The sequence below is a fragment of the Pezoporus wallicus genome, unplaced genomic scaffold (assembly GCF_028554395.1).
Source record: "Pezoporus wallicus isolate ANWC-B61680 ecotype Strahan unplaced genomic scaffold, APGP_CSIRO_Pwel_v1 contig_4131, whole genome shotgun sequence".
Taxonomy (NCBI): Eukaryota; Metazoa; Chordata; class Aves; order Psittaciformes; family Psittacidae; genus Pezoporus; species Pezoporus wallicus.
Window position 1 is genome coordinate 5,400,804 of NW_026641950.1, and position 114,667 is coordinate 5,515,470.

A 114,667-nucleotide genomic window follows, 5' to 3' on the forward strand; every position below is an offset into this window, starting at 1 on the left:
TATAAAACTGATCTTCATCCAAGACACTCCCTGGAAATTTGACTTCCAGAGAAGCACGTTCATGATAAAACACCTGCTTGCTGTTAATTTAGTAAGGAACTTTGGATCACAGCCTGGTACAATTCTTTCTGGTTCTCCTTACAGACTCCAGTAAATAATACAGTTTAAAGTATGTTTTCAAATGCCTTTCATCTCACCACTTTGACCATAGTTCTGGTGCAAAAACTATGTCTTCCTTTCTGAGATTTCTGTCAGGTAGGACATAAGCCAGACACAAGGCCTTCAAGCCTTTAACTGACTAACCCATGGTAGAATGTAGAGCTCTTGGGACAATTTTTCTACAACATAGTAGCAAAACTTAAGTGATCCTTTCTTCATTTTCTTTTGACAAATAATATATTCCTGACATCTTTTCAATGACTGATATTGTTAGCATGCACAGGTATTACTTAGACAAGAAGTCTAAGTACTAGTTTGAATTCAGTGTCAACTCATAATTGTCTTCTGCTCAGGAATGAACCTTCCTCATATCCATGACAGAAACACAGTCTCACTATTTGTGAGACTAACTGCTCCATGGTAGCATCATATGCAATCTGGTTACCTGCTCTTCCTCTCCTGTCATTCGTTCGGGTCACATTTCATAGAACATTGCTTATTTGCAATTTGTATCATGCAATTATGCCAAAATTGACCTATCATCAGACATGTTTCATATTCTCATTTGTAAGCATTCGTATCACTCCAATTTTCAGAATCAGGTTCAATATCATTTAAAGCTGTTCTTGCTTCAAAGTGCTTACTTACTCTTTTCCCTGCTACAATAAAACATGTTTAATAGATGTATTTAGAGACAACTCAAATGTTGGTGAGGAAATATTTTCTGATTTCTTCTTAGCATTTAGAATGAATTAATTCTTTCCAGGAAATAGTGCAAAGTGAAGCTGTACATCCAGGATTCTTGAAGTTTCTACCCAGGGCTGAACCTATTCAAAGATGTAAGTCAACAGAAACTTCATAGAGTCTAGAGCTAAAGAGATTATTTTGAGTGGAATAATTTATTCCAAAAATTTAATCTCTCTTTCCTAAATGTGAAGTCTGCATAACCAGCTGGCTTATTTTCTTATTCTTTTAATTACAAATTATATCTGTAATTTGCTATAGAAATTATGACATTTGAATTGTGTCCTTTAGATGCCAGTAATCAAATAAACGCCCAAGTACTGCTCAGACTTCTCAACTTGCGAGTTTTAAGACTAATGCAATGTCCATGGAAAGTGGGTTTAATTCTTGGGAGAATATATATAATTGAAATGCTGCTGGTACAGGAACAGGCCAGGCAGTCCTGTCAAAGCTTCTGATCGCCCTGTGGTCCTTCCAAAGGAGGCAGGCAAATTTATATCTGAACAAACCAGACAAGGAAAGATGGAAAACAAAAGTCATTCTTATCTGGGTGAACTTTCCTAAAAGATGGAGTTGGTTACTGCATGAACATTGGTCCTCCAAATTACTGGGGGGTGGAAGAGTGGGAATCCTGGTTAAATGTAATGCAGCATTTCTTCTTTTTAAAGCAACTATTAAGGAAAACTGTGCCCAAAAGAAAATAGTTTGTGTTCACTTTTACTACATGACACTGAATATTCAAACTGTTGGAATAAAATGCACATTATAGGAGGTGTTCATACTAGCCAGGCATGGGACCTTACCAGTGTGCCAAAAAGAAGAGGCAAATCTTTGAGTTCCAGCAGAGCCTGGAAGAGGTACAGACCCTCTGGGGATCCATCCTGTGCAATGATCTGGCTTAACCAGCCTGAATCTCTGCAGGTTCTGCTTTTCTCCATTGGGTAAGGTAACAGTGTAATGAAATTAGCTGCTAAAGGTTGGTAGGTATATGCTCCCTAGGCTCCTTTGCTCATTCCAGAGTGATGGTCTTTCTTCTGAACTGGACCTTAGTCTATAAAAGCCTGTATTATAATAACGCAAGATTTCCGTAGGTAGCCTAATCCTCCCTGCAGTTTGTGTCTGTTCCACTCCAGAAATATCCGTTTTGGTGGGGTAGACAAACGTGATGGTAGGCAGGTTTGCCAGGCTGCACCTCTAGTTTCTGCATCCTGTGAAGCAGAAACATATGATTACTACTAATGCTGCCGCCGTTGCATTAGCTATAATTATGCCAGAATCCACTACAACAGGCCAAATCTTAGAAAAATGGTATAAAATAATGACCATAATCTGTACAGGGATATGTCTTCCTTACATACATACAGGGTTGTGCACTGTAGCAGGACCTTAAAAATTCCAGAAAGTGTGAGTTAAAATGATGTTCAACAAGTTTATACAGTTTAATTTGATCACAGGCTGTGAGTGGATTCCAGTTACATCCCTCTCCTGTGATAATAAGCATTCATAATACTGTACTTCAGAGTCCCTGTGCACAAGGAAAACATTCCTAAACCAAGGGTGCATAATGAACTGCAGTCCCAGTTTGTCACACAGGTAAAAAGTCCAAATGTAAAACACATGAGGAAAATAATAAGGTATTTAAGACTTGTTCTGAAGAGACAGGCAATATCAGTGATATTTTAATGGTGTTCTGTTTTACTGGGAAGGCTTTTAAGGTGCATACCATTGGATTACCTTCTTCTGTGACAGAACAGCACATGCTCAGCTTTACTGTATCATCTTTGGCTCAGCTATGGGTCCAAATAGCACCTAAAAAACAAATGTCTAGATGAGAGGTTAGACTCACACCTAAAGATTGAAAATTCACTCCAAACTTTTGAGCCTGGGCCAAGCACAAACTAGAAAAAATAAATTTGTCAGATTTTTTCCAGATCCAGCCCAAGGAAATGGAAACTGCACAAGACCTGAACAGCCAGCAGGGTTTACACCATTTGGATGCAGAAAGTTAATCCATCAAGTAATCCTTGATTCAGCATGGATTTGAACTTTGAAAGATAACCAAACACAACTGGATTGTGCATTAGTTTCCCTGCTTTCCACATTGCAACATCCAACGAACTCCATTTTAATCGGCAAAAATCTAAACCAGCTGCTCTTCTGAAAACAAAAGTTTAGCCACCAATCTGCCTGGGCTGATGTGAAAGTCCACAGAACCACACTGGTTTCTCTCAGTCGGAGCTCACTTCCTTCTCTACGAAAATTACGATGAAGGCTCACAAAGCGGTGGCTGAGCCCCGGCCCATGCTGGAAGGGGCTGGCTGCCGTTTCCGTCTGATGGTGATTTATTTCTTTGCACCATCTGGTGGTTTTTCAGACGAAGTGCAACAGCAGTTCCCAAAATCGCCTCCCTGAGCGTTGCAGCGGTGGTCAGAGCTGCTCACAGCCTACCTTTGCAAACGATCTTGGGATAATTCACGAGATAGCACCTGTCACCAGAGTAGTTAATAATCTAGAATGACACAAATCCCCCTGGTATGGCAGAAATCCTGCTTTTTGCTTCAGGTTGCTACTCCATTATCCTGATCACAGGCCTCTTCACAAAAGCATGTGGAGAGTAAAAAATGAAATCTGACAAAACTGTATTTATACGAGGAAAAAGAGTTCAGTCAAGGCTTAACAAGTGCTTTAATCAGGATATTCTAGAAAGCCTGCCAGAGGTATGTGCCAACTAATAGCAACTTTTGACCCTGATTTTTGGCTTCATTGATTCTTGGCACTCAAACAACGTGCTGGCTCAGCACTCCAACAAAACTGACCAATTGGATCAGATTGTATTTAAGTGTTTTTGGAGGAGGATAGCCATCACCATTAGATGATTAAAATATCTTAGACTCAGAAGTGGTGCAACAAATGCATGTCAAACTATTCAACTATAGAACGTAGGTCATAGGATAGCTTAAGGAATTGAGGAAATAAAACCAGAAAAACATATATTTCCCTATGGGACTGTGTGACATTATAGAATTAGTGATGTCTTCACTCCCTACTTATGAATTCTGGAGCTGGTGACTGCAGTGAAACTGTTTAAGGTCTCAGCTGTTGAAAACAGCAAATCCAAGTGGACCTGATTAGACAAGTCCTGCAAACCCTGCCAGAGGCTGAACACTGCTCAGTTAAAACCCAGACTAATTCCATCAAAACCAGTGAAGAAATTAGGAGCTAACGGAGTTCCTTCAACCCTGAGTCATGTCCTTCTTGTACTTTATGTTACATTGAAAAGGCAAGATAGCATGTCTCAATGATGCTTTGGAAAACTTTTTTTATGACATGGGTCCTTTCTGCACAGCTTGGTCCCTGGAGGTGTTAAAATGGGCCATAATGATAGTGGAACCTGTCCTTAGAGAATATTCCCTGTGCAAAGGGCACAGCTCTCAGAATAGTGGCCTTTGGCTAGTGTCCCTAATACAAGAGCTGCCTCAAAGAGGCGGACCAGTGAGCCTAACAAAGCTGTTAGACTGCTCTGGCTGTGATAGGAATAAACAATACCCCCCAGACAGCCCAAAGCTTCAAGAAAGTTTGGTACAGGCTGAAACTCCTCCGATTCTCTTTGTCCTCTGCTTTCTGCAACACACCCACACCTTGCTCTGTTCCCTCCCAACCAACTACATATTTGACTAGAGGCAAAACAATATTTAAACTTTCCAGCATGAAAGGAAAATACCCGTCTCCCAGTTTAGCTGGGTCATATCCTTCCTGTATTAACTGCCAAGCCTATTCCCCACCTGGACATCTGTGAGAAGGACCTCACACCGTCAGGTTGCTCTCTCATATGAGAGATTTTCCGGCCAGACGCACCCTTTTTGAACTATGTGGGATAAAGTAAAGGTTCTTTGGAAAATATTTCCTTTTTCCCTGCTTCTGACTTGGATAGTTGTAATTTCGTTGACTTGCCAGCCACTGAGCCCTGTTCTATGGAAAATGCCTGCAGATATAGCCTGCTGGAAAGAACAACTGAGCTGTTAAAGAAGACATGGACCGGAAAACAGGTTTATTTTTAAGTAAAGACTTCAGTGATAAGAGATGTTTCTATCTGATCTATCAGGTATGTCTCTGGTCAGTACTGATATTCTTGCCACAGAAAAACACTCATAAACTCACTTTCATGAAGAATGCAGAATACCCCATTATTCCTAAAATAGTAGGGAGTTTTTCTGGTTTTCTGAACCTTATATAAACCTGTACCTTTTTAGCCTTATTTTTTAAGTTGATCCAGCACACAGATGCAGGGCATTATATATCATGAATCCATCTTTAAAACACCTTTGCTCACATTTATATTTGTGAGCAGTCAGCTTTAAAAACAGATTCATTTATCAAGCTTGCATCTACATCTGAATTCAGGATAACAGTTTGGCTCTGATAAGACCACAATTCCTGCTATAACAGTCCTGCTTGCACTGAGAAGGGCTTTCTTTGATCTGTTATAAACTGATCAAGGCTTAATAGTCATCTGAGAAAGTCTTGGTTCATAACTCATTTTTACAACTATCTGATTTCTTTTCATTTGTTCGGGGTTTATCTTAGGTATGAGGCCCCTGAAACAATTTTAAACTTCTCCACAAAACTATGAATGTAAAATCTTCCATGAAGCAATCCAGTTTCTTTGTAATCTTGATTAATCAGATTGTGATTACCCAGCAAGGCCATCCCAAGGCCAGAGCAATTAAGAAACTGCATTATTTTGTGGTTCCTGTTTTGTATTTATTTTTATATACTCTGGGTAACTACCTAGTTATTTCAATTTAATCTCTGCAATTCTGTAGTACCCTTCCCTCCACCTCCAAGAAGGAATTCTTCACAAACTTTTTGTCCCTATGCACTAATCCGTTTTCGTGACCTGAACAGCATTTATCCCCTGCTCATAAATGAAATCTGTATTTCATCACATTCATCACTCTGTTCCGTGCTACAGCCAAATAGCTGCACTCCTGCAGCTTCAAATGATGGCACAGAAGAGAATTGTTAGATATGCACATTCCAGCTATTCCACATCTGCCAGGTCTGTTGTGGGCAAAAATGAAGAAACCAGAGCCAAAAAAACAACCCTGCTTTGTGTGTATGTTTTATTTTAAACCACTCTGAAGCCAAGAATGTGAAGATCAACCAAATGTTGACATGCTAGTAATATTTTGTTTTACACAGATCTATAAATATACTTATCACTGTTTAAACTAAGACTGAATATACTGCAGTCATAAGAAACACACATGTTCTAGAGGACAGATAGAAATAATTATAAGAAACAAAGACTGGAAACACTTTCTTTTCTGGGTGGGGTTAGACTTCCTATAAAACTTGATCTGCGATAATCTTCCATTCCTTGTGCAGGTGATCTTAATGGGAATTTTCTCTCAGATTAGGCCCACACACAAATACATTTTTTGTGCCTTTGGTTTGCAGCTCTCCTGCAAACTTGTTTCATACTGGAGCTGCTCCTAAGCCATCTATAGCTATGAATGGCAAAACTATCGACAATAAATCCAAATTCACAGCACAGGAGCAGCTCCACTGAAAAAAATGTAGGCTTCCATGAATTGAAAAAAAAAAGAAGTGTTCAAAAGAAACACAGAATTGCCACAGCTAGGGATCAGCCGTGATTAACCTAGTCTGCCCTGCTGTCTCTGACAAAGACCAGCATCAGACACAGGGCTAGGAAATTAGTATAGAAGGGTATAGCAGGATCGGGAGGAAAAGGATCAGAAAAGGTGGTAAGCTTCCTATTGTATAGACAGAATGTACATACTGACTTTCTGAACTTTCATTATGCTGAAGCTCAAGGAGAATGAAGAGCAGAGTTTGCTGTCTTTGGTGAAGACAAAGGGAGAAAAAAGAAAAATGGTCATGATAATGGGTTATAAGTAAGGAGGGGAGAGACCTCTGGTTCCTCTGTCTTAGGATGGACAGGGTATGCAGGAGTGCAGGTCAGTTCCTGTAATGGGAACTGTAGGATCTCTGGCTAAGTTGCACTGGATCTACCCCTACCCAGGAAAGGAAATGCGTTTACCTGTGTGCTTCTGAGGAAGGCAATAGAGCAGGTCACTGGCAGAGTGACAAGTGAGAACAGCCACATTGGTAAAGTGAAAAGGTGATAGATGGAGATGAGATTTAGAGTAAGAGGAAGAATTAAAGGTGGAAGGTAAACTGCTGAAAATGGCCATAAACACTTAAATCCACTATGGAGCTCGGACTTCAAAAGTCCTCATTTAATCAGGAAACTAGCAGGAAGGACCTCTTGGAAGGAAATTATGAAGAGAGAAAGAATGTTGCTAAAATAAACTACAGAACAAATTGTCCCAAAGTGGAGAAGAAGCTTACCTGCCTTTACTACTAAAATCACATTCATGATAACATATGTGTTTGTTTTAGAGAATACAAGCAAATAAACCCACAAAGAATCTATCAAAATTGGCAAATTAAGAACATACCAACTTACAGATCTGTGAAACAGGCCAAGCGGAAATTAAATTTCGAAACAAAACAGAACAAAACAAAACAATTTTAACAACTAGGACTGGATAAAAGGTTTCTTTCGACAAACTAAGGGTTAAAATATCTGACTCCTTAGGGATTAGGTAGAATTTGCGACATGAACAGTAAAAGATTAAGCCATCTGTATTGTAATATCAGTACAATACATAGCTGTTAATAGTTAATAGAAAATAACTGGTTGATTGATTAAAATGGAGATTCAAGTTTGTTAAATCCTTCTTTGGCAGAGAGCTGCCGTTATGCCAGCAAGTATCACCCGATATCTGTCAAATTTTAGAGGGCTGCCTGTCTCTGTATCACTGAGTGGGGAGCATTTCAGAAAAAGCAAGCACACTTTCCTGAGTCAGTGCCTGAGTTAGCAGAGCATTTCTAGATTGAAAAGATCTGTATTCGGAATGGTTCCTCTCACCAAGTATTGCATGTCCTCCTGGGTGCAAGAACACCTTTGTGAGTCATTCTGGTGTAGCATTAGTAGCTCCTGGGTCTGAAATCAGACCCGTGTTCACATGCAGCAGGAAGTGCATTTCAAAGCCCAGCCCTTCTTCATTCATGCAGCACAACTGGCTTGGCGTATTCACACTGCTCACAAGCACAACAAAGAAGCAGCTTGAGACAGAGAACCAAAAAGCTCCTCTTCCTTGCTCTTCAGAAGAGGCAGTGGACCAGGAAGTGTCTCATTCTGTCTCACTCATGACTTGTGTGCTGGCAGTTGGACCACACTGATTTTGTATATGGTATATAAATTGAGCAAACATAAAAGTAGGTATTGCTGAAGTGCGATTTCACCCTTAAAATGCAGCTGAATTCACTGCATGAGTCCAGCCAAGTACGAAAAATGTGAGGGAGCTGCAACTGTATCACATAGTTTGTGCAATGAATAAACTTAGAGTTAAATGGACCTCACAACACAAATGTAGGAGGCTATGCCCAGCTAACATGAGAAAGTCTCACAGTACAAGTAAGATTCAGGGATAACCCCTGCAGGAACTGCAACAAAAGGGATACCTAAAGAAATCTCAATCTTGTGCAAAAACTATCGTCACCACCACTTAATGGCAATAACAGAGGGGTACTGAGTTCAGCAGATTGCAGATAGCCATGGGTGCACCAGTCACCAACCTGTGTGCTTATTTTCTGCACATTTAAACTGCTGAGTCCTTGGAAATTTGGCATCTTTGTATGGTTCTATTTACTCACTTTGGCCCTAAGAAGGAGTTGATTAGGAGGGAATGAGTAACTTATATTTTTTTTGCCTTGCTTTCTTTCCCAATAAAGGAACAGAATAACCTTTTTTTATTATTGTTGTTATTTTCTGCCAGCATGTTGAAAGATGGGCACATTATCAGACTGCCAAATTTTCCAAAGAATTCTAGAAGGTTGATCTGAACCAAATGTAAATACTAGAAATGAAACTCTCATCTTTTTCAGTTCAGTGTGGTTGCAGAAATCATTTAAGTCAAGTAGGGCTTGGACTGAGATCTGTAGTTTTTTTCTTTTTTTTCTGTTTGTCAGAGATCACTGAGTAACTTCCGAAATGTTCTTTTGTACCTTAGTAAACAAAAACAAAAACTAGGACCAAGTTTTTCTCTATGTCATTCCAAAGGGAAACATTTTACCTTCCTCAGAGGTTTGCCCTTCCCATGAAAGATAAAGATACATTAGAGTTTAAAAACTGCCGTCAGATTGACAGACTGGCATGTTGAAACTGGTGAAGTTATTACTGATACTTTATGCTCTCTGAAGCATGACTGCTACACTTATTTGGTTCTCAGCTAGATGTTCATGTGCATAATTCCACTGTAATCTTCCAAGGAGAAGTCCAAATACATCAGGATTTATACTCCTTCTGAATCCTGAACTGTGATATGCACACACTGTGGAACACCTGAAGTTTATTAAGTGGCAGTCATGGGCATCTTATCTTTTTCACATAACAGCATCTACCTGCCGTTTATAAAAATCTATGTAGATCTAAACAAACTAAGCCTGGGAATATATCATCATGACAGAGAGCCAGAGAGGAGTTGAGTTAACAAAAAAGTGCAAACTAAGTCTCAATTTGTAATTAATAATTAATGTACATAAGACTGCAAGCCCTTTACTCCCACTGGCAGGCTGCTACATATCAAGTGCAGTCACTGAAAGGTGTGTAACTGCTGACAAACTTGAAAATGAGTCTGCAAGTCTTCAATACTTTGTGTACATAGCCAAGTCTTAAGTCAAATCTTGCTGTCATTTATTCAAGACAAACTAGATCCATTATATAGCTGCTACTTTGAACACTTTTTTGTTGTTGTTGTTCTTTTGTTCTTTGTTGGGGGAGGGAAGTTTGTCTCTTGGGTTTGGGTTGGTTTGTTGCATTGTTTGGTTTTTTTTTATATCCAGGTAGATTTTTAGGAAGAAGTTACAATTTATTTTTTTTTCCTCAGGTTTGGAGTCGCTCAGGCATGACAACGTCATATGTGCTTAACAATTGGGTAGCACATGTCAATAAGTCAGGCCAGAGTGGTACTGGCTGGGCACACTGCCGAATTTGCTGTGGAAATAAATGCACTTCAACTCCCTTTGATGTCTCAAACCACCTGTGCACAAAAATTGTGCCAGAAATCTGACCTAATGTGTTACAAGGTACATGTCCTGATGCTGAATAATGCTGGCTACATCCTTGGTTATCATAAGGGTTTGAATTTCTTTTACAGTCAGCTTGCTTTACTTCATCTGTCTGGCCCTTCACTTGATAATTCACATTAACTGAACTACTGAAAGCTATATTCTTAGTGTGACGTTAGTGTTAGAACCCTGGTGACACAGAAGGCTTCAATGTTCGTTAGAAATTTCAGACTTCTCAAGCATCTAGAAATGTGTCTTAATTCTGCCAAGTACTGAACAGTCATCTTTTGTAGAGAGCTGCTCAACACATTTCTAGAAGTTGAAAAAAGGCATGTTACCTCCTCTCTTTAGTCATCGAGAGAGACAGCAACTTGCCAGTGTCTTATTCTTTATACGCACGAAGGTTTAACTCTGGTTTCTTGCAGTTTTGGTAACGAAGACATCTTTACTTACGAAGATGTTCTTCTCCTCCCACATGTTATTGCTGCTGTTTCTTATAGATACAAATTATCAGACTTGATTTTAAAATCTATTAAGCAACTAAGGCTCATGCTGACTTCATGGGAAACTCTGTGTTCTCGGTACATCAGGTCCCCACTCATTAGCCTTCATTCTTTCGGTAACACAGACCTGTGTTTTCTTTCCATGAGATGTCTATGCCCTTTAATGTCTGATACTGAAAACTGTTCTTTCCTGCAGCTGAATACTAATAACATACATCTTTTGAAGGCTTTATTTCAGCCATTAGCTACTAATTATTACATATTCACCTGAAAGGTAGATGATGGATATCATTATCCTCAGTTTTAATAAAAGAAAACTTGTGACCTGTGGGAAAATGGGAAAAGGTTCCGCTTTCCCTTTGTAAATCTTTCCTTGAAATCTCATTCTTCATACTGATGACTATACAAGGTTCCTCTTAAAACTGGAACTAGCTCTTTCTAACTGAAATTAGTTGCTAGTTTAAGAAGCAGTAGGGAGAAGATTACAGTGATGCTGGTGGCAAGACTCCTGGAACTGGCTACAGAAACTAGTAATTAGTGAAAATTAATCTCAACAATTACAGTGGAAGAACTAAATCTAAGAAACTTTCAGGTTTAAGATGCACTGCAAACTGTAAACTGACATTAAAATATACTAAACCTGTTATTTCCTGGCCTTTAAAACACATTTTCTAAGCCATTTTTAGAGTACCTTTGTAAAGAAATTATTTTCTTGCCATTTTTGTGCCTAGTGCTTTTTCCAACCTTCTTGAAAAGCCTGACTGACAAAACCATAGGGGTCCACCCACATTTGCTTAAGCATAAAATGTAACTGATACTCCTTATATAGCACTGTTTGTACAGTGGGACAGCAATTGGTGAGAAGAATGACATAAAGGCAGCTGAATGCATTTCATCTTTATGGATAAAAACCCTCTTAGAATAATTTTTAAAATGAGAATAAAAATGCCTGTATTTCAGACTTTTATACAACACCTATTTTTGTCATGTGTTCAGCATTTATCTTACACACTGGTATTCTAGATAGTTGTCCTGTTTGACTGCATAGGCCTCACAGGGATAGCCTTGGATGGCTGAATCTGAATATCTGGGCAGTATCTCCAACAATTTTGCTTCTCTGTTTCATGAGAGAGAATCCAGTTTTATTAGATTTTTTTCCCTATTTAATGTGCTGGGTATGTGCATGGTTTGATGTACAGCATAATATTTGCTTGGTTTTATTTCCCCTCTGTGACATATAACATCTAATAAGGAAATCTTTTTCTTTTGTTGCTATAGCAGAAAGATTCTTGAAACATTTAATGAGAGAAAATAATTAAGAAAAAAACAAAACAACTGAGTGGCATCTCACTTCTATTTCTGGCAAGTTTGTTCACATATGTCTTTACAAAACCAAACGCCTGAAATGCTCTAAGCTAAGAGTTCCACAGTGAAACCAAGCCAACCTCATAAAGTTCAGTAACTCCAGAGTCTAAATTTTTATGTTAAATATATTATTGTTCAAAAGGAACTTGTAAGGATCATTTACTGGGAAGGCATGCCTTCCTAATAATTTCCAAATAAAGCATTACCTGCTTGCCACAATGAGGCAACACATAGGGATTGAGTTTTACAGGCTGTAATATCGACTCTGCAGTTGTTCAGTGCTCCAGAACCCCATTTATAAACTTTGCAAGAGATTTGCTTGCCCAGCTCCATCTGAAGTTTGGATGTTTTTTCCAAGTGCCATTGTTACAGAAATTTCTAGCAACATTTATAGCATTTATTGGTTTTATCTTTCAGGAGGTGCAGTATCAGCCTGTGGTATCAAATGAATAAAACAGAGAATTACAAGATGATGTTTCTGTAAAAATGTCATAAGGAATGGTACTGCTTCAGTAGGATTTCCTGGTTATGTGGCATTTTAACTCAGATGATTAATTTTGGTTCACAACCACATCTGATAACTAAGTAGGGGAGGAGAGGAAAGCCTAAAACTTACCATGGATTTAATGCTTTTATCTCTTTCCCTATATATACAATCTTTGCTTTCCATTTTCCTGCATCTTGATCTCATCTCCCATCTTACCCAGTACCTGAAGAAACTCTCCTGTATTATCTGTTCCACCACGACCATGTTTTATTGAGCCTAACCTCACAACACTCTACATCCATCCTTTTGCACTGTCCCCAGAATGCACTCAAAACCCAGTGGAACCCCTTTGGGACTGAAAAGAGCAAATGTGCAAAGGAATGTAGTAGGGGTGCAGAGAAAAGCTGCAGCAAGGGGAAGTCCTTCTATCACAGCAGGGTCTTTCTGCTCTATCTTTGCTTTCTGGTACTTTTGTTTCCTGCAGGACGCTCCCTGAGCAGCAATAAAGCATGTGGGATCTTATCACAGCCACATTATGCTGATGTTACCTTTACATGGCGAAAAAGCGTTTGCCCTGTTTATCTGGAGGTACCAGATTTTTGCTCCCTCCTGCGAGCTCAGTGGCTTCCATGAGTCAACTTAATTAGATACTTAAAGTTCGACGTTGTAAGCAGCACCAAGGCAGTCATATAACTTCCACTTGTTCCCACACTCATACTTCTGCAATGACTTTTCCTCTTTAAGGAGATTGCTGAAGCAGTTGCTAAGTTCTTGAATAACTCATCCTTGATGAATGTGCTATCAACAGAATTAACAGCTTCTCATGCAAAAGCAAAATTTTGTGGCAGAAACCTTCTCAGCAAGAGTCCACCTTGATTCAGTAAAGTCTATCTGCTTGAGGTAGCTCAAGAGCATATTAGAGAGCCAAGGGGGTTTTTAATGTCTCAATTTTAAAGAAACAAGATGAGCCAACAATACTGTTAAAAGCAGTTTTTAACCAATTTCATGGTGTTGATAGAAGCAACAGATTTGTTAATACACTATATAGGTACACGTTTGCTGTTTTCTTTCAATCCTAACTACTAATGGAGTCAGGTAGGAGGATTTTTTATGCGGACAAGATCTTGCAGCAGACAGCTTCTGAAGCCAGGACTCAAGAAGGAGACAAGCAGAACTTGGTACCTCTTCCAAAAGACCTTGGAAATCATTAATGCCAGGGAAAACTAATACCCTTCTTAGTGTAAAAAATAATTCTTATGGGTCAGAGGCAGAACACTAATATCATATAAAGATGCTTTTAATATGAAAACAAGGAATTTACAGTATTTTGTTGAAATATAATGTGAGGAACTGATGTAATTATGTTATAATCAGAACCTGCTTTCTATTATTTCTCTCATACTTTTCTTCATGTCCCAAGTGCAAGAATGCTACTGCTATAACATGCATAAGCTAAAAACTTAGACAAGAACAAGTAACCTTGCACAAACCTCATGTGTTTCAATAGGCTGTGAATTAAGAAATGGCAATTGGAATTTCAGATTTCGGTCTGAAATACTTTGTGACAATGGACACGTTATTTCATCTATAAGATGCTACCAATCTCTTTGATAGATAAAAATGGAGAAAATGATGAAAAAAGTCTGTTGAAATTGTATAAACTGTCCTTTAATAATATTTACCAGATCAAAACTGCTTATCAGCCCTCACAACATTCAACCTTCACTTAGACACCATTACTCCAGACTTAGTTTCATCCTAGAATCCCACAACAGTTCTCGATATTGGCTTGCAGCTTCTGTAAGGAGGTAAAAAAGCCTCATCAGGATCAACTGCTTCAGGGACTGTCCTTAAGACAAGCTCAAAACCCAGGTTTCAGAGTGGGATGGGAGAAGATGCTAGATGTAGAAAGGACTGATGGACAAAATTTGAAGGCTAGGCAGATAGTGCAAAACCCCCAGACAAACAAAACAAGGCTTAGGAAATTCACTCCTGGTCTTGCTTAATGTGGGAGGAACTGGAGTTGCACAGCAGCTTCTTGCAGCCTAGAATGAGGAGGTCTGAAAAGTGAGACTTGTGGAAACAAGGGACTGCAGAGGTAAGAGACTGCTCCAAGCAGCCCAAAACCAAACGTGTCCTAACGTGCCCACCCTGCACAGGGGTCTCTCAGGACATAGCTTGTTAATGACTAACATCCTGCTGACACCCAACAACGCCGACCTCTCACTGCCGCAGCCAGCGCCTCAGCCCTTGCCGTGGCCATCCCCACAGCTGCTGTGCCTCATCCAGGCCACTCTGCACCCCTGGCACTGTCAGCAGCCAGAGGGCACAGTGGCCATAGTGGTGGGCGAGGGGGATAAGCATGGACAGCACATGGAGGCAGTGGCCTCAGTGGGAGGAGGTGCAGGTGGCTGAGGCCGTCTGCCACTCAGCCCTGACTTGGTGTGCAGTATCTGAGCAGTCACTCAAGGCTTGGTTGCAGCAAATGGAAAGTGACTGGCATAGAAAGCCTCATCTAAACACCGCTGTACATAGAAACCCACAACACCTTAACGTGACTGAGAAGTAAGAGTGACTGGAAATCCAGCCCATTATAGGAGTGTGAGACACGGCAGTTGATAGCACACTGCACAACAACCTGGGAGGCCAAGTCAGGCTGGGAATGTCATCTGTGCAACCAGGAACACAGGGAACTTGGGAAAGGAATCGGTAAGCATCCACGAGGAAGTGTGCCCTAAAGTCTGTTGACTGAGTGTAGGAAACGCTGTTGATGAGTTCACTTTTAAAATTAGCTAACATGTAGATGGTTTTAAATATTATTAATACTAGTGTTTTGGTTTCATACTTAGAGGTGGTTTTCTAATTTTTGTCTTTATTGCCTTTTGCATTTCACAATAATATGCAAAAACAAGTAAGCATCCAAGGTGCGTGCTTTCTTTCTGAAAGGTTAGTCTTTCTCTATAGTGTATAGCGTAAACAGTATGATACAGTATGAACGACAGGATGGACAACGGATGAAGATACACAACAATTAAAAATTAAAGACTCACCTCCACCAAAAGCAGTATGGACACTGCAGAGGGATAGCACTGATCTAGCTGGTACCTGCAGTTTAGGCAGGCACATGTTGATGACAAAGACACCTGAGTTCTTCAAAAGTCCTCCTCACAAATACAAGATGTCATGAAAGCCCTGGTAATGGAGACCAGATCTCTTTATAGCTGACAGAAACTTTTGTTTGCATTCCACTGGATGATTCTGTTTCCTTTATAGCTGACAGAAACTTTTGTTTGCATTCCACTGGATGATTCTGTTTCCCATCACTAAGAGCTTAAAGAATTTCTTGACATTATGAGTTTTTTAATAGCTTTTATTTTTATTAACTTAAACAATTTTCCATTAACATGCCAGTGTTCTAACTATTTGTTTAATGTTTGAAGGTGATGTAATATCACTTTAATGGCTGCTATATCACCATTTTCTGTGCTGGTCTATTCCTTCCCAAATATGTAACTGGAATTATCCTGTCTTCAAGCAGTATGAGTTCTTGCTGGAACAGTATGTTGGCATTACTGGAAAAACAATATAAAACACAGACAGTGTCAAACAAGTCCTTACTCATAGTGAATACAAAACTGATATCCAGAAGATTTCAGGATGTGTGACAATATAAGAAGCTGGTTTTGAAGAAAAACTGGTTTTATGTATTATTTTAGCTAGTTTTGAAAGTTTTCATCATTCTCTGCTGAAATCACAAAAAAACATTCTCTGCAAGCTCACTTTATTCTTGAAGATTGCCAATACCAGTTGGCAAACCAGAGTATTACCAGTGCCCAACCATTTTGAATCTTTTCTTCAGTGGTTTTTATGACAATCTGTACTGACAGGACAGAACAGAACACTTCATCATTACAGAAAGTTTTCATAGGAAGGGCTGTGGTCCTGAATCAATGCAGAACGTTCATACTCATGGGGTATTCATAGCAATCATACACTCAATCATGCTTCATTTGGATTTGTGGTGTATAAATGACTTACCAAGAGAGTACAGAGGTGTACAGAAAAGCAGTGAGTTGTAGGAGGAAAACTTTATTGATAACTTCAATATTTTTTCATTTAAAATGCGTCAAAAATCTTTCTTGCTTGAGCAGTCAATGCGCATTATCAAATCAATATTTATGTTTAAAAATATAAAATCAAGTCACCCATCAACATCAGTCTTGTGTAATTGTGATCCACATGTAATTTAATTTCTTGGGAAAATGTATAAATTAGCCATTGGGAAAAAAATAAGTTGGATGGCTAGCAAAGCAAACAAATGTGTGGGGTATGGAAAACCTATTTGGGTGCCTGTTATGGTTGACATGCTTACTATGGCGTGTTGCAAAACAGCCTTTGTCTACTGTGTTTATTGATACTATCACATATCATATTTGGACTAATACACATATCCACTCTTTTACTGAAAGAGGTTAGGAAGCAAGTAAACTAGGATTTTCTGGGGGTGGACTTGGGGAATAACAACTGATTTTTTGCATACTTCCCCCACCTTTTCCTTCCCTTTAGATTTTCCTGGCATACATTGGTTTTTGAGGAAAAAAAAAATCAAACCAGATTGCTTTCCCTTCCAAAGCAGAATAAAATCTGTAGTATGTTCTACGCATCAATTTACAGTGTTATTTAGCATCATGTAATGCAGTCTTTTAATGAGATTGTTTCTTCATGTCACTGAACAGAACTGTTACATCAATAGAAGCCGCTGCTAGAGCTGTGGATATAATGTCAGAAACGCACTGCTTGCTGCCTGTGTAGTTTTGCTATAATAGGGTTTTTTATTATTATATTATAGGCAGTTTACAAAAGAAAGTGCTTTGCTAGAATAGCATTGCCTACATAGCATATCCTAGCAGAGCCATCTTGAAAAAAAAAAAAAAAAAAGAAAGATAGACCTGGCCTTGGAATAAGTGGTGGAGCATGCTCAGCAGTTCTTTCCTTCTTTCTTCAGAACCGTATGAAACTAGGGTCTTCTTTTAATAAGCTGTACATAACTATGAACAGTAGCAACGGGTTTGCATCGTGCTGAATGAGTGATTTGCGTCAAAAGCAAAAGTTTCTGCTTCAATGAGAACATAACATCTGTGTGCGTAGATCTGTAGATGGATCCATTCTTAGGACACTTATCTTTGCTATGCATTTCTGCTTTTTAGTTTTGAACTGTTTCCTCATTTTTCTTCCAGTTCAGTTCCCTGGTCCAATTTGCTGCACTCACTTCTGTCAGATCATCAATAATTTCTCTTATTTTCACCATTTCTTGGAACATTCCTTTGACTAGTTTGGATCCTACTATGAAGAGGGGGGTTGGTTTTTAATTTGCTGTCCTTCCTGCCACTCCGCAAAAATATTCCTAGCTTATTAAAAAGAAGATCAGATATATTAGTGAAACCCTGTGTGTTTCAAGTAGCAGTGACATAACTTCTCCAGTAGCATCTATACCAACTTCACTCTCCCAAGAGATTCAGTTCCTTCCTTTACATGCTCACAATAACAGGAAGCCAGTGTCATGCTCATAACATTTACCCAGTAAAATCCAAATACATGAGCTCAGTTGTCTATTCATTAGACTTCTTTCAAGGTTGAGTTCACTATTACCCGTTCCTTTGAAACAGGGTGGGCTGTCTTGCTATTCCTTTATACATTCCTTCTCCCATGTGTGTTTCAGATCCAGTGTTTTCTTATGGTCTTCATAAAGCCTCTTCTTTTTACATGCTTGTTTTACATATTAAGTAATTGAATGTTGACTTCATCTTCAGTATCATCTCCGGTTTCCACCCACTGAAACAACAGAGCAGTTTACACTTCAAAGCTGTTCTCTGGAATAAATATAAACTGTGGAATAGCAGACAAGTGTGTGCTTGTACAAGTCATCCATTCTGGTTTTGGTGGAAAGGGAATAATGGTGAAGAAAAGAATGACCACATGTTTTATTCACAATAGCAATTAAATTAAAAATCTGCTGCTCTCACACCACTTTTTCAGAAAGACTGCTTCTCTGTGGGGAAATTGTGTCTGTGATAGATGTGCAGGTGGGGGCAAAAGAATCCTTGAAGCTGAGCAGCGGGAGGACTGCAGGTATGCATGGTGTAGGGGAGAGATGCAAAACTGGCAGCTAATGTCCTGGGTTCAGCAGTAGCATTCATTTTTCTCCTTCTTGGTAGCTGGTGCAGTGCTCTGTTTTGACTTTCAGCTCGGGAACAGAGCTGATAACAAGGATGTTTTGGTTTGGCCAAGGGCTTTGTGAGCCTCATGCTCTGCCAGGGAGGAGGGGAAGCCGGGAGGAAGCAGAGACAGGACACCTGACCCAAACTGACCAAAGAGGTATTCCATACCACAGCACGTCATGCCCAGGAGGTAACTGGGAGTTACCCGGAAGGGCTGGGAGGCTGCAGGGCTGGAGGAGGTATGGGTCAGCGCTTGGTTGGGTTGGGGGGGGGGCAGTTATCGGTTGGCTGGTGGTGAGGTGTTGTATTCTCTTCCCTTGTTATTTCCTTTATCATTATTATTACTGGTGGTAGCAGTAGTGATCTGTGTTATACCTTAGTTACTAAACTGTTCTTATCTCAACCTGTGGGAGTTGCATTCTTTTCGATTCTCCTCTCCGTCCCTCGGGGAGTAGGGGGAGGGAAAGAAAGGGGGGAGTGAGTGAACGAGTTTCCTGACTGGGTTTAAACCACGACAGTTAAGTAATTTGTACTACTGTATATGAGGGAATAAACATTTTATTATATAAGAAGGGAATATTAGATATCAGGCCACTGCAGGAAAGTGGGGGCCAGTTGCCAGAGAGAAATAGCAAACAGTTTAATTCTCTGGACAGGCTTACTGGAGTCAGAGCAGGGCCAGTCAATCTCCCACTGCTGTGCTGTTTATCTTCATCCTAAGAGTAGGAAAAATTTGGAAAGAGTAAGGTGAGAAAAGAATCTGTAAACAATAGAATTGTTGTCAGGAAAGATGAGTTTCTACAAGACTAGTTTTTGTTATTGCTGTAGTAGTGCATTGTTTGCTAATGTGAAACATACTGTAGAAAATTCTGTCATCTTTGGTTTGCTTTTAACACTCTGTTTGGCAATACAGAAATCACTGCAGTTTGCTGCAGTGTAATTTCCCAGCCTGGAATTTGACTAGGAAATTGGGTGCAACTTTATATGGGTAAGAAAGAAGCCTCACTGACCATCATTGAAAATCCTTCAGCTTCTAAGTCATCTGCCAGAAAAAATAAAGGAAATAAAGCTTATCACAACTGAGAAAGTTGAAGTAACTATTTTCCATTTATGGCATGGATATACATTAATGAAGCAATTGACAAAAATTGCTAGGGAGATTTTTTTATATGATGATAATTTAGCTGGCACCAAGCTTAAGACTGGCTTAGAGCTTCAGCACATCCTGGAAGGCATAGGAGTACAGGAGTGAAATCCCTTAACTAAACAGGAAGGAAAACAGTAACTGCTTACTTTGTTGTGGGCACTGGAGGGAACAGTACAGCTCCATCCAAAGAAGAAGGTGTCTCTGTTTGTATTTAATAATAAGTAGGCTGCTTTGTTCATTGAAATACAATTATCTTTGTCAGCTTTTCTGTAACTTCATTCTTACTATTAAAGTTTAATTGGAAACCATAATACCAAACTTCAGCTTTAGATTAGCCATCCATTAAATGAACAAAAAAAAGTTCCAGGTCATGCTAATAAGAAATAACTAGTTTGCAAAGTATTTGCTTTTGTATGATATAATACATAGTTCCTTGTTTATGGCCTTCCCTTTTGGAAATCTACCTTTTACACAGATCTTTTAAATGAAGCCTCACCTGAATAACTGCGAAGGCTTTCTGACATGTCTTCATTAGAATATAGAACTGTGTATGAGGAAAGAAACAAAGTAATTGCAAAAGAAAATAAAGAGCAAATGTGGGCAAGCTGACAGGAAATAAAGTTCTTCAGAATGTTATATCAAGAGCTAAGTTTCTTGCCCTTGAAATCCAGAAGTTAACTTTCTATGCAGTATGGCACTCAATAATTTTTTCTTAAAACTACCAATGTATGTAGTACATAGAGATCATGATTTGGTATTAAATATGTTTATATTTATGTATACTGTGTGCTTCATATCAATATTTATATTGATATAAAATATATCTTTTATAGCAGTATTTTATATTTTATATCAGTATTTTATATTTATAGAGACTGTTCCTTTTAGAAAATCATATTGGACATGTCTGTTCGCCCTGGATGTGCCTGTGTCCAGCTGGGACTCGCCCTAAACCTTCGTTCTGTGTTATGTAATGAAACATGCACACATGCTCCTCTCTCTCACTCCTCCCCCAGTAATTTCCTTGGAAAGGAAAGCCTAGGTTAATAGTTATCCCATATTCCAGCAGGTCAGCTCATGGCAGACTGAACTTCAATCAAAGTTCTGGTTAGAAATCTTTAGGAAGTCTTATTTAACATGAAGATTTATTTTTTTTTGTCTGATGTTAATGAAAAGTAGCTTTGATTACCAAAGTAGTTTCCTCTCTCTCTCTCTCTCTCTCATTATATATATATAAAAATATATATTTTTTATCTTTGGCTGGTCAATTTTTTAGATAAATATTTTTTCATGAGTTTCATTTCTGAATTTGAAATATCAGGCAAATCTTTTTTCCTCCTTGTCTCCCTCACCACTTTTTTTCCTCTTTAATTTTAAACTTCCACTGGGTGGCATAGTTTCTCCCATATAAAATCCAGTACATGGGATTCTGCAGTAAACTTGGAGCTTTGAGCTTCCCTAGCTCTTGCACTGATGGCATAGATGGTAAGAGAATGATGCCTCTGTAGTATGTCCCTTCTGTCTATTTATGGCAGTCTGCAGATGGTCTGTGCCTTGAGTTTTTCAAAACTCTGCTAAGAAGAATAACTATGTAGTTTTCTTTTGTTTTCTCCTTTTATGTCCCAGATATCTGGGGAAACCAGCACAACTCAATCTGTGTAAGACAGGCTTTATTTATGAAGCTTTCTCTGGAGATGACAGCATTAGTGAAAAAAGAAACAAAGAAATCTTGAGGGAGGAAAATGTAAGAATTGTGCTGTACAAGGACCAGACAATAGACATTTGACTCTCTAATAGAATCCCAGGTCACAGCTGGTTGAAGAATGCAATAAAAAAATCTTCCGCACATGCTAGAAGAATTCTTAGAATCTTGAATGGGAAGTAAAGGCTTAAGTCATCACAAGAAAAGAATATTCACAAACAAATAATTTAAATTGAACTAAGGGGGTAGCAACTGCCTTCTGCCTTCAATTGTCTGTAGAACCTGAAATTGAATTTTGCAAATGCATCTGTGTCTTCATCAGAGTAAGGAACCTTCTGTGCCTAAAGGTAGCTTTTATGAATATTCTTAACCTGAGTATTAAGAAATGATCCTAGCTGTATGCCTAACTTTTGACAAAGTAACTAGGCAGTATTTTGAAGTTCCTACTCAGGCACAAAAATGTTGGTGAGAGGAAATTGAAATTTTTAAGTAAGTCCCCTGTTAGCACCTTTCAGCGCAGCATGCTGTCTGTCAGGAGACACCTAATGTCTCCCCCTTCAAAAGACACCAATTGTCTAAAAGTTGTTTGAATGTCAAATGTTCCTCTGAATTCACTGGTGAAAATTAGTGAAGTGATACATGACACTGTGCACAACTAAGAATCTGATAATTGCAAACTTGCCAAACTCTTTTTACACACGAAAAGGCAATTCCTGGCATGTAGTTTTTGGTTGGCATCCATCATTTCCTTTCTAATTATTAATGACACTTTCTTTCTCCATAATTTTGGTTAGTAGCAGCATGCTCTTTCCCCGTTCCTCCTCTTTCAATCCCATGTTCCAAGTGTTTTATCTCAATCTATTGTAAGGGCAGCAGTCTAGTTTTCCAACCAAGGGATGTAAATATTCAGACAATATGAAATAATAAAACAGAACAACAACAAAGAGAAGAAAACAAAAAGAAAAACAACAAATCAACCAACCATCCAAAAAAAAACCCAACAGACTAAAACCACCCATATGAATTATCTTTATAATGTACAGCACCATTCAGCCTGAAAATCAGCAGGAAGTGATTTTTAATATGATATATATTCTTCCAGATTGATACACCCTGTAGATTGTAGCTATTTATGGCTCAAGATGGTGTTTCAGGTGAGATGGGTAGAAAAACAATGAACTAATACCTCTGTTAAATATTCATTGTCTGTGGATAGCTGCTTGAATTTAAATTAGTCTTTAAGCGTTGCACAGTGATGATGTCAAATAATCATTTTATTGCCAAACAGGCTGTATCTTTGATCTGAAAACTTCTTAGGAAACATTCAATTTAGTGACTAACTTCTCTGTTTCCTGCAATTAAGCAAGAAGATGCTGCAGGTTTTGCAGAAAAATGCCACAATACGTAAACCAACTCTGAAGCCTGACAACATGTAACAGCTGCCTTGTAAGCCATTCAGACCTTTTAAGAACAGTCAAATATTACACCCTGAATTTAGCTGCTTTTGGAAAATAATGCTTTCGTCTTGTTTTCATCACAGTGCCAAATTGTGAGGAAACAAACTGTGTGGATGCCAGTCTCTGGAGAATTACAAAATGAAGCTTCCTTCTGATTTCTGAAGAAGTCCATAGGAGCTACAGGTGCTCAGCATTTTTAAAATCAGGACAAGTCTACGTAACAAATCAGTGGATTTGCTAAGAATTTTATTGAACGCATGATTTAGAAATGCGGTGGCATTTCTGAGGACAGTAAAGAATGATTATATTATAGAACCCAGGAAGGAACATCAATGTGATACATAAAAAAATATGAAAAGCATAGTAAATTAGTCTACTTTTCATTCACAAAATACCTAGACTATTTTTAATGTAGTAGTAAAAAATGAAATGCTTATTTTGTGAAATAGAGATCTGAAGGACATTCCAAATTCACACACAGGCTGGATTTTTAAAGTGACCGGTAAGTGTGCTGGCTGAAAAGGCCTGTAGCTGGGTAATTTCATGCTGGGAGAAAAATTTTTGCTTCTCCCTGAACTACTAGATATCAGCTACTATCAAAAGAAGGAACTGTGGTGAATAAATCATTAAGTCTTGCCCAGCATGGAAGTTACATTTTGCTTCCTAAATAGTTGTTCTACTGTAAAGTCAGAAAGTATATGTTTATTCCATTTCAGGATAACCTCAGAGAGTATATTCATGACTCAGCTGTTTAAGCTGTGGGTTTGGCTGTTGGGTTTGTTGGTTTGGGTTTTTTTTTCCTTTGTATGTATTTTTGTTTCCTCTTGCAATGTAGCTAAATGAAATACTTATGGATGATTTTCAAAATCAGCCTTAGGAAAGCTTTGCCAATAAAGGGAATTGACTGGCTAACAAGGCCTGGGGTTTATAATTCAAAAAACCTGTGTTGTATTGTTTTCATTTTTCATCAACTGCCTCATGTACCTCAAAGTTTTCATGTACTTTCAGCTGGCTTTGTCTCAAAGAGGGTGAATCTTTGAAGTGGATATGGTCCTTCTCTAACATGTTGAATTTTACTTCTATCACTCTTTGACAAGATTTTTTTTTTCTACTAGCCTAGATTGCTATAAGTTTTTATGACATTTTAGTTTTGATGTCTTGCCAATATGTTGTATACATAATGAAATTTATTCTGTTTTCTCAAAGTATTTCCTCAGTAACTAATTGTTCTGTCTAGTTAAGTTAAAATAAGAAAACGACTTGATTTGTGACAGTTCATCACAACTTTATGTGTTTTCAGAGCAGCTTGTACAATTGTAGCTGAAGAACATGTCTGAACATTGTCTGAATGCAAGAACTTGAGTAGAGCTGCTAAAACAGTGCTCAAAGGTCTTAAAATTGAAAGATATATTTTTCTCTCTTTCTTGTTTTCATAGGGAATCTTTTCTTGCATTCAACCAAGTTTAACTAATTGTCTGTCAGCTAAAATCCAAAACACCTGTTGAAATTTTGATAGTTGCTTTAAGCTATGCCCTAGTCCAAGTCAAATATACTCTGTTTAATGTTTTCCACTACTGTTTCTTTGGAATTTGAATGCATGACTTCGCAGACCTTCATGGAATGAAACCTTTGCGGGTTCAGAAAACTCCTGAATATCTAATGAATCTTTGAACATATAGCCGATTATATCGGTTTGTTCCAGAAATAAAAGGATTCTCTTTCTTGTTTATTTCATCCAGAGAGGTGAAACTGTTCTTTCCTGTAGTTGAATTATTTATCATTTTACTCTGTTTTTTTCTGAATTTCAGGTATTTATCTAGCCATCCTCACCCTCATCATGCTGTTCAACTGCAATATCCTGCATTCTTCTTCAGAATTTGAACTATGATCAGGTCATCTTATGGATACTGAGGATAGGGACTGAAATGATAGGACAAGGGGTAATGGGTTTAAATTTAAACAGGGGAAGTTCAGGTTAGATATAAGGAAGAAGTTCTTTACTGTGAGGGTGGTGAGGCACTGGCACAGGTTATCCAAAGAAGTTGTGAATACTCCATCCGTGGCAGTGCTCAAGGCTTTAGTGTTTGGTGTCCCTGCCCATGGCAGGGGGGTTGGAGCTAGGTCATCTTAAGGTCCTTTCCAACCCTAACTATTCTATGATTCTATGACAGTCTCCTTCCTGAAAAACTTTCTTGCCATTTGACATGGTCATCTTTATCAAACTGACTTTCAGAAATCATTTATCCTTAAGGCTACTGCTGATCCTCAGTAATAAATCTAAATCTGAATTAGACCATCAGCCAGGATGTCATTGCTCCAGAGCTTCTGCACTCTCTTCAGGCCTTTAGACTGTTTTTTGTACTTTGGTGTCTTCACCCTGACAGTATCAGTCTAGCAGCTCTGACACCAGTGCCAGAGCTCCTTGAACAAGAGAATGCATCTGGTTGCACTTAATGTTCTGCCCTGGGATGGACCATTCAGATGTTTCCCTATGATGAAGAAGAACATTATTCTGGGAATCCCTTCTAGGATACAAACATCCAGGTACTGTTCTGTAACTATCCCTAAACTATCCTCAAAATCCCAAATATGCAGGAACGTATTTATCTCTTTAGCACATTAGCTGAGATAAGCTGGGAAGCTCTTCTTCTTGGTAGCATAGCTGAAAGCTCCAAAAGTTTTAGCAAGGCCTGAACACCTAGAACTTTTCCTTGGTCATTTCAGCAAAAGCAATTCAGCTTTATTATTGTAAAAGCCTTTTCTGAATTGTTTGGATTAGTCTTTGTAGAGTTTGTTTCTGAATTTAACTAATAAAATGGTGGTTTTAATGCTGTTGATTGGGTGGCTTGGCATAATTAAGATTTTAATTTTAACTGTAGTTATTCTGTATTGCAGACAATATAGGGAGAAAAAGGGAGAAAAAAAGGTAACTTTATTCCTACTTTTCTTGCTGGAATCCGGAAAATTGTGGAGTATAATTCTGAACAGCTGGTTCTGAATATGTCAAGTTTTGGTTAAATGAATTACAGCTAAATAATATTGAAATACATATCTTAAAGAAACTAAGCAATCTGATTCCTTATTTGGTAAACAGCCTGGAGTCTCAAAAAAACAGAATTAGATTCAGCCTCAAAATAAATATTCAAGACTCCAAGAGCATTTTTAATGATTTTAGTTTTAGAATATGCTCAGAACTCTCATGCTGATCCTTTTGTTTAAAGTGCACTAGCTCTAATTTCATGCCTAAGTGCTGTGACATGTCTCTTCTGGTTTTTTGCTAAACAAGGACAATCTAGAATTGATAGACAATATAAAATAATATCCAAAAATAGCTTTTCCTTGTCATTACATGGCCTTTTTCATTGACCTATATTAGGTAATTATTTTTTCCTTTTTTTAATGTTTTAAAGAGCTTGCTACATTTGAACTGATAAAAATCTGATCAAATTCAGCCTATCAGTTTTCCTGAATCTGTGCCAGCTGCATGAGCAAAATCATTCTGTTTTGAGTTATTCCCAAATAAATAACTGGCAACAGCATTTAGATTTAGTTAGATAAGACAGCAAAAGTGCTTTAGAGAGACACCAATACATTGCTCTTCAAAGCTCTGTTTAAGACTTGTGGTTTATGTCAGTAAAGAGAGAACAGTGTAGAGAACAGTGTGTGTGAAAGGAGGAAAGGTAGGAAAGATGCCAAAAAAATGAAACATGGGATTTTTCACTTTCAGGTTTAGAATGTGAGGGAGGCTGTACCTGAGATGGAAGATCTTTGGGGAAAGTGTATTTACATGATGATCTCATGACAAACCATCCTGAACTGCTTTGGTTTGGTCTTCGTGGGTGTGGGAAGGGACATCAGCTTCACATCCCTAATAAGGGTTTTCTGTTAAAGATTAGAGAAGTTCATTTTGCTTTAAATGAAAGCTATTTCATTGGCAAAAAAAACTCTTTAATTGTTGGGATGTTTTTTAGAGAACTGGTGGCTTTCCATATGAATCAAAGATTACTTTAAATATTTATGAATCCTACAGGAAAAATAAACTTAAAAATGTGAAGTTTATCATTGCTTCACGCTTCTTCCCTCCTACTCATTATAAAAATAATCAAAATAACACACCTCTAGCTGGTTATCCCTTGTTCCTGTCTTTCACTTTCTTTCATCATAACTGCTTTCTGTCAGGGTCATTTTTTCCCCTCTTCATCTACTAATAATTATTTTTCATATACAATAGCTAGGGAAAGCCTGTTTTTACAAGGTCTTGTTAAAGTCACTTCCTGCAAAGAATAGTATGGGGCAATAGCGGGATACTGTTTATGAGTCGCTGGAGCTCCAGGGATTAACCTGTTGAAAACCTGTCCTGTCAGCAGTGTTGCCATGCCAGTACAGTTCTGTCCTTAGTTAATTAATTCTGGTAGCTTCAATCAGTCTGGGAATGGCCTATGTTATAGAATCATAGAATCATAGAATCGTTAGGGTTGGAAAGCACCTTAAGATCATCTAGTTCCAACCCCCCTGCCACGGGCAGGGACACCTTACGCTAAATCATATCGCCCAAGGCTTCGTCCAACCTGGCCTTGAACACTGCCAGGGATGGAGCATTCACAACCTCCCTGGGCAACCCATTCCAGTGCCTCACCACCCTAACAGGAAAGAATTTCCTTCTTATATCCAATCTAAACTTCCCCTGTTTAAGTTTTAACCCATTACCCCTTGTCCTATCACTACAGTCCCTAATGAAGAGTCCATCCCCAGCATCCCTATAGGCCCCCTTCAGATACTGGAACGCTGCTATGAGGTCTCCACGCAGCCTTCTCTTCTCCAGGCTGAGCAGCCCCAACTTCCTCAGCCTGTCTTCATACAGGAGGTGCTCCAGTCCCCTGATCATCCTCGTGGCCCTCCTCTGGACTTGTTCCAAGAGTTCCGTGTCCTTTTCATGTTGAGGACACCAAAACTGCACACAATACTCCTGGTGAGGTCTCACAAGAGCAGACTAGAGGGGCAGGATCACCTCCTTCGACCTGCTGGTCACGCTCCTTTTGATGCAGCCCGGGATACGGCTGGCTTTCTGGGCTGCAAGCGCACACTGCAGCTGGCTCATGTTCATTTTCTCATCAACCAACACCCCCAAGTCCTTCTCCGCAGGGCTGCTCTGAATCTCTTCTCTGCCCAACCTGTAGCTGTGCCTGGGATTGTTCCAACCCAGGTGTAGGACCTTGCACTTGGCATGGTTAAACTTCATGAGGTTGGTATCAGCCCACCTCACAAGCGTGTCAAGGTCCCTCTGGATGGCATTCCTTCCCTCCAGCGTAACAACCAAACCACACAGCTTGGTGTCATCAGCAAACTTGCTGAGGGCGCACTCAATCCCACTGTCCATGTCACCGATGAAGATGTTAAACAAGACCGTTCCCAACACCGATCCCTGAGGAACACCACTCGTTATAGTTAATCTACAACCCAGAGAGACTAGTCAAAGATAATTAAGAGGTGACTTGACATATATATTCATTCTTTCTTGACATATGTGTATAAAGCTGATGTCACTGTGTCTTGCTTTTTGCAGATGACACTTGCTGGTCTCTCCTAGAACATGCAAGGGTTGAGTTTTTTTGGCTTGGTAGCTTTTACGTGCATGAACTTCAATGAAGTATTAGTAATATTTTAAAGCCCACCGTAACAACATGCAATACTCATCACTGAACTCAGCCTTCAGTTATTGAGGTTTTTTGTGGTACTGATTTTAACCATGTCCCAGATGCAGAACTGAAAAAAGCCAGCCTGTTTCTGGCTATGCTTGCTGGTGCAGCACTCCTATGAACTAACACAGTTGTTTGGCTTTCAGCACCATTGTGATTACAGATTTAGGCTAGCTGCCCCTTCAGCTTGTTCCATACACAGCTGGAGAAGAATACTGCAGAGGTAGGCTTTAACAGTGCAGAAGAGTTCTGCATGAGTCCAGTTTGATTGCACTGGGCTCTATCAGGTCAGTCTCAGTCCTGCTGGACTTCCAGGTGAGAGTCATTTCTGTAAGAGACCTCTGTGCTTATCTCCCCTGGTCTTTAGGTTCCATAAGGAACCATAAGTCATGGCCTCCACTGTGTGAAGTTCTAAACCAGACCTAATCTGGGATTCTGCATAAACTAAAAATCTTCGCTGGAGTACTGGGGAGCACAAGTGAGAGCCGGCAGGGCTTCTGTACAACATCTGCTTCTAAGTAGTAATGTTAAGCCAGACCTAACACTAAAAAGATCAGCTCAGCTTGAACCACCTCTATGCAGAGCTACTCAGAGGCATGCATATCATGCTACCCATAACCTCTCTCTTGGATACTTTGTTTTCCAAGTTTTTCTCTTCATAATTTGAAGTAATTAAGCCCTTAATACTCCAGATACTCAGAGGTCACTGTATGTCTCAGCACAAAAATATCAAATTTCCCTTTTTTTTTTAGGAGTATTTTGTAAATTGAACGTTTCCTGTGTAAAGTAATGCAGTTTTTAAAAGAAAACACTGAACAAGCAAAAGGAGTTAATGTGATTCCACTGAGAGAGAATCTGCCTGTGAGAAATCTCTACAGCAGACTGCAATCTAGCTGCTGTTAGTTTATTTGCTGGAAGGAAACCAGACTGTCATTTTGACCACTTCCCAGAAGAGAGTGTCTGTGGGTGTTCTCTTTTCTTTCTCACCAGTAACAGATGAAATCTTGCAATAAGACCTGACTGCTAGAAAGACTACCTCAAACAAACTATTGTCATGGAAAACACTGCCATGAGCCCAAGATTTCTGTTGCTATTGCACTCTTCCTATGGTGCAACATCAGTAAAGAATCAGTTGTTTATTTCTTGAAACAAGAAATACATCAAGAATTACTGAAACTAGCTCTAATGCTTTGCTAAAATGTTTTGTTTGCTTAGAGCCTCCTTTATCCTAACCTCTAATTAAATTTCTCCTTGTGTAAATGTGGTAGAATAAAAAAATGTTTACAAATACTGAGTTCTCCAAGAATATGTGGTGTGAAGATGATGGGAAGTGGCTTCTCCTACTTGTACTTGTGTGTCCCAAAATAAAATATTCCTCTGTTTTGGAAAGAGACATTTACAATGTATATTAATTATTCCCTTATCCCATAGGACAGGGAGCCAGCAGAGACCCCACAGCACTGTGATCTTGAGTGCTAAAGGAAACATGGATTCATAAGTCATTGTAACACTCACTGTAGTAGCTGGAGAGCTGACATGAGCAGGTTGGTTCTTGTCTTTGGACTGTTACGAATCCATTCAGAAAAAACACAAAAGGTAAACTGGGTTTCTATTCCCTCTACAATTTATTCTGCTTTCTACCAGTAGAAAGACTTCAAAGGGGCTTTGCTATAAACCCTTAGCAAGTCGTCCACTTTCAGCTCTGTTTGTAGTGCCCTTAGTTGGTTATCACTGCCCACCAACTGGAGGTTACTGTCTCTAGAGGCTCCTGCAAAAGTATGTATAGAAGTGCTCCCTACTGCCCTGGCAAAGTCAAGTACATTAGCTGAAACCACCTTCACTGATGGATTAAACTGAACTGGTCCACTTTGCCTGAAGTGATAAAGGATTACTTACTTCCTTGTATCAGCAGGCTTAGGAGGTTAGGAACAAATTCTAGTGTAACACTATTTTCATCTATCCCAACACTGCAAAGCAGTTATCCTCCTGGGTACTTTGATACAACCTTACCCCTCCTTCCATGAAGGTTGTGTTCCTAAAAAGTGCAGTGATTAGCAAGTCTGCAGACAGCAAAGCACTTGTTCTCATAAGAATGAATTTAACAGATGGGAGATGCATACAAGTGCAATTTAAATACACAAGGACAGTGTATATTGTGTGGAAGCTGAAGAGTCAAAAGCAGGATCATCAGCTGGAGGAGACACTGGATTTTTGACAGCTGAGATGTTTCAGTATGATTGATCACTGATTGCTTTTTCCATCCTTCATCCTTGATAGGTTACTCAAATTCACTCCAGTTAGAGAAAGATGATGACAATGATGAATATGTAACCATTCAGAAACAGGCCACAAGAAGGCAGAAAAAATTAAGGTCAGGCTTTTGGCCTCATTAAAATGACCAGATTTGACAGACACAAAGCCACAAATGCTAGCCCTCAGGAAGCCAGCATCTCCTCTAGCTGACAAGCCTGATGATCTTACTGGCTCCTTTTGAATAGTTACAATTTCATCACTATCATCATCTTCCTCAGATGAATTAAGGATATTAAAGTGTGAAGGATGGAAAAATGAATGGAGAAATGGTGGTGAGCAGGGAAGGCTGTTAAACAATTAGTGATGTAACTCTGAAATGACAGCTAGAAGAGCAACAGTGCAAAGTGTTGCTGTGCTGTAGACTGAAGAAGTAGCATGAGGCATTCTGAGGTTGGTCTGCTTTTAGCAAAAAGGCAAAGACTTTCCTGTTGATAACTGTGGTGGGAAGTTTATGTCTAGCTTAAATTCTCCATATGTACTAATAATAGAGGTTGTATCATGTTCTTCTGTCAATGACACTTAAATAAGCTGTAGCGTCGTTATACAGTCACAGGATTTTTATTCATCAGCACTCCTGCCTCCTTTGGTTCATCAGATGAGCAATGCTCAGTTAATGAACAACAACTCAGTACTGTTTTGCCTTCGTTACTCAGTGTGTGGCCCTCAAAATGATTTATTACATATTGTTCTGAAGACAGAGCTACAAATTCTCTTAGGAGTTTTCCTCACCACAGTGCACACATATGTCTCACAATAGAAGTTACTTTACTGTTGTAGACGAGGGACTGCTCCACAGACAGTATGTTGCAAAATACCTGCTGATTTTGATTTTTGTTGCCTAATCTGAGGCATTCTGGATCAAGTTTGTTCAAGGTACTGGCAATGAATAGCTCTTCACATGCAAAAACACAGATCCCATTGCTCTTACTGTGAGTTCTCAGGGTATTTGCAAGTAATAGCCTGAGATTTCTCACCAGATGCATAGAAAATTAGGAAACATATAGTTGCAACCATTCTAATGGAGTGGAATTCTATTCTTCTTGGTGGTATGAACTGAAACCTCTTTTCTCTCCCAGCATCCATGCATCTTCCTGACTGTCATTAAACTTCAGCAGTAAAACTCATAGTGATTCTGAAAACAAAAGTGTCCTTGCCTTTGCAAACATGATTCATTCCTAGAGGCAAAGGCTATGAACAGACTAGAAGGATGAGAGGAAAAGACACAGGGAAAAGAGACAGGATATCACAAAGCAAAAATCTGAAGTCCATTTGACACACGATAGCAAGCCACTGCATGTAGTCATGTAATGAAGACCAACACAATTAAAAAGGGATTGCAATCAAGTTATATTTTGTGAGGTGACTGTCCACAGTCGTGCATAACACATGTGACAATTACAGCCTAGCACGGGAACTTGAACTACAAGATGCATTTGTGTGAGGCCCACCTCCAGACAGAACTTGAAAGGAGGATGCAACCATGAAGGTCCCAGGCTGCAAAGAGTGCTGGGTGCTCCTCCCTGAGAACACTGGTCTGCAGTAGCGTCACCTGCTGGAAGTGGGCCCTGGTCAAGTCACCAGGTGAGCAACCAGTTGAAGGAACAACAGAGGAGATGACCATGCAGTAGCATCAGAGAGGAGGAACAGAAGATATGACCTTTGCAAAGAGAGACAACAGCCCAAGCCCCATACTGTGCAGAGGAAGAAATAATGCCACTTATTCCCAGTATACTCAGCCAGCATACTCAGCTTCCTGAGCTGGAAGACAGGGACAGGGAACACAATGGAGCCCACACCATCCAAGGGAAAATGGTCAGTGACCTGCTATACCACTTAGACACACACAAGTAGAATCCACCCAAGGGTTCTGATGGAGCTGTGAGAAGTGCGCACCAAGCCACTTCCCATCATTTATCAGCGGTCCTGGCTAATGGGGAGGTCCCTCTTGACTGGAGTTAGCAAATGTGACATCCATCTAGAAGAGCTGGAAGGAGGTTCTGGGGCACTACAGGCCTGTCAGTCTGACCTCGGTGCCAGGGAAGGTTATGGAGATGATCATCTTCAGTGCCATCATGTGTGTCATGGTTTAACCCCAGCCTACAACTACAGCAACAACCCCAACTCCACAACTTCTTATGCACCTGCAGCCTACCCACTGGTGGTATGAGAAGCAGAAAAGTTCTTGACTGTGTATGCACTGCTCAGCAATAGTGTAAACATCTCTGTATTATCAGCACAGTTCCCAAACCAAATTCAAAGCATAGCCCTATACTAGATACTATGAAGAAAATTAATTCTATCCCAGCCAAAACTGGTACATTCTACATGCCTTATTCCATACCATTTATGTCATGCTTAGGTACCACTTTATCCAATAAACCTCATTAACCACTACCGCCTTTCCCATCCTTTGATTTAATACACAGATATCATTCCCATGGTGTATGGACCACCCCTGTAAAATGTCCATAAAATGCCCCAGAATTGTCCACAGATATTCACAAGATGTCAGCTGAATTAATTTAGTCCATGACTTTGGGCTCCATCTGTTACAGTGGTCTCTCAGGACAGGAGAGATGGTATGTTGCATGGAGACATTGGGCACCAAAGCCAGGTCAAGTCAAGTCATTGCTTTACTTGCGCTGCTTGTAAGGCTTGTCCTCCACTGGTTCAGGTGGTTTCTACTACAGTAATTCCTGTAACATACAACTCAAATCACAGGTTACAACAACATGAAGTTTGAAGTTCCATTACAGTCTCCACCTCTTGCTCCTTTGGACCAGATCATAGGGTTTAATATTGCAATTAATTCCTCCCCTTGCCCTTGCACCAGCCGGGACTTCCTCACAAACTGCAGTCCCTTAGGGTTGTACCTGCTCCAAGTAGAGCCTAATCTATGAGCCACAGTCTTTCCAGGGGTATAGACTTATCTACAGCCACAGTCATTTTGAGGAGCACCTGCTTCAGCACAGCCTTACCCGTTGGCCACAACACCTTCAGAGATATGCCTGCTCCAGCGTGGCCTTATCTATGGCCACAGTCCCTTCAGAAGTAAATCTGCTCCAGCATGGCCTTACCCATGGCTGCAGCCCCTCCAGGGTGTACCTGCTCTCTTGTGGGCTTGTCCACAGCCACATGCTTTGAGATGCTTGACCTCATGCACAGCCACTGATACTTCAAGGTGTACCTGCTGCGGCATGGACTATACCTTAGTCGATGAGGAATGGGTTAGAGATCAGTTGAGCAATCTGGACATCCATAAATCCATGGGTCCAGATGGGATGCACCCGCGGGTGCTGAGGGAACTGGCGGAAGTCATTGCTAGACCACTCTCCATCATCTTTACCAAGTCTTGGGAAACGGGAGAGGTGCCTGAGGACTGGAGGAAAGCAAATGTCACTCCAGTCTTCAAAAAGGGCAAGAAGGAGGACCCGGGTAACTATAGACCGGTCAGCCTCACCTCCGTCCCTGGGAAAATGATGGAACACCTTATCCTTGGTGCCATCTTAAGGCATATCAAGGATAAGAGGGTTATGAGGGGCAGTCAACATGGCTTCACCAGGGGGAAATCATGTTTGACCAATCTCTTAGCCTTTTATGAGGAAATAACACGGTGGATGGATGATGGCAGAGCGGTGGATGTGGTCTACCTTGACTTCAGCAAAGCATTTGACACAGTCTCCCACAGCATCCTCACGGCTAAATTGAGGAAGTGTGGACTGGATGATCAGGTAGTGAGGTGGACTGCAAACTGGCTGAAGGAGAGAAGCCAGAGAGTTGTAGTCTATGGGGCTGAGTCTAGTTGGAGGCCTGTAACTAGTGGAGTGCCTCAAGGGTCAGTACTGGGACCAGTATTATTTAATATATTCATCAATGATTTAGATGAGGGAATTGAGTGTACTATCAGCAAGTTTGCTGATGACACTAAGCTGGGAGGAGTGGCTGACACGCCAGAAGGCTGTGCTGTCATCCAGCGAGACCTGGACAGGCTGGAGAGTTGGGCAGGGAATAACTTGATGAAATATAACAAGGGAAAGTGTAGAGTCCTGCATCTGGGCAGGAACAACCCCAGGTTCCAGTATAGGTTGGGGAACGACCTGTTAGAGAGCAGTGTAGGGGAGAGGGACCTGGGGGTCCTAGTGGACGACAGGATGACCATGAGCCAACACTGTGCCCTTGTGGCTAAGAAGGCCAATGGCATCCTGGGGTGTATTAGAAGGGGGTGGTTAGTAGGTCGAGAGAGGTCCTCCTTCCCCTCTACTCTGCCCTGGTGAGACCCCATCTGGAATATTGTGTCCAGTTCTGGGCCCCTCAGTTCAAGAAGGACAGGGAGCTGCTGGAGAGAGTCCAGCGCAGGGCAACGAAGATGATTAAGGGAGTGGAGCATCTCCCTTATGAGGAAAGACTGAGGGAGCTGGGTCTCTATAGTTTGGAGAAGAGGAGACTGAGGGGTGACCTTATAAGTGTCTATAAATATATAAAGGGGGAGTGTCACGAGGATGGAGCCAGGCTCTACTCAGTGGCAAACAATGATAGGACAAGGGGTAATGGGTACAAACTGGAACACAAGAGGTTCCACTTAAACTTGAGAAGAAACTTCTTCTCAGTGTGGGTGACAGAGCACTGGAACAGGCTGCCCAGGGAGGTTGTGGAGTCTCCTTCCCTGGAGACATTCAAAACCCGCCTGGACGCATTCCTGTGTAACATTATCTAGGTGTTCCTGCTCCGGCAGGGGGATTGGACTAGATGATCTTTCGAGGTCCCTTCCAATCTCTAGCATATTGTGATACTGCGATACTGTGATACCGGGGCCACAGTCCCTTCAGAGGTACACCTGCTGCAGCAGGTGTAGTTGCTCAGCAAGGACATAACTATGGCCACAGACACCTCGAGATGTACCCGCTCTGGCATGGGCTTATCCACAGGCACAGATGCTTTGGGCTGTCCTGCTCCTGCATGGACTCACGCACAGGTCACAGTACCTTCACGTGAGCTTTCAGCTCACGCTGGAGCTCCAGCCTGTCAGTCCAGCAGCTCAGGAACAGCAGTGATGCCCTGCCCTGGCCATGTGCCATGGCTGTTATCAGAATGTTCTCAGGCACGGCACAGTAAGACAACAAGCAGTACAGCGCACAGTGAGCAGTGAAAGCAAAAGGCAGCCACTGACCAGCACTAGGCTCTAATACACAGTAAGGCAAGTCTCATGGCAAGTGCAGAAGCCTGTAAATTAATAGCCAAAAAGGACTGGCATGGTTTAACCACAGCTGCCAAATAAGCACCACAGAGCTGTTAATTCACTTTTCCTCCAGCGGGATGTGGAAGAGAATTGGAAGGGTAAAAGTGAGAAAACTCATGGGTTGGATAAAATACAGTTTAATAGGTAAAGCAAAAGCTTCATGCACAAGCAAAACAAAATGAGGAATTCATACACCACTTCTCATTGCAGGCAGGTAATTGACTTCAAGAGCTTCCTTCCAACTGATTTTTATTTTCATGATTCATCTCTGTTAGTTGTCCAAGTACTTGTTTACTTTAAAGTTAGCTCCTTGTCACTACAGAGCATGCTTTTCTGTTCACATTAATCACCTTTCATTTTTTCTCTGACGCTAGAGAGAAAGTTCTTCCCTTTGACATTTCACTGTGAGTGTTTTTCTGGCTCTTGGTGTTTTGATAGGGATCATAGAGGAATATCGGGGTAGAATTAGAGCTGCCGTATCACCTACTGCTGTTATCCACATTCAATAGCAGATAACGGCAAAGTCACTCTCTGCATACATTAACCAGATCTACCTCATTCTCTGTTTGCAGGTCACTAGGGTAGGAATAAGCCACTGAAACAGACTGCGGATTTACTACCTTGACAAAATACCCCTAACTGCTTTCACATTTTTGAGTCTAATGTCCACCTTTCATCAGCGACAGGCCGAGCAGAGGCAGTTACTGCCCTGTAACTGAGTCCGCTGAGAGGTCGACAACACATTTGATGTTCTTCCATCAGTCACATGAGTAAGGGTCATCTAGAAACTGGGGCTAAAAGTTTCTGGGTCACTCAGCAGACATTTTCAGCATTGCTGTCTGAAAACAGGGGGGATCTCATGCAATGAAGTCAGAAATAAAATGAGGTGGTGTGTGACTTTTGACTGAGCAACTACCTGCAGTCTCTTCAAAAGCATTTGCTGAGGATCAGTCACAACATCACAGGGGCAGTTACCATGAGTTAGTGCCGCCTGGGTTGCCTGCAAGGCAATGCTCATGGTCCTCAATGTGCTTCACTAGGTATTGTGTGGTATTTGTGAGCACAGTCACTGCTGGGATCTTTTTGCCAAGGTAGAAAGCAATTGTGAGGCTGGATATATCTACCCAGATCATGCTGTCTAAGCAGTGGTTCAGGGTCAGTGCAGTAAGCTGTATTTGTGAGAGCTGTAGTTTTCTTAGTCGTAACACAATATGGCACAAACTCGCCACATTTTGTTACAGGATGGGCTGGAAAGTTGCAGCCCTGAGTGCAGCTACCTTCAGCTCCAGTGAGACAGCAGGAGAAAGGAGGTTCTGTGCCATAAAAACACCTTGAAAGTTCATTAAGTTGGTTTTAATTTGGTCAGTTTTAACACGGAGGCTTTCCTACTCTTCCAGATACAGCAGTCACCATTCTGCAAATGGTGCAAATTTTGCAAATCGTGCATTTCTATAAAGTATGAGGGGAAAATGAAAGCAAAAACAACTTCAGTCTCTTTATTATATGGTCTACATTATGGAAATAATTAAGAATAACATATAAAACTAATCAAGGATTATTTTTACTCAGTGTCATATTTGCACTCTGCAATTTCTTTTCTCAAGGAAAAGAAGGATTTTCAAGTGTTGGTCTACCCTAAACTGTCAATAAGCCCTTCAGGCAACAACAGTGTTGGGAGTCTCAAGCCTATACGAAGCACACAGGTGGTAAATGCTTTGCTAAAACAGTGGGCAAGCAAATAACTGGCAATCCAGACATGGCACCATAAATACAGCACCAAAAGGGAACATGTGTGACTGGCACTTATCCATGCTGATAGTTCAGTAAATCATTAATGTGCAGGCAGATATTGGAGGACTCACCATGAGATCATCATACCGATTTTATATATGTAATGGATGCCTAAACTTACTGTGAGAGAAAGGATTCTAGCGTTTCAGTAGTCATTGATGTGTAGTAAAATGTCCTGATATCCAATTGTTTTAGAGTATGAGCACTGCAGATCTTCAGGCTTTAAACCCTAAAATCAGTAAGGAACCTCAGCATTTTTCAGATAAAGATCTAGTATGGAATTAGATGTTTTCTCATAACTGTAGGCCTTTAGTAGAAAATCTTAAGGTCATTTCTTTGTCTGCAAAACTCACACATCGGATCCGGTTTGGCTCCATCTAGAGACTGATTTACAAATTGACTGTGATACAGTCACCTGCCACATCTCCACAGACCGTGTGTAAGAGACCAAAAGGTATGTGGAGTTGAGTACCTATATTTAATGCTTAAATTACTACGGGTTCTTAACCATGTGGCCTGTCTTTTCCCAGCCACTCATAGAATGTGGACCCCACAAAACATGCATGCTTAAAAGGGCTTCTTTTTGTCAAAGTGAACTTTCAGAAAATGACCAAAACTTTCTGCAGAGGTGACAGCTTGACATGTGCTCTGATACATCCCACTTCATAGGTATTCAGCAACATCCAAACACATACATACAGGAACTGCATTTCACTTGCTGAGGGTTCCAGCCCGATGTTGGCAGCTTTTGGACAAGGGGCTGTTTTCTCTTCCCAACCAAAGCCTGCTCTGGATGCAGTTTTAATGAAATTTCATGTAACTAATAGTAGTATTGCTGCATCTCAGTCTAAGCACAATTGTTTGAAATAAAACAATTTCAACACACTAGAGCAATTGCCTCTCCATAGCCTTCAGCTACTCTTAGCTTTGTACAGGGTGATTACCAGGAGGAACATTTCTACACTGTGTTACTGCAGGAGCCTTTCTGTCTGATGGAGCTGTCAACACCATTAACTCTGGCATCTCGATAGGATCCTGAAGGTCTTAAAGACCCAGTAGCTGCTCATACTGCTCTGTACTATGAATACACAGGTTGAAGTTCAGCACTTCAAGAGGAGGCATCGCAGATGGTTAAGTGAGAGGAGTCCTTGGGAAAAATAATCTGCGGAGGGAGAACTTCATCATCCTGATTCCCTGCTGGAGAAAAGTCCTGCTTTTCTTCAGGGATACACAGACTTCTTCTACAGATTTCATTCCATTTCCCATGCAGAACAACTGCTACCCACACACATTTATCTATACTGTTCAAACATGTCATCTAAAAAATAGAAAAGATTGAATACTTTACTGTTGTTTTTTTCAGAAGTGACAGCTTATCATTGAGAAAAATATATATATTCACTTCAAAAGCTCAGCTTCTGAGCACAAGTTAAGTTTATTCCCATTGCAAAATCTTGTTTCAGGAATGCTCAGATTGAAAACATGATAAGAAACTAAATACTATAATCAAGATTTCCATTCTGAAAAGCACAATTCAGGCAGAAATAGCCCATTTTGCTCAGCATGCATGTCTTGTGAAAGAGGAAAAGAAAGCAGCAAGGGAATGGAACAGAAACAATCATCTCTGCATTTAACAAAATGCGCATTTAAATCCAACTACATACAAATGCTTTCAGTGTAACATTATATACTAAGATTATATTTTAAAGTTCACTTGTTTGTGCCATCTCTTGATTTACAAGATCCATTCATTTTAGTTTATATTTTCCTCAGTACAACAACAATCTTCCAGAAAGTGCTAGTACAGCATCCAGAACAAAAACTCTGCAAATTTATCTCAGGTTTTGGCTTGCTACTCTGACACGACTGATTATTCAGATAGATTACTTGAATAGTGAAGAATCAGTGGGCTTGGTGAAAAGAAGCATGTTAAGGGAAGGGATAGAAATTAAAGTGCTGCTGCATTCCCATTCCCTGCATTTTTCACAGCTTAAGTTTTCACAGAACCCAGGACTAAAAACTGTAAGAAAAGAAGCCAATTTAAATAAAAGCAAGTAGTAAGTAACCTTCAAAAGAGGGCCATGGTCATTTAAATATATGAAAAACAGTAGACCTAAGAGGGAGTAGTCCAAGGATACAGCCCCTCTTATGTTCCAGCCCAACCCTCACTCCAACTGAAAACTCTGCTGCCTCAGACCTGGCTCTGGACCCAGTTCCTTTTGCAGATAGGTACTCAAATGGTTATCTAAAGCCTATCTGCTTGCTTAATCCTACAGGACTACCAGAGCCAAAACTGTCTCCTAAAATTCTCCTACTGTGCTTGTCCAGAGTAATGAACATTTTGGCAGGACAGAGAAAATCTCTGTATTTATATCAAGTCTAAATTTATTTAACATCTACAATAGATGTCTATAAACCAAAAGACACTCTAGCCAGTAGGATAACTCAGACCATATGTAATAAATACCGAGTTCAAAAGAAAGCATAACCATTACTCAGAAAATCTCGGCTTCTAAGAAGTGTAGGCCAGTTTTGATGCAGTCTGATATATGTGAATGTGAACCCATCTCAATCACCAAAAATTACTGAGTACACAGAGATGATCTCTTCCCAGGTAAGCATGCTAGACTCACTAACATTTTAAAAAGAGCACAGGCTATTACCACCTTTCCAAGTACCTCTGAAATCCTGAGTCAGGGATTAATGTTCAAGATGACTAAATCCAGGACAGGATTTTGGAGGATGAGTGCCAACCCTGTCTGCGAGGATAGCTCAGCTGGGGAGTTGGAAGAGGGAGAGAGCAATCACAATGGTAGTTTCACAGGTGCATCTTGCCATTTTTATCCATAGAGACCTGGTTTCACAGCCTCACTGGCACAAACCCCATTCCCAACCACAGCCACTGGCTCCCTGACACCACTCAGAGACTTCCTTCCAGGCTGCAGATTCCCCTCTCATTCCTGCAGGCTGAGTCTTGGCTCCATTACCAACCTGCCAGGTAACCCCTGGCAAGTCATGTTGTCTGTGTAGGTCTGTTCTCCAGCAGAGAGAAAAACATAGTACTGATATCAGCGATGAAGTACTTTAAAGTCTGCTAAGAAGGACGTTGCCACACAAAGGCTTTAGAAAAGGAAGCTGTAGGACAGTAGCTATAAACATTTTACCTTCATTTGGGAAAGTCAGGGACTGGAATCCAACAGAGTAGAAATGAACGCTGTAACAGCAGAAAGCCAGATGTTAGGACAGAGAGACTAGAAGGCAGTTAACTCAGTCCTCCCTCATAAGGTATTACAAACAAGCTAGCCTGGAAGTATTGTTCAAAACACGTATTCTCTGGAGTTATTAATTTCATTCTACATTGACCGGTTAATTTTTAGTTTTATACAGTAAGTAAAAGAAAATAAAAGGATTAAAGGAGTAGTAGAACTTTTGTCTACCAAGTTTCATGTCCTCAGGATACTTAAGAGCAGTAGTTTCAGACATAGCCACAAGAAGAAAAACAGCAGAGATCATGCAGAAGCTTCAAAGAACCAGCAGACTCTAAACTGGCAAAGCAATCATGAAAACTAAACCATAATAATAATAAAAGTAACCTCACCTACCAGTTAACACTTAGAGCTAAACCCCCCTCACTTTCAACACTTTGGGTTGTAAGTAAATGCAACACATCCTAGCTCCTTTAGTCTCCTAAAGAATGTTAAAGAACTAGACACTACTATATAATCAGTTTAATTTCTCCTTAATGCATAAAAAACACTTCCTATGACCAACTGTCACCCACTATTTGTGCTGCTTTCATTCCTGATGGCTTCTTCCACAAAAGGTGTGTGTGTGCATTAATAAATCATCTGTATAAAGAAAAGCCTCACCCAACTTTTCTTTCTCCTTTCACAAAATACATTGCAGTAGTAGTAGGAGGGGATAGGGAGAAAAAAGAAATCAGGTTAGAAAAGTAGTTAAAGTTATATTAGGGCTGGTACAAAAAACTGCCAGCATCACAATCTGCTACGAGAACAAGTTAAACTTGTTCTTTTGCAGTTCAGTTGTGTTAAATAACACTTGGCAAAAGAAGTTGAAGGAAATAAAAAAGAAAGGTCTGTTTATCAAACTAAAACTACAGATGCTTAAAGCCTTCCCTGAATCCCATTTTTGTAGTTGTCTTTGTTCACTATATCCTATTTCTTCCTATCTTGAAGGCTCTTATAATGATGTGTGATATACAGTATTAGTAGCAAAAATTTAAACATGCATTGTGCTGAAATTATTAGGTACTACTGCAGTATTCTATCCATGAGATTCAGAGTGATCAGGACTTGAAAACTTCAATTGGATTTTACTCTGCAATAAAAAACAAACAAAAAGAGTATAATATTGTGGATAATAGATACCATCAGATATGGTAGAGTGTGGGAATCCCTGCACAGCCTAACAAAGTGCAGTAGGAGTGTAAACGTGCCACGGGCTTCTTCCCCATATACACTCCATGGCCCTACACTGCACACTCCCCTGTTTCTTACTGTTTCCTCCACCCCAAGTACCTACTTATTTCATAATGAAACATATTTGGTGCAATGAATAGTTTATATGAAGAAATACTTAGCAGATAAAAAAAAAACTGATAAAAACCCTGCTTTTGTGGAATTTTTTTATCTTTAGAAAAGTAATTCAGGGGAAATTGCTTACAGCTCTCAACTTTGGAAATTTGCTCTTATTTGCAATATGACCAAGGTCACTAGTGCTCCTCGTTTTCATGGATCAGGCTAGAAATGGCTGGTGTCATCATCTACAGAGAGACTGAAAAATGACAGGAGCTTTGTGTAGAAAATTGCTTCTGAACATCCTTGTTCCTTCTTAGCAAATTCATGAGCTCAGTACTTGATTTTTCAGCTTTCAGTCATGAAAAAAGAATAGGAATAGTCATGCCAAGATTAGGAACTTCACAAAAGAAAACTGGCACAAGCACATTGAAGATCCCTGGTGACACAGAAATTCCCACTACAACATACACCTAATGAAATTTGTTGAGCAGAACATTTCACTTGGGATTTGGGAGGCTAAAATTTTGTTCCCTCCTAATTTGACTGCAGATTTGTATTTGTCTGTTCTGCAGTTTCCTGATCTAAAATCAGGATCTCCTCTGTGCTTTAGACTTTGGCACAGCTTCAATAAGGAGTAACATGCAAAGATTTTCTTACAGTTCTGTGGAAAAGACAAGTGTTCTTGAAACAGGGAGATGGAAAGAACGGTTTGAGCAAAACCCATGTATCTTACTTCCTAAGTGCAAGCAAACCAGTTGCTATATGAAGCAGAGATACCACTTTGCTTGCTGGGGTCTCAGAACTGACAGTAAACCCTGCTTCTCTGAAAAACACACAGGTCCCAGTCCTGAGGAGAGAGCTGTGCGATATGGATTCCAAATGGCTGAAGGCAGTAAAGCTCATAAAAGCTCAAAGCCCTACCATTCCTCTCCTGAGCGCTATTTATACTGAGGTTCAGGTGAATTTAGTGCTGCATTAGCCCAAGTTCCCTTGTGAATCACATTAAACTCACTGCTGCCATTCTGAATTTCACTCTGACCCTTAAAACAAGTCTCTAACTTGTACCCCTCAAGTACCTGAAGAGCCTGCATTTAGTAACTTCTGCTGAGTAAGAAAGGCTCCCAAACTTCCCACAACAATCTCCTAGAAGTACAGCATGCGTTTCAAAGCAAGAAAAAAACCCCAAACCTCGATTTAGAAATGACCGCTGACAAAGACTCTGGCACACCACTGGTTAAGTGTCTCATTGTTCTATTAAAATTGTTTGCTTAAAGCCAAGATTTATCTGGCTTCAATTTCAAGACATTTCATCCTATTATAGCTTCGTTACATCAAAGAATTCTCTTTTATCAAACTACTTTTCTCCATGGAGGTAATTATAGGTAGATACTCATTTCATAACCATGTCTGCCTTTCAAGTAAGCTCTCTGAGCATTACAAGGCATGTGCTTGATTTTTGGCACAAGAACTGGATACTGCATTTGGCACTAGTGTAAGCACTACTGGAACAAAAGTAATATTACCTCCCCCATAGCATCTGATATTCCCTTTTTAATGCATCCAAGAATTGCATTTGGCCAAGTGGGAGCTTACGTTCAGCTGACTATCCATCATGTCTCCCAACTTTCTCTCAAAACACTGATTCTTGGGACAGGCTTCCATTCCGTTTCCAGCTGTATGACTTTACACTTGGTGATAGTGAAGCAGGCTGGACAAGCTGGACACCAGCAAAGAAATGAACAGCAATTAACTGCAAAGCCTATAAACCTTCACATCCCTGAAAAATTTGTGAGTTGTTAGTGTTTCAAAGTCTCCTGCTGCTTCTCCAAAGGCTATTAGGTAAAGCTTCTGGCTTCAGTTCTGAGGGGAAAAGGAAGATGTTGGTCATTCTGAATGAGGATAAGAGTTCATAGAAATTTTATTCCAGAATGTGTCAGCAGCTGGCAGTTATGGACAGTGAGAAATCAACAGCATGTTCACAAGAACCTGAACTTTGTCACAGAATGTTGACAAACGATCTGTATTATTTGCTGTTTGGGGACCAAGTGCTTGTCTTTATTAGTTACATTTTTCACTCAAATTACCTCATAAATGCTCTAAACTGTACTATTCATGCACAGAGTAAGCAGATCGTGCCTCATTTCCAGTGCAAATTCTGCCCTTAACTATTGGATCATGAACTGTTTCTGTAATTGCCTACTATGGGACACGTATGGGACACATTAAAACACCTGAAAGCAATGCTGGTATAAAAGGTGATCAACTACACAGGGTTACCAGCTTAAAGAAAGCTATGCTTTCATGCGAGTTCCCACACTACATATCAACATTTTGCAGCTGTTATTTGAAAGTGCATTTCAGAGACAGGTAAGGAAAACAAGTTGCTCAAGTACCCTAAAAACCAAACTACCTTTCTCCTAACTAACACTTCAGTGCATGTGCTCGTTAAAACAACCTACGAGGCATTCTTACCAGGTCTTGTTTGTCTGATATGATTAACTTCACCAGCTAATCTTTTATTCTCTATAGCCATCATACAAAGTTTGCTACCCATTCACATGGCTTCATTATATCCATGAAATCCTTTTCTGCTAAGAATATACTAAAACACATATATGAGTCAAAGGGAAATAACCAAGAACCTTGTAGCAAAGTGACAGAAGAACTCTACAAATTGAAACAAGGATACTGAAGTCAAAACAGAATCATAGAATGGTTAGGGTTGGAAAGGACCTTAAGATCATCTAGTTGCAACCCCTCTGCCATGGGCAGGGACACCTCACACTAAACCATATCACACAAGGCGTCATCCAACCTGGTCTTGAACACTGCCAGCGATGGAGCATTCACAACCTCCCTGGGCAACCCATTCCAGTGCCTCACCACCCTAACAGGAAAGAATTTTCTCCATATATCCAATCTAAACTTGCCCTGTTTACGTTTTAATCAGTCGCCCCTTGTCCTATCACTACAGTCCCTAATGAAGAGTCCCTCCCCAGCATCCCTATAGGCCCCCTTCAGATACTGGAAGGCTGCTATGAGGTCTCCATGCAGCCTTCTCTTCTCCAGGCTGAACAGCTCCAACTTCCTCAGCCTGTCTTCATATGGGAGGTGCTCCAGTCCCCTGATCATCTTCGTGGCCATCCTCTGGACTTGTTCCAACAGTTCCATGTCCTTTTTACGCTGAGGACACCAGAACTGCACACGATACTCCAGGTGAGGTCTCACAAGAGCAGAGTAGAGGGGCAGGATCACCTCCTTCAACCTGCTGGTCACACTCCTTTTGATGCAGCCCAGGATATGGTCGGCTTTCTGGGCTGCAAGTGCACACTGCCAGCTCATGTTCATTTTCTCATCGACCAACACCCCCAAGTCCTTCTCCGCAGGGCTGCTCTGAATCTCTTCTTTGCCCAACCTGTAGCTGTGCCTGGGATTGTTCCAACCCAGGTGTAGGACCTTGCACTTGGCATGGTTAAACTTCGTAAGGTTGGCATCAGCCCACCTCACAACCATGTCAAGGTCCCTCTGGATGGCATCCCTTCCCTCCAGCGTATCAACCAAACCACACAGCTTGGTGTCATCAGCAAACTTGCTGAGGGCGCAGTCAATCCCACTGTCCATGTCAGCGACAAAGATGTTAAACAAGACTGGTCCCAACACCGATCACTGAGGGACGCCACTCATTACTGGTCTCTAACTGGACATTGAGCCATTGATCACAACTCTGTGTGCAGCCACCCAGCCAGTTCTTTATCCACCGAGTGGTCCATCCATCAAATTGATGTCTCTCCAATTTAGAGACAAGGATATCGTGTGGGATAGCGTCAAACACTTTACACAAGTCCAGGTAGATGACATCAACTGCTCTGCCCCGTCCGTCAGTTCCGTAATCCCATCACAGAAGGCCACCAAATTGGTCAGGCAGGATTTCCCCTCAGTGAAGCCATGCTGGCTGTCACCAAGCACCTTGTTGTTTTTCATGTGCCTTAGCATGCCATCCAGGAGAATCTGCTCCAAGATTTTGCCAGGCACAGAGGTGAGACTGACTGGTCTGTAATTCCCCGGGTCATCCATTTTCCCCTTCTTGAAAATGGGGGTTATATTTCCCTTTTTCCAGTCATCGGGAACTTCACCCGACTGCCATGATTTTTCAAATATGATGGACAGTGGCTTAGCAACCTCATTTGCCAGCTCCTTCAGGACCCACGGATGGATCTCATCAGGTCCCATGAACTTGTGCACGTTCAGGTTCTTAAGATGCTCTTGAACCAGATCCTCTCCTACAGTGGGCCCTAGGTCTTCACAGTCCCTGCATCTGCCTTCCAAGACTTGGGTGGTGCAGTCAGGGCCTTTGCCAATGAAGACTGAGGCAAAGAAGGCCTTCAGAACCTCAGCCTTCTCCAAATCCTGTGGAGCCAGTTCTCCTGAGAGCTTCCTGAGGGGGCCTACATTGTCCCTAGTCTGTTTTTTATTTGCTACGTACCTGTAGAATCCCTGTTATCCTTAGCATCCCTAGCCAAGTTCAGTTCTAACTGGGCCTTAGCTTTCCTAACCTGGTCCCTAGCTTCCCGGACAACATCCCTGTACTCTTTCCAGGCCACCTGTCCCTGCTTCCACCTTTTATAAGCCTCTTTTTTCCTTTGAATTTTCCTCAGTAGCTCCTTATCCATCCAAGGAGGTCTCCTGGCCCTCCTGCTGCACTTCCTTCTAGGTGGGATGCAACACTCCTGAGATTGTAGCAGGTGATCCTTGAATATCAACCAAGACTCTTGTGCCTCCCTGCCTTCTAGGGCTATATCCCATGGAACCTTACTAAGCAGATTCCTGAAGAGGCCAAATTCTGCTCTCTTGAAGTCCAGTGCAGCAAGCTTGCTGCACGCTCTCCTTGTCAGCTCCTCTATTACTTCTCAGATACATCAATTTCATTGCCCGCTGGTGCAGTTTTAAGCTGAAAGGAGTCGGACTACTCTTATAAGATCACAACATAGAAACTGGGGTATTCTATTAAATAGTACAAAGTTATTATAATTTTCACCATTTCTTTTCCCCTCATCCAGCAACTTTATGGAAATTTACCTGTTGATCAGTCTGCTTATCACTCTAGAAGAGATGCCTAACAAATTAAGTAGTTTCATGGTTCTCATTCACTCATTAAGCCCTTTCCAAGCATGTATCAGTAGTCCAGTTACTTGCACTGAGTAACTGTAAGGAACTGCCAAGTTCTTCTCACTTGGCAGTTACCTTAAAGGGACAAAGGTGTTGGCGCTTTCATACTTAAGACAGAATCTGTATTACCAGATTTTGGAGCTCAAATCAGAGTTGTCACTTCAGGTTTCAGAATTCAGTTGTTCCAAGGATCTGGAAACCCTCCAGTGTCCAAACACATTAACCAAAAAAACCACACCCACTATTTTCAGTTAAGCCCTTATCATAACTGGCAATTATTTAAAATCAAAATTAGCTTTTGGCAAGCTTTATTAGCTTTTGTGCAAATTGGAACAAAATTATCGATGCCAGTGATTTTTAAGTGTACATCCTTCACTAATAAACTATGTAAATACAGCCTGCCTGTCACTGAGAAAACCTTGTCAGAGCAGAGGCAGCTTGTTGAGCTCTTGAACCAAACCCCTCATCATCAGGCTAAGGCTCCATCACTTAGGCGTTCACAACACGAGCAGTCAACCTAAACACAAGTTGAATTACATGTTTTACCAGTCCCTGGGTTTCTAATGTGTACTCTGCCAGACCTGCATGCACAGTATCAACAACTGTCCCTACCCTCATCAATCCCATAGTCTCCACTTCTGTAATATCTGAAATAAAACACTGCAAACAAATATAAAGTGGAGTAATTATTTACAATGTGGAAAAATGCTGCTATTTCGTAAAGTGTTTTGGGTTTCCTCTGGTAAAAAAAATACTAATTCCTTCAGATCTGAACATCTTCAGGTCAAGATCATGATTTTAAATGAAGAACTGATTTACCTCTTCTTCGCACAGCTTCCTGGTATACTACAACCACACAGGAATCCTGCCCACTCAATAGCACACAGCTCAGTCATCTGCTGTACTTTTAATCACAACAAAGTAATTGCTGCCCCCCTAAGCCTAATGTGTTACCTGCACAAATCCTTCCACATTTTTTTTTCCTTCAAATGAAGGTGAAAGAATATTATCCATACACTCTTACTTCAAACCACACACAGTTCTTTGAAACAGGTTATTCCGAAGTTAACTTAGCAACTACCTCCACAAGAGGATCACAAAACGAAACCAATCGAGACAACACTGTTTTGTGCAAGATGGTTTTATTAACAGACCAAAGTTTGCATCTGGGCATCTGAATCTGAAAGGGAAAAAAAAAAAGTATTATTAGACACATGTAAATCTGAAGCTATTTTGGCCACACAAGGAATTAACACATTTCTACAGTTCATCATTTGGGCTGAAACCACTAATTTTGTTTAACTGAATTTAAGATTTCAATAACCTTGCAGACAATAACTAACATCTCTTCACTCAAAATTCAAGTGCCAGAACTACAGAATAAATATTTCTGCTTTGAACTATTGGTAACTATTTTCCTATTTGTCTACAAGCTTAACAGAGGGAACTCAATATTTAATGACATACTAAAGCACTGTGAGTATTCTAACTTTTGTGGCAGGGTAACTATTTTCATCACATTTTATGGACTGTCTACATACAAAAATGAAAGTCAAAAAGACTTAAGACCAGCTCCCATAAAATTTGCTTGAGAACAAATGAAATTCAGCATTTTGCCAATACTGGATTGTCAAAATTTGGTATCAAGTAATACGCTGTTTTTCACAATCTATATGAACAAATTGGTACTGGATGTCTTTTTATTTTTTAAATTTAAGACTGTCACTTAAATATGAAATTAAGACAAACAGCAGGAAACCATCTACATATAGGGAAGAGGAATAGAACTGACAGTACAGAGTATTGCCACTACTTTAGCTGCCCATTGCCTCAGTAGAAACTACAACATTCTCCTATTTTCTATGTGTAGGTTATTTGTATTCCGGACACGTACTCTATTTGGAACAGTAGGAAAACAGTGGGAATATAAAGTGCAGGAGACAAGATCAGTTTTCTTAGCTTTATACCAGAGGTCTGTTTGTTTGCAGTCCAAGCAGCCAACTGCTTGTAAGCATGAAGTAAGAAACTGCAAGGTCACTTCCTAAATGGAAAGACAGATTAAAGCCCCGATATCTACTACCTACATGGGAAGTTGAGCTAGAAGTCCAATGAAAAACACAAACAATCAGCTGAATATCTGTAGTTTCTCTGCCAAAACATTACTACTCTCACACTGCAGTAGTGAATTAGACATTGCAGTAGTGAATTAGAAGCTTCCTTCCTGTAGGAAGGGAAGAAACCCCTCAAGACCACGAGCATACTTCTGATGTTTGGCAGTGAAGAGTGAGGAGAAAGGATCCACAGACAGAAAAGCTGCAGGTTTTCAATTAAAAACAGCAGTTTCCATCTTATGCTCAGAAACCAGACAAGAGAATGAAGTGAAAGTAGCTTAGCTCAATCTTGGTTACAACATCTCATGCTAACTTAAGGGAAACATCTGCTGCTACTGAACTTTTTTTAAGAGTCTATGCCACCAGCAGCAAAATTTCTACAAGAAAGCTAGTGTAAGTAACATATTTCCTCAAGCATCACAGCAATTCTGCTTCTCAATGTTGCCCACTTCTTCCCAGAGTTGAGCTAAAAAGCTTTACAAGAACACTGTCCCTGGTAAACAGCTATTTTCCCAAGCACAAGTTTCCATGTGCCATGTAACCAAGTGCTTTAAAACTGCTGCTTCACAGATAGAGCCAACAAAGCAGCATGCAAGAAGCCTGACGGAGCAGAAACTGAGAAAGAACAACCTACAGAAAAGCTTCAAGGAAAAAAAAAAAAAGCTGAAAGGCAAATGAAAGATATTTCATACGTTTCCTTTAGCTCCTTGGACAGACAGCAGACCTTCATAAGCTTAACTTGCTCTGTCTGCCCTGTTGGCTATAAAGACTTAGAACAACCTTTCAAAAAATCGTATTTCTGAGAACTCCCACAAACAGCAACTGCACCTGTTTTAGGCTGTAAAGTCACATCACTACCCACTGGTTTTTTATTAACCAACACTCTGGAAGTTAGGAATTCCTAAGTAAACTGCACATCTTATTTTTAAAAAAACACACACCCTCTAAAACAAGCAAGCAAACAAACAACACAACACCCCCAAACCCAAACCAAACCAACCAAAATCCTTTCCTTGGGGAAGACTGGGTCTTGATTATTCTTTCTACGCATTCCAACACAATGAAGTTTTCCTAAATTCCAGCACAGCTGTCATACCACAGAGGCATTTATCCTTGATTGAAAATAAGATATGGGCAACACCAAAGCTACTCTGGTGTGTAAAGAGAGTGGAAAAGTCAATGGGAAGTATGAGAACTAAAGAAAAAAAATAGTTTTAGCTTTGAATGGCAGACTTATCATCAAAGCAGGAACAGCAGAATGACAACAGCAGATGGGAACACAGATTGTCTGAACTAGATACTAACTTCAGGACTCAGCCATCACCGTCAAACTGCTTTAAGTATTAAAGAACCCTCCTATTTCTAAAGGGTAGACTATTCAAATGGGCAAATTAGACTTTCAAAATTACCATCTTGGTTATGTTAACATGAAAGCTTAAACTGAATCATTCTGAAGCTTGAAGAAGCTGAAAATTTCTATCATTAATATGGTCTAAATTGGTAATTTAATTTATCCCAGTTCTGAACAGGTTTTTAGAGCAGAAATCAGACAATCTGAAAAAAAAAAAAAACGAAACCCCAAACCCAAACCAAAAGCCTCACTACTTGCAATCATAAGGCTTTGATTATATTGAAAATTCATTAGTGAGAGCTGAAAATTTTTGCAGAGATCAAGGCTTCTCATCATAAAACCCAAATAAGTTTTAAAACAAGTTATGGTTGAAATTAAAAGTTATTGGTAATATTTAAACTTCCTAAACATACCACCTATAAAGAAGATTTAATCTCTTCACAAATGTTTTAAGCTTTAGTAAGATTTTAAAAATAAAATAGAACACTATTGTCTAAGTAGCTTTATACTGTAGGTATCATCCAAGCATGAGTGAGTATGTATTAAACCTGAACGTTCAGTCAGTAACGGCAGCAGCCTACACAGCAGAGATGGAACAATGGATAGTAATAACCTTTGGTAACAGCTCACCATTAGTTCATCCTCCTTATGAGTCTGTTGATCTGGTCTTCTCTGTTACCAGCATCCCCACCTTCCACGAAGTGGATAGTTTTCTTCTTCATTCCACCCCGAGGAGAGGATAACTTGAAGGGCCAAAGGAAGTTGTTCACAACTTTGAAGTTCTTGCCAACAGTGTAAATTTCATGGATCACATCTTCCATGCAGATGATACCAAGTTTTCCTAAAATTCAGAATGTTGCTTTCAGAAAGGCTACAGAGCCACTGGTCAATAACAAGCTACAAATTATCACACCATTACAGTCATACCTACTTATTTGATAAGCTTCAGGAAGTCAGAAAGCACCCACCCTATCATGACACCCATTCAATTCAAATGGCTTAGCTGCAGCCAACTCAGGATTACTTAGTTGTTAGATTTGGCAAGAGGCACCAATTTCAACTGCTGAGTATTTGTTGCCAGCAATGAAGAACAACAAAACCAAGCCCCACTTAGTGAATCTTAGGAAAAGACTGTGTTCTCTGAAGAAAAGCTAGATTAAATACACTTAAACCATAGTTATGTGTAGCTTAGGGAAATTCACTGAACTACTTATTCTGTTGAACAATGCAACACATATTTCATCAATGCCTTTCCAGAGTCTTCAGTGACAAGTCATCTTCAGTGACAAGCTCATAAGAAAAGCTATTATAGCATAATGCTTGTACCCTAAGAGCCTGATTATCTGTTGCATTGGAAAAGGAACAAATGTGACAGTCTAATATGAACTGATACACAATCAACTACCAAAAACTGGAGACATGCCCGCCTGCTTTCACTCCTAGCATGACTGGAAAAGAAGACGCCTCCTAGAGCAGTCTATTTCTTGACAACTGACCATCACACTTCATTTTAACCTAATACACTAATCACTTTTACGAGCTACTTCATCTGACAGGAAGTTTTAGAAGTCTGTCTACCAGACCACAGAATAGTTCAGTTGGAAAGGACCTCAAGATGACCTAGTTCCAACCCCCCTGCCATTGGCAGGGACACCTCACTAAACCACGTCACCCAAGGCTCTGTCCAACCCGGCCCTGAACACAATGGAGCATTCTCCACGTCTTTGGGTAGCCTGTTCCAGTGCCTCACCACTCTCACAGTAAAGACCTTTTTCCTTATACCTAACCTGAACCTCCCCCCTGTGTAAGTTTCAACCCACTACAGTTCCTGATGAAGAGCTCCTCTCCGGCATCCAAACAATATCTAATACTGAGACCTCAAAGCTATCTATGATGGGTTTCTTTCCTCCTGCAGCACCTTTTCGTTACTGAAAGATCTGCTGACCTATTAAAGGTGAAGGTGCTTACATTTAAAATTACAAATTTAAAATGCTAAAATTTGATTCTTTACACTGGTTTCAAATACTTTGTAATGAAAGCTACTTCCAGCTTGCTCTGTATTAAGCTGTTAAGAAAGAAGGAGAGATTAACCAACCACTACTATTCACCAGAGACAATAAGGACAGCTGTCCATCTTCACATTAATGATCCAAATAATGCAACAAGTTGTTGGTTTCTTTTTTGTTAAGTGAAGCACTATTTACCAAGGCGTTTCTGGATCAGGGAATTATCAGTAAGAGCAATGCGCTGCTTGTTGATCTTGCCATAACCACGCTTGTAGATCAGCTCATGCACAGACTTCAGATTGGGATAACTGGAACAGTCAATTAAAAAATAATCAGAAACAAATTGTAAGTCTTTGCAAGCCACACTCCAAGTTAACATCCCTGAATGAAACTTCCGTAACAAACAATTTAAGATCAATTCAGCATGTTCCACATGTAAACAGAAAAGCAAGCAAAGCAAATCTGCCTCACACCAAGTTCCCAAGGACGCCAGTATGAGAGTGGATCTCATCTAGCAAGGATCACCTTTTAAAGCACTGCCTTAATCATGCTTTCAATTCAAAGCACACAGAAGATAGAAAAAGATTTAACATAAAGAAAACCTGCAAGTATAGTGCAGCAAAATGCAAAAGACACCAATTTGACAAAACTGGCCATTTCACTCACCCCCATGCAATATAGGGTTCAACAATCCGCAGCATGTTGATAGAAGCTTTGTTGAGTTTTACAAACGTGCCATTGAAAATCTGACGCAGGCGAAGCAGCTGTAGCACCTTGCGGACTTTGGGGCTGACACCATTGGTGCTGGAGAACATAGGAAAAAAAGCCTCAGTTATCTACATCCCAGAAAACACTAAGTATCAGTTTAGAAACAATTACATTATTTCCATATGAAATACATCACTATTTTACCAATTACACAAAGCAAACTTAGTAAATTATTTCTATGCATTTCAGTATTAAAACCTTGGAAATAAGCATTACACTGAAATCATTTACAACTATCCTTGTGCTCTCCCTGAACATAAATTCTTCCATTCGCACCTTTTGTTAGTTTCCTACAATACTTTGCCAGAGGAGTTAAACACTTCAAACAAAGCCTGCAGAATGATACGGAATAATGGCATGTAATTTTATCAAAATTAACGCAAAACAGAGCAATTGTCTGCATGTATCTGTAGCCTTGCTCCCTTCTTAAAAATCAGGGATTCCTAAAGACAGAAGACAGACAACGTAATAATTCTGCACTTAGCTAAATAAGCCTCTCGTGCATGTACAACATCCTGACAACAACTTTCCAAGCCACCAGTGGCATATTTGATTTGATTTACATATTTAAGCCCTCAAAATAGACAGATAGCAGGAAAGCCAATTTCAGTGACTTTAAACATGAAATTGTTTACATCTGCATTCAATCTTACCCTCTTATCCTGATCACAAATGCCAGCTTTGGTTCTGCTGGAACATAGTAGTTGCCAGCTTTTCGGGCCATCCTGGCCATGCGGATCTCCTGCCGATACATGTGTCTGTACTCCTTGTGGTAGGCCTGGGCTCTGGCATAGATCAGTTTTCGTTGTGCCTTACGGAACTGCAATGCATTCGAAAATTACTTAAGATTTTAAAGTATCTTTTAACACATGGAAATCACTTTCAAATACTGTGGCATATTCTAGAGATTACCACAAATAGCACAGATTAAAGGAACATCTGCCTACATCAGGGAGTTTAGAATCACCCTCAGTCATATTCTAGAGAGCCTGGAAGACTGTTACACAGCACTGCTGCTTTACCTTCAGCAGTGTTATATGCCAAGCTTACCCTCACAAAAGTAATATATCTCTTGCCTTGCAAAAAACTAACTTTAATCTTACAAACAGTATGTTTTGTCTTTACTCTCTCCAGAACTGGCTTTTTTATGGATGAAGAAAAAGACACTGTAGTCCCAAACGTTAAGAAAATACCAACATGCTAGACTTAAATGCTGCAAACTTCTGTACTGCTCTGTATCAGCAGTAGTAGCTGGTATTTCAGAAAATGAACAGTTCCAGTTAAGAAGCCATGAAATAGTCACCTTTTTTATAGCCAAAATCTTCTTCTGACGTTTGGCTTTCAAAGCTGCATAAGCCTGCCGTTTCTTCAGCAGGCTTTCTGGTACAGATGGCACCTTCTTTGCTCTAAATGAAAACAGACAAAAAAACAACAAAGGAAACAAATTCCTTTTAGCCAATTTGAAGAAACTGGGCTTTAAAGCTATACATAACATACAATCAGTCAATGCAAACTCTTAACATAATGTGCATATAGCCCTCACTGCCTTAAGCCAGCTCACTAACATATCTTCCTTGCTCCCACTGTTACCAGGCCTTCATGCAGCCTGAACAGCTCACCTACACAAGACAAAGCACTCTGACACACCAGCTGTTGAGCTGCCCAGAACAGTAATGACTGAGACCACTTGAGTGATAAGAAGTGTTACCCCTACTTTGATACAATTTGCAGTAAAAGTCTGTTGCAAGCACATCTCTTTCAGATTAACCTTTCAATTGGTGCTTTAAGCAAAAAACTAGGTTAATACAAATTTACTTCACAGGACTTCAAACTTACTCAAGTTTTTAAACTCTCAGATGTAACAAAACTTGCAAGACCAGTGTTTCTAGAGCCATAATTACCCGTGAGGGCTCGCACCCTCAGCGCACCCGGCTATGACTTCCTACTTGAGCCACACACCCCTCCCCGGAGCCGGCGCAGCACTGACCGCCCGCCCGCAAAGCCGGGAGAAGCTATACGGGCCCAGGTCCCTCATCACGGAAGCGGTGCTTGGGGGCCAGCTCTCCCACCCACTTCACCGAGGGCCGGCGGGGCTACAACCGCTGCAGGCGGAAGAGACAGGACCAGCAGCGGCTCCATCCCGCCGAGCTGGACCCTATCCTCTTGCCGCTCCCAGACCCAAGTCATTTATGCCCGTCCCGCGCGTCCAGCGGAGGCCTAGCAACCGGGGAGCGGTAGACAGCGCCTCGGTGGCGCGGACAGGAAACAAAGCAAAGCCAGAGCCGCCGATGGCGGCGGATTGTCCTAGGCCTAAACAGCCACTTACTCCTTCTCCGCCATGATCAGCGCCGGAAGAGAGAGGCCGGGAGCATGCGCAGGCCGAACTTAACCAGCCCGCCTGCGCAAGGCAGGGCCCTCGGCGCCGCAGGACCCCGAGTTCGGGCGCCCGCGGCGATGCCTGGCCGCGGTGCGAGCGCCGGTCTGGTCGTCGACCACTTGAGGTAAGAGCGCCTGGGTGGCGCCCGGCGGGGCGGGACTGGCGGTATTTCGGGCCGGCGGGAGCTGCTCCGCCGGCCAGTATAGCCTTCCCCGCAGGAGGCTGTGAAAACTTGCAGTGCTGCGGCTGCTAGGCGTCTCCTGTCTCCTATTCCAGCCTGAGAACCTGAGCTGAAAGCCTGTAGGATGGGCATTACCATCCTGGCTGAAATAGAGTCACAGACTGGTTTGGGTTGGAAGGGACCTTCATGATCATCTAATTCCAGCCCCAAGGCAGGGACACCTTCCACTAGATCAGGTTGCGCAAAGCCCCATCCAACCTGGCCTTGAACACTGCCAGGGGTGGGGCAGTCACAGCTTCTCTGGGCAACCTGTGCCAAGTGCCTCACCATCCTCACAGGGAAGAATTTCTTTCTAATACCGGATGTAAATTCCCCCATTCCCCCTTGCCCGATCACTACATGCGCTTGTAAAAAGTCCCTCCCTAGATTTTCTGTAGCCCCCCTCTAAGCACTGGAAGCTGCTCTAAAGGTCTCCTGAAGTCTTTTCTGCTCCCCAGGCGGAAGAAGCTCAGCTCTCTCAGCCTGTGCTCATAGCAGAGGTGCTCCAGCCCTCTGAGCATTTTTATGGCCTCCCCTGGACTTGTTATAACACGTCCGTGTCCTTGTGTTGGGGGCCCCAGAGCTGGAGGCAGTGCTCCAGGTAATACACCGTGCAAAAATGCTAATTGTGTAGATAGGGAAGGGGGGATGGTTCAGGAGGAGGTTCAGCCTCGCACCACAGTGATGTTTCATTTTGAAGGCTGTGGACAGGATGTTTTAGGCCTGACTGTGTAAACCCCTACCTCTGCTCTTAAAATCACTCACCGAGATTCTAGCCCTGGCACACCATTACCTAGGCACAGAAAGAGGGGAAATTAGTGGAGCTTGGAGCAGAAAATAATTACCAGTGTAATAAAAAAAAAAAAAAAGTGTATGGCACTGCACTGGAGATAACAGACACTGAGCTGTGTGTTTGCTGGTTTTATCTGTTCCCTGTTCATGGCACACAAACGTAGCACTGAAGAATGTTACTGAGATTTGAGTTGCAGCTGTGTCAATACTGATTTTTGTCAAATAGCATTGCTTTATGCTAAGAAGCTTGCATTGCTTGATCTCATTAGAAACGCCATAAAAGGCCGCAAATGTGCAATAAACATCTACAACATTAACCAAAGGAAAAGGCTTTCTCCCAGAACTTTAGAACCCGGATTCCTGCTAAGCCTAAAAGGCAACGTTCACAAATACAAAGTACCAACAGCTTTTCTGAGAATGGGTGGTTGCGCAGGAGACCGTGCAGGGAGGAAGAACGTGTCAGTGCTCTTCGGCAGGCGGCGGCAGGCCGCGGGATGAGTCCTGTCCAGCCACATAGAGGAAGCTCTGCCCGGGCACGCCGCTGCTCCAGCCAGCGAACTCCGCGGGCATCCTGGGGAGCCACGAGGCGCCCTCCTCCGCCTCAAGACGGCGCTGCGCCCGGAGGAGCGCTGGGCGCCGCGCACTCTGGGACACGTAGTCCCCGCCGCCGGACCGCCCTCCCCGAGCAGCTAGGAGCTCCAGCCCGCCCTGTTCCACGAGGCGCGGAACCCGTCCCCGGCGGCGAGGCGGAGCGGGGCGGTCCCGACGAGCGGGGAGAGGAGGGTCCACGGCAGGGCGGGGGGTCCCTGGAATGCGGGGCGGACTGGAGAGCCCGGGGGAGGGACCCGGCCGCCAGGCCCGCCTTATATAGGGGGGCGAGGGAGCAAGATGTTCACTGCCAGTAGCGGGGCCGCGGGTGTGCGGGGCAGGGGAGGCAGCGGGTGGGGAGCGCTGTGTACAGGCTTGCTTTGGTGTGTGTGACTGAGGCGGGGAGGTCTGCCCGGCTCTGAGTGCGAGCGGGAAGGGGGAGCCTGGCCCCAGGCGGCGCAGCGAGATTCTCAGCGGCGGGAGTGGAGTCTGCCTCCGTCCCAGCCCGTAGCAGGAGGTCCCGGGCAGAGGCGGCCCCAGGTGGGGGACCCGGGCGGTGAGGAGGAGCCGCCTCCACCGCGGAGAGGCTCCGCGCCGACGGCGACTGTCCGTCCCCTCCGGCTCCGCGGGCGGCCGTGCTGGGACGCGCGGGTCCGTTCCACCCCTCCGCGGTCGGGGTCCGGCAGCATGAACATCCTGCTGGAGCTCTTCGTGGTGACTTTTAGAGTGCTGTGGGCTTTCGTGTTGGCCGCGGCTAAGTGGTTGGTGCGGCCCAAGGAGAAGAGTGTGGCGGGGCAGGTGTGCCTGATCACCGGGGCGGGCAGCGGCCTGGGCCGCCTATTCGCCCTGGAGTTCGCCCGGCGCCGGGCGCTGCTGGTGCTATGGGACATCAACACGCAGAGCAACGAAGAGACGGCGGGCATGGTGCGCCTCATCTACCGGGAGATGGCTGAGGCTGCCGCTGCCGCCGCCCCTAGAGGTAAGCGGCGGCCTCACGGGGCGGGCTCCCCGGGCTGCCCCCCGCCGCCAGGCCTGGGCACGGCCCCTTGCCCTTCACCTGCAGGGCCGCGGAAGGATTAGCCGCAGCTGCGCGCCCGACGGGCTGCGTCCCGGAGCCATTCTCGCATACAGCGGGCAGGTGAAACCGGCTCCGGGCTGGACTCCACCGGGCACGGGGCCGTCGGACGTCCGGTCAGTGCCTCTGCCAGCCGGGCCGACCCTGTGCCCTGGGGAGACCTGCTTCGTGTAGCCTGGGACTTCGACAGCGGCTCTAAACCATGCAGCTTTTCTTAAAACGCTTTGGCAGCAATAGTAAATAGACAAGTCCTTGTGTACTGTGGCAACACCAAAGCAAATAGAAGTTTTACTGTAGTGGAAATGTATTTGCTGTTTCCACTCAACTACTTGTTCGAATGTCAAATACATAATACAAGAACTTAATCCACATTCCCCCCCACCCCCTTTTGTTCTCTTGTCTATATTCCTTAGTAGCTGCAGATGGAGAGAAAGATGCGCTGCCCCATTGCAACTTGCAGGTTTACACGTACACCTGTGATGTGAGCAAAAGAGAAAATGTCTACTCAACAGCGGAGAGGGTCCGCAAAGAGGTTGGCGAAGTGTCTGTCCTGGTTAACAATGCTGGCGTGGTCTCTGGGCACCATCTTCTAGAGTGTCCTGATGAGCTTATTGAGAGGACCATGATGGTCAACTGCCATGCACACTTCTGGGTAAATATAAACTCTATTCTGCTGCCCTTGTCAGTTAATTTTGGGAAACTAGCTGCTGTTGCTTAGTTCCTGTCTCCTTGAGATTTGCAATTGCTCCCTCTCACTTGTGGGCTCATTGCTTTGGGGGTTTCTTGTCTTTAACTTTTTTGTTTAGCAGGAATGGTGGGTATTATTAACAAATACCTTTAACTCAACTATATATTCCTCTAACTCAGAGTTCCAAGTTTTGTGTCCTATTTTCTAGCCCTGGATATGCTTTGCAAGCATAACCTCTGAATCTGTGTAAAGTTTGTTACTGTTAATGAATGGTTTCTAAGCTTTCCTCCTATAGTCTTCTGCCAGCATGCTAACAGCTTTAACATGCTCTTTTAATGATAGCTGCAATACCAAACTTGCACATTTCTGGAAAAAAATACTTAAAACCCCTGCTGGAAATGTTGCTTGAATTGCCTTGGAGGCAAATTGTTCCTTTTGACGGCTGGGAGGATGGCGAAAAAGATTTCTCAAGAAATCAAGCCAAGAACACTTTTTCAGGAATCCTGCGTATTTGTCCTCATAGCTTTCTCTGGGGGCTGCCAGGAGAAGTAAGAAAGTCTTTACCATGGTTTCTGGGGCAATATTGTCTCCATAACGAGCAGATGATAATCAAGGAGAAGAAGTTACATGATCTTACTCTATCTCAACCTTGTTTTCCTGTATGGTTTATTTTTAAATCCGTGGTGGTGTGGAGTTACATAAACTGGAGTGTTGAAGGAGGGCATGAGGCACAATTGGGTTAGCATTAGCTGTCAGACTGAGCCCATTGTTAGTACTAAAACTGTTCTTTGGTCCTTCAAATAATGTTATGAAATACACTTGCATAATAATCAAAGGATTAAGCAATCTGAAATATACTTCAATTTAAGCCTTCTTTGGCTTTTCTTACCTTTTCATAACAAAATTCTGTAAAATGCCTTATCTTCAAAATTTATTAGGCCCTCCCAAACCTGATTTTTTTTTTTTTTTTTTTAATGTGGAAGAGAAATGCTGTTTCATAACCCTAAAGGAGCCCCTTCAAATCTGTGCTGTGAAACACCTAATGGCAGAGCAGTCTTTTCCCACTGTATTGTAAAGCTTGCAGAGAGAGTTGCTTAAACTTCCATGCACACAAGATAGTGTGTTTGGAAACTCTTTCAAACTCTGAAAATATGTTTTAAGACAACTTGAAATGTTCTGAGAAAGCTCATATGACTACTTACAACTAAGAGCTCTGCGTGTTTGCCTTCATAAAAGTTAAATTGATGCTTAAACAAACAGTGATGTGCACTAGATTTAATGACTGCTATTGATGTGGTTTAAATGCTGAATTGACAAAGTTTCCAAGAAGTCTAAATTATGACATCACCATGAATTAAAATATGGGAGGATCCTAAATTCTCCAGCTGTTCTTCCTTCAGGCCCAAGCCATACACTTATTTATAACTCTTTTTCAGAGACCTTTTTAAAGCACCTTCTGTGTGTTATAGAAAACTAAACTTAGTCTAGTATTGGCCGTGATTGTGTTTCCATAAGTTTTATTCATCTTCAAATGTTAGTGTGAAGTGACTTTAAAATTAAAAAAAAAAAAACCAAAAAGCAACCCAAAACCAAAAATATTCCAAGAAGGTATAGTTAGATGTGAACTGTGGAACTTGAAATCTTGGCTTAAGCTTCTAAGGAGCAGTCAACACACCAGTTGAGGATCTGTTCATATGTATGCTTCCTGCAGATCTGGTGTCCTGCTTTGCCTTTCCTTTCATTTTCTTCCACTTTTGGCAAAGCTTTTTTCCTTGTCTTCCCCTTCATGATCCCAGAAAAGGTTGGCTTTACCAGCAGTGGGTGGACTTCTATTAAAAGTAATAGTACTTAATTCATAAGATACCATTTGAATCAGCTGATTTGAAGCCAACTTTTTTGATGCAAGTCAATGCTGACTTAAATAGAACAATGTGTCTAGATGTGTGAAGTTTTATACAGCTAGTTGTTTCCATGTCAGCTAAACTGGTGGTCCAAAAGCAAAGCTAATACTCTGGAGCATTATGCAGGCTTTTAACTATTCTTGGAGGGTGTTTCTTCCAAAAAGCTGTAAATGGGTTTTATAAAGGCATGGATCTTTCATGTAATATTGCTTCAGTAGTTGTCTGTACTTTCCGGGTTTTTGTTGATGTTTTGTTTATGTGATGGAAAATTCTTCTTCATCCCTTGATCATTAATCAAGCCTCAGTGTAATCCTGTATAAAAACTTCAATTGGGGCTCTATTATTGTCCGCTTGAAACATCTGAAATAAGACTGATTGTCTGCTCTCCATACAGAACACAGGTAATCTGAGCTTGCTTTGTTAGCAGCTACGATCTGAAGACTGCCCAACTTCTGCAGTAGGCAGTGACATGAAAGCCTGTCACTGCTTTGCTGATGTGATTCCAACTGGGCTGTGTACCATATCACAAACTGGCAGTCAGGAGAGCCTTAGCAGCATGCCACAGCCTAAACAGATGCTTTCCATTTGCTGACATTCATGATTTGTATAATCCTTCCCATGAGTGTTCTATATAAACATGTCACCACTGCATCATGTAGCAATTTCCACAGCATAAAATCCACTGCAGTATTAAAAACCTGTTATTTCATGCTGTGATAACTTGAATGCTTCTGATATTGAAAACATAGGGACAAAATCCATTCCCAGTATGAAACAAGCCAGCTCTGCTTTACTATAATTTGCAGATGCATAAAACTGTAGCAGGAGTGTAATGCTATCTTTCCTCCCTGTCTGTTGCAAGAATAACTAACTTGGCTGCACTTGTGAATTGCTGGAACTGAACTTATGCAGACTAGGAAATTTTCTTCTTGTGATACGTCAGGATACAGATTTGAAAAATGTTAAATCATAGTCTAAGCTGTTGCTTAATCAGTTTTCTTTTGGCTTTACAATAAAGCTTAAGTGAAGTATCAAAATACAGCAGTTTAGATTGTGGAATTTATTTAGTAAAACTGCTGTGGAAACTCTTATTTCCAGACAATTTGAGGTTCTTGTACCTATTCTAACTTTTTTTCTGGAAGAATAATGCTATTGCTGGATAAGAAGAGGAGATTCAGAGCAGCCCTGTGGAGAAGGACTTGGGGGTGTTGGTTGATGAGAAAATGTACATGAGCCGGCAGTGTGAGCTCGCAGCCCAGAAAGCCAACCGTGTGCCGGGCCACATCAAAAGGAGCGTGACCAGCAGGTCAAAGGAGGTGATCCTGCCCCTTTACTCTGCTCTCGTGAGACCTCACCTGGAGTATTGTGTGCAGTTCTGGTGTCCTCAACATAAAAAGGACATGGAACTGTTGGAACAAGTCCAGAGAAGGGCCACGAAGATGATCAGGGGACTGGAGCACCTCCCGTATGAAGATAGGCTGAGAAGGTTGGGGCTGTTCAGCCTGGAGAAGAGAAAGCTTCATGGAGACCTCATAGCAGCGTTCCAGTATCTGAAGGGGGCCTATAGGGATGCTGGGGAGGGACTCTTCATTAGGGACTGTAGTGATAGGGCAAGGGGTAATGGGTTAAAACTTAAACAGGGGAAGTTTAGATTGGATATAAGGAAGAAGTTCTTTACTGTAGGGGTGGTGAGGCACTGGAATGGGTTGCCCAAGGAAGTTGTGAATGCCCCATCCCTGGTGGTTTTCAGGGCCAGGCTGGACAGAGCCTTGCGTGATGGTGGTTTAATGTGAGGTGTCCCTGCCCATGGCAGGGGGGGTGGAACTAGATGATCTTAAGGTCCTTTCCAACCCTAACTATTCTATGATTCTAAGTAGGTGTTAATATAGGACATCAGCTTAGTACCTAGGAAGTACTTCTAGAATTAGTGGTGATGACTAAGGTCTGAAGTTCTGTGATGTGACGGTTCTTCTGTACAGCAGATCGTAAGTATGAAGTTTGGAGAACGGATATCTGTGTTTCCCTATCATGTGGATCCTTCAAAGCTTTTAGCTTAAAGCTCTCCTAGAGTTCTCTTCAACTTACCAAAAGGGGGAAGCAAAAGCATTCAGCTCCAGCTCTGTCATATTTATAAAAAAAAATTAAAAAAAAATCCGCATAGTAAGAGACTAGAACCAAGAGTCTGAAGACTTGTGTATGGCTGTCTTAACCAGAGAAGTTATGTTCATTCACTTACAAATTACTTGATTTTTGAAATTATGCTCATTCATTTGTAGGAATTGAAAAAAATCTTTTAGGTGGCCTGACATTAATACAGAAAAATATAATACCGAGTAAAGAGGGTACTGTTACTTAAGGAATTAGGACATTCATAAGTAGTCTAAAATTTGAATTATCTTGGAAAGAAAGTTAATGCAGAGTTACTAAATCAAATACCTATTTATGCAGCTGCTCTATCTGTCAGTCTAATTAGACTGACAGGATTGCTAAAGCTGTGGAAAATAAGTGGCTTGTAGTTACCTATCATGTATTAATACTTACGTATTATTATGCTAGTCTCTTTAAGCTCCCTGGTGTTAAATAAAGCTCACATACCTGTAGTATTTTTTTGGTTTAAATATGAAAGTATTGCACTTAGTGTGTACACTGAATATTCTACAGAAGAAAAGGCAGCTTGTTATGTTATTTGAAACTATATCATGCTCAGTCTTGTGGCCTGTTGGCATAGCAGTTTGATTTTTGTCTTCATCTCTAGGATTCTAGTATCTATGATCACAAATATAGACACAATATTCCATGGACAGGCCAGCTCTCTATATTTAGCATTTTGGATGAGAGGAATTAGCTGCTTTAATTATTTTTTTTCCCCAGTTTCATGATAGTGTATCCCAAGATGCACAAATTTACTTACAAAGTTTAATCTACAAGTTCTATACTATTTTTCTTTGAAAAATGAGCTGGATCAATTTCAAGTAAAACATGTGTATGTGATCCAGAAAGTGTCAGCAAAACTAACTCTTCCCTACCAAAATGGTTCCAACTACATGCCACTAGTAAATTACCCTGGACAGCCCATGTATTTCATATACTGTGGTAGCATGCTTGTTAATGAATATGAAGGAAAAAGCAATCATACTCTTGGATATAGAAACAGTCATATTAGTTGTACTTATAAGTGCTTTGGTATGGTTCTGCAGTTCGTATGTTCTTGGGTTTGTTTCTCAAGAAAATAGAAGGGAATCTGTTAGTTGAGAAAGTACTGTCTTTCAGATGCATGCTCTAGAAAACTGTACTTTCCCATTTTATAAAGGGATGTATTTACCACAAGTTTTAAAGAATAAATAGGTGGCCATATATTTCTGGAGCTTGAGTGGGCACAAGACTACTGGCTCAGAGCTTTCCTCACAATTTTATTTTGCAGTCTACTTGGAGCTTGCCGAACACTGTGTTAAGCACAGTTGTCACAGCATGCAATGCTTAATTTTATAACCTGTATCTTGTATCTGTACATACAGTATTTGTAATGTAGCCTTGTAGTCAGTTTTTAGTGGTAGTGATAATTTAAAAATAATTTAAATAATTTAAAATTTAATTCTGATCCTGGGTGGTTGTTTTGCGATTTTTTTTTTTTTTTTTTTTTTGTGGAGGGGAGGGAACCAACACAAACCTTTTGGTTAGGTACCTTAATGTCTAAGTTTTGGTTGTAGAAGTGATCTTTTATCAGTTTCAGTGTAGTTGTGGATAAGGATAAAAGTGATTCTTCAGACAATGTACTCATCTGAAGAGTCAGCAAGCACAGTTAAGTTGTGATGGTGTAGTAGGTGGGTCTTAGTCTTATGCAAAATGTCCCTTTATTTGCCTTGTGTGGGAACCATATGAGTTCAAACACCTATAATTGGGGTTCCAGAATGCTGCCCACCAAAATTCTGTTCCACAAGTTACTCAGCTCTAGTCCCTGAGGTCTGTTGAGGCTGATTAGTCATGGCTCTCTATCATCTACTGTACCTTGATGATAAATGAGTGATTACGTATCAAGGAGTCTGAACAAAGCAGCTTAGAGGGTTCTTGATTTAATTGGCAGCACTTCCATCAGGGCTGTGAAAAATTGCATAGAAGACTCTCAGTGTGTTACGACACCAGCATTCCCACATACGCTTTCTGTGCTAGAGCATCTTCCTTGCATGATGAAGAATGCTGGCCTATTTTGTTCAAAAAGCAACTGAATTCATGCATTTCTCTTCTCTTTAATGATGTAAAGTATTTGATTTTCATTCCTGTCAGTTGAAAAATATGAAATGAACTTAAGTTACACCTGAGGTTTTGTGACAGCTTCTCTCAGGTGTATTTTGGAAATTAATTTGCTGCACCACTTGAAAGGTGCATTGGTCCTAAACAACAGAAAATAAAGATTCCTGTTGTGATTTGTGGATTGTTTGTTGACTCTAGTTTGATGTCCAGTATAGTAACATAAGGTGTGATTAGCCAGTTAGTTCCATGCACTAAACTATATGAAGCTTGAAGAGTTTAGGTAAAAACATTAATATACTTCTCAGAAAAGCAATGTAAAAGTTCTGTGAAGGAAAGGGAGAGTTCTCCTGAAGAGAGCATGCTAAGACTTCTCAAACTATTTGAAGCATGTCTGAAGTATTCATCAGTTATTAGTGGCTTGCAATTCTGTAGTCATCTAAAATAAAGCTGGAGTTTCAGTATAGCTTACAGAGGTAAGGCACTTGGGATAATCTCACTCTTCAGTCTCCTGTGACTTTTTCTGCAGATTGGAGGCTTGTCACAAAGCCATATGAATGCTTTCAGGGTTGCTATCTATTCAGAAGATGTGGTCCTGGGTGACCAATCAGTGTGATGATAAAATTCCTGCTTCTTATCAAATGAGGTAGGTCAGCTGACTGAGCAAAAACTTGTGCACTGACTTTGGTCTGATACTATGTTGTTACTTGTAATAGCTTAGTAGTTTTTGCCACTGTGGTGCCTAATTTTACTAGAAGTAAGGAGAGTGGCTTTTCACTGTTTCAGTGAAATACTCAGTTTAGAAGATTGTGTATGCTTTTCTTGTCCTTTGGATGGTTAAGAGAGCAATGGAGTTTAAAGTTCCAGATTCTTCTATCTACAAGTAACATTTGCTTTTATTTTATGAAAATCAGCTAAGTTAGTGAGATCTCATTGTGTTATTAACTGTCTGTAATAACCAAGAAACTATAACAGACTTCTCGAAGATATGCTTGTTCATGTGTTCAGCTGTGGAGAAAAGCAATCCTAATTACAATATGGGTAAGTGTCCTGCTAACCCACTGTTTCCATCACTGCCTAAGACCTGTCTTAACTGATTTGTGTGGGTAAGCAATCCTTCTGTAGCTCTTGGTGTCATCAATTACTCTGACCAGACAGATTGAGGAAAGATTAGTGTTATGTTTGCTAGCACCATCCCTGCCATTTTAGCACTGCACTTGTTAAATCTTTTCTACTTTTATCTTTATGATAAAGATATGAAGAGTATTCTTTTCCAGTGCTTCTCATGCTTTAATTTCACTTCTGGGTTTTTTGGGGGGGAACTGGAGGGGAAAGGGAAGGTTTTTGCTATGTTTTTCTAGTACTAAACCTTTCCACAGCCCTCTATGTAAAAGCCAGAGCATCACTCACTTGATAAACCTTTCTCCTTTGACCTTTGAGGTTTTCTGGCTCCTCACACTGATGGTAAAACTAAGGTACTGATACCTGTGTGTCTTTTGTGGAAAAAAATGGTAGAGGCCTTTCTGCAAAGGCAAACTGAAGCTGATTTACCTGTGATGCTATGTGCTTTTACCTGTGGTCTTGTGCTACTTCTGTTAAAAAAAGTCTTTTGAAATACATTTACAATGTAGGTGAGTAGGCAGACTTTGAGACTGTCAGAATCTGTTTCTGATGGTTTATTTTGAAAGAAGATATGTCACAAACACGAGGGATTTACGTCTGTGCTTACACTTCTGAATGAACACTCTGTTCTTATAAATAATTATATTGGTGTAATGATTTATATGCCAGTCAAATTAACACATGACACGAGTGAGTTATCACAACTGGGATGGGAGAATATGGTAGGCCAGGGAATGCCAGAACATCTGTGGAGCTGAGGTGGTTGACTTGGTGTGAGCCTTTTGAAATTCAAGTTTGTTTGGCTGTTGAATTCTGCACCTAAATGTGCCCTGGTGCTGGTCACTCCTGCCATCTGTTTGAACTTGTGTGACAGTTTCCTAAGCACTCCCCTTTCAGCGCTGGTTTTAAGAAGTGCTTGAGTGCGTATACTTCAAAGTGACTTGTCCAAAGTTTCTGCTGATTTTAGGATTAAACTAGAAGGAAGATTAGTGGTAGCAAGCTTTCATCTGGGGCTACCCCTTGAATCTCCATCTTGCCTTCCACTAGTTTTGGTATTTGTCTGATCCGTGGGTGAGCCAGTTCAGTTCACTAACTTGTCCAGAGGGCAGGGAGGAAAGCTGTTCATTTTCTTGGCCAGGTTGATTAGTTCTTCTATTGAGGGACTAGTTAGAATTATTGACACTTCTATTTAGAGACTCCTCATTGACATTTCAGACATGGACTGGCCAGTGGCAGGGGGCAACCTGAGTTGGGAAAAGGGTGAGGAGGAATAAGAACCACGTAGCTGTGGCTGTCTAATGAAACCTCATTCTTGGAGAGATTTTTCTGGAATAGATTTAGAGGCTGCAAACAGTTAAGCATAAATGGTTCCAAGCTGTAGCAAATCTGACATTGACATAACAGTCTGAATGTAACAACTTCTAAAGAAATTGCAATATTTTAGTTACACACTATTAAAAACTCTTAGAGGTAGGCTAGTTTTCTGAACACATGAAATAATGTGTTAACAGCTCTAACTTGTTTACCTTGCACTGATACTGTAATTGCTGTGGTGTGCCATCAAGAGCGATGATCTCTGTGCCTACTGCACTGTTTGACTTCTCTGAAAGTCAGTTGTACTAACACTGAATGTGGAAAAGCCAAGCCAGAGCTGTGTTTCAGCTTGTGGGAAATACGCATATTTTCCACAGGCAGGCAAAGGGAAGTATCTCTGCCTTTGAAAACTCACCCCTGAGAAAGGGAGCAGTTTGCTGGTGTTTGGTTAAGATGCCTGTGCAAGTAGAATCTTTGACAATTGCATCAGTCGCTCTTTTAGTCACTGTATCAGCTGGAGGCATTTTGTCATTTTAGCTCTTGTTTGCTTATGAAGATAAAGTTTACCTGTTAAGGCTATTTTCTGCATACCCTTTTTTGGGAGAGTGAGGTGAAGTATGGAACAAACCTTCTTTTTTTAAAAAAAAAAACCTCTAAGCCGCATGCATTTAAAAATGTTATGTCTCATTCAGTGAGCTACTTCATAAGTTGGAGCTTTCTGGGGTGTAAGCAAACTTTGAAACCAAACTTCCATTCAACTATAATATATTCTTTATTTTTCTGTTTCTACTAAGTAAGACTGTGACATGAAAAGGGAAGCTTTCCTTCTAATCTGTTCCTCTTGTGAGATAGTTATGGCATAACCACTTTCCTTTCTATAAAGTAATCGATTCAAAACGATGACTTAGTGACTGAGTTGGGGAGGATGAGTAAAGTGACTCAGCTTTCATCTGCCTGCAAGTAGTACAGCAATTGTAGTGCTACGGAGGTACTGGCCTTAAGGTCTCTGTAAAATGAGAGAGTCTCAATTTAGCCACTTCCTGAAATGTCTGTTACATAAATCAAAAAGTATGAATGATGACTTCATATTTTCTGTAAGTAGTTTTGACAATGCTGTTCTCTAGTAACTTTGTGGAAACATGCAGACTAAAATACCAAGGTTTACTAAATTCTCCAGAGGATGATTAAGCTTATGGCAAGCTGTAGAAAAATGTGTATTTAAAAGCTGGATTGTGTTCTTGTTCACTGAACAATATTCTGAGTTCTTATCTAATAGTTGTTCTGAAATGAATTTATGTGGATTTTTCACTGACTCATAGGAGCATGTTTTCATTTTTGTCATGATTATCAAATAGCTGGCAATAAATAACTGATCTCCAAATGGTTGGACATTTGCTTCAGACTTGTGCTAATGAAGGTGAGGGACTAATGTGTTTGTTACACTTATGTCAACATAGCTCTGAAACACTACAAATCCTTTGACATGGCCATTTGTCAGTGTATAAACAAAGTCGAATTTCTAGTTTCTTGACTTCAACAGGGCTTAAAACCAGCTTTTGTGAAAGAGAGTAGCCAAGTGTCAATTTATTATATCACTTTACCAGCAAACTCTAAAGTTATTTCAGATTTGACATTTGAATAAATGCAAGGTAGGCCATCTTTGCTCATAGATCTGCCTGTGGAAGAATACAAGGTTGGTGGTGCTGCCTGCTGGGACTGTAACTTAAGATCCTGAATTTACAGAAGTAAAACTGGGCTGTAACAGCCATGTTGGAGCTCTGTATTAATTGTGGGTATATGGAAAGCTCAAACGTTGACATGGTAGATCTGAGCAGGCAGATTCACTTTCTTTAAACTGCATGTTACTTTGCATGTATACATTTATTCCCAAGTTCTGCTTCAGTTGAGGCCTGTATCTTGTTTGTCTTGCAGTGTAAGGCAGGCTAAAGAAATAGCTGGGCCTCCAATAGCCTTTCTACCATGCCATCTTACCAGCTACTAATCATTCTCAGCTTTTAGATTAGTTTGGCATTTGAAATCCACAGCAAACACCACTGGCAACATATGTTCTGCACTTTCACTGTCCCTGTTCTCCACAGAGAGACATACTGTCTTTCTCCTGGTTCATTGCTAGCTGTCAGGAATCCAATATAATTGCTTTGTCCAAGCTTTAAAAGCCATTAAAATTAAAAGTAGGCAGAATTGTCTGTGAGGGCTCAGAAAACCCTTAGGAAGCTGGCAAGGGAGTGAGCTTACTGGAGGGCATTTAGCAGCTGGGGAGGCATCATTAGATTTTGGAAACAGTTTGCTATGTGGATGTTCCTGACTCATCTGAAAATATTAATTCTGAAAAAAATCTAGGTGCTCTGCACTGCTTCATTGGACCCTCTCTCCAGCTGAAAGGACTTTGAGACCAAAGGGAAAGGAGAAAGAAATGGAAGAACAGACTCTGTTTCAGACAGAGCAGGGTAATTTATTACAGGCAAGAGCTCCTGTAGGGGAGATATAGGAGAGAGATTATTTCCAGTTAGTTATGATTCTGTATTGATAAACTTGCAGTTCCTGTAGGAACAAAAAGTGCAAATTCTCTGCTGGCTAATGAACTTCTTCCTCTGTGAGAGAATGGGCTGTTGAGCAGGGAGCTGATATACTTAAGTGGAGGATCACAAAATGGTTGAGGTGGGAAGGGGCCTCTGGAGATCATCAGGTCCAGCCCCCTCCTCACCCTGGCTCAAGCAGGACCACCTAGAGCTGTGGGCCTAGGACTGTATTCGGTTGGCTTTTCAATATCTCCAAAGATGGGCATTTCCATGGCCTCTCTGGTCAACCTGTGAGGATGTGCTTAATTTTTCATAGCCATATGAAATCAATGACTTGCTAATTCTGGAGGGAAGAGTTCTATATATATACCACCAGTGATTTTAAACAATAATATATGCTGCTGCATATATATAAAGCAATTATACATCAGCAAAGTGATACCTGCAAGAACAGATGAAAGTAGACAAGTAGGTGTGTATTTATGGTAGCATATATGCAAGCATGTCCATTAAAGGCAGCTAGATGCTTCCACAGAAAGTGGAAGTATATAGTCATTAAAAAGATCAGACACTTTACATGACACACCTGACATCTGAGAGTGGAAACAATTGTAAAAGCTTGTAAGTCTAAAGTCTTATTCTTCTTAGGAAGAAAAAATATAAAAGTTCTCAGGAGCAGAAAGATGGAGACTGCTTACAAATAGCATAAATTGCCACTTGCTGGCATTGAAATAACAGGGATAGTTCACCTTGAATACCTGAACTTCTTCATGGCCAGAAAGCATATAAAGTAGTGCCCTGTCTAAACTGAACTGTTCTTAAGAAATTGGGGCCACCTTTGGCTGCGTTATATGTACCTAAACTGTTGCAGCTGAAACCAGGACAACAGCAAATGACTGTAAAGCTTAGGTAATAACTTTTCTACCTTAAGTCTCAAGAAGAAAGCTTCTGAAGCAGGAATTGTATTTAGGTAGTGTCTTGAATACTTAACCTATACTTCAGACAAGTGGGAGAACAAAGCTGTTTTCTGCTTCACTCTTAAGTTTACCCAGTTTGGAGTAAGATCATAAGAAACGAAGCCCTTAAAAGAAAGGGAGTGGGGGAAACAATGTAGTGACATGGTAAGGCAACAGTAACAAAAGTTACTGTTGCAATATCCTTCTCTGAGCACTTTTCATATCCCAGTCTCTGTAGACACAACCCTTTTTCAACTAAGCTTTGTTAACAAGCTATACAAAAGGCAATTTAGCCAGGCAATGTTCAGTTGCTCTAGGCATAGCATAATTAGTTCTAGTAGTAAAGAGTGGAAATCAATGATTAATGTTTGAGAGATAACTAGTGGTATTAGTTTCCTGTGTGGTTTTTTTAATAGCATTACTTATCTTATCTTTACTGTCTACCCATTGTAAACAGCGTTGTGGCACTAAGTTCTGATTAAGGAAACTACTTAATTCAGTTTCAGCTTTCTTCTGGTATACGCAACATGAGTTGACTCTAGGTAAGACAAACTACTACAGTAACTGAACCATTCACAGGAAACAGTGGTACCTATTGGCTTTGAAAACTGAAGAAATTTTAGAGCTGGAACATAAATACTGCAAATGCTAAAGAAAGTAGTAATGTAAATATGGACTGTAGCATACTTGTTCTTTAGCAAGTGGCATGACAGATGTTTCTTACTACTAAGAAACCCACTTACTAACTTCAGTAAATAAAATTTAACCTAGTTTTGTACACCTTTAATGCTTTTCAGCTGATTAAATGTCTGTTGTGAAGCAGGAGATTTTATATATATGGATCAGTCATGAGGGTGAAGAAAATAGGAATGTTAACCACTCATGAATTAATAATGAATTAAACAAGTGATTCAAGTAATAGCTTATGTTTTTATTAAGCTAAGACTTCATGTGCTTCAAATCAGTATTTCATGCAGACTTAGAAAGGAGAAGAAATATACATATCTCTATATTTCAAATACAGTTTTACATTAACCAATTTTGCTTTTCATTGTGACTTAATTCTTCACAGTATTTATTTTGCTACCTTCACCTTTTAACCTGGTTAGATCTTATCTGTAGTTTCACTCTGTCTGCAAATGTAGGCTATCCAGAGTATTGGGGGCGTGTGGCTTTGCTTTCTTGCTACCAGACATCATTATAGACTTCTGTTTAAGTCTATCTCTTTCTTTCATGAGCTTCTGGTTGCAAGGCAACTGTAACATTATTACTGTGCATGTATGTTAAGCATTAACTGCTGTTGCAGTTCAGTATTAAAGGAATCCCCATGGCCCCAAAACAGTGGGGTTTTATGTGAAGGACAAATAAAGCTTTAGTGAGAAATTGAAGCTTGTGTTGCCTGCCAGGAGCTAAACAACTAAGGGACCCCTTTTGACATGAAATATTGGAAGGTCTAGCTTTTTTTATTTTGAACACTGCTTGCTCAAGACACTTGAGGGCAATCCTTGAATAGTTTCCTTTAGTGGTTTTAATACAGCCGTCTATGGAAGCTTGGCTTGAGGACATTATGTTTATCTCCTGATCCTTTTTGCTCTGAAAGGACCTGAGTAGAGCATCAGAAATCCAGGCAAATATGTGACTTTCTCTGTTAATCCATTCTTTAGGAAGACTTGGTAAATCTGGCCTATTTTTCATTATCTTGAGGATAGAAACTGAAGATCAGAAATAGTTCTAACTTCCACAGCTATTCAAATATTTACTTAGACAGTGGCTAATTATCCAGAAGGGGCCCAGCACTTCTTAAAAAACAGTCATCAGAGACATCTAAGGTCCTTCAAAGTACAGCTTTGGTCCCTTGTGTTAGCAAGGTCAACAGTAGTTGTAGACTCCTGTCTATGTTCTGTATTCAGCCTATTACTGACTGAGCCATGTCCTTTGTGCTGTGTGGTCTCTCTTGTCTTCAACTCAGTACTTGGTATTTTCATATAGTCTTAGCACAGTTACTAATCTCACCTTAACCTAGCATTTTGGAGATCCTGGTATAATGGAATTATAAAGGATGTGGAGATAATATGGGAAAAGTAATTGAGATGGAAGTGCAAATGAGAAATAATTATTTTCAGTTCTCATTGGAACCAGATAAAAAAACTAGAAGGAAAATAAATGGTTAACTCCAGGATTTTAGCTGCATGCTATGGTGCGTGAGAAGGCACTTTGGATATTATAGCCTCTAACTTGAATAAGTTCCCCTTTGAGACTTACACAGATCTAGGGTATACTTTCAAGGCCTCTTCTAAAACTATTTGGCAATGGCTTTCACTGTAATCCTGTAAGTGAAGCTTTACCCAGTGTTTATAAAATGTATTTAAAGTCGTTATCTTCTGAAATAAGCTGGGCTGTATGACTGTAGCTGAAAATAAATTCAGTACATTTACTGATAAGCTTGCCATGGGGATTTTCTGCCTTTCAGGCATCTCTCTTTCCCTTTTAACATATAATAGTGCATTAGTGCTGTACTATGCAGTTTGGAGAAATCTATTTTAAAGCAAGGTGCTACAGCCTGTCTGCAAAATATTTAGAGGTGCTCTTTTGTCAGACCTTTGTGCTTTCCTTCTCAGTTACTGGAATGGAAAGAGAAACTGGGGCATGTGGAAATCTCTCTATTTCATTCCATGGTGGAGTGAGCAGCCACATGCTGTGTCTTGCAGGGGAACCTGCAGTGTGTCCTGCTGTAGGCTATGAGGAACGGGAAGAAAAGAAGGCTGAATGTCAGTGCTGAGGGGGAGAAAGGACAGAAACTTCGAACAATGTTTTCTTGTCACCAAATCTGTTGATACATGATTTTTAGAGTTGGCTAACATATGGCAGCAGGCTGCTGTTATCCCTGGTACGTTAGCTCCCAGAGCTGTCTGGATAGGTCCTTGACTAATTGCACCAATTTTGTTTCTTGAGTCTGGCCAAATAGTGTTTAACATGAAGATGAAACAATACATTTACCCAAATGTTGGACATCTTGCAGTTATGCAGCTGCTCTGGCAGTCAGGAATAGCTGTGGCTTGGGAGGAAATGTCCTGTTGTACTATTACACCACTGTTGGGGGTAACTAAGGTGATGTAAAAGCTCACCTGTTTTGATCAGCCCCAGAAAGAGATAGCCGTGCTCTAGCCTCCTTACCTGATGGGAATTTCTGCCTTACAGTAAAGCAGTCTGTTTATGCCATCAAAACAGTTTAAAAGGACTGACAGAAGGCAGAAAGTAAGAAAGAAAATTACCGTATTGAAACAATAGGTACCAACACATATGGTCTGCTTTATTTCTTTTGTTTATATAAAGACAACTCTCTAAACATCAGGTAGCACATACTTTTCTGCTGTGGTGTGCTTTCTTCATTCGGTATCCATTGTCTTGAGCTGCATACAGCTAACATTGTTTTCTGTGGATGCTTGCTTTCTTCTTTAAGAATAATTAATCCAAAATTTAATTAAAAAAATCACTTTCCCAAACACAGTATTTCTTCATATTCTCATTTGCTCTATTTAGACTAATTTGTTTTGACATTGCAGCTGTGCTGTTCTTTGTGTTGCACAATCTTTTGAGTTTTGTTTCATTAAGAATGGAACTAAAGAATTTGGGGAAGGGGAGGGAAGAAGTGCTAGACTGTTAGAAGTTAATTTGCCGTAAACCAAAATGTTGAGAACAGATTAAAAAAGCTATGAAGTGACATGTAAATGCTTGTTCAGTTTCACACTTGTGAGAAATAAGTCATTAAAGCTGTGTGCGCATGAAATAGATGTTTGGTTACAGCTACTGGGAATAGTTTGTTTTTACTGGTATATTCAGAAGCATGGAGGAAAATGGTTAGATTAGGAAATGATCTCTAGGCTTCAAAAAAACCTTAAAGGTTAAACTAGCTTGAAAAATTAGCCCTACTCTCTGTTCAGAACAGCCTCATGTGTTCTATCTAAGCCTACCTAGTTGCTGTATCTAAACTACACTGCAGGTTAGAAAATGTGTATTTGCACTATGCTTTGGAGGCTTTTAATTTTTTCTAAAAGAAAAAAGCTAATTCCAAGTGAAGAGGATGCTCAACTTAAATTTCTTGCTGTTGAATGCTGCATAACTGTCTCGATTCCTCCTCCTGATGCATCACAACACAGTTCCTTTCATCTGCTATATTCTCCTTACTGGTTTCTCCTCAGTGTTGAAAAGTGTGTTATGTTTGTCATTAATAAAAGACTGAGGTCTGACTTTAAGTACTTAAATGTTTTGGTTAAATGTCTTCCGCTGCAGCTGTGAGAGGTAAAACTGAAACCTGAAAGATCAAGCTAGAAGGCAGATAGTTGATTAAATCACTTGAGTTGATTTGAATTATTTTGGGGGCCTGGTTCATGACCTCTAATTCCATGGACAAAACGCATTTCTTGCTTGGTATCTTCTAATACTTTTTTTTTTTTTAATGGAGGATTAGCATGTCCATGCATCACCTCAGAAGACCAATGTGGGCTGTGCTACCTGTTCAGACAAACTCCAGATGGGAAGGCCACCCAGGAGGCATCTTGCCCCAAACCAGTCAAGCTCTTAACTAGTTTCTCAGCAGCACACAGAAGACTTCAGGTCTGGTGGGCAGATGTAGCTGAAGCTGAAAGAAACTAGAAAAAAGAAACTAGGTTGATCTGGTTTATGTAACAGGCAAAAAAACTGGGGACCAGCGTATGGAGGAAGCTGCTTTGATCAAGGAAGTGGGCTGTGCCAGAAGCTCAGTAAGAGCACTGATTTATTTGGGGATTGCTTACACCACGAAAGAGAATAACTTCACTTTGGGATTGTTTTTCCCAGCAAGCGGAGGCTGGGAGGAGCAGTGGGCAAGCCTTTACTCTGAGACTGGAAATGCCTCCCCCCCCATAGGGTGTGTCTGCCTCTGACTGCTTGTTTTTAAGTACTGACTCCCAGCTGTTGCAGATGGCTGGAGGGTGGCAGCAACCAAGATGACTTTCTCTGACATCCATTTAGCTGAAATGCTGATAGCTGACTGCGAAGTTTTCTACACATATGATAGTTGTGCTAACTTTATAGAGTCCTTCAGCTTCAGGTTTTAAATGGATTTGCAGAATAATGTCCCATGACAAAGTACAGGGGCCTGCTACGAACAGGCTGTTTCAGAACACCGAGGTCTCACGCAAAGATTTCCATGAATTGCTGATTGTCTTCAGAGCAGAGGAGCTGTGTTTTTTCCTATGTGGCTATAAATGGCCTTTTAAGAGATGACTTACGTGAAGTGACTGTGGTTCTGCTGCTGGAAGTTATTCACTCTGCGTTTGAATTGCTGAAAACATCACCCAAAATTGTCCTCAACACAGTTTATTTATGTGCCAATTTCCTCTTGATTGAAAATGGGTTACTGTAGCCACAAGCTCTGAAGACTCAGTCTTTATAATCTTTATGCTTTGAAAGAGTGTAGCATAGTTGAACGGGCTTTCTGAAATTTACTGTTCTGCAGTTGTTCCAGTTACTTGCCCTATCTATGTGTATATGCCTGTGAAAATTCTTCTCTTCAGCTGTAGATACAGGCACTTATGGACACCTAGTTATAGTTCATCATGTTTAAAAAAATGGCAAAAAACTCCAAAACTAAGCAGTGCCATAATAAAGATCGTGGAAAAGCCAGTCCAACAACATTTGATGTGCTTATCTGATCTGCTGTTTATTTCATGGAACAAAACACATTGATTCAAGCCTTGAAGGTGATGGTGATGGTGGTGGTGGTGGAATCTATTACTACTACTTACCCTTCTTTCTCTTCCCCAAGATGAGCTCCAGGGCGAGTGCCCCTTCATTTCTGTAGTTGCTGTGGTTTGCAGCCTGAGCTTCAGTCTGCATTATCAGGCTTTCTGGCAATGCGAGGTGGCAATCAGTCATTCCAATGTGATGTGGGCAGATAACTGAGACGTAAGTGGAAACTGCTGATGGAGCTGACTAATGCTCCAGTGGTGGGAGTAAATTGTTAGCAGGACCAAGTTGGGAGCATGGATCCCTTACAGGGATAGTGTGGAGTGTCAGAGCTAGCATACACACTCTGTGTTGGGGTCCATCAGGCAAGCTGCAGATAAATAACATACTGTAGAACTTAAGTGTGTCTGAGTGAGGTCTGTTACTTTTAAGAGGGCACTACCCTGTGATCACTGGGCTTTGTTGCCATGCAACATGTGAAGAGAGGCTGAAACTTTGTGGTGCCTGGCACAGATTAATTTAACAGTGAACTAAATGCTTGTCCAAGGCTCTGTGTAAGAGGTTTAGAGATCCCTGCCATGAGGAGAGAAACAAATGCAAGGCAGCTTGCTCAGATTATTTTTATAATTAGCTTCGTTATGCAGTTATGACAGAATCTAGGAGTTCTATGAATCAACAGTAGAAAAGGAAAGGAGTCAAGAGGTCTGTTAATCTTCTATCATCTGCCAGCTGTCCAGTGAAAACACTCTTTTGTGTAGTGTTAGGGGGTCTGGATTAGTCATTTAACACCTGCAGGCAAAAATGTTGTGCAAGAACATGTGAAAATCATTAGAGCAAAACTGTCCTGACGTCTGTGATTGGAAAATGCAGACAGCATAAGAATGGAATTAGATGGATTCAGCTGTGGCTTGCACATCTTCTTAAGAATGCAGCTGACACAGACCAATAATTAAGCAAGTAGCAAATACTTAAGGGGCATTTGCATGCTCTGAGTTTGGATCCAAAATACATGGGAAGACCACATTTCTGGTAGGATTAAGCATTCATGGTAGTGAGCAAATTGGACTAGAATAGAGTAATAGCTGTGTCATTAATAGATTTATATATTAACTAGGTATGCTTGTGGTTGAAAAGTACTGTCTCGAGTTCTTTGGCAATTTAGAAGTGATTTTTCATAGTACACTGCCAATCTAGAAGCTGAAATAAATAATAAATCAGTGAAGTAGTAAAATGGTATATGTAGTTTTTAGCATATACGGTTATCTGCTTAATACTTCTTTAAAAAAAGAAAGTGTTTGGGTGAGCTTCAGCAAACAGATGACAAAGGTATTCTAGCAGGGGTGACCTTCTAGCAAATGGCTTCAATTTATTGCTTAAAATTTAATTTTTTAAAGGTATTAACTGTGGGGTTTTAAACAGAAACAAACTTTGTTATAATTCAAAGCATAAAAACTGGAGCTTAAAATCAAAGTTTCGTCTTGTGACTAGTGTTTGTTTTATTCTGCTTTGTTTTGAAACTGAAGGAATTAATAATAGAAATGTATATCTTTAGCTAGAACAATTGCTTATAGATATTAATAAAGATGAAAATTAATTTAGACTAGCAGATGCTTTTTGAATTTTCTGTAAAAAATAACATCATCGAAAGCTCTTTCACTAGTATTTCTTTTAATGTAAAATGCCCAAGATAAATTAATTGGATACAATGAGCCATAACTAACTTTACAAAACACACTGTCAATAATTAGAGCTGATAATCTTCAGTGGTTTTAACATAGATGAGCTGGATGGTGTAATTAAACACTTGACATTCCTTTTTATGTCTTAAAAAAAATCTGACTTCCATTTTAGGGTCAAATTATCTCTTTCTGATAACTAGTCTCTTGCAGAAAAATAAACATGTCTGAGCTCAATTAATCCTTTAACCTTAGGATTTCTGGAGATATAATCCTTGCTGCCTTGCTGTCTGAATTCACAAACAAGCTGTAGATTTTCTTGTGGCCTTTTTTGAAAAACTCATAATTTCAAAACCTGTACATAGATTGTACTTCTAAATCCTTGACAGTAAACTGAGATGGGGGTTTTGAAGGCTCATTGCTAATGTATGGTATTCATGGTATGTTTTTTTTTATTTTATTTTCATTTTTTTATTTTTTACTTTGTAGACTACTAAAGCATTCCTTCCCAAGATGCTGGAAATGAACCATGGACATATTGTGACAGTTGCAAGCTCTTTGGGATTGTTCAGCACTGCTGGAGTGGAGGTTTGTTAGACTATAATTAACAATAAATGTGTCACGTCTTGCTTAGGATAAGCTTTTTTTGTATTGTCAGCTAGCGAAAATAAAGTCAAATCTTCAAAGATACTTGGAAGCTGTGGTGCTGAGTACCATATAAACACATGGCTCTGTGTGTGTGGGATCCACAGGACTCAGGCAGCCACTGTATTCAACTACTTTGCAGGTGGACTTTCCACTTGAGAGTGATAGCCTAGGATGGCAAAGGATTTCAGAATGCTAAATGGTCTTTGAATTACCTGATAAAATTAAGAAACTGATGGGTGCCTACTTACCTACTTCTGTCAAGATCTTCAATGCTAAGCTTGAAGCCAAAGGCAAGGTATTTCAAAAGTAATGTTTTCTGTTTCCTGTTTCTGTGAGGAAATGGCTGCCAACCTTCCTCCCAGAATATACAGATCACCTGCTTTACTAGGCTCCCAGTTACAGGCATGAGGTTGTCTAGTTGCTAGCAGCCGTTTGAGAATACCAATTTGTGAGACTTGTTTGATACATAAAGCTAGGTTAGGGTTAGAGGCTTATTTTGCTTTTGGGGTCGTTAGCACAAATGCAAGTGTGAACAAAAAGCATTCCGTTAATGAAAATTGATGTGCCTAATGGGATAATGGTCATATTATCCCATAAACAAAGGCTTAGTATACAGGTGCAGTTTAATTGAGGGCCTTAGAATGCAGTGTTTTGTAACAGAAATGAACAAAGCTGGTATAACTTAAGAAAACTAAAAAGAATTTCCTAGACTAGACTAGAATTTCCTAGTGTGTGTGATCAGCAGAGGTGGATGCATCCATTGGGAAACTTGAATGCTACTGCTGTCTATGTAATTGTTTTTTAATGTTGCTGAACTTAAGTATTTTTGAGATATACAAGCTATATCCTCTTCTGAAAATTAAATACACTCAGATCTCTATTATATCTTCTTTGAAACTAAGCTTAGAAGTAAAATATTTAAGATTTTTTTACACCTATGCCCTGCCGACTCCCCAGTCTTTCTCAAATCTGAGCCAAGATAGTATTAGGTGTCTTAATCCTTTGCTTAATATTAAATGTTACAACAAATTGGTAATTGGAGTAACTTGCCACGTGAGCCTGCCCGGTCAGACTTGAATCCAAGGTAATATTCTCCCACATTCAGCTTTCCTGCTTTCCTGATTCTATGCTAATTGCCTCAAAAGTAAAGTGATAATGAGTTGATGTGATGCTGTATTCAGTGAGTGTCTTTTGTTGTTGCTTTGAAAGTCTGTGCAGATTTGCTTTGGCTTTGAACGTGATTCATATCTGTCCTTTTTAATTTGCCTTTTTTTTCTTCATTCATTGGCAACACAGGATTATTGCGCCAGCAAATTTGGAGCTGTAGGTTTCCATGAATCTTTGAGCCATGAATTGAAGGCTGCTGAAAAAGATGGAATCAAAACAACTTTGGTCTGCCCTTATCTTGTAGATACAGGAATGTTTAGAGGGTGCAGGATCAGGTGAGTAACATTCTCCTCCTGCTCTGTGTTTGTAGTATAAAAGTACTTGAAGGTAACTAACCTGTTACTATAAAAATACTTTCAAGTATTATATCTGCTTTAATATGCATTAGTATTAGGCTCAAAAAATACTTTCTGAATTCACTGTCTTCTGTCCTTTTATACTTAAACTACACAAGTTCTGAGCTATATAGTCTTTGTATCCTAAGAGTGAATATAAAAAAAATTAAAGTCTTTGTCCCTGCTGAGGCATTCCAGAGAAAGTGAGTTAATGAATGAGGTCTGCAGTCCTTTATTTATCTTATTTATGTGTCTTAAATATTTCAGAAAAGAAATTGAGCCTTTCCTTCCACCCTTGAAACCAGAGTACTGTGTGAAGCAGGCTATGAGAGCTATCCTTACAGACCAGCCAATGATTTGTACACCTCGTCTCATGTATATGGTCACCTTCATGAAAAGGTAAGAGCTGATCTGCTAGTTAGTTGGCAATACACTCTACAGAATACTACTAAAATCCAAGAGCGTGTCTGCTTTCTGGATATAAATACCCTCCCACTCACACAGGCTGTTGGTGCTGTTTTGTTAGAATTCGTAAGTTTTTCTTGGCTTGCATGAGTGTAGGTTGCTTGCTTGGGAAGCTCCATAAAACAGATCCCATGTATTATGCATCTTTGTTTTACCTTTCTGGTATCTTTTTCCTTAGATTCCTACTTTCTTTTTAACGGCCTTATTTCTATTGTTTGGGTTCCTCCTTAGGAATGGGGCCCTGATGCAGCTTCCAGCAAAACAGCCTCTAGCTGTTTGTCTCTAGAACCAGTGTGTAGGAGGCCCTGCCTACAGATTCTCTAGGACTTGTACAGATATGGTAGATAAACTGCAAATCTGCGCATTCAGAACCATTTTTCAGAGTCTAAGTTTGGAAGAAGGGCTCTTTAAAGGAATATTACCTCCTTTGTTCTATCATGCCACGGTTTTTGGATGGGAACACTTTAATCTGTAACTAGGCTGACATTTCAATAATGCAGGGTAATACAGGAGTTGGCTGTGTTCCACTGATGCAACATCATTTGCATTCTATTATAGAGGACATCCTCACAGCTGTCTGTTTTTGTTTTAAATGTGCAGTGTGTAGAAAGAATCTTTAAAATATAGGATTGTCTTATTTTCCTTCTGTGAGGGATGGTTGAAACGGAGATCCTTGGTGATTTCTGTTCCATCTGCACTTTTATTCTTCTCTGCCTCAAGTCTCTCATGGTGGATAGGCTCACCAGACTAGAAGAGGCATCATCGCTCACCTCTTTCCTGGAAGAGCATATGTATGTGTGTCTTCTGCCAACAAATCAAGGCCACTGTCAGTATCTTTAAGAACGAGCTTCTTCAACCAGAAGCTCAGAGGGTCCTTTAGTGCTCTCTGCACAAACAGTGCCTTATGCAGCAACAGTCACATCAAAGGCCCTTGTGTTGCCTTGGTTCAACACTTTAGCTTCCAACAGGGAGATCAAAGCTTCTGTATAATCCATGCCTCAGGCAGTAGCACAGATCAAAGGCCCTCCAGTCACTAGTGCAGAAGCAGTACTACTAGCAGGGAGGACACCTTTATGGTGAAGTACTCCTCAGTGCTTCAGTGGGCATTACTCCTAATGGCTAGATTCTGTGCACTGGTTTCCACTGAATTAATGTTTGCTGCTATTTCCTGGGGGTGAGGAAATCCCATTCTAGTTCTTCACTAGAGTTCCTGAGTACTGCACTTGAAATGAAAGTATTTTGTGGATGTGGAAAGGAGGGAAGGGTCTGTAGTCAGGTACCCATGACATAGACACTTCCTGGAATTTTACCTGGAGAGGGAGAGAGGAAATTGCTCTCTTTATTTTGGATCTCTCTTTCTGAGGATGGATGATTGAGTTTAGAATATAGGTCAAGGCAGTTAGACATTTGGTGATCGAAGAATGGCATTAACTAATGCTAATCCCACATTAAAGAATATCTTCAATATCTGGTGACCTCTGCTGATGTGGCTTTGAGCAGATGCTTTGCTTTCAGTAGACCACCTGTGATGGCCTTTCCCGCCTCCACCTTTTTAAAACAAGCTATCGTACTGCTTGTGAAGAGAGCAGAAAATCTGTTCTAAGCTGGAGGCATGTGTCTAAGCAGCTTCCTCCTTTCTGCTTGCCTGCGTGCTTAGAACTCTAGAATTTAAATTCTCTAAGTATCCCTGTGAAATAAAAAATCCTTTAAGTCTTTTAAAAAGCCTCTCTAATAACTGTTGTATTGCTTTTAAGGAGACCAATTACATAGTGTAAGCAGAGGTTTTGTTTTACTCTGTCCTCTAACAATTTTCTAACCTGTTTTTCACAGTATCCTGCCCTTTGAAGCAGTGGTATGCATGTATCGATTTTTGGGAGCAGACAAGTGTATGTACCCTTTCATCGCTCAAAGGAAGCAGGCTATGAACAATAATGAAGCGAAAAATGGAATGTAACACTCTTTTGGATGGACTAACATTTATAGGTGAATACAATAATGTTATATGACTGAATTGCGAAGTGCACTTGCATCTAACAGATGCAAATGTCAACATCTTGCTGTGGCATTCTCTTGGGTCCTAAACCTGTGTATTGAACTCTAAAAATCAATGTTTTTTTTTATATGCTGTAAATAAAACTGACTAGAGTACTTGGTAGGTATACAGAGTGAATTTACAATGTAGCTGCCACCATTGTCGTTTAGAATATCACTGTATGTACAGTAAACTAGTCACAATACTTGTTGTAGGGGTGCACTGTGTGTTATCTCTTCCTCAGCCTCCCAAGGCTTATAAGAACTGTCTCCTACTAGAAGATGCAATGTTTCAGAAATAGTTTGTCTTTCCCTATGTTGTTTGAGAAGGGGGAGGGAAATCTTGCCCTTTAAGCTACTGCTCATGACCTTTTAGTAAATGCAAGGACAGTTTCTGAATGCATCTCTTCACTCCTTCATCCAAGCTCTGAAGGACACATGGCCCAATTGTGGTGTAATTCTCTTTTGTATCAGCTGTGTGTTCTATTTAAAGATAAAAAGAAATTTGTAAATCTCTGCCAATTCAAAGGCAAGTGAAAGTCTTAAATACTCTCAGAGCAAACTTGTACTGGGCATCTGGTTTTCTAGGAATGCAGTCAATGATTTAAACTGACTTTTTTCAAGTCTCTTGATTTGAAATATGCTCTGTTCTGTTTCCCTTTACATGTCAGAGTCCAATCTACTGTTATGGGTTATATGTTTCTTCCTCCTCATTCTTTCTTTTGCCAGAGTTCTCTCATCCCCCTGAGGAAGCTGTTGTATTCAATTTCTGTAACTGGACTTGTGCCTAAAAGACAAAGCAACTCAGCTGAGATACAAACTGTTTATGTAAGTGCTGGTCATATGCCAATTATTAGCAAAGGAAAAATAGAATAACGCCTGATGCAACTCTACATGCAGAATATGGAAGGTTGTAAAGATTTTTTTGAGTTGTACTCGCATTGTAGAACAGCAAATGAATTTTTACAGTATTTTTTGTAAAACAAACAATTTTGTGCCTTGAATTTGGTAATCTGTATTAGTGAAGCATTGTAAAAGTGAACTTCTACCTCTGTATCTTAATGTATAACATCCACTTGTAAACTACTATCGGAGAAATTGTGATTACTTTTTTAGAATGTCTTGTTAAATAGTGACCAATGCCTGTGGTTATTAAAGTGAGCCACCTTTTCCTTAAAACAGTGACTGGAATGCTTCCTTTAAAGACGAAACTAATGCAGACTACTTGTGCCTTTTCCATAGCTCTTGAGTATCAACACAGTTCAGAAATATATTGCTCAATTCCTATAGCCACTTTGTCAGCTGCATGATTTTACAGTGTAATCTCTTATAAGTCAGTACTGTGAAATTAGGCTTTAGAAGGTGACTGTTTTCTCTGGTTTCTAAACTCATCAATGAAGTAATTGGTCAAAGAGCTTTTAAAGAATATTCATTTTGGTTTTGTATGGAGCTTTAGATCTATTTAAAAATGTCATCATGTGAGTGCAGTTTTAAAAGTAGTTTCAATTAAAAAACATAGTTTCAATTAAAAAATGTAGTTTCAGTACAGTTGTAGTTGTTACTGTATATATAGCATACATCTAAAATAAGCTGGTATCCGTGTGGAGAATAGTGTTGTTAACTGAGCCTGTTTAGAAATTATTCTGAAGTAGAAAAAAACTGTTTGCATTAACCCTTGCTCAAAATTCCATACTCTTTTGAAAAGGCCTCTTAATGACTTCCCCAGGGCCAAATTAACTTCTCAGTTCTTACAGCAGAGTCACTAAGAGCAAGTACAGCAAATTTCATTCTATTGTACAGCATCATTTTAATGCACATTTGTTTTTCTAAGATGCCTCTATATTGCTGTGTTGGATTAAGAAGCAACTTCTAAATTTTGATATATTGATACTCAAGACACTTATTAGCCAGACAAAAAGGAAAAAAAAAAGCTGACCAAGTAATACCAAGCTTCTATAAACCATCATGTCAATTTACAATGCTTGCAGACTTAAAGCAAGTTTCAGGGCTTGTAGAGTTCTACTTTAATTATCAAATACATTGTCATCTTTGTTTCTCTGAGTTTACTGCTATTCCAGAAATACAGTAGTTCATCTCAGTTCTTGAACTGTGTGGCTGAGGGGTGGCTCATGACTGGTGCGCTCTGTGAGCATATTTCTAAGTTGTGTTCTTTTAATCTCCTATTCAAAAGTCAGATGCATATAGAGAAAAGGGATACTGGATTATCTTGTACATCTGGTGAGAACTGCAGAAGTGCTTGTGGGGAGGATCTTTGAGGCTAATTTTATATTTTAGTTTGTGAAGTAATATCAAAGTTACTGCACACAACATCCCTGCAGACAGCCGTGGCTCCAAACTTAACAAAATGCACAATGCTTGTCTTGCAGAATGGGAAATTGAGCTTAAATTCAGTTCAAGCCTCCAGAGAAACAAATTCAAAGTGCTAGTTTTTCCTGATACAGATGAGGTGTTTCAGAAACAATTGTGAAATTTCTGCCACCTCTAGTCACACCTTAAACAAAACAGCACATAAAGAAGCTGGTCACCTGTAAAAGAGGGTTTTCTGTAGACTTGATGGCTTCCCAGTTGCATGGGTGCCTCCTATGAAGCAGGAAGAGAAGACCTGTGACTGAGGATGGAGTGGGAACTGGGGTTTCCCCTGTTTAGATTACCCTAAACTACTGCAAATACCATGTGATGCTGAGAGTTTCTTTTAACACTGATTAGAAACTATGAGAATGACTGTGTCTCTTCAGGGTTGTGGCTAACTGATAGACTGCATTATTTTAGCACAAAACCAGTGTAGTTTAAGTAGCTCAGGTAAAAGTTTAAATTTTAAACAAGTAACTTGGTGTAGGAACGTTTTCCTTCATTCTGTAGTTTACTGGTAAAACTGGGTGAGCCAGTATGGTTGCACCTCTTGGTATCTTCCCATCTTTGTCTTGCTCTAACAGCCAAGAGTGATAGGCACCAGATGACAGTTTTCTCAGAAAGCTCCTAGCTTGATGGTGCTAAGCTTACAGTCATGTAAGTGAGGTGTTTGAAGGTCATTCTGTAGTGCTGTACTTCCCAGTAAGCAGGACAAATTGCACCCTTGATGCATCTACAGTGGTGCTCTAGGGTTAACAGTCAGTGGAGAGAAATAGGCACTGATTTATGGACTTGGGTGTTTTTTGGCAAGTCTTAGTTGTGTTCCTATCTGATGATTCGATACTTTCACAACACGGGAGCTGGCTGCTTTCAAGCTGCAGGAGAGCAATTGAGTATCTTTGCTTCAGGTATCTTTGCTTTTGGTGTTAGTAGTTTCCTGTACCTTTTGCTTGTTTATTTTATGTATTAATGTAGTTGCAGCTTGGAGCACCTGATCCAGATATAGTATAAATTGTTCTTTCCCACACACCCCATTGGGCGTGTTTCTGGTGGTGTATGTGGAATTGTTAATGCACAATAAGTGCGTGCTTCAGCTTACATCATAGTGACGTGCAGAAGACCTCTTAAGTGAGGTAAGCTAATCAGAAACAATACCCTTTTGCTTCATAATAAATCAGGAGCAAGCATTATTCTTTACATTCAAACACTGTCGTAGTCTGTTGTAACTTTGGTGTGTAGACAAACTCTGCTGAGCCTTATCTTCAAGAGGAGCTTGGGAAAATTTAGAGAAATCAAAGTTGTGTAGTGAATGCAACATAAATTAAAGGATTAAGTTACAGGCCACTCTGTCATCTGCATAAGAGTTTAATGCATATAAAACATTAATTTAACCTCTGAATGTGATACCTAATTTTTCTCTGTCTCTGAGAAGATGAGTTTTGAGAATCTGTTCTACAAAACCAGATGATCATAACACAAATAGTAATCTGGTAAGTATTTAGCCTCAGAGTCTGCTTCTGTCCATTACTTCTTTAAACCCAAGTTTACCAAGTACAGAAGCTTTGGGGCTCTGCTCGGTTTTCCACTGCTGCCAAGTTCACACCCCACAAACAGGAAATAAAACTGTCTATCACAGAGATAAGGTCTTCTAACAGCCCAGCCCCCAAAACAGTGAATTGGGCGGAACTGGTCAATGAGAGCACCTGATTTAAGGTGAAGGCGTTCTGGCAAACATTGTGTCTGGGCCCGTGTCTATGGGTAACTGTGGCCTTTCTTTCCTAATCCAGTTGTCAGTAAAAGCTGCTGTGGCAGCAAGTTGTAGAGCTAAACCATTAGGAAAGCTAATAGCTGTATCTGGGGACAGGTTTTTAGCAGGAGAGGAAGAATGGGGTGCTAAGATGGCTCTAGGGATGTCCCCTCTATACCCCATGCTAGCAGCTTCTGTTACAGCATGTGTGTATGAGCAGCGTCCCGCTCATGTGCTGACATCCTGCCCTCCCTTCTCATCACAGCTGCAGGCAGCCATAGTCCTGAGCTCATCTATGAGGGCTTGTCTACACACATCTGATCAGAAGTTATTCTGGAATAACCATGCTTAAGTGTGTGCCTATGTTTGTATGTGTATGTGTGCCTTTATATTTTTCAATAAGCATAAACTGTTTCAGCCAAACTCAAACAAAAAAAAATGCTTTGGAGTAAGAAGTCCTGTGCTCGGAGACTTAGTTGGGACTAGCCAGTGCATTTTGAATGCCTGTTGTACTCTCATCTGCATCAGCTGTCATGTATAAATGAGTCCTTGGAAGATAATTACAAACTTTCACTGGGACGAGTCCACTTAAGCTATGGATAAGCAAAGTTAACTTAAACTTGGTTTGTTTTCTTAATGAGCAAGAACAGTTTGATCCACTGTTCAGAACAAACCTTACTCTATACAAGTTAAGTCTTTGCATAAATCAGTAACTAATGGGCACGTGGAAGTGTGATTAGGACGTTAGGTTTTCCTGCCACACTCAGAGCGAGGAATACTAACTGTTTCAGCTGTTTTAGAAAGGGGCTCCTGGCTAGTTAAACTTCTGTATGTAAGGTAAGGAGTTTCATGTCAACAGCAGGATTGGAGGAGAGGTTGGAATTAAGGTCCCCTAAATACCCCCAAATCAAGCTAGTGTCAGTGGTCTTTGTTTTATGGATATCTGCACAGAGGTTTCATCAGCAGTTCTTGTCTTGTTACTCCTACTAGTTCATCCTTGCTTCTGATAGCAACAGTGGGAGGTCTAATGCAGAGACGGCTCCGAGGGACCAGTGTTTCCTCAAGGCCCCTGCTTTCCCAGGGCTTGCCTGTGAACTGCAGTGCTTGAAATGTTGAGGACTGCCAGCTTCTTGGACAGCAAGTGCTCACAGTGGTGGGAAATAAGCATGAGGCAGATGAGACCAAGGCTTCCAGTAGAGGGATCACAAAGTAGAACAGTCCAGCAAAAGCACTGATACATGGATTTTCTCATCTTTCACTCGTATCCACTGTCCAAACAACCTCATAAGAAATGCCAGCTTTTCACAGCTTGCAATGACTCAAAAGTAAATTAAACGAGTGCTCTCAGTATTTTATTTTTGTCCTTACAGAAGTGACCCCTTCTCTGGTTGTTTAACTAACAGTTTCTACATTTAAAAATCATGTGTGACTCCTATAGTACATCCTCTGTTGCCATGTGCACTTTGCTGGTCCCATGGCTAAACTGGACTGAGCTACTGCTTGAGCAACCTGCATTTTCGGAACCACCTTAGTATTCCTCAGAAATTCCCAGTTTACCCCTGCAACATCTTTATTTCATGTAGCAAACTAGAATAAATGAAGCAATTAGAAGATGTGTGATTGTCCTTACTGGATGTGGGAACAAGCTAAGCTCTCTGCAGTAATGCCAGGTCCATGAAGAGGTTATAAGCTTTGGGAATAAGTTTTTAAAAATAATTCAAACTATATTTTAATGTGGCAACCTTATTTATAGACGAGGCAATTCTGAGCCACAGCTGTTGGTGAGATGGCGTTTTCTTAAGGAAACAGTTTATTTCTCTGTTACTGAAAGAGATCAGTAGTAACTTTCACCAAGCTACTGTCCAACTTGGGTTACAGCTGGGAGGATGGGACAGGGACTTGAAGAAAGTTGTGCCCAAGTTCTCCATTCCTGGAAAAGATGCACGATTTTAGCTGAAATCAGCAAGGATGATAGACTTGGAGGTGAGTGTTCCCAGAGTCTCCAACAAGCAGCTTTGAACTTTCTGTGGCTTTTTTGGTATGATAAACATTTGCAGTCCCCTGTGAAGGTTCTCTGAAGATTGTCTAATAAGAGTGGTCAGGTCAGCCAAGGTAGCCCCTTTTTATTGAAGGGGCAAAACTGCACATGAAATTCCACAACCATTGAGCTTGTGAGACCCAAGTTTCTTGTTTTCTCAAAAGAAAAACCCACCTGTATTTTCATTTTTGCTTTCCTCCTGATGCTTGAAGGATCAGATGTGGAGATGCTGTCAGTGTTCCTGGGATTCACCTTGGGAAGCCAAGACTTTGTTACTAAATATCTGGAATTGGACCTAAAATGATTCTCTCACTGGGGACTCATAACACAATCTGCTGCCTTGAAAATTCTTACACAAAACAGCCTGTGGGACCAGGATGGCTGGGAAGCAGAGAAACTAATACGGCACTCTGGGCCAGGGGGAGCAAGGCAGAGCAAAAGCTAAAGCCCCACTGGGAAATTCATTAACCACAGCTCCTACAGCTGCTGTAACTTCCTGCTCTGTCACTGTCTGGAGTTTTTCCTCAAGTCCCACTCCCTGAAGACAATTCCAGTGTCATGGTCAGGACTCTGAGGTTCCTCACCTGCCAAGGTGCTGCTTCCTCCCCTCTCCTCTTTGCTCAGGTGACAGGTCTGACCCCAGGGGGTGCAAGAACTGAATTGCATGGGCAGTGCAAGGGCTCCCCATCTGTCTAGTCACTCTCATGAGGGGAGAAGGGAAGTTATTTACCACTGTCTTCTTGCTTTTGCTTCTCTCCCGGCCTACACCAGGAAGTCTCAAGTGCCCACAATGACACAGGAGAGAGAGTTACCACTTGCAGGCTGGCCCATGCATAGGGGTGGTTTTTGTAGCCCAACCTTCTGGGCTGGAGAAGTTGCCCCTTGAGCTGTTGTGCTGCATTGTCTGCCTACAGGCCTATGAAAGAATCTCTAGCCCTGGAAAAATTAAACACAAGGCCATTAGTAGAGAACACATATCCTAACACCCGTTTCATCTGACAGAAGGAGAAAGTGAGATAATATAGTGCATGAACAGGAGTTTACATAGGTGGTTACAAATCTGATCCCTTGGGTAGTGCGGTCTCTGCAGGTAGCTCCAGTGTCCCTGTGGGCAGTTGTTTTCTGTCAAGCACCTTTGACTTCTTGCCAGGTAGGAGCCAGTTTCACATGCAGCTTTTTCAGACAGAAAGGCCCACACATGGAAGACCCTTACTCCTTAAAAAGGACAAAGTAATGCATCATTTGCTGAAACATGGAGACAAGTCCTTCCCTGCCCCACCAGTACCCTTTGAACATCATGTCATACCCACTGGTGCTGTGAGCCATGTGCAGTGGTACCCTCCAGGAATGGCTCCAGATCTATATGACAACCCTGGATGAACTGTTTCAAGGATCATGATGTTTAGGCCAGATCTGTCACTTGAAGCCATTCAGGAAGGCTCCCATTCAAATTAGTGGGTTTCACTGGGAGGTGGAGTCTTTCTCTGCTGGAATTGCCACTGCTTGTGTGCCAGCAGCAGCAGAACAAACTCAGATAATTTCTCTTGATAAATAGCTGCCTTTTCATTGGATGGCCTGGCAGCAGTCTGGACTAGACAAATCATTGACTTTCAACCTGGTGTTCCACAAAAGGGTCCTACTGCTGTTCTGTCATACGGCTTTACCAGTGCTGTGGTCCCTGTCTCACAGTAACCGAGCCATGAGTTTAGGCTGCAGCTCCCCAGTCAAGCAGAAGAGCTGGAGGACAACTGAGATACAAAGGGGAGGAGATATAAAGCTTGCAAGAGACACTTCTCAAACAGCTCTTTGTAGTAGTATTGTGTCTCCAGTCATTGAATCACTGCCCACTGTACCTCTGAGCATTCCACTGGATTGATCAGGCTACAAGTTCCTGGTAAAAATTGTTATCTGGATCTCACAATTACTGGAAAAAATGGTTTTCATGTCAAACTACTGGATCATATTGTTTCTTTGCAAATCCTTGAGCATGAGTACCTCTGCCTTCTTCTCCAGATAGTTATGCTGTGTTAGATCAAACTGTAGATTTTAATCCTGGTATAAGTCTTTCACTTTGCAGTTTACTTCACTTGGACACTTCATTTAACTACTAAATCTGCTTCACATGGCAGATCTGTGGCTGTCTAAGCAGCGTGTGCCCTTGCAAAGAGCAGTGGTTATTAGCCAGCGCCATTCAAGGCAAACTGGCATTTGAAAACAGAGCTCAGACACAGAGAAACAGAATCCACCATGCATGAAAAGCAGATCCAGCACACAAAAACAGCCCCCTCATTCTTAAATGTGTGTTTTGAACTGACTTTCAACCAGGTGTTTCCACTTTAATTTGATCCCAGGCATTCCTAGAGGTGATGTAAGATCCAGATCCACAAGGTAATAATGAAGTCAAGAGTTGAAAAATTATCAAGGCCTAATCTGGCAATTTAGTCCCTTGTAAATCATTGTGGTTACTTATTGCAGGGCCATTCTTACCAACCAGTTCCTCTCGGGACTTCGCATTAACTTCGCCACCTGTTTGACTGTCAAAGAGATAAATTTCCTTGAAGAGATCTTCCACTCCTGACTTTATTTATGTCTGGAGGGAGGAGGATGGATTGACTGGGAAACTTCAACACCAACGGTCTGCATATGCTGAATCAGGGAGTGATGCAATTCCTTTAATCTGTTTGATATTACATATAAGGTCCCAAAATGAAACATACAGGATTAAGGAATTCTGGCCTGTTTGCTGGACGGAAAGCTCTAATGAAATGTAGTCAATTGCTGCTTTTTCTATTTTTTTTTTAAACAATGAGACCCAAAAGTCAAAATATCACAGCAGAGCTATTCTGTAACTTTACAGTACACATCTTTCAAAGCACCTGTGCACTCAGCGTCCCAATGGCTAATACCCAAAAAGTGTATCAATGAGTTTAAAAAAGCTCTTCTACTGGGATACAAACAAAAAACAAGAAAAACCCGGGGTAATAAATATAGCTCAGTGGGATGGATCCTTCAGCAAACTGCCTGGGTTACAGGAGCAAAGCATGTGATAACTTGTAGGTTCTGAGCTGTGTTAGCGAGCTGAGCAGCTTGTGCCTTGAATCAAAGGTAAAGCAAAATACTTTCATGAGCTCGAGCTTGAGACTTCCACACAAAGCATAAGCTCAAATTGCTGCTCAGGCTTTTTTCTTCTTTTTTCTTCTTTTTTTTTAAGTCCTTTGAAACAACTGAAACTTGAGTGGACTACAAGTAAAGAATAAAAAAGATATTTTAGCTTTAAAATCTGTTAAATACTGCACATACCAGTTGCTTTTGGCAATATTTTCTTCAGTTTCTTCAGTTTCAAATGATATAGCTTACCGTGTGGGCTGTATAGTATAGATACTGGGTATGGACACACACATGCACACCACAAAACTCATCCTCGCCTCCTCTCATTCAGTATCCAGAATCTGCATCCAAACCACATGGCTTATTCTGTGTAAAATCTGACCACGTGGCAAGCAGTTTTCTACTGCTCGCAGCAGTTTTGCATATATTTATCATAAGTGCTACTATATTAAACCCAGCAAATTGATGCTGCCTCTGCGGAAAGGAAAGAAAATGGCTTCAACAGCTTCTTTACCCATTGGTGTTCTTCACCACACAAAGCAGGTGGTGTAAAGAAACCTTTTACCTGTATTCACACAGAGTGTCTCATTTCCTAGGCTTTTCAGAAGTATTTGTTTTGTTATTCTGTACTCTCGGAGACCGCTGGCAGTGGTGGAATGGGGGCTGTCCTCCATTGGCATGAGGGCAGAAAGCTCCTTGTTCCTCCAGGCCGATTTACCTGCCAACACAGTGAGAATAACCAACAAGGTGCTCTTTACCATCAGGGGGTTTCAAATATTGATGAGAAGGTGCAGGGCTGGGAGGGGACATTTCAGCCACAGAGAAATTCTGTATTGAGAGACGTAATCTGAGGAACAGATCGGTGGGGAGAAACTGGCAGAGCTCTAGAAGATGCTGTGAGTAAAGTTGAGAATAAAAATGAACCTAAGGAACTGGACAAAGTAAGTAAGATGATATAGAGTTAAGGCAATATGCAGGATATGATTTGGAGATGTTTGTTTTCAGGGTGCGAATCCTGCATGTTCTTTAAGTTCAGCTCATGATAGGCAGTGCCAGGACTGTGGTCTTCAATACTGGTCCCATTCTCCACAGTGCGAAATGGGGTAGAGGGAGAGCACCAGAGCTGAAGCTCTAAAGCACATCGGGTGCTGGAAATGTCTCCATGGGGGTGGAAGCTTTTCTGGACTCTCTGGGAACACATGGCCAGTCAAGCTGCTGGTGAGGATATACTCCATATCCTTTCTAACCCTCACTGGCATTTCTGGAAAAGACTGACAAGTTTCCAGTCCAGAATCCCAGCAGTCCTCAGCCCAAAAGACCTTGGGCTGTTTAGAAACCATTCACTCAGTTAAATTCATGACATTATTTTTGATTATATTAATGTTAGCCTTTTTTTGACCCAAACTTTAGCCAAATGTGTGGAGCTGCAGGTGTTTCACGGGAAACCGAAGATGGAGTCAGCTGTCTCTCTGAGGCAATCCTGTTTACTTACAGAAAATCTCAGAAACTATGCTTTCCCTGGAGGTTTCAAGCTGCAGGTGACAGTCCTTTTGGTCCCTGTTCCACGACGCTGTCAGCCAGCTCTCTGTTCGGGAACAGCCTTTCTCCAGGCTTTTCTCAGAATCACCTTTCTGGAGAGATTTAGCAATGCAGGAACTGCCCATGCAGCATAAGCAGGGGTATCACACTGCAGCCTGCTTTTGGGGAGCCTTGAGAATGTGTTTTTACAAGAAAAGACCAGAATTCAGCTGCTTTCCAGACAAGTCCCACAATTTTCAGCTATGGAGCCATGGTCGTGTCTGTGCTGCCTTGCGTGCTTCTGGTCCAGCTTCCAGTTTCCGACTGTAGAGCAGCTCAGGCAGCCAGATGTCCACAGCTCCCTGACAAATTGTTGCTGCAGCACGTCAGCCCCACTTGCTGCACATGGTCAGGTCTGTGCAAGCATAGCGTGTCCTGTGTGTCCAGGATGCTCAGCTCAAGCAAATGCCCAGGCTGGCTATAAACTCTCTCTCATCTCTTTTCTTTAGCCCCTATGTCCTCCCTTTGCCTTCATCTGCAGACTGGGACTATTTGTATCCTCTGTTGACTTGGGCAGACAGCAGCTGAAGCATGTAGGAGACCTGCTGGTGGAAGGTGTATTAGTGTAAGCGCAAAGTATTTGCAGGACCCACAGCCAATTTCCCTCTGCTCTGGTGTGACAGAGTCTTCAGTGAGAACCATGCTTTGATAGGAGAGCAGGGAGATGGCTCTAGCTTTTGTGGGCCAAGAGCTTAGAAGCAGGGTGGAAAAACACAGTAAGAGGGGTGAGAGGGCATGATGTGATGAGCTCTTTGGACAACTGGGCTTGGCTGACCGAGGTGACAAGGACCCAAGAGGACAGGGAGGACAGAGGGAGCTGACAACAGCAAGTGCCAGAATGAACCGGGTTTGACTCTAAGTGGAAGCTGTCTCCCTGTACATAAGCATAAAAGAAGTGAATGGGCTTTGTGCAAGCAATGTATTCTGGCATTTCTTAACTATTGAGTCCTTGGATCACTTACTTAAAATCTTTTTTTCACTGTGTTGATAAGGACATATAAAACATACACATGCTTAAAATATATTAAAATTAAAAGAATACCAACACGCTTTCAGAATAACATTGGGTTTATGGCAAACTAATTAATCCTTTCCCAATCCCTCTTTCTAAGTGATATCTTTTGAAAAAATAGACAAGAAAGGCTGTAGAAGATAAAGGTGAAAAAAGGAAAATCCAATATAATCAGGGCTGCGCAGAAATTGGGGTTAAGCCTCACCGGCTATTTTTAAAATAGAACCCCACAGAGAGAAGAGTTTGTGTGTTCAAAGGTACAAATTAAGGCCATGTGGGTCCAAACTCTGAATTTCCTGGCCCATGTCAGTATAAGCCTGACTATAAAAATGTGTGTATAGGGGTGCAAGTACTTGTAATTCATGCCTTTCAGCTATCTGAGATACATTTTTCATGTTATTTCTGTGTGAAATTTAACAAAGATCTTGGAAAAACAAAACCTGAAGAATTAAATCTTCAATTAGAATTTGAATACATACTCTTAACCATGAGAACACAGCCAAATTGGGCATTAATTTTCCAAATAAGTGAGTTTAAGATGATTTACTGGCAACTGGGGGTGCGCACATGTACACACGCGCACACACACACGGAGTTGCTTGCATCCAGCTTTACCAGAAATCTCGGAAAATATCCCAGTCTGCTTTACAGAATTACAGTAAGAAGAATGTGACACTCTTTGCCATTCTGTTTGCTGCCAGTGATTCAGGCGGGGGTGGTGGGGGAAGGGGAAAGCTTTTGGCAGAACAGCTCAAGGTCCCCCTACACTTGAACCTTGAATAAGCAGTGACTGTATCTTCAGGAGAACTGTGGGTGTTAGAGCAGGGCAGTGAGATAGAGTGAGAGTAAAAATACCTCAGCAGGGGTTTTCCTTCTGCTTTATGGAAAATGATGCAAAACCATTCGTGAGTTCCTTGTAATGGGAGTGAAAAGGGACATAGGATTCTTTTCTTTATGAAGGCAGACGGTGGTTTTGCGAGGTCATCATTCTTAGTCACAGCTATCTCACAGCGGCTGAGCAGCCTTTCTGTCTTCACCTGGCTGCATTGCTCATCCAGTGCCCTGGAGAATCTCTTCCTGACCATGCTGGAGAGGGCAGTTTGGATGAGAGGAGCTGTTAAAACATGGTGTACTTCCTTGTGACTAATCCCTTTCTGATTTCTTTTTGGTGATGCAAAGCCATTTCTGGACAAAAGTACAGCCGATACTGCATCTACCGATCACCCCAGGGACTTGCCCACTTGTCATTGCCCTGGAGGGACAGCTCAAGAAATGTCTGAGAGGGCTGGAGCTTTTTCCATCATATTTGCACATGTGGGACTCCCGGAAAGTGAGGGTTAAAGGGTGGTGTGACCCTGGCGCAATTCCAGGATCATAACGCTTGTGACATCTGTGGGGCTGGGACACTGAGCCCAGTCCTCCTGGGGTTTTGCTGGGGGCAGAGCTCCCTGCACAATCTGCCCATCTCTACAGTAGAAGGGCTTCACTGCAGCTGTTTCCCCCCAACCAAACCCCTGGGAGGAGGTGGTGAGCATGGGAACCCCATGCTGCATTAGCACCACACTTGCTTCCACCCATGCTCAGGGCACTGAGAAGACCCTGTTATCGCATTCCCCCAAACATTTGAATGAAAGAAACATTCATGTGTTAAAGATTAGAGACAAAGCTGCATTGCAGACAACAGCCTGGGAGAAAGGCATGTTGCCTAGTGAAAAACCATAAATGCATTCACCCGAGCACAAGCAGATACACCCTGTTCAGACAACCAGCACCCACTAGGCTCTCCCTCTTCTTGCCTGTATTTAACTAAAAGTATAAATTTAGTTCCCATGTGGACTTCAATAAAAATGTGGGCACTTCAAGTGTCTATCTCATGTATTATGATTTAAATGCATGTTAGACCAACCCATATAACCGACTTCAGTCTTTATTCTCGCTTCAATGATCATTGGATCAGGCTGTAGCTAGTATCTAAGAGCTTCCTGACAGCTTGTAATTAAACTGTATCCCTGAAAATATCACTAAACCCTACCAAATTCTTCTCATATTTCCTTCCAAAGCAACGCCAGCCCTATGAGTTGAGAATTACATGCTATGCCTCATGGCAGGTTTTTAAATAACATACCAGAACTGTGTTTGCCACTTGCTAGCCCTAGTAAATTTGATATTTACACTGTCATCAGTTAAAGTTTGTTGGGCTCCTGTTGTGTGACTTTGGGGATTTGCTGGGGTTTCTATAAAACACAGGCCAGCTGCAACAGTGAAGGCAGTTCAGTTTAATAAGCTAATAAATATATTTAATGACCCTCATTATGTCTTGCAGTGATATCTGGTATTAAAGTGCAAGTGTTAGCCTGAGTAGAATGTAAAATAGAAAGTCCCCTGCTGAAATGGTGCAGTGTGTGTATACATGTGTACGTACATAAACACACATACATATGCATATAAACCCATTGAAAGGCTCCTATAGAAGAATGCTATGGCATTTATTTTTTGTTAATTCTTGGTAGATTTCAGCTATCTTTGCTGCTTGAAAGAAGAAATAATTCTAAGTTACAAAAGAGTAGGGTAGATGGGAGTAGTGGAATAAGTCTGCTCCAGTATGAAGGCAAATGGTTGCTTGTTGGTCAACAGACATGCTTCACCCAGGCTGTCACTGATGGGTAGCCAAAACAATCCCCCATGGGGTTTCTTGTGCTTTCTAGTCGACTAGGGGAGGGGGTTCTGAAATCCCCATAACTTTAAGCTGTGGTGGCAAAGCTGGTCGCCAAGTGCGCATTGAGTGTATGCACCAAGAGGCTCCCCTTGGGGCTGGCAGATGGGAAAATAAATCAGTTACCTTCATCAACATAACTTGGAGATAACACAGGCAGCGGAGGCACTGAGTCCCTGTGCCCCTGTGGAGCTGTTGGCTTTCTGGGCACTCCCCTAAGAGGACACCACAGATAACACCTCTGGCCAATGTCCTGGGCTGATCCTCTGTCCTCCTCTGAGACTGCTCTGCTTGTGTGTGAGAGGGGACACGCTAAGGAGCCCAGAGCAACTGAAGGACCATGTATCAGCTTGCTGAGTCAAACATGTATTTGCAGCAGAAAAAGCCAAACAGGAGCCATGGATGTGAGAAAAGGCAAAAACCTGTGTGTGCTTACACATCATATGGTGATCACCTCACAAGTCAGAGCACACCAGTGGATACAAAAGCCAGCTGAAACAAGTTTCCTCCAGGACTGGAACTGACCATGCCAAGATAGTACAGCCCAGGGTAGACATTGGTAACCCTATGGGGTATATCTCCACCCTCAGACTGCTCTGGGCTCTAGCTAGGCTCAGGCACAGCACCAGGACTGCTGTTGGGATGGCAGGGGGTTTGACATTTCAGACTAAGAGGGGACTATAGCAGGTTTGAGAAGAATTCCCTCCCTGATGAGGTTTGTGAGTTTGGGTGAACAAAATGAAAGGGAGATGGGAGAAAAATGTGAAGTAATTAAATTTAAAATACCAATTTTGTATGTAAAAACAAGTCTTTGGTAAACTATTCAGCATATAGCTGCTGAATCAAAATATGCTAATCACTAGATCATGTGGACCCAAATGTCAGCATGTGCTCTAGGTGTAGACATATCTTCTTTATGTAAAATGTAGATAAACTCATGAATTAACCAGCTAGTATGAATTTGAGCACTAGAGAAAACAGAGGAGAGAATCTTGAGAGGTTTCTATTGTCACCAGAAAAGCAAGATTATCCTAGAATTCCAAATATGTCCAATCTTTATTTTTAGTTAAGATGTTAATCCGCTTAACAAAATCTCCCTCTCTTGCAATGCCCCTCCTCTTTCCTGCTTGCAAGATAGAAAATGATCTTGATTATAAAAGAATCTGCTCAGGCCCTGTTTATGGTCATTTTACCATAAACACAGAAACTTTGCTGTGCTGGGCAGGCACAGCACACCAGCACCGTGACTTTCCAAGCCAGGCAATGTTTCTGCTGCCTGCCTACTGTGAGTGCATTGGAGGGAGCACTGCTGCATGCTTTCTCTGCTCTGGGCTCTTCTCAGAGGCTTTGGAAGAGCTGGAGTCAGTTCTTCATTCATTCACTCTCCACACAAGATCAGTCTTTTCCCCCCTGTAAGGACTTTCTAGCCCCAGCCAAGCCCTTTTTCTGGAGGCAGTGTGCAGCTAATCACTGTACCAGTTAGTTCAGCTGCCGTGAATGAGACGAGTGCTCACATCAGATATACTGTGCTGTTCTCTATACCGGCATGTGTAACAAGCCACATTTTTGCTTTGATCAACTGCTCTTATCAGAACAAACTGATGAATGATAGCCTCTGGAAAGAGATTTTGTAGCAGGTCAGAGAGATGTGGGACAGACTGTGGAGGACTAGACCACAGGGTTTCAGAGACAAAGGAACTGTTCGAACAACAGGCTGCAAGTGGAGAGAGCCAGAGATGAAGCTGGGACCCGTAAAACGAGCTGGTCAGCCAGGGCCAGGAAGATTGTCCTCAGAGTTCAATAACATTGTTAGTCACCATGAAAATATTGAAAAATGTAAACTGTGGGTGAACTTCTCATGGATTAGAAAGCTTAGCTGACTCCCAGAGCATCCCCTCTGAATTGGAGATGGGAACAGTATGCAACTGCAGGCTCTGAAGTTCAGTGACATGGCCTGAGCTCCTGTGCCCCCAGGCAGAGGCAGGGGGTTACAGTTAACTGTCTCTAACCAGTGTTGCTGTGTTTTCCTTCATCTCACTATGGGAGTCAGTGCATCCATGTGTGGTGACTCATCCTGAGAGATCCCGTACTATTTTCCTCCAAGCCCTTGCAGCAGAAGCTGTAAGAAACACAAGCCTTGGAGAATCACAACCTCAGAAGGCAACAGAGGGAGATAACAGTATATTATGACAATAGTTTAAATCTCAGGGGGGAGGGGGGAGGTATGTTCAAAGTATGACTTTGTGGACCTTGTAATGGCAGTAGGCTCGACAGCCCTGTTGCTTGTTTCCACAGTGGACCTTTCTGTACTTGGACAGGGATATTTACAAACAGCTTACTTTATCATTTCCAAATGCCTTGTGTATGGCCCCAGAGCACAGCAATGACATTTGGAGGGCTGGTGCTGAGGTAGTCTTGCTGCTCTTTGGCAGAGCACTGGGTGGCTGGTTACATGCTAAGAGACAAACCCTGTTAACAAGGGCAGCCAGGGAGCAACAGGCCCCCACATTAGACTTTTTTCCTCTCACCTATTACCAGGTAATATCCAAAAACCTCTCAGGCTGCGCTGACACTGGCACTGACAATTCATCACCACTTCAGAGAGAGTTCTGTGTTGAGCTATGAATAAACTTGTCCCCAGTGATTTAATCCCTGAGGTGCTGTTGTGATTCATGTGATAGCTGTTGCGTTTCTGTAACACCCTAGCTGCTGCAGCACATGACTCTGTTACACTTGTTATTTGGTTTTGTTACCTTCTGTTTTTTTAAGGGTGAGTTTCCTTTCCTAATGGACCATTGCAAGGTGATCATGGGTGCGGAAGAGAGCTGAAATATGGCCTGGTGATGTTAGCATCAGCAGACCTGCCAGCTCACTGCCACTACAGTGGGTGTTTCTGGTTATTTAAGGACTTCCCAAACGAGCATAGCCACACCGCTAGTCACAGGAGAGACTGTAACGGCCTTTGAGTTTAGTGTGGCCTCAGGGGCCACACACTGGCAGAAGGTAAAAGCTTGCCATCTCTGTTGGATGGGACAGGATAAATGCAGAGGATTTCCTCTGTGCGCCACAACAAGTTCACTTGTATTTTCCCAACAGAAATGCGCTCCCAGTGAGTCCTGGGGAAATCACTGACTAGTTTGGCCTGGAAGGGACCTTAAAGATCACCAAGTTCCAAGCCCCTGCCATGGACAGGGACACCTGCCACTAGACCAGGTTGCTTAAAGTCCTGTCCAACACTGCCAGGGATGGGGTATCCACAGCTTCTCTTGGCAACCTGTATCAGTGCCTCACCACCCTCACAGTGAAGAATTTATTCCTAATATCTAATCTAAATTTACCCTCTTTCAGTTTAAAACCATTCCCCTTGTCCTATCACTACATACCCTCGTAAAAAGTCCCTTTCCAGATATCCTGTAGGCTCCTTATGCAACTTACCTCCAAAGGAGAGGGCTGCATTTAAAGAGATCTGGAAGATGCTGCACCCCACAACAGCTCAGCCAAGGCACTGCGCCTGTTACAGCCTGAGGATAAAGCAGATTCATGTCAGTGAGCTCACCTGGGCTGCTGCGGCCTGCCAGTGCCCTTTTAGGTAAATCACAAACTGGCTTCTTACTACACAGAATCTTTGAGGGCCTTCTACTGTTCTGTGCATTCATGGGAAAATGTAATACCTTTAAAAATAAATAAATAAATTTTTCTTGTTGCAGGTTGTGATGATGACAGTCCAGAAGTCTGAATCTCTGCCTAGATCACACAGTCTCCTCTAGCTTTCTTTGGCAATGGCTCCTCATTCTCTTTGACAAAAACAGACAACTCTTTCTGTGGCACTTGTTAGGGTTTTGAAACTGAAAGGTGCTTTTCAAGCACTTAGCGAGACAGAAGTCCTGCACCTGCTGAAGGAGCTAGAAGGGAACTGAGCGGGCGGCTGGCAGGGCACGCAGACAGAGAGTCAGAACTGATACATTTCCATTTAGCATTTCAATATTTTCAAAAGAAATAAGTTTCAGTTTATTTGTCTTTTCATCAGAAAGAGAAAAATATTTAACTAGAAATGTTTAACTAGCTGTGGTGGCAGGGATGGTGCCACTCTCTGGCCTATAGGAACCATAGATAATATTTCCCTTGTCCTGAATCAGCTTTGAAAGAAGCTCTTGTAGATCATCAGGAGAAGGCTATGTGGTTCCTTATGCTTCTTTCCTTATAAAATGCCTCTTCTGGACTTACTACATGTTGCACCATTGGCAATGATTTGGCCTGAACAATCTAATCTTTCAAACAATGTGTCTGGTATTTCTGGTGACTAAGAACCGAAGAAGAAAAGAGCTTTACATTACTGCTGCTCACAATGCCTTCCCCAGTTTTTATTCACTGTGATAAGCCCAGCCATTCTCTGCTCCCAGGAGAAAAAGAGTTGGGTGAGTCTGGTAGAAACCACACTCATTCTGCCTGAACAAAGAGGTGTACCACATCATTTTGGGATGCCAGTATTTAGGCTGGGGGGTACATCAAGGGCTGGAAGCCCATTCTTTCATGTGAAATGTAAGAGAGGTATTTAATTTCTTTGTATTCCTTTGAAAATGCCTACTGAGAAGACACAGACAAAGCCTACTTAGCCTACACGATCCTGAATGACAAGCCCCCGTGTGGGATAGGTAGTGAAACCTTCCTACTCAGTGAAACCCAGATTATGTGACAGAAGCATCTCAGGAAAGAAAACTGTATGTTTTGTCAGGCAGGAAAGTCAAGGTGTATAATTTACTGATGTCTGGCCTGCCTCTCTGGTGCTCTTACCCCACCTTAATTCTTCCTTGTATACTTTCTGTCATAGACTTATAAGCCCAAGCTGTTGAAGCAGAAGGCTGGCTGAACATTCATTTCCTACAAGAGTTTCCTGTATGATGTAAGAATGAGAGTGGGAGCAGCAAACAGCTCCTCAAACATTAACAGTGTTGGGATGTTTGAGACTATATGAATCAAATGGTGCTTAGAGGCTTGTAGGAAAGTTTTTTTCATCAGTGAGTTTAATCATTAGGGGATTTTTATTGTTTTTTAAGTTTTTCTTCTCCCCAGCTCTCATGGGAATTTCAAGGTTAAGAAGGGGCCCAACAAGCTGAAAGGAAATGTCCCCTCTCTTCAAGTTTATTATTGAAAGTGGCCAGATGTCATTTGTTTGTGACTAGAAAAAGGAAGTTATATTACAGAATGTGACACTTCAAACCCCATGGTAAAAACAAAAGCAAAAATGGAAAAGCATTCAGCTGCATTTACACTTGTGTTCCACAGCCTGGGGCCCTTTGACATGTAGATAAGAGCTGAGTTTTATCACATTTACGTACACTGTCAGTGCTGTGTGTCCTGTACATTCAACTGAGTGTTCATCAGATGACTCTGAAGCCAGCTGGGTTGTTGGGTGGTGGAGAAAATGTACTACATGAACTGGTTTGAGGTAATCATCTAATGCTTTTTTCTTTCCTAGTGCCAGCTGGAATACCCTCTTCTACTTGGATGCAGAGCTCAGTGAATTGTTGCCTGGTATGTGAGATGAGATCTGCTAAGAAAAGCCATGTAAAGTTCTTCAGCAGTGAACTAATTATTCTGGCACTCAATTCTAAGTAACAGAGTGGAGCAAGTAGAAACACCACTGCTTGTAGCTATCCTACTGACTTTAATAAAGAAGAGACACTAGGCAAAACCTCTGCTACCATTCATGGATTTGTATTAGCATTAAGGATTTTCTGCTATTGCCAAATTATGAGATGGCTTATACCACCCTGTAGCACTTACTCCAGCAAAGCTTCAACGTGCCCACTTGAAATCATTTAAATTGTTTTTCAAGGCATGTGAAACAGATAAAGTGAACTCATAGGTTAAAGCAGAAATTGTATGGGTGGCATGACATCAGATTTGGGTTCTCCACACTCAACCAGTTGCTGTGAATTTCTCCAGTGAAAGAACATTCTGTGATAAAAGACACATTCATGCTACAAGTATGATTCACCCTACCTTCTCCATAAGTTTTTGCAATAGCCAGTCACAATTTCTATGATGTGAATAGCCAAAGAGTATGAACAAGAGGTGAGACCAGCAATTCCTGTCCCAAAGGCTTCCAAACATAAGCAGAATATCACGGCTTCCAGCCATACACCAAGTGGTGGACATGCCCTGAAAAACAAACAAAAGTCTCTGTGCTGTCACTCAGACTCTCTGCAAATTCTTTCTCACATATGGTCGCTTTCTGTGTGTGTGCATGAGAACAAGTGTTGCTGACACAAATGCCCACAGAAGTGTTGTCCATAAGCATTTTTTTTTTTTACCAGCTGGGAATTACTGTCCTTAAGTAATTACATCTTGAATCTCACAGTTCTTACACTAGAAAAGGGTTGAAAAGGGTTAAAAGGTGTTCAAGTTTCTTTGAGTACTATAATGGAAAAAATAGAATGAGATCTGTTCAGGACATGCTGGCTATTTCTGTGTTAGTAAATTAAATAATACCAAAGAACATGCCCAACATAAACAAAAACATGCTTATGTTATTAAATTGCCATTGGGGTTATACCTACTGGTGACAGAAAAAGTGAAGTGACTTTTGCAAATCCTGCTCCTACTTCATTAGTCATACAACCAGCATGTTTTGAAAGACTACAGGAGACGTACCAGAATAATGCTGGAGACAAACACCATACTTTCTGAGGAAAAAAAAACCCAAGGAGGGGGAACGAAGAGCACACCCAAACACTCAACAGAGAAAGTAGCCTGCTTGGGATGGGCAAAGGTTGCTCTGAGCCTGAGGATCCCCAGGTATGCTTTCTCAGGTGCCACCACAGAGAAGCCGCTAGGTGTGTGCCAGACCATGCGGAGTCGGAAGCATTCAGCTGTGCAGGCTGTATTTGTGAACCACTTTGAAGAGGTTTGGCTATTGCTAGTGACACCTGTGTCACGGGGTAGGGCTCCTCCTGATCGAAGGTAACTCTCCCTAAAAAGAAGCTTCCTGAGAGAAGAAGAGACAAGGACTCAGAAGGCCACCAATGGGTGCATTTCCGGTTATCAAGAAATGGGATCTTATCAAAAGATTTTTAAATTCATCTTGGGTAACAAGAAGAGAAGAGTGTTGATAAGCCATCAGCAAAGGGATGCACTTCAGCATGCACAATCTGATTAATAGGATATCCTTTGAGAAAGAAGTGATTGTCCGTTCTTAAATTGATCTGCAAGATAGCAGTGAAGGAGCTGGGTGCTCGCCTCAGTTAACAGTGAATGTTACTTTTAGCCTGGGCTAAAAGAACAAGGTGCATTCCTTACCATATCCGTATGTGACTGTCCAGACACTGCAAAGGAAATGAAGAGTCACTCCAACAGCCCTACACAGGTAATCAGTACCTACCTAATCTTAGCAAGCAGATGTCTGCAAACAGTCAATATGGATGCAAACAGTTTTTCATTAGAGTAAAGCTAGGGTGGAATCATTCAAAGCTTCTGGAACAACACGACACCTGTTAGTTACACTGAGCGCTGTTACGGCCTCTGTGAGATACAACTGTTGGCTCTGTCTCATGTGTGTCAGCATTATCCATCCCAGCTGGTTGAAATATTCTGGATTGCTTCACAGATCTGGTACAGATAGCCTGCCTCTGAGTCAGGGAACTGCCAGGTCATGGTGAAAACTTGTTTTTCTCTGTGCTTTCTTCACTAGTAATAGTCTAATTGCCTTGGAATTTGACATATACAGGTTATGAGTGATTTTGTACATTTTAATCTGATCAATTTATCACCATAATTTATCATTTTCCAAAAGTGAAGAAATAGAACTGTTTCAAAGTGGAAGTCCAATTCTGAAGTCTTCCATTTAGGCTGCACAAAATATAGGACCAAAACCCTTGCCTTAAATGTGCAGTCACAGAACAAACACGGGTAGTGGACCTGAAATAAATCAGAGCAGACTTGATCTAGTTTGGACATTGAAAGAATTTTTTCATTTGCCATGGAGCCTAAGGTCAGACTGCCACAACTTCATGTAATACAAAACCCTATTATATATGAGGAGTAAAACTTTGATAGGCTTATTTGCCTCATTTTACTATAATAATACCAAACAAATGATTGACACAGGACTCCGGGAGTATCATCCAGCAGGCAATCTGCAGGACCAGCTCCAACTGCAGTATGGAGTTAAACTCTTCACGCTTCACAAGCATAATTTATGCCTAGATGGATCAAATCTTTGATATAGTGTGTGGAGCAGTCATTAGTCTGAGCTGGCCAGGACAAAGCTGAAAGGTAAACAGAATGAGTGAGAAGAAGCCATTTCAGCTAAAAAGAGGCTCTCAGAAATTTGTGTTCCTAACATATTCCTATATTCAGTGGAGCTTTCCAGCACAAATTAGCAATGGACCAATTTATATGTTCTCAGTGTATTTGGGCTCACAGACCAAACTCAGCCAATGGATTCCAAGAACATTCCTGGAAGAGCAGTATTTGCCCTGGCACTGGATGCTGTTCGTCCAGAAATACACCAAATGAAGAAGCAGCTGCTAGAAAGGAGTCAGAAAGCTGGTTGCCATGAACCCTGTACACACTGCTCTGTGTCTAATATCCATGAGGAAAGGGAGATTCTGATCTTGCTTATGGATTTACTAAGCAGCAAGGACAAACGATGATTTTATGCTGCAAAATAAAGGGTACTGACATAATATGGGTGAAACGTCAACCATGTAATAAAAACAAGTGAGACAAAGGAGTGCTAGGAGTACAAGACTGGACGTGGCAGGAGAAGCATCATCAGTGTCTTCCAATACAAGGAATGAAAGGAAGGGTAAAGCCTGGAAATGAGGATAAAGTCTATCAGCAAACAGCACTTGAAACTGAATGATGGAAAATTATGGAACAGAGGGTCCAAACCTGAAGCAGCCTGTATCTGGTCTAACAAAGAGAGTAATGAAGGAGTGTGGTCTTATCCATGCAGCAGTTTTGAAAATGGAACAAAGCAGGCATCTGAGTTAGTGCAGTCAGTGCCTGGCTATTTGTGTAATGGGGCTGTGGGAGAAGGAGCAGCACAAAGTGCAGTCAGAAAGACTCCTACAGAGAGGCTTTGGTGGGTACACAGGACCATCCCACCTCCCACCCTGGTACAATGGTGTCAGCTGGGTTGGGAGCCTCTTGAGCCTCTGTGTAGGGGTCTCCATACTGCCACCTCCTTCAATCTGGGGACACCTGGCCTAGACCTGCAGGTTCAGGCTCAGCAGGACATGTCTGTTCAGGCTCCATACTATGCAAAAACAACTAACCCATTTTCAGGACCAGCTGACTGTGGCAACCACAGTGGTCTCCTGCTGTCAGTAATCTACAATCATCCATCAGTGGTGGAGAAGACCCGAATGAACTGGGTCTTATTGCAGCTGGATAATTATGGGTAATGGCAGCTGAATATGATTATGCCCAAAAAAGTGATTACACAGGATTTAAGCTGGTTATTACGTGGAGACCTTTATATGCCAATTGTAAAACCAGTTTGCATCATAGAATCATAGACTTATAGAATGATTTGGGTTGGAAGGAACCTTAAGCATCATCTAGTTCCAGCCCCGCTGCAGTGGGCAGGGACACCTTCCACTAGATCAGGTTGCTCAAAGTCCCATCCAACCTGGCCTTGAAAACTCCAACACTTCCAGGGATGGGGCAGCCACAGCTTCTCTGGGCAACCTGTGCCAGTGCCTCGCCACCTTCACAGTAAAGAACTTCTTCACAATATATAACCTAAATCTTTCAGCTTACCTTGTCCTATCACTACCTGCCCTTGTAAAAAGTCTCTCTCCAGATTTCTTGCAGGCCCCCTTTAGGCAATGGAAACTGCTTTGCGGTCTCCCCGGGGCCTTCTCTCCTTCAGGCTGAAAAAGTTCAACTCTCTCAGTCTGTCTTCACAGCAGAGGTGCTCCAATCCTCTGATGATCTCTGTGGCCTCCTCTGGACTCTTTCTAACAGATTGACATCCCTCTTGTGTTGGGGGCCCCAGAGCTAAATGCAGTACTCTGGTGGGGTCTCACAAGACACATAGGGGGTTACGGGGGAGAATCATCTCCCTCGACCTGCTGGCCATGCTCGTTTTGATGCAGCCCTGTTTTAGGTTTAGAGCAGGTCTCACTCATGTTTAATTTCTTTTTTACCACAAAGCTACTAGGGTGAAGATAGTGAAGCAACTGACATGAATACGCATATAACTGAGAAAGCGATGAAGATCTTTTCTGATTAACTTAAACATGCATCATGTAGCTGCTTATAACAGCTTTGTCAGAGAGATGCTGAGTGCTAGAAGTGGAGGTTCAGGCTTGTCATGTTCCCTTGCTGCCTTGCTCGTTTGTGGTTTAGGTTTGAAGACTTCTGTTATCTCTAAGCCAGGGTGTAGAGCTCCTTGAGTCCTTATTCTCCTTACAACATTTATTAAATTAAACATTTGGGATGATCATCTGTGTGAATTCATGGGAAACTGCTGCTTGTATATGAGCTTCTCATCATAGCTAGTTATCGTCTAAATGTAAAACCACTTAGACACAGCGATGGCCAGGAAGAAAGTTGTTTCAGAGTGGTCAGAATTGCCGGAGCATGAAAAGGTGCAAGAAGTGTTTGCTTAGATAGTTTATAAGCAAATATTCAAATGAGACAAGGCCTGGGAAATGTAAGCCATGCCAGTGAACTTTTCAGAATTATGTGTACAGCTAATAATAGAAAATGTGTTGCTCCCTTGGCTCCCTCGGTTCCCTCGAACCTGGGTGCGAATTGGAGTTACACCAGCATTTGGTTTGTTCCTGCTGAATGAGGAGGGGAATCCCACTTCCCGCAGTATTTTGTAAATCCCTACCCCTTCTCTTCATGATCCATACTGCAGGTGTCTGTGTAGACTTGAAGCACTGTCTAACTCAGCCTTTCTTACTTGTGGCCTAACTAGAGATTTGACCATGCTGCTGAGCATGTGCTATCCAGCCTGGTTCAATAAGGCAAGACACTGTTAAATTCTGACACTGTCGAGCAACACGTTGAATTTTCTTCAGTGGTCTTGAATCTCTGCGATTACATCTTTAACACATCAATAACTTAGCCTCTGGTTAGCAAGGAACACTGAAGCATGACTAATCAGCAGATGAAAGTGTCTTTGTGGGGATTAGCTTTAATGAAAAGAAAAGGGATAGTTATTTTGGTAGTTTGAAATCTTCCATAAATCAAAGCGAATACTGACAAAGCAGGTTCATGCGGTAAGAATGAACCTATTGTGAATAAAATTAAGGGAACAGCTACTTTTATATAAATCACAGGCCAGGACAGCATTTGTAAGAGAGTTCATGGGAACAAGACCATTTAACTTCTTCAGGTGTAAATAAGTGATATTTAGCTAATGTTAAAGCATCCCTAAAGAAAAACAGATAGATGAGGGTCCTTAGTAGGGAGTTTCTTTTTTGGTTTTCATTTTCTTTTCTTTTTTGCATGCAAAGAATACCCAGCTAGTTTATCTTGGCTACTTCATTCTGTGCAGGGACAAACAGCCAACATAGAACTTGTTATTTACCACTGCAAGAGAGGAGGTCATAGCCAGAGAAACTTTAGTCTGGATCACTGATTGCAGCTGATTTTGGCTGGTGTAAATTAGAAAGTTTCTCAGTCTTCCATAATGTGGCTTGGAGAAGCTCATGGGGATAGTGGCAAATAGAAAGAAATGCAAACTCCGTACCTTCTGGGGAGTATTCATGTTCAGATCTTGAACTTTAGACCTCCTATATATTCCTGTGGGGTTAATGTGCTGTGTAAGTAATCACCCCTGGAGCTCCTCCGGCAGTGACTCAGAGCACCCATGCTGAAAGCTTAACCCTCTCCAATGACTGTATGGGAAGCCAGACTGCACACGTTGATGTACCTAACAGCTCCCTTCCCTTTATGTTCTCCTGCTGGTTTATGCTGTACCTTCTTCACTGCTTTGTTGCAACTTTTAAATTTAATCCTTGTGGATGTCAGAATGAACCCCAAACTTATACTTCTGATATGGGAGAGGGTGTCTCTGCCTCTGACTTAAGTGAACATCCTTTCAGGTAGCGTGAGGCAAGTGGAAAAACCACCAAGACCCACGTTCCCTTCCTTTCAACTGTGATTTTGTACTGCTATCATACTTACATTTTGAAAAAAGTTATTAAAAAACACTTGGTCTGTATTTTGCAGGAGCTGCTGCTAAATAGTTGATTGGAAATCACAAGTTGTTCATCATTCTAAAGAAATGTGGTATTAAAAATAAGGCTTTATGTAGAAATATCAACTTACGGTACTGTTCAGTTACCATATCGGAAGGCTTCCCATGCTCTGGAATCTTTCAGTTTGGGGTGGTTTTTCTTTTCCTTTATGCTGTCTTTTTGTTGTGCTCTCACAGCACAAGCTTTCATGGGGCTCCTGAGTGAGCGACAAAGCGCCATGAAGAGTTTGTGAATAAGGGTTTTACTCTAAGCTATTTTGAATGCATCTGTTTTCACATCTTTAAGACAATTTCCACATAACAGGGGCTAATAATTAAATATTTAGTATGGATCTGTTTTCTACCCAGTGCCAGTTTTTCCTTCTTCCTATAGAAGCATGCTTTCTAAAATCATAGTTTGGTTATTGCAAGTTTTCTGGGGAAATCAAAGCAAATGACTCTGTGATTACATAGCGACAAGAATGGGATTAAAAATGAATTTTCATGGAAGGATTTACCGTACTGCCTGGTATAATTACTCTTCCATTATGTATTTTATAGGGTCACAATGAAAAAATTAAAATCCCAGACCAACAAACTCTGTAATTCATGGTGTTTACATGATTCATAATTTACAATGGGAAGGAAAGGAACGTTATGTGAAAAAATGCTATGCACATTTTTGCACAACATTCTACTGATATATGAATCATACTCGTCTTTGGTTAAGTCAAGGGAAATAATCCCACTAATGTATGTAAGGCAGTCATGCCCACATGTCTGGGGTTTTTTATATCCAGATTTCAGTGGAAAGAGAGATACTTTTTAAACAGATGGCAAACAAGCCCCTTTCCCCCCAACTACTTAGAAAATTTAATAACATAGCTAATTATAGGGCCATGTATGTTAATCCATTCATGTGCTTGCTCCATATATTTAATGTCACAAGTCAAAGGGATCTATGGAAATGCTGGGCAATGGCAGCTAAATTACATCCAGACAATATTCCCCCTCTAAGTATATTTTTGAGACGAAACCTCCTGGGATTTCTGTTGGCAATTAAGTACGAAAACTAATATAAAATTCTGTAGCTGCAGTCTGGCAGTGATGTTAAGAGAAGCTGAAACACACTCAGAGGCTGCATTTGCCTGGTGACGTCCCATGTCACATTTATTCTCAAGGGTCAGGAAGAAGAAAGTGAGGACAGTCATTCCCTGTGAATTTTTGCCTCGGTTGCTGACTGTGTCATGGACTGTGATGATCCCAAGGCTGTTGTCAGGATCACTGCAGCCATCTGCTAAGCTGGGAGGACCATTCCCTTTCTCACTCAGATCTACTAGACCTTTTTTAGTCTTTCTGGACCCTGCACTCCACCAGAGGACATGGTCACAACTAATGAAATACTAGACTTTGCCAGCATTGATTTAAGCATTCCAAGCACATGCATACTGCTGAGAGCTGTCTGTTGAAGGTCAGCAAGTACTAAGAGCCACCACTTAGAGCTGTGAAGCATGAGCTCTATCTGACTGCAAGCAGTAGTAGAGAGCATGAGTGCTTCTTGGTGGTACATCTAATGTCACTTTGCATGCGTTACAGCTAAAGTATGTGTGACGCCATTCATGCTGGAGGTCAGAAGCAACTTTGAAAACATGCCTCTAAGAGGGGAGAGGCATGCTAATTATCTGTGGGGACAATGGCTCATTTTGCTGTGACTGACAGTCTGGAGTACCTTGTACCAATAAAAGCTTGATCTCAAGCGTCAGATGCATTGAGTAAACATGTATGTGGGGTTCTTACATCAAAAGCTGTCTCTATGGTAAGAAAAACAAGCTCAGAACCAGACCATCTTTTGGTTAGTTTTATAATTGTCATATGTAAAAGTTTTGTCAGTCAGGAAGTTCTGGCTGTTTACGTCACCAGTTCTTTTCATGTAGAATTCAAAGCATATTACTAATAAAGTATAAAAATTCACATTAGAGAATGTGAAACTTGTCAGAGGAAACAGCAATACTGTCTGGAACAGGTTAAACACCAAAAAGGGCAGAGAAAATTTAGAGTATCCAAGTTCCATAATCTATGGATCTGCCTACACGTATCTGCTTGCTTCAAGTGCTCTTTGTGATCTGTCAGAATTATTTAAAAACTTTAAAAAATGTATGGAAACAAATTTAGTCACGTCTCACAAACTAGCTCAGGAAAGAGAAGAGCCTCACAAATCACAGAGGGATTAAGTTGAGGGGGGGATTCAGAAAAGTGAGGGTTGGTGATGTCTGTTTCTGTGCAAGTGCCATCCTCACCCTCCAAGTGTAGGGGCGAGGTGTCTCTCAGTTCATTTAACCATTGTGGCACCCATTTGGTTCCTACAAGATGGTGAAAACTCAAAATATTCATGCTGTAGAAAGCTGCTGAAAGCAAATCTCCCGCCCGAGTTTCCCTGCTCATTGCTGTCTCCTTGTTACTTTCATAATTAAAATTATTTCCTCCCAAATTTTAACTCTTGGAGCTGTCAGAAAAGCAAAACTGCAGTGAGGTTACAAGCTCCTACACTGGTTTTTCTCCAGCCACTTGGTCCATTTGTACAGCCCTTGGTGGGGTGGAGGTGCTGGTGCTCTGGTCTGCTGCTCACACCATCTCTGCTGTGGGCTTGTCCCCATAGAGTAACAGTCTCACAGTTAATTCTGTGCAAAAATCTTCACCTGAAAAAGCCTCCCAGGAAAGATTTCCACTGAGACCAGTCAGGCTAACACTGCTAACACTGGCTTTCACTGCAGCCTCATCCCAACCCCATAGCCAGTCTGTGCCCTTACTCCAAAGGCAGCATCCCTTCCTCATGGACGCATTTCTCTGAAATGCCTTGTGACCCTGGAACAAACACTTCCCTGCCCCCCAAATCCTATATTCTTCCTACAGTCTGTAGGCTGCTTTTAAAAATAGAGCATGCCCTGGATGCATGTCTCTCTGGGCAGAGGGCCTACTGCCTGTCATCCTTGATGTCTCTCTTACTACTTGTTTCAGCTGGTTGTTTTCTCAGCATTTAAAGGCTCTGTTGTGTTCCACACTTTCAATTAAGGAGGAAAAATGCTCTCTGTGTTGTAAGAGTGAAACTGGCAGTCGTATGCTTTGGTTCGTAGCATAAACAGTTGCACAAGGATTCATTGGCAACCTTCCCCTCACTAAGGAGGCTATCAGCTAAATGTCACAGATGTGTTTGGGTCTTGCCAAGAGTTGGAAATGTACTGGGAAACTTCTGAAAATGCCCTCAATTGAAAAAGAACCTGAAAAAAAGCTCTCAGGGAGGTAGCGAATATATGCTAGCTGCAGCAGAGGACGGAGACCCTCCGAGCATATGGTCAGTGTCTCTTCTTGTTCATTCCTCCTTACCTCTGGAGCCCTCTTCCTCACTCAAGGGCTGTGCCTTTGCCCCTGCTTGAAGCAAGCCTTCCCCCTCAGCAGTTCACTTCTGTGTGGCCTAAAAAGCTGAGCATTTCCTTCTTGGTAATGGGATCACAAATAACATAAAACATTAAAAATGCCCTAACCCCTTGACACCTTTGTTATAACCAAAGCAACAGCATGATCTTATTGCTGGAAAGCTTGCCCTCCTTCCCTCATCACCCATGATCGCTTCACGGTTTAACTACAGCCTAATCCTGCAAACACTTCCTACCCAGCAGACCACTTACTGGTGCCTAAGTAGTCCACTGACATCAGTGGATTATTCCAGGTAGTACATCCTAGGAAAGCTAAAGAAGTGTTTGTACCACTGGGCCATTTGGTTTGCAAGCTCTTGGGGGATATTATCTTTTGTCTATAAAGAATCATACACATGCATGGTGCTGTATAAATTAATAATAACAGAACTCACATCAAACTAGTACATATGGGAATTCATACCACTGTATTTCCTGGCTGCTAGAAGAAAAATTGCAGAATTATGGAGTTTGGAGAAAGCCTCCTGATAGCATATCTGGGTTTGTGGAGTTCACCTCACTTTGGGAAAGTGTTTTCTCTTCCTCTGCACCAGAGGAAACATTGAAGGACCTTCACCTGGCAAAAAATGCACAGGAAGCATATTTTAAGTTAATCCAAAATCTGATGAAAATGTCCCAAAGGTA

At 41.3% G+C, this 114,667-nt stretch overlaps 2 protein-coding genes across 3 annotated transcripts; one reads left to right on the forward strand and one right to left on the reverse strand.

The window, feature by feature from the left end:
• Positions 1-48,806: 48,806 nt before the first annotated feature.
• RPL7 (ribosomal protein L7) lies at positions 48,807-56,391 on the reverse strand. Its single transcript, XM_057426278.1, has 7 exons — positions 56,244-56,391; positions 55,221-55,323; positions 54,571-54,737; positions 53,816-53,953; positions 53,348-53,457; positions 51,774-51,984; positions 48,807-48,861 (listed from the first exon to the last, which is right to left on the reverse strand). Exons 1-6 carry the CDS (start codon positions 56,255-56,257, stop codon positions 51,776-51,778), a joined length of 741 nt encoding a protein of 246 aa, XP_057282261.1. The 5' UTR covers positions 56,258-56,391; the 3' UTR covers positions 48,807-48,861; positions 51,774-51,775.
• A 1,961-nt stretch (positions 56,392-58,352) lies between these two features.
• On the forward strand, positions 58,353-84,963 carry RDH10 (retinol dehydrogenase 10). 2 transcript variants are annotated; one of them, XM_057426276.1, is made up of 7 exons: positions 58,353-58,873; positions 59,383-59,621; positions 79,628-79,726; positions 81,083-81,228; positions 81,556-81,687; positions 83,584-83,736; positions 84,514-84,963. In XM_057426276.1, exons 1-6 carry the CDS (start codon positions 58,582-58,584, stop codon positions 83,705-83,707), a joined length of 1,032 nt encoding a protein of 343 aa, XP_057282259.1. In that variant the 5' UTR covers positions 58,353-58,581; the 3' UTR covers positions 83,708-83,736; positions 84,514-84,963. The 2 variants fall into 2 exon arrangements, with proteins under 2 accessions (XP_057282259.1, XP_057282260.1); XM_057426277.1 differs by having other exon boundaries at positions 59,386-59,621; positions 83,584-84,963.
• The last annotated feature ends 29,704 nt before the right edge of the window (positions 84,964-114,667 follow it).

What these genes read in the sequence shown, in the direction of transcription:
- RDH10 (XM_057426276.1), top strand. Translation starts at nt 58,582, where the DNA reads ATGAACATCCTGCTGGAGCTCTTCGTGGTGACTTTTAGAGTGCTGTGG. An exon ending in TTTAGAGGGTGCAGGATCAG is followed by an intron (nt 81,229 to 81,555) that starts GTGAGTAACATT and finishes TAAATATTTCAG; the next exon opens with AAAAGAAATTGAGCCTTTCC. An exon ending in ATGGTCACCTTCATGAAAAG is followed by an intron (nt 81,688 to 83,583) that starts GTAAGAGCTGAT and finishes TGTTTTTCACAG; the next exon opens with TATCCTGCCCTTTGAAGCAG.
- RPL7 (XM_057426278.1), bottom strand. An exon ending in AGATTTTGGCTATAAAAAAG is followed by an intron (nt 54,738 to 55,220) that starts GTGACTATTTCA and finishes AATGCATTGCAG; the next exon opens with TTCCGTAAGGCACAACGAAA. An exon ending in CCTGATCCAGAAACGCCTTG is followed by an intron (nt 51,985 to 53,347) that starts GTAAATAGTGCT and finishes TCTGAATTTTAG; the next exon opens with GAAAACTTGGTATCATCTGC.